Here is a 109,100-nt window from a genome sequence, read left to right as displayed (position 1 = left end):
TTTGCTTTGCTTTTTTTCGAAAATTTGAAGGTTTTTTTGGTTGGGTGAGAGGTGTGGGGAGTTTTTTATTTCAGTTATGTTTCTTTGTTGGATGAGCTGGCAATAACGTGATCTTGTGATTTTGTCTCGTTGGAAGGCCTTGGTCCTCTTGGATATGGGGTAAAACCCGCCTAACTTTATTCAATTTCAAATGTTTGTCTTATATTTATTTACACAAATATAAACCAATTTGAGAAAACTATTTTAGTTTAAATTAAAAAAATAAAAGTTAAATTAAATATACCTCCTTTCTTTTAGTTTAATATATACTTTTAATTTAGATAATAATGAATGCTAAAAAAATGTTCTCCCTATATATTTAAAATATACAAGTGATAACACATAGCATATAGAACTAATATAAAGCATTTTAAATAGTTCACCATCAAAAAAAAAAAAGTAATAATAAAGGATGCATGCCACTATCTTTGAAATGATGAACTTCACTTTCTTTGGAGTGTAGATGCCGCCATTCTGGGTTTAAGGAGAGTGCTCTCCCTGTTTATTTGTTGAAAAACAATATACATGACTTAATGCTACAATTGCACTAGCAATGTCTTTTTAAAAAAAAAAAATTAAACATGAATTATTTATCTCTAGATTGACAAAATTACTTCATTTATGTATGATTTCTTTGTTTTTGCATGCACAAAAAAATTTAGGTAAAATACTCTTACACTATTAATTTTTAATCGAAATTATATAAAAATTTATTAATTTTTAAAATAAACATTTCGTCTTAAAAACACAAACATAGTTAAAAAAAATTATAAAAAAAATTAAAATATTATCTTTATTAATTTAAAAATATAATTAAATTTTTTAAAAATAAAAAAAATAGGGTGCTCCCTTGGGGAGCCCGATGCTCAGTTGGGCTTCCTAAGGTAGCTCTGGTACTCCTCAAATGGGGAGCCTTTTTTTAATTAAAAAAATAAAATAAATTATATAATAATTATTATTATAAAAATTAATCAAATAAAAAATTACTTTGTTACATTAGCAAATTGACGAAAATGTTAATAGTTAACTAATGGTTAAACTTATATATTTAACAGAAAATATTTTTTTTATGGAATGTCTACTTTAAAAATTAATAAACATTTATATAATTTTAATCAAAACTTAAAAAGTAAAAATATTTTATCCATAAAATTAAATAGTACTATGTTTTGCATAATGAGCCTTCTTATGGGTCCAAATCCATGGATTCAAATAGTACAATATTTCACCTTTATGATGGTATGCACATAATTTTTATTATTGTTACAAATCTCTTGAAATTACGTAGTTGGTTTTATTATTAAGATGAAATATTAATTTATAAGTTAAAAATATTCATATTCGTTATGCATTAAAAAAAACATAAGTTATTATGTAGTTGCAGATAGCGTACGTGCTTAAACATTTAATACTAAATAGTTGGGTTGGATTTTTTTCAATTAAAAATATAATTATTAATTAAAATTTAATGAATTTATTAATTTTTTTTCAATCTAATATATAAAACGAAAAGGAAGTAAAAAATATATATGTATAAAATGATCATAAGTATTGTTAATTGGTTCTCATTATTCTGATTTTATTATTATTGAAGAATCATGTTAATTTTGCTTAAATTTTGGTGAACCAAAAACAACATGATTAGTTCATTACCACTTACCAAATTGACAATTAATGCTAGACAATGAAACCAAATAATAATTTGCCGACCCCAGTGCTTCACTAGATCTATAAACAGTTTAATTTTCATGCTATGTAGGTGTGAATATCGAAGGTCAATAAATATGTAGGTTGATTGATACAGTGTTATAGATGTAGGGTTTAAGGTTTATTGGTTGCATTTTATTCAATGAGATATGTTTGTGTTACGTGTCAAACTTTAATTGAATCTCGTGTGATGTATGACTTGAATCTGCCAGCTGTGACAATTGTAATTCCATTTTATTGTGTGTTTGATTAAACTGGCTTTTGCATTTGTTTTTTTTATGTTTTTTTGTATTGTCACCGTTTCATAAATCATAAATTGAGATAGTTTTACTTGGGGTACGAAAACCAATAAGGTCCTCTAATGTGAAATGAGAAAAAAATGTGATAATTGAAAAATAATAGGTACTCCAACCAATTTCCATAAATAAATCATCTTTTAATATTTTAAAATATAGAATATACACAATATGATTAATAAATTGATCATTCATCACGAATAATAATATTGATAATAAGACAAATAGAAACACAATCAATTGAATATCGTCACTTTTTACATAATTTTTTCTTTCAATTGTAAATCGCTCCACCCCTTTTATCTAAATTATTTGTGCCTCTAACTTGACTTGCGTGTATTAAATAGATTTAAGAATGGATTCTATTGATTCATGAAAAAAATCTACAAATTAATTAATTAATTAATTAAAGTTATATAAATATTTGAAACAAATATTTTTTTTGTCCTTATCTGTGATTCAGAAATCAACTACAATTTCAATATTTGTCACTAATTGTAATTCAATGATTGATTTTCAATCTCGTGGTTGATGGCGAACGGTTGAAGGACAATAAAGAAAGGCAATTTGTTATAGCTTTGTTTCAATAGCTAATAATAGACTTTGCAATGTATTAGATTTCAGACTTCAAAATTTATTATATATTGTTAAAACACCAAATTATAAAACTTAAAAATTGACTTCAAGGCGTATATCAATACCACGATCATTGAGGTTTTATTCGCCTCCATTTATAGTGTATAAAAGAGTTACCGATGTATAAATCTCAAAAATACAATGAAACTCAATGATTGACAACGTTTGACACTGATCGAATCAATTTATTAAGCATTCACTGGAGTATAATAAAATTATCAAACTTCTATAATATTTTTCTACAGAAAAATAGTATATAAGAAAACTTGAGAAATTTTGAAAAAAGAATGAAAGCTTTTGTTTTCTGATATACATTTTGTTCAATAAAAAGGGTCATATTTTATAAGATTAGATGCCTATTCTTAATAAATATTGTTTGTGTCTGTTTCAAACAGTCACTTTTGTTAATATTTTTCAATACACATGACTTATCTTTTATTTTATTTTATTTATTTTCAATAGACATAATTTTTCTCTTAATTTTAATTTTTAACAGACATAATTTTTTTTATTTTGATATATTTTATTTGAAAATATCTAATATATATGAGTTTAATCTAATTGTGATTACAATTACTAGGACAATGAATACATGTAATTTAATTTAAAAAGAAAAAGAAAATGAGCTCCATGTTGCAATGCTATGCAATAGGAACCTTTTAAGCCCGAGACCACCAAAGACCAGCGCCAGTTACGAGCTCATAGTGGCCTACTGGCTCACGAAAGAATTTGGAGAAGTTTTGGGCCCTGGTCAGATCCCATTCAATTGGACCTGTACCAGCTACTTTTGCTAATTTGCTCGGTGACATAGAGGCTCGGCTCAATCAAGCTTGTTTGCTGGGCGAAGAGTGGGCTGTCCAAAGCTATGATAAGGGGCAATAAGAAAGAATGTTACTCTAGAGGATTGAAACAGCCCTTGTTGCGTATAGCCTTTTTTTAATATATTAATGGGGTCACGGAGATCAAGGGAGACGGTACTACTGGCACCACATGCCTGCCCATGTCTGGTAAGAATTGCTTTGGTCAATATCAATCAGACAATCAGTGGGGTAAAAAGAATAAAATAAATTGAAGGAATCGTGTCTGCGAATCGTACTTCACATCAATTGCTGGTCATCATCCGATCAAGTACATTTCCTCCAAGGGGCGGAGCCTCCTACAGGTATGGGTGTGGTGTCCCAAATTTTTAATTTTTTTTTATATCATGTAAAATTTTTACTATATTATTTAATAATAAATAAAAATAAAAATAAAAAATATTTCAAATTCCTCATTTAAAATTTTTTATTTTTTTAATTTGTATTATTATTTTTATTCTATTTTTTAATATATTCTAAATCTAAAAATTTTTTTCTCTAAATTTCTACAAATCATTAATCATATTTTTTTATTTCTTTTTTGTTATAACATATGTAATTTTTATCTTCTATTTTGTCATTTTTTTATTATGTGAGATTTATTTTTTATGAATTTAATTTTTAAAATTAATAATTATTATGTAATTTTTAAAATAAGTTATAGTATTAAATTATTATTTAAAATTTCATCAATATATCATTTTTTTATTAATCATGATTATGTAAGAGAAAATTATTTTGAATATATCTTGTTTATGAGCTTTACATTTTATATTTAGTTAAAAAGAAATTATCTTGAATATGTAATCTTTAAACAATCTTGATTATACAACAATAAATTATTAATTTTATATATCATATTTAATTATTTATATTTTATGTATTATAGTTTTATATTTAGTATTATAAGTTTAAATAGAAATAAAATAAAAATATTGTATATTGACTATATTAATTTTTTTTCGAGTTTAAATAAATTGAAAACTATTGATAAATTTTTTAAAATAAAATATGCAAATTACCCCAATGATCTCCTATATTTGAGTCATCAAGCCTCAATGCTTGAATTCATTGATAAAATACGATATATTATTCATTAAATATGATATATGTGGTATACATTTTATGGATAAAATACATTAATCTCTTTGATTTTATATCATAATTACATGTGAGTAAATTAATTTTCAAAATAAATCTTAAAAAAATTTCATTAGACATATAAGTACTACTATTAGTCAATTATTAATATTTTTATTAATTTGATGACGTGATAATGATTTTAAAGTAATTTTTTTTTCATTAATTTTAAAAATTATCATTATATAAATTATAATTTTTTATTTAAAATTTTTCTTTTTCAATAAAAAATCTTTTCACTAACCACTCATGATCAGAACTAGATGCAAGTGGTCAACTAGTATAAGGAACGTGGTTAGCCAACTTAAGAGAAAGGAAAATAATGAGAAAAAGAAACAAAATATTTTAGATATTTTACATTTAGATATGAATACTATTAATATGTTTGAAATGAAATGTTAATTTTAAAAATTAATAAATATGTATATAATTTTAATTAAAAATTAAAAAACTAAGTGTATTTTATTCAAATAAATCCCAAATAATGATGCCAAAGGTCACTAACAGAAAAAAAAAAATCGTGAATCACGTGTCTTATGGGTAATACTATATTACGCTAAAAAGGTGAATACGATACTGCATGATATCTGAACCGTTCAATTATTTGACAGAATCAGTTTACAGTCAAATGGATTTGATTTCCTAATTAATTTCCAACGTGCATCATACTGACGGTATATAGTAAAAAAAACCCTCGTGGGTAAGGGAGAAAAGGGCGAGGATAGTATTGGCTCGTAGGAGACGCAAATAAATATAAATAAAATAAACATGGCACCAACTATTAATTATACTGTATTTTATTCAATTATTATGACTTGCAAGGTGCTCCGTACACTCTTCCAGACTTCCAGTGGTATGGCTAACTTCTGTACGGACGCATTGTCATAATCGAAATTTACGAAACTGTCCTTTTGGTTCTTTCACGTTATATTTGCACCCCGAAGTTATTGAATTATTATTATTATTTAGTGAATAATTAAAAGGTTAAGTAAAATATTTTAAATTTCACAGATGATGGTACATTTAATTAATATATATTAAATTATTTGTTTATTTTCAATCATACATTTTGCTTTTTTTTTAGTATTCATTTTTACCTTTAAATCAAATCCTAAGCAACAAATAATTAATTAGTAAAAAAAACCAAACCTAAAATTATTTGGTATTATTTCTCCAAATTTACTCATACCAGTAATTTTTGTTGTTAATATGTGAAAGATATCTGAATTGGGAAATATAAACGTTTTTTATTAAAAAGTTTACGGTTTAGTTATTTTTTTTAAATACAAATGCATGCTTTGCAATTTGAATTTAGTATCTTTACCAAACCCAATATAGTTCATTTGTATAATTTGAGTCTATAATTTAAGTGATAAAATTATTAGTAACGAAAAATGGTGAATTGTTTAATGATTCAATTATTTGAATATACACAAAATTAATTGCTCATAAAATTAATTATAAAATATTATTTAATTTCATATATAAATAATTTAACAATCGAAAATTTAGCAAAATCATAGTTGTCAACGAGTAGGGTAGCTATTAATTTTGAGATACCCGAACCCTAACCTTATAAAAAATAAAATACCTGAATCTTATTAACTATCCGAATATTTTTAAAAACTACTACCATAACCTTAATCTTAATACATTCCCACTACTCTATAATTACCTTAATTTGTTTAAAAACTTCGATTATATAAAACTATTATTAAACTGCTATTCATGGGTACCCAATTATCCGAACCTGAATTCGTACCGATATCCACATACAATAACATTTATCCTACATATTCCATAATTTACTAATAATTAAATTAATAAAACATACAAATAATAAAATTTAAATTTAAATAATCAATAACAAATATCTCAAACATAATTAATAATTTTATAAGTTATAATTTTTGTAATATTAACACAAAATAGAAAGTAAATATGTTTATATTTAAAGTGTATATATACTAAAAATATTTTAATATATATAATAGTAATTATATTTCTTATAAATGAACTTAATGTATATAAACTATATATATTAAAAAACATTAATAGTCAATTAATAATCATAGTTTCATTAATTAATTTAATTAACTATATGAATTTGTCTTTAATTACATGGAATTAAAAAAAAAGTTTCAAATCTATTCTAATCTCACAATTCCCCTTTAGATATATATATATATTATAAGTTTATATAAAATATATATATTACAATTAATAATTTTATAAATCATCATTTTTGTAATATTAACACAAAATATAAAGTAAATATGTTTATATTTAAAGTACATATATTTATATTAAAAATATTTTAATATATATAATAGTAATTATATTCCCTATAAATAAACTTAATATATATAAAGTATATATATTAAAAGACATTACAAGTTAATTAATAATTATAATTTCATAAATTAATTTAATTAACTATATGAGTATGTCCTTAATTACATAAAACTTAAAAAAAAAAACTAGATTTCAAAACTAATATAATCTCACAACTTCTCTTTAGGTTTATATATTATAAATTTATATAAATAAATGTATATGTATTATAATTAATAATTTTATAAATTATAATTTTTGTAATGTTAACACAAAACAAAAAATAAATATATTTATATTTAAAGTATATATATACTAAAACTATTTTAGTATATATATAATATAAATTATATTTCTTATAAATTAACACAATATATAAACTATATATATATATTAAAAGATATTATAAGTTAATTAATAATCATAGTTTCATGAATTAATTTAATTAATTATATGAATTTATCTTTAATTTCATGAAATTAAAAAAATAATTACATTCCAAAACTATTTTAATCTCGAAAGCTCTCTTTAATTATACATATTATAAATTTATATAAACAATGACATATTTATTATAATTAATAATTTTATAAGTTATAATTTTTATAATATTAACACAACATATAAAGTAAAGATATTTATATTAAAGGTATATATATAATAGTAATTATATTTCTTTATAATATAATATGATATTCATATTATTTAAACATAATTAATAATTTAATATTTTTAATTTAAATATATTAATGTTATCACATTAATAATTAGAGTAACTATACTTTTCATATATTTGTTAGTTTTTAACAAAAAAAATTGCTTATAATGTTTGTAAAAAATATATATTTTTAATTTAATTATTAAAATAATAATAAAATATTTATAATTAGTAATCAAGTTTTGATAACGGATATCCAAGTAGTGGTGCCCAAACGCTACCCAAACTCTATAGAATAATGAAATCACTATGCGAATTCATCATAAATTCAATTATAAAGTATTTTAATTTTATATAATCGAATCAAATATATACAGGTATCTTGTAATAAGATATTGATTGCCATCCTCATGTAAAATATCAATACTAACTCGACAGTGAATTATTATGTCTAATTGGTGTAAAATTCGTCCCATCTATGCTTACTCTCAAGCCTCGAAACATTGTAATTGAAGCTAGGGTAAGCAGTTTGGTATAGGGTTTGGCTGGCTAATCCCATCCAAACCCATGGATCAAATCAACAAAACAAAAACTTTTCAGCCAAACATTACACAAAGTTCATGTAAACCGACGAAATCTGCTCCTATACATGCACAAGTCCAGCCATGGTTTAAACAGAAAACGACATGATGGTCTTAAACAGAAAAAGGCATGATGGTCTTAAACAGACTCATTATCAACAATAATATTCAGTCATTGTCTCAATATCTGAAAAGTTATTGTTCTTTTTTCATAGGCATTAGGTTTTTTTTCATTAAATACAATCATAAAACTCTAAATTCCTATGAAAATCAAATTTCTTTTAAGGTGTTATTTATCCATTTTACTAAAATCTAAAATGCTAATAAGTTTAAATATGAGATGTTAAACCAAATCATATGCTTTTTGGTATTTGAACCAAAATCATTGTTCATACTATGTTACATAACCATTTTAACTTTTAACTAAATTCCATCTTTTCAAGATTTTAATTGAAGATCAATCATGTTTAGATGGGATGTTACTGACCATTTTACAAGGGTTTCAAAATCAACGTATTTTAGTGAAAGTGAATTCCCCTTTGCAACATAACAGCAAAGAGATGTGGGAAATGGCTTACAGGAAAAGAAAATTTTTTGGCTTAATCTTGTTATTTAGAAGCAAAATTGTTAACTTAATAAAATTCTACTAATAAGGTTTGTTTATTTGAATCTTGTTTCTTCAATTTTATTTTTTGGAAAGTATATTTCCTTAATTTCTCTTAAGTTTTCAAAAGAATAAGAAAATAATCTAAAATTTGCTCTTAAATTTGCAGAATTTTACAAAACCCAATTTTAATGGAAGAAGAAGATGACGGAGTTGGAGAGAGAAGGAGAACAAGAAAAGGATCGGTTGAGAGAGATAGAAAAATGAAAATATTTTATTTTTTGTTTAATTAGTTATTATAAGCTTTTTAATATTTAATTTTAAATCTTTATAATTTTTTATTTTAATGAGGTGGCACATTTTGCTGAGCTTATAACATATAGAAGCTATATACTGACAGTGCATCAAATATAACATATTTTTAAATATATAAATTACTTTTTGAATTTATTAACTCAAATTTTGATTAATAAAATACATTAAGATGATTAAACTTTATTTTTTATTATTGAAATTGGATTCAGTCAAAGTACTTTCAACATTTTTAACTAAATAAATGGATTCAAAATTTAATATGATATTGTTAATCAGGCTTGGATAAGGTAGATGTATTAAATTTTATAATAGTGCTTTAAGATTAACGGATGTCATTTTCAAATCAAGGAGGAAAGAAGGTAAACTAGTGAAAAAGAAGGAAAAAAAGGAAGTAGAAAAGAGAAAATATGCAAATTTTGCAATATTTAAAATTTGTTCTCTTTTAATTTTTATTTGTGATTTGAATGTTTTGTGTTTCAATCTTAAGAAAACAATTGATGTTCATCAATATATTAACTAACCACCTTTCAAAAAAAGAAGCAATATATAAACTAATCAAGAAATTGTCATCTCAAAATCTTAGTATCTATGTTTAATAAAAAGTCAAAAAAAATGTATGGAGAGTGATTGTCATTAGTATTTTAAAGGTTTTCTCTTTTGTGATTTGCAAAACTATTAACCAAAATAAATTTGATGAAAATGTACTCCTATAAATGAAGAATAGAAAAAAAAAAAAAGAAGAAAAATAAGAATACTGCTATTTTCACAAATTTATAAATAAAGCCCTATAGTTTTATGATATGTGAGTTGTGCCCCATCTGTTCAAACTTGCTACTCAAATGCAGTCCCTTCAGTCCCATTTTCAGCAAGTCAAGCTAAAAAGACGAGGAAGGAGAAAGAAAAAGCTCCCCGCTTCACTAAAAAGGGTCTTCCTTTTTCCCTGACCAAAGCAAAGGTCTTTTCTTTTCACACTTTCTTGGACAACCACAAAGGCCAAAGCCACATCCTTCTCTCTCTCACTCTCTCTCTCTCTCCTTTTCTGCCTCTTTCTCAACCCTTCATTGGTGGCTTTTTAACAAGCTCGGAAACAGAAAAACAACCTCTGGCACCGAACCCAACACCCAAAGACCCACCAAAACTGGTAAGTTAATATGAAATAAATTAATATACCTTCCTAACCAATCATTTTTTACTCTTCTTCTTCCGGCTTCCTTTTGCCACTTTCAAAAACTCAATTTGGGGTTTTTGCCTTTCTTTTTTTTTTTTGGTTCTTTGTTTTGGATCTCAACTCAAGTTGGGTCCTTTTCATTTCATTTCTTCTCTTCCTTCTAGGGTTTTGTCTCTGAACACTTGACGCTAAATTTGGCAAAATGCCGCCATTTTAACCCAGACCTGTCCCTTTTTACCTTTCCTTTTTTTCTTTTTAATTATTACTAACTCTATTTATAGAAACTTTTCTTTGTTTTTTGTTGTTGGGGTTTCCAGTTTTACTTGATTAGATGTTGGTTCATTCTCTAAATGGAAGTTTGATTGGAGAAGTGCTCTAAAAAACCGAAGACAACTTTTTTTTTTGGGTGGTTTTATTTAGGAAGACACGAGGTAGAGAAAAGAAGAACACGAAGAAGTTAACAAAAAAAAAAAAATGGCAAGAGAGAAGATTCAGATCAAGAAAATTGATAACGCTACAGCTAGGCAGGTGACGTTTTCCAAAAGGAGAAGAGGGTTGTTTAAGAAAGCTGAGGAGCTCTCTATTCTCTGTGATGCAGATGTTGCTCTCGTCATTTTCTCATCTACTGGCAAGCTTTTTCAGTATGCTAGCTCAAGGTACCTTCTTCCTCTTTATTTCACTCTTTGTAACACTTGTTTTTGTAATTGTTTTTATGTATAAATCATGTTGTAGTTGTAAAATTATAGTCTTTGGTGTGGGAAAAGGGACAAAGTTTTGAACTTTGAGAAAAATGACGAGTTTTTACCTTTTACGCCTGTGCTTGTTTAGATCATTGAGAGGAGGAAGTTTGTTCTTTCGTCTGATTTTTGTTTTTTTTTTTTAAATAAAAATCAGTAAGTTTGATGGGAATGAAAACGGTTTTAAATTTATCGGGGTATGGAAGAGAGTATCTGTATACTATAGGTTGGATATTTTGTTGTTTGTGTCAGAATTGTAAATGGAAGTCTCAGATATCGATGAGGAATTCGTCTATTTTGTATTTTATCATTTTTATCATTTTATGTGGATCTGTATGTGTTACTGCACAGGAAGAAGATAAGCTTGAATTTATGGTGGTGTTGGTGTAGAGACACTGTAATAGTGTCAGGTGGGGATATTTGTTTGTTGATCCATTGTCTATGTAGTTTACTCCTTTTCCGTGGTGTTTTTGGTTTGTTTTGTCAATCTACAAATTTTCTTCAGCGAAACTTTTGAGGGAGTATCAGTCCTTTTGTACTTCCATAAAAAAAAAAAACTGTGGTTTGTTGGAAGGTTAGTATACATTTCTAATGCTGTTGTTCATTGTTTGTTTCTATGAGTCTTGTCCTTCTTTTTCTCATTTCTGAAACTGGAGATTTCCTTTCTCTGGCTCTCACGTGAGCAAACATTGGTCTCTGAAGGACTGACGCGCTTATTTTTAGCACCAGTAAGTATAACAGGAAACACCTATAATGTACTTGGACAATAATGCTACTATAGTGTGCAAGAAGGAAAAGACGTTCATACAAGTTAACCTGATGCATTTACATATAAATTTGTGGTTGTCATAATTATCCGCTAATAGTTCCTAACGGGAAGAACCAGCAGTCAGAAACTAGGAAGCACTACTTTAAGTGGTAAATTCAATTTGGGATCATTATAGATCCCTGACCATGGTAGAACTAGTTTTGCTTCGCCATTTCTTTGTTTGGGAATTAGTGTCATCTTAGCTAATGGATAATTATAACTTAGATGTCTGCCTTTTTAATGCAAGTATATGTTTTTTGCTTATCCTCAACTCTCTCTTCTCTCGTTCTGTGTGTGTGTCTGAACGAATTAATTTACTTAATAAGAGAAAAAACCTTATAGTAGATGATTGGAAACTGGTTCTGTTTAAAGATTACCACATGATGAAGGCTTCTCCTTTTTGTTTAGTTACCATTTTATTGTTTGCGTGGGAATGCCCAGTTTATAAGCATCAGAACGTCTTGCAGAGTTTCAATGCCGGAAATAGCATTGAAAACTTTTTCTATGACAAGATGTGACAGTTCTGTGAAAATTTGATGAGGAACTTTGATTTACACATAAAGTGTTGGAGAGAAGACAGCTGCTGTATGCATCTGGTTCGCATATATTTTGTTTTCTTATTTTGTCAACGTGACTATGGTGATAATCTAAGAATATATATGTTTTCTTATTTTGCCGTGTTTCCATGCTTGGGGATTCTGTTGTTATTTAAAAAATGTTAGAAACTTGTCTTGAGAATCTATTAATATGGTTGATGGTTGATCGTGTCCAGCCACTTAGAAAATCAGAAAGCTCGGAAGGGTTTGGCAAACAAAGATAGTCAATTTCGACTGGCACTGGTCAAGGGTTCATTGTTTGTCTCAGAATTTGGTGTACTGAACCAAAAGAAAAGGTGGGCCTAATTAGAAAATGAAGAAGATGATCATGATAGAATATCGAGATGAGCTCCCACCAACCCCCCAACCATTAGCATAGAACCATATATCTTCGACCATGATTTTATAAATTGTCAATTTGGCAATAGGAAGTATGTTATGGATATTATTAATCTCATCTAGTTGAAGGTTGGTTCTGTGGAAATTAACTTGAATAACCTTGTGGTTGATTCATTATAAAGTTATGCCGGATATGATAGCACTGATATGTTTTGTTGCTTACTGCATCAACATTTTGTACCGCATGGAGATGTTGTAATTTGTTTCTATGGTAATGTTCAGTTATGGTTTATAGTTAAATTTTTGTTTATTCTTGGGCTGTCAGATTTCTTGCATTTTATTTGTCTATTCATTTAATTTGGGTGGTTACGCTATTTTCCTATCTCCAACAAAAGTCAAATGTCTCCATCCATTTTCATTACTTTGGTCATTGTTTTATTAAATTGTCTTCTCAAGTTAATGGTCAGCTTTATGGTTGGGCAGAATGAAGTAATTTAACAACTTCACTTGGCATTTCTTAGTGGTAGATTTTCTGAATTGAATCTTAAATTCTTATTGCTGTTCTATTGTTCTCCCTCCTTTTCCTCATTTTCACCACACCCTCCCCCAAGAAAAAAGAATAGCACTGTTTAAAGTTGCATCCTTGTTGTCTAGAACTGTTATGGATTGGTTATATATATGTCGTTGCCATTTTGAGGATATTTTGTTTGTAGAAGTTAGTTGATTATAGCCTTTTTCTTTTAATATAGATTTTTTCCTTCTACTCTTCTCATTCTAATAAGAAATGAATATTTGAGGATTTTCTGTTTTCTAAGTATTAAATTTCAATGCGCAGAGCGCCTTGTATCCTTACCACTGGCACTCAGTAAGATTTAACTGTTAAGTCATAGACAATGCATGTAAAGATACATACCAGATGCCATGGACCAAAGTATTTCTAGCCTTTGCTAAATAACCCTAAATCTGTAATAGTAATAGGTAATATTTCCAGTAGAAGAAGCATTATGGGATGAAAATTATCTTCATTACATGGCTTGTGTAATTTTGACCGCATATTGAGGCCATATTGTTGAAACCATAATTAGGTCTCTTTATAGTTAATTAATCTGAGCCAAGTTTTTTGTGGATAATGACTATTGTTATCTTCTATTTGTTTCTGAATGATATTGCCATCTGGTTTGCTTAGAATTATGTACGCTACATAGGGTTAACTTTTCATGCATTTTCTGCATAAAATACTACTTGAGTTGCTGTGGTTTGCTGTGGCTTGTCTTTTTAAACCAAGAACAGTAACTCTATAGCCTGTAGGCCATATCATCATCACTAGATGTTGTTACATGTTTAACTTTAACTGTCTTTGGCATCTTTGTCTTGATGGGTAAAAACCAAATGTTGCTGCATTGTCCATGATTGCCTCTATTAAAGCTCATACAGCTTAAATGTGATTGGACACTTCCAGCCAAATGCCTCTTCTCTTTTCTCTCCCTTTCATGGCAGCCTAGTGTCCTATATTGAAGCGTGGAATGAAACAGTGGAAAGGAACTATAATTGTTTGAAAGTTTTGGTGTACATATTTTTCCCAAGTGATCTGATATGAAACATTCTGTAGGTTGACATCAGAGAACTGATAATTTTGTCTCTAATTTGAAGCATGAAGGAGATATTAGAGAGGCACAACTTGCACTCAAAGAACCTTGAGAAGCTGGAACAACCATCTCTTGAGTTGCAGGTTATTTTGTTTTCTTTCCTCTCTTTCTGCCCTTTTTGTTCTTACTTCAGTAGTTACTCAATTGGGAGGAAAATTACTTGGGGGATCTAAATATGAAAAATTGGAGTTCTTAATAGACTTAATAGTGGGGCAAGTTTCATTGGCGAGCCCCTTGTTTCACATGAAAGAATCACAAATCAAACCATGACTTGAGAAAATTTCAATATATTTTTTCTGTTCTACACATTATAGAAGAATTTACTTGTGAGCTATGAATTGTGTTATCATTATCCAACCAGGGATGGCACAAATCCTTTGATGGAAAATATAAAGTCCCATTACTTATGTTTATCAGTCATAGAGAATTATTAATTTCCCCTCTTCCTGATCCGTAGCTTGTAGAGAACGGCAACCAGTCCATGCTGAGTAAGGAAGTAGCTGAGAAAAGTCATCAGCTGAGGTATGCATCTGTTTTGTTTCTTATTGGTTTGTGCATATTATGTGTGTGGATACAAAATGATTTGGCCTAAAACAGGCAAATGAGGGGTGAGGAACTCCAAGGATTAAGTATTGAAGAACTACAGCAGCTAGAAAAGTCTCTGGAATCTGGATTGAGCCGTGTGATAGAGAAAAAGGTTTATACATTTTAAGTGTCTGCAACTTTTGTCTAATATGTAGCCATTTCTACTTATCTCTAATTACTGTTTTCTTAAATGTATTTCAGGGTCAAAAGATTATGAGAGAAATCAATGACCTTCAAAGAAAGGTCAGTACATTACATTGTAACCTACATCCTGAGACTGACAAAAAGGAGGAAGTACATATATAAATAGCGTGGCTTATAGTAACTGTCATCATGGAATTAAATTCATGTCTCTATATTTATAATACTGTCTACGACTTGGCATAATCAATTAAATAATAATGCTTAGGAGAAAGTTAAGTTTGAAGGACAAAGGTAGGCAATTGTACACATACTCATTTGTGCATAGATCAGCAAACAATCTTATGTTTGTCTGTACAATTAATCAGATTCTAGTTCATCTTGGTATACATTTATTCCAATTTTTAGGTGCATGGAGAGACTTCTTAACTAATTGAACTTGCAATAAATATATCCAATAAAAATTCTTTTACTGGCTATGGAGGAAAAATGCTATGAACAATGGTGAAGCCCGTTCTTATTAAACATAAAGTTTTAGAAGTATGGAATCATGTAACTTTGTAGGTGATGTTTACTCAAATACCTTATAGCTATATTTCAGCAATTTCTGTCTCTAAACATGCAGGGAATGCATTTGATGGAAGAAAACGAACGATTGAAGCTGCAAGTATGGTTCTCCCTCCTTCTTCTATTATTTGATGCTTGTATACTTGTTAGTAGCTATAAGCATTCATCACTGAAGGTGTTGCAGATATTCAATGGCCGAAAACAAATTGCTAGTGATTCAGAGATTGTGGTTGGCGAGGATGGCCAGTCATCAGAGTCTGTGACCAACGTTTGTGCCTCTAATGGAACTCCACATGACTATGAAAGCTCCGATACGTCCTTGAAGCTAGGGTGAGTAGCATTGTAGCAATGTACCGGCGGACATGCACGTATATACAACTGTATAATCACTGTAAAAGCAATGCCAAATCCATTTCTTTTTTCTCAAAACAGTTTGTCTTGATCTTTTGCAGGTTACCATATTCTGGTTAATTGCGAAAGGTTGGAGGAGATCAACTTGCTAGCAAGATATAATTGACTTGAAATTAATGAAATGCAAAGCTAACCTCTTGATGTATGTGGGTATAAAAGTTTAATGTGTAACTTTGAAAGACCAAATTTGGAACATGATACTTGGCTTAAAGCACTCAATGGCGTCCCTTTCCTATCCTTCTAATTGTAGTATCTCGTAATTGAAGCAACTCATCCAAAAATCTTAGCTTTGCCAAGGCACTTTTTTAATTCATCCTGCTAAGCAACTATAGTGCTGTGGCATTGGCACTGGATAACTGAACATCATGTAAGATATAATTATGAATATATTTATTGATAATTACGTTTTCCTTCTGAGATTATTAGAACTAAATGTTTGCTTTAACAATTTTGATTATTTTGGTTAAGGTTTTTTTTTTTTTATGGACGTATTTGCATAACGTCTTAAGTTGCGGATAGAATCAAATATGATGAGCAAGGAATCGAGAGAAAATTAGGGATGCAAATAAGCGAAAAAGTTTGTTATCCTTAAATAAATCGAACCTAGGCAGCACTATATTTCTCTTTTACTTCACAGATACAGAGTTGCTCAGCCTACTCTCTTCTTTCTTTTTTGGTGAACAAATCTAGGGGTGTGCAAAGAGATTGAATGGTTAGTTTGATTCTGAATTTATCAAAATTGAAAAAATCAAACCTCTTCTATAAAAACCGAAACTGAATGGAAAAATCAAAAATCAAACTATTTTGATTAGTTCAGTTTGATTACCACAAATCAAACTTATGAAAAATATTCTAAAATTAGATATATGTTTGATATTAAACAATATTTGATTTACTTGCTTGAGCTTAAATTCACATGATTCTAAGTATAATTTCTTCACTCCTTAATTATAATAAAAGTTGAAATTTCTTTGAAAAAAGACTTGTGTAATTAATAAAATTAACTCTTTTTATATAAGCATTTTCCACTTCGATTAGTTCGGTTGGAAATTTTCTAAATAAAATATCGAACTGATTAAATCGTTGTAATTGAACATATTTAATCCAAATAACTGAACATCGAATTAATCGAACTCACTTCAATTCGGTTTGAATTTACAGACCTCTAAACCAATCTCCTATCTACCGACAACCTTGCAATGTAATCTTGTTTTTCTATATTACCTAACTTGATCAGTTATCTTGATTAGTTGATTAGGTCACTTCCAATTGAATCCTTAATTAATCCTTAATTACTAGACTAATTCATGCCTTGTTTACAATTTTCAAGACTTCCCCATCTATGGAGCTAAACTCGTATTATACACAAGGGAACGAAAACGTATCATATACAGGAAAAAATAATGAGTTTCGACAAGCATTCGGGCTCGCTTGTCCCAGAATCCAATCCATTCTTGTTCTGAGTCTAGCCAAGGAGGAATAGGTCATTTGGATCGAACTAACTTTGAGATCATACTAAAACACATGACTCGCACGTACTAAAGTTGTTAAAATTTTCCATTACATTCCGTTCCAAGATTGCAGCAGATTTGGACAACTTTCTGATCTTCATGTCAATTTCTTTTCAATTGATTAGAAGATTCTACCGAACAGCTTTTCCCAAAAGATTGGGGTTGACAAATTGTGCATATTGGAAGGGAACACACTTGTATGTTGACTGAATATTAACATATTCGCCTTGGTTTTATTCAAAGCATTGGCATAATGTCTCTGATCGCGTTCATGATCTTAATTTTAACATAATCTGAAAGAGGAAAAAATCCTTAGAGATAAGACTAGACATTTTTAAAGCCACAATGACAATGTTGCCGGCTATGTTACTCTCACATACAGCCCACCAAATCTTGGGCTTGCAAAATCTAGAGTTCGAACAGGCTTGACAACAAGCTGAACTATGTTCAAATTTCAATCCAGCTCAGGTCCACTCCCAAGTTGGAAGGAAGCTAGGTCCCAATTTTGAGTCTTTCTAAAAACTTGCAGCTTCCCAGTCCATTACAATTAATCTTGCAGGCTTAAACAGATGGGTTCAATGACATTTTGTTTGTATCAAAAGTGGAATTTTAGGAGCGGCAGAGTTCACAAGGAAGTTATGAAATTGGAGGTTCAAGGATACGCCAAACCACGAAACTTACCATTTGGGATTTGATCTGCATCTACACCATCATATTAAAGGAGAAGGCTGATCGTGGAACACTTTAGCAACAGGCAATAATTAAGAAAAAGAAGAAGAATGAGATGATACATGCACAAGGTTTGGATAAATAATGAACACAACATTACACATCTTGATTCCATTCTACTCCTTTTTCGATTTGGAAAGAGCTCTCTTCCTCTGCGCAAGCATATAACGGTACAGGTGAGGACTACCTGCAACAAATTATGCCATGCAGATGAGTAAGTGGCAGCAAATAATTGCAGACGAGCCATCTAAACAAGCATGGAAAAAGATGTCAAATAGAGGAATGCTAAGTCCATACCCGGGACATAGAATCCAAGGGCAAGAATTGCTAAATAGAAGTAATCAAGAGAGAAATTCCACTTGTTTGGCATTCTCACAGAATACTTCTCAGAACCCTGCAGATAAACCAGTTCAATCAATGAGCATAAAGAAGATGCTTTTACCACTTTTATTGGTACAAAATTCTAAGAAGTGATTGGGGAGAGGGCTAAAGACAGTTGAATGAGTTTTAAGCAAATCAACAGCTAGTATCAGAACAGCCATCCTTTTGCTTTTGCAAACTTTCAAGTGAAAAAAGGGGCAAGGGGAGTGTAAGCAAATAGCTAATTGTATCAGAAAAGCCATCCTTTTGTCTCACAACCTTGTCATCTATCCTATTCATTTAGAGGTTAAATTCAACATTTAAACATGTTCAATTTGCTAACGTTAGAACACATGTTTATACAGGCAAACTTTCATTTCTGCCCATAGATGACCAACCATTCTAACTGTCTTTTGGTCATTCAAATTACACTCTTTAGCAAATAATATGAGACACGAACAGTATAAAAACTTTATTTGATAACCATCAACAGAGAAAACTCCATTTCAACTCATATATCAAGCATTTAGCATGGCTTATAAAGTGGGGTGAAAGTAGTTGTGATGTAGATCACATTAGCAGACTTTTAGCATCATATGTCATCGATTCATTACCTTGATATATGGCAGGGCAAAATATACCAGACCAACTTCACTGCTGATGCCAGTTGGATACAAAACCAAAAAGGAACTGTACCTGCATAAAAAAATTGACTATTAGCAAAACGACCACTTAAGGATTCAACCACTTTGTTTCCAGTTAATGAGACCAGCACGCATGTATTATATACCTAAGCCACAAATGCCATGAAGGTGCAAAACCAAAGGCCTCCTTCATGCCAAAGAAAGAATAGCGAATAATCTGTAATTACAAGAAATCACAAAAAAAGAAAAATCAGTATGGTGTCAATGTTTATAAAAAAATCGGAGGACTATATAATACTGAGATTTTCCATCATTCATGCACAGAGAAACATTACTTCTGAGCAAATGGCTTACTAGAGTCTATGATCAGTAAACTTAAACAATAAGCACAAGCAGCAATACTCAGTTCTAAGCACAATATAACATAAATGCAAATGCTTCAGAATCAACTATATACATTCCTCGCTTCAGCAAAAGTAAAATCATGAATTTGGAAATAAGCTCCTATTCCTAGTTAGAAATAGCAGTCTTAACTTATTAACTTAACCAACAAAACGCCTCAAAAGATAAAACTAAATAAGATTACATGCAGGGAAGCTCTTTCTATCTTTTACTCTAAACACTGCCAATAAGACCTCAAGCCCAACAACAAAAACATTGACCAACAAATGCAGAGTAATTTTTTTCATTCTGTTTCAACTTGCGATCATCACCAGTTACAGTTGCTAATTTTAACTACACGTGTGGACAAAAAAGGAAAAGCAGAATTCAATCAATTCTACCTCTGTTATGGACCAACTGATGACCAACGAGCTAACAAGAATGTGGGTCCGAATCTGGCAATCACGATCACCATTTTAATTTTAACTAAAAATTAAGATGAGATATAAAAGTAAAGATGGTAAATATAAGATTTATTCTTTTTGGGTTTTACCTCAGGAAAACTCCATAAAATTCCCCAAGTTAAATACAATCTTGATCCTACTTGTGGCAGAGTTGATGACACTGGCGACCTAACCAGACCTTCAAAAATTAACAAAACAAAATTCAAAATTGATTTTTTTCGAAATCAAATTAGCTCAAGAATTACAAATTACAATAGGAAGAAGAACAGAGCGCTCACCTATTAAACCGTGAAGAATCTGTTAAAAGAAAGACAGTCAATTTTACTGATGCACGTGGAAAGAAAATTCAGTGAAAGTAACCAGAGTGAAGAACAAAGGAACCTCTAAAGCGGCGGCGGATTGGGCGAGAAGGAGAGGCTTTTCAACGGCATTGTAGACATGTTCATGGCCCGATTCTTTCAACGACTTCAACGCCAAAAACAGAACCTGAAACCTGAAAAAGTAAACTAAGAAATTTCAAAATTTGAAGTGGAAAATTGAGAGAATAAGAGAGTGGGATCTGAGCATGCTTGCCAGCCGATGAAGACGGTCCAATTGTAGATGGAAAGGTAGAGGCGCCTGAGAGCAGCGAAAAGGGTGGCCATGACAGATAGGACACTTCGAAACACAGCGAAAAGAGAGAGAATTGACTTGTACGAACAAAAGGCCTAGCTTAGCTACAGAGTAGAGCAAGTTATACAGAGGAATGGGGGTGAATGGAAACTGAAACAATAAATACCTAGAGAGAGAAAAAAGAAAACAAAGTAAGAAATTAATGAAATGTAGTTGGCAGATTGGCAAGCTGCTCAACTGCCACCTTTCTGTCCACCTGACAATTTCCACCTATTAAATATTTAAGTTTAATTCCTATCATCTACAAGCTACGGTGCCGTTTTACTTGATTTTATAGATCATTTTCCTTAATATAAATGATAATAAACTGAATGAGGGTTATTAACAAAATGCGAGATGGTGATTTTTTATTGGATACTTAAACTGTTAACTTTTAAGATCATCCGTCCATAATTTAAACTCTAATTGAAACATAAGACCAATTCGGACACAACTCAATGCGCACAATCCCACTAACCCAATCGCGTTGTTTTTTCTTTTCTTTTTTTGGGTGACCAAAACATGCAGCTACTTCTATATTTTGGCACAAATAAAAAATAACCACGTGGCAACTCTAGCAACCCAATAAATCAGGCCATGTGTGCACATGATTCATAAATGAACATTTTTATAAAATGTATTAGTTGGAAATTTTCATCTACATTAAATGCATAGTTATAGGCATCGGGCTTTTAAACACTAACATGTACTTCAAGTCTCTTGCTTTATAATGTTATTTTATTTCACTTAAGTCGTTTGCTTAATTGGTTCCTCGGGATCAATTATATTTTTTTTAATGGATATTGGATACAGTTAGTTATTTTTGTCAATACTCAATAATTTATTTATTTCCTTTACTGGAATGTCACGTTGACAATGATAATAATTTAAAAAATATTATATTTGATATAATGTTAGTTTATAATATTTATATATTATCACTTAATTACAAAATATTATTTTATAAATATGTCAATATAAAAGTTTAATTTTTTTTTTCAAAATAAGTATTTTTAAATTTATAAATATTAAATTTTAGAATTTTAAATTTTAAAATTTACTTATTTTCAAAATAATATTTAATTTTTAAAGAAAAATAAAAAAAAAGAAATGAAGAAGAGATTGACATGCAAATTGAACAAGAAGATGGCAGTTTTATTAGAGTTAGAATTGTTACTGTTGCAGTTTGATCAGATTATATTCACATTTTAGCTTAAATGATTTTGCGCTATTTCCCTGTATTGGATCTCCCTTGAGCCCAAATATCGGTGGGCTGGATTGGCTTTGTCGGACTGGGTCTCAAACATGTAAACTCAAATTGCTTAATGCTACACTGCAATGGCACAAGGAAAGCGTTTCAAGTCACCCTCTCCGCTGTCAAAACAACAAAAACAAAGCTTTCAATTTTTTTTTTTTTATCTATTATCTTGATCTCCATTAAGGATAAAATAAAACTTTTAATTTGACTAAATTTTAGTACAAATATACTGCCACCCAGGACAAAGACCATAATGGGTAATTATCATGTGTCAGTCCAACCAAGAGTGACATTTTTCCACGAGTAAAACTTTCCCTTCCGTGGAAGAAGAAGTAGAGTATTTTTTTTTTTGGCATTATAAATTCCCACTTGGTGGCATCCGCTTAGATGTTCAAAAGTTTTGCAAAACAATATGGACCCATTAATGAATCTTTTCAATAATTGCCATGTCCAAAGACCTCTCACGAGGAACTTGATCCTCTATGAAATACAAAGGCTGCCATTTGGTAGTGAAACTATAACTTATTGTTTCTAGCACAAATTCATCTCCTTTCCTTGTCATTATCCAGGGTTAAAGTACGTAGCATAAGAACGTGAACGTTGGGAGAGCTTCAAAGCTAGGTGTTTTTATTGTTTTATGAGCATTACCTAAAGTCCCACAGCTGTTAGGCATGACAAACAACGGTACGAGACGACATATAAAGTTGCATCAAGTAACAAAATTAAGCATACTTTTTTCGGCCTCTTGGCGAAGATTAAGTGTAGAATTTGTTTTTATTAGTTTAATATCTGATAAATGAGTCATTGACTCATATGATATTAAATTAATTTTTTAGGGAGAGAGTTTATATTAGTAGCTTGCTATTGAAACTCTCAAACATTGCTTATGTGTTACACTACAACATAGGTGTCACGATATATATCAATCCCTGTGAGATCTTGTTCGCTTTGACATTAGTAGCTTGTTATTGAAACTCTCAAGCATTGCCTATGTGTTACACTACAACATGGGTGTCACGGTCTATACTAATTCCTGTGAGATATTGTCTGCTTTGACTTGCTGATTTCACAGCTTTGTCCCATGAAAAGCGCCTCATAAGTTGAAGGTGATGTAAACCCTTATCTCGATGTGAGATTTTGTAGGTCAACTCGCTAAGAATATTATCTCGATTATGTGAGATTCATGTCCATGCAAGGACTGTGACATCTTCCCTCAATTCAATAAGTGCCTACTGTTCTCAGTGACATATCGTTAGTAGTTAGAGTCTAGTCTGATATCAATTATCACGGTCTACACCAACTCCTGTGAGGTATTGTCTACTTTGACCTACTGGCCTCATAATTTTGTCTCACAAAAAGCATCTCACAGGTTGAAGGTAACATGAACCTTTTTATTCTCAATATCACTATAGTACATAACTGATATGAGATTTATGGATCTCCTATTTGAGACCATGACATCCTCCTTTACTCCCTGTTGGGGGATTCTCTCTAGGACCATGACATCCTCCTTTACTTCCCGTTAGGAGTTTCTCTTCGATGTGAGACTTTATAACTCAACCAGTTATGAGCATTATTTCAATGATGTGAGATTCACATCCACGCGAGGACCGTGATATCCTCTCCCACTTCAACAAGAGCCCACTATCATTTGTAACACATCGCTAGTATTTAGAGTATGCTTTGATACCAATTGTCACGGTCCACACTAACTCCTATGAGGTATTATCCGTTTTAACCCGTTGGCTTCACAGTTTGATCCCACAAAAGAGGCCTTATAGGTTGAAAGTGATGTGAACTTTAATTCTAGTACATAGTTGATGTGGAATTCATGGCTCCTATCTTTAGGACTATAACATCCTTCCTCACTTCCCATTGGGAGTTTCTCTCAAGGACCATAACATTCTCCTTTACTTCCCGCTGGAAGTTTCTCTACAATGTGAGGCTTTGTAGCTCAACTTGTTGGAAGCATTATCTTGACAATGTGAGATTCACGTCTATGCAAGGATTGTGATATCCTCCCCCATTTCAACAAGGACCCACTGTCTTCAGTGGTACATCGCTAGTACTCAAAGTCTGTTATGATACCAATTGTCACGGTCCACACCAACCCTTGTGAGGTATTATTTTCTTTGGTCAGTTAGCCTCGCAGTTTTGTCCCACAAAAGACGCCTCACAGATTGAAGGTAGTGTGAACCCTTATATTCCTAGTATCACTCTAGTACATAGTTGATATGAGATTTATGGCTCCCTCTCTATGACCATAACATTCTTCCTTACTTCCCGTTGGGAGTTTCTCTTCGATGTGAGACTTTGTAACTCAACCTGCTGAGAGTATTATCTCAAAGACTCATGTCCATGTGAGGGTCATGACAATGGGCCTAATGCATCCCTCAAATTCTAGTACAAGTTCATGATCATGGGCTTTGTGATACCCTTCAATTATAATACAAATTTACGATCATGGTTTTTGATATCATAAAAGAGGATCCTCGTGTTAGGATAATATTTATCTTATGATATGATATCCACCAATAAAAAATTATAATTAATTCATTTCACGATAAACGTATTATTTATATTTTGAATAAAATCGTTAATGGTAAGTTTTTTTCTTAACAAAAAAGTTTTGATGCTAAATTACAATGCTTCATCAAAGAATTAAAAGCATGTTAAAAAGGGGAAAAAAAGGTAAAATATTAAGACATTCTTAACTTTTAACCACAATCACACATAAATTCATTAGTTTTGAAAATAGGCATTTCACTCTAAATGTTTAAATGACGTTAATGCCTAAACATGAAATACTTAAAACATCTTTTTTTCTCTTTTCGCTTTTTCCTTTTCTCTCAAGTTGACCAACGGATATCGATCGACCACTCTACGGTTAGAGATTCGATCAGACTCCCAAAAGAGCACTCGATGGTGCTCCCCAGGCTTAGGGAGCAACGCCAAGTGCCCTTCAAGGTAGAGAAGTGCGACCAAAGATTTGGTCGAATCTGGTCATGATTGAGAGGTGGTTGGTTGACAATGGGAGTGCCATTGGTCGAACTCCCAAAAGAGCACTTGGTGGTGCCTCCATGGCTTGGGGAGCATCGTTGAGTTCTCCCCAAGCTAGAAAAGGATGACCAAAGATCTAGCCGAATTTGGTCATGACCTAAAAGTGGTCGGTTAGTGATGGGAGTCCCACTAACCGACCGTTTGAGAGAAAAAAAAAAAGAAGAAGATTTTTTAGAAAAAAAAAATTATAAAAATAAAATAATAATTTATATATTGTGTAATTTTTGAAATTAATGAAAGGACAAATTGTTCGTAAGATATTACCACATTAACAAAATAACATAAATATCAACGAAACCTTAACAATTGGACTTGTTTACTTAACAAATAATAATTTTTGAAACAAATTGTTTATTTTTTATATTAATAAATACATGTAAAATTTTGATTAAAATTTAAAAAGCATCAATATTTTATCAAAAAAAAAATCCAATAAGTAAACAACTAATGATAAAAAGAAAAGACAGGCACAAAGAAAGATTCTTTATATTAATCAACAAATTGTGGACAAGAGAGCTAGCCTTTCGTTGATTAAAATATTAATAATTCAATTTATAGCTGATTGTTTCTAGCCTTTTGACAAATTCATCTTCTTTCCTTGTCATTATCCAGGGTTAAAGTATAGCTGATTGTTTTTATTGTTTTACGAGCATTACCTAAAGTCCCACAACTGTTGGGCATGACAAACAACGATCTGAGACGACCTATTAAAATCGCATCAAGTAACAAAGTTAAGTATACCTTTCTCGGCCTTTTGGCTAAGATCAAGTGTAGTATCTGTTCTTATCAGTTTAATATCTGATACATGAGTCATTGACTCATTTGATATTAAATTAATTTTTCAGGGATAGAGTTTATACCAGTAGCTTGCTATTGAAACTCTCAAGCATCGCTTGTGTGTTGCACTACAACATGGGCCTGGTGCATCCCTCCAATTCTAATGCAAGTTTATGATTATGGGCTTTGTGATACCCTTCACTTCAAGTGCAAGTTTATGATCAAGGGTTTTCATATCAACAAAGAGAAAATTTTAAGATCTTACAATCTAATATCCACCAATAAAAATTCATAATTATTTCATTTCGTGATAAAACAATTATATATATCTTGCATAAAATCGTTAATGGTAAGATTTTTTTCTTATAAAAAAAGGTTTTTATGCCAAACTATGAAACTTCATCAAAGAATTCAAAGCAGATCAAATGGGGCAAAAGAAAAAAGAAAAAAGGAAAGAATCCCAAGAAGTAAACAAGGAATGACAAAATGAAAAGGCAAGGCACAAAGAAGGATTCTTTACATTAATCAACAAATTATGGACAAGAGAGCTTGCCTTACTTTGATTACTTGCTCATCAGAAAATATCCATTTGCATTTGCATTTGCATTTGCATTGCATGTTGGATAACTTCTGATCTTTGTATCAGATTCGGCAGAAATGGATTCTTTGGGTCCCTAGGGTACCCAAATCATTGATATCACAAGCTCCACAATGTTGAAAATTTTCTGATCTTGTGATCCCATATTTTTTGCATGCAATGGATTCAGTGGAACACCTAGGGACCCAGATATCACAATTTTCCATAAAATCTCACAGATTTTGGCTTATTACCATGAATTTCTTCCTTTAGCATCGAGTTGTACCTAGAGTGAAATTCTAGCAGAAGGAAGCTGTCGGCAGAGTTCCGAGTTCCAACAATCGGTTTAAGTCATCCTAATAATTCCTTGCCAATATTCCTAAAGCCGCAAATGTGAAGAGGATTATTGGCCTACCACTGTATCTAAGTAGTAGCCATCGTATTCCTACTATAGCATGGGCCTGGCGCACCCCACGAATTTTCAGTTCAAGGTTCATAATCGTGGGCTTTGAAATATCTTTGCTGCAATCAGGACTACGAGATTTTCTGCCCGTCATTGTCGTTGGAGGCTTCATTAAATCTACATTCATTACCCTAAAACAGTCTATTTCTTATGGAATATAAGGAGGAGAAAGTATCAAGAAAGGGATAAAATTTTATCTTGAGTATTTTTACAAATGAAGTGAAAAGTGTAGTTAACAACCGTTTATCTAGATAAAATTTACAAGATAAAGATAATATTAAGAGATTTGATTTGAATAGATTAAATTATAATTATAATTTAATTTAATTTACATTTGAATCTAGATATACATAATCAAATATAAGATTCAAATTAGGTCACCGTTTGTGTAGATTATTTGACTTGTCTTGACTATATGGCTTGGTCTTAATTTTTAGACAATGATATCATGGACATAGATCAGCAGTAATTAATGGTTTAGTTATAATAATAGAGAATGAAGATTTCAGAGCAAACCAGGATAACTCATTTGGTAACCACCTCTTTTGATCTGCAAGTCCTACTTCTTGTGGATAGAATAGAGTAGCAGTTGTTAATTCTGCCAAGTTTGGTCCAATCCTCTTCTTCTCAATTGTTTTTTCTTTCTTTCCCTTGTAGAAAAAGCTTATCAAATTTGATTGAGTACATAATTTCTTCCTCTTAACCTCTGAAAGACTTCTTTAGTAATACCAGGAGAGTGGCTGACGGGCTATTGACCTTGACTCATTGCGAAGAAGTCGTCGTTTTCCTATCACAAAAGTTCTTGGAATCTTATCTTCTCAGGGTTTGGCCTTCCATATATGATAAGCATTAAGTATAACCTAATCCTAATCTAACGTGATTCACAATATGCAGTTAGTACAAGGGTACATAATCAAAGTGAATACCATCTCGAAATTATGTACTAATAATACTTATACTTACATTAATATTACGCGGTTTGTATGATAAGAACATTACTTGGATGACGATGATGTTTCATTTTATTAGGAAGATGGCGAAATCGAATATCTTTGCGTCCAATAAAGAAGGAACCAAACAAAACCTTGTGTACCTTACCATAAGAAGAAGTCAAGAGTCATTGCATTTGCATTGGCATCATGGAAAGGAATTTTCTCCAGCTGTAGGATGCGTTAAATTCTCCTTTCAAAGGTACCCTTTTTCTTTTGCAGGGAGAAGGGGTGAGCTCAGCTTATTTTTATATTCCCATAACCCAAAAAGCTACATGTAGGTGAATTCCAATTAAGAGCAATTTATAGTTTGGACCTAAAATATGGAAACCTATTACTCCAAACCAACTTTTACTCTTTGAATAGTAATTAACTTGCAACAAAAACAGAAGAAAACATCCCTGACTTTGACAGGGCATAAAAGATGAGAAGACTAAGACATAAAGAAAGTTGCTTCTTTTAATCACCAAAGTTTTCTCTTTTAATTGAATCAATCAACAAAACTAACAAATTTTTTTATTTTTATAATTTCAATGAAATAATATTCATATTTATGAGTTACAATATGTTTATGATGAAATGAACATATGAAGAAACCATAATATAGCAGGAGAAAATCCATTGAATTTGGAGCCTAAATTAACAAACTTGTTCACTTTAATTTTAGGCAAAACTGAAAATCGATCTGTCAGAAACATTGTGGGGCCCAGATTCATGATATCACATCTCCCATATTCATATTTACGCATAAACCATCAATCTTAAAGGATTTAATAGTTCCAATGGCAAGTGTCGGTGTTCTGATCACATTCTCATTACTGTTCACTAATAAAGATGAGACCTTTAATCAAAAGCTTCACAAAAACCCCACCAACACCTAACGGTCTAATTTTTTTCTCAAACCTAAAAAGAAAATATTGATGAAAAGAAGGGATTTTTACTGATTCTTATTTATGATGTACTACTAAAATAAATTTTTACTGTGTTTTTTCATGCACAAGCAAAAAGCTTTAAACTTTATCTATGGGGTCTTTTTTTGGATGGGGTCCCTTTGGAAAAGGACACAGTTTTCCATAATCAAAGCTGTACAGGTGTCCATTTGAGATGCCTTAACTAAGGCCAGAAAGTGAGAGAACGAAAGAAAAGAGAACGAGAAAGAGAGAGAGAGTTACTCATGTGATGTTGGGTGCTTGTTGAGTTGAGCTTCTTCTTTTTGGCTGTTGATTATATTTATTTTGTTTTGGTGTTGCTTGTTTGAGTGATTTTCGTTATCAAGGCCTATCAAAGCCAAGAGAAAGGAAAGAAAAAGAGAAAAAACTGAGGAAAGTGGTCATTTTGGAGATCTGGGTTTCTCAGCTTTAAGGGAAAAAATGATGAGGTTTCATTACCAGAGTCATTGTTATCAGCCTTTTAGAAGAGAAGTAATTGCTGGGTTATTTGTGTTGCTTTTCCCAGTTTTTTTGCCTTGTTTGTTTACTCCATTCAGCCATGCTTCCCCTTCTACATTCTCGGTATGTTCATATACTTTTCTTTTTCTGTTGTGAAATACTCTTTTCTCAATTGAAAATGGGTTCTGGGTTCTAATTTTCTTTTGTAGAAAATTCATGAAACTGAGAAATGGGAGGTTTGAGGTTGTTCAATGAAAGGTTTCCAGTTTACTAAAAATGGGAAGTGAGGATTAGTTTGAGTTTATTTTGCCGACAGAAGTTTGTGGCTATGTGGCAAGCTTATTTAGCAAAGTGTCGGATGATCACATCGTTTCTTTGAAAATTATGCCAACCTGGAATTTTTGTCTTGGTAATATATGAGTTAATTTACCTGAACTGGAAAATTGAAAATAATGTTCAGCAAGTCACCTTTTCTTCCATTCTTGTAAATTTTCGTTAGCCTCGCTAATTCTCTAATTCTTTGGGTTTATTGAATACCTTTGCGCACAAAATTCACAAAAATAGAAAGGTTTGTTGAAACAGTAACACCAATACTTCGTTAGCCTTTACTCTTGGCGGCTGTCTAATTCCCCCATTAATCTATTGGTAGTGGGATTTTGTGCAAGGAACGGACTTGGGACCCTTGAAATAGACCATAAAAGAAGATAAAATTATCCTTGTAGTAATTTGTGCTGACTGCTGAGTGTTAGCATGATAAATGCTCGTAATTTGATCTTTGGGAAGGAAATGGACTTCGACTAGCTGGAAGTTATACTATTTCTTGGGCTTGGAAAGGGAATTTTCTAATTGTGCCCTTTGACGTTGGTTGCAGGAGTGGAATGTTCCGAAACCTAGACATTTACCTTTACTCAGGAGTGCCTTACAACGTGAAAATGTGAGTAGATGTTTGTTAAGCAGCATCTGTGTGTTTGTGTGCCTGCACATGCATATGTTGTTATTTTCCATTTCTGACTGTATTATGACTTGTAATTTTGCTGTTTGATTTACTTCTATTTTCCTATGCAGTCCAATGGAGAGCAGTCTGATCTCTGGGCTCCTTTGGCTGACCAAGGGTGGAGACCGTGTCTTGAATGTGTAATTGCCCCTTGTGAGTGATCACCAATGAGATTTCTAGTTGTGGATTCTTTTTATCATCAGTATTCTGAGTTATGAGTCTTAAGTTTGTGGTATCAATCATTTTGTACTATATTTCCTGATCATGATAATTTTCTTGAATTTTGCCCTTCGATTACTTTGAGCAGCATTGCCACAGAAATCTGAAGGATATCTGCAGGTATTTCTTGATGGGGGACTGAACCAGCAAAGAATGGGGGTAGGTAGTCATTTGCATTTATAGTACTTAGAGGAGTCAAGAATTACAAAGCATTCAATACTTATAGATCTCTTGATTAAATATTTTTAGTCTCTTGTTTGTTTTTGAAAAGAAGTTTGATAGTCAGATATTTAGGGTTTTTTTTGTTTTTTTTTTTAGATATGTGATGCTGTTGCTGTTGCTAAAATACTGAATGCAACACTTGTGATCCCGCATCTTGAAGTAAATCCTGTTTGGCAAGATTCAAGGTACATTGTGTGGAAGGAAATTTTCCCTTTCATTTCTTATTTCAAATGGAAATGTGTAGTTTTTGCCTCAGTTTTAAGGAGTCATTTTTCTGAAGTAATTATTTTCCCTGCAGCACATTCATGGATATATTTGATGTGGATCACTTTATTAATGTATTGAAGGATGACATTTCAATTGTCAAAGAACTGCCTGATGAATTCTCCTGGAGCACAAGAGAGTATTATGCCACTGCTATTCGAGCCACCAGAATTAAAAGAGCACCTGTTCATGCATCTGCAAACTGGTATCTTGAGAATGTCTTGCCTGTACTAGAAAGGTTGGTAGCAACCTGAACCTTTTGATTTGAATACACAGTTTAGTTGCTTTTAAAAATTTTGGGCCTAAGGACCTTTTGTACCAGATCAAGTACTCTGTACTCTGTTGTGGGGCATTAGACATAAACATGCACTTGATTTGTTCTCTTCGTCTATCCCTTTGTAGATATTGCACTTTCATGCATAATGAGACACTCGATAATTTTGATGCTTTTCTGGATTGGTTAAATTCATAATTAATGTACATATGGAGTTGATTTCACTATTATGGTTCCAACTTAATTAGGAAATGTGAACCGACCTGTTAGTCGTGTTTTGTGATTTTAACCTAGTTCTTACTTGCCAATTTATGCGATCTATATAACATGTCATATTTTGGTACAGTTATGGGATTGCTGCAATTTCTCCATTCTCTCACCGCTTGTCTTTTGACAACTTGCCAAGTGAGATCCAGAAACTACGTTGTAAAGTCAACTTTAAAGCATTAGTCTTTGTTCCGCACATTAGAGCACTTGGAGATGCCCTTGTCCATCGCCTCAGGTATCCTCCTGGTGAAAGTGAAGCACTTAGCACTAACTATCTCAGGGAGACCACCGATCAAAATGACAAACGAAGGCCGCAGAAATTTGTTGTGGTACACCTTCGGTTTGATAAGGTATAACCTACTTATCCTATAGATTTAAGATCCTTGTGTTTTAACAATGTGATATTGATTTTTATATAAGCTTTAGCATGAAATATCATTGAGCATATTAAAAGAAAGAGTAAAAGGGGTCAAATTGATTTGAACCTTCTGCCTTTTCCCCTACTTGTTTCCTACCCGTAAGTGTTATTTTGAAGTTTTCCATATGCATGAGCTTGTTTCTCCTAATCCTTAAGCTCCACTATTAGGGTATCTATTTCATCTTTTAGACCTCGTACACTATCTGCTTGCACAGCTTATACATGCTATGTCCATGAAAAGGATGAGATGGCCATGCTGTTGTGAAAATAATATTCTGACACGGTGGTAGTATCCTTTCTGCACCGGTCCTTTTGACAAGTTTTAACAATTGGAAAAACTAATTAACATGTGATTGACCTATTTCATTTTAATAGGATTGCAATTTTTCTTTACTGGCTTCCTCACTTACCTTGTATACGTGCAGGATATGGCTGCCCATTCAGCCTGTGATTTTGGTGGGGGCAAAGCTGAAAAATTGGCTCTGGCCAAGTACCGACAAACAATTTGGCAAGGAAGGGTTCTCAATTCTCAGTTTACTGATGAAGAGTTGAGAAGTCAGGGGCGTTGCCCATTGACTCCTGAAGAAATTGGACTGCTTCTAGCAGCTTTGGGTTTTGACAATAGTACCCGTCTTTATCTTGCCTCCCACAAGGTCCTTTGTCCTGGGAATTTTGGTTTTGCAATGTTCTCTTCTCCCCTAGCCTTTTTTTCACAACTTCTTCATATATATGGTGCACTCTCTCCCCAATTTATTCGTCAAATGGCCACATATTTCAGGTATATGGTGGGGAAGCTAGGATTTCCACCCTACGAGAGCTGTTCCCACTGATGGAAGACAAAAAGAGCCTTGCCTCTTCAGAGGAGAGGGTCCATATAAAAGGAAAGGCTTCTTTGTTAGCTGCAGTTGATTACTATGTTGGTATGCATAGTGACATCTTTGTCTCAGCTTCTCCTGGGAATATGCACAATGCTTTGGTGAGTATTCTCTGGCTGTCTACAGGGTGGTATCACATATCTATAGCCTGGAATTACTTATAGATACAGAACTTTCCACTTTGCTGCTCAATATCATTAACAGATAATATGTGTTCAATTCTCATTGGGTTGAATGTGGAGTGTTTTAACCAATGGATGGTTTAGGTGCCCTATTAGAAAGCTGATATGTGGAATAAAGGCATAGACTTCATCGTCTTTTTGGATGGTGGTGGTGGGGAATATTTTCAAACAATTTTGTGCAAGTGCAGTACTTTACAGTTTTTGTGATTTTCTAGCATTCTGCTAAGTTAATGATATACATCTCAACCCTCTAATAGATGACAATTGCTATGATGCAAACAGATGGGACATCGAACTTTTGAGAACCTGAAGACCATAAAGCCTAATATGGCTCTCTTGGGCCAACTCTTCCTTAACAAAAGCATTAGTTGGTCAGAATTCCGGCAGGCAGTGGTGGAAGGGCATCAAAACAGGCAGGGGCAACTCAAGTTAAGGAAACCAAAACAGTCCATATATACATACCCTGCACCTGATTGCATGTGCCAAGCTTAAGCCATAAAAGAGGACGTGCTGAAGGAAGTGAGAGTACCTTCTGTTTTTTATTGATTTTAATACTGCAGCTATTATTTTTGGCTTGTACTATTGGCATCATAAATAAGCAGCGACCCCATTTATCCCCTAAGATAAAAAGTGTTACAGCTAGCGTTGTTAGTTGGTATTGTGTAGTGTATGGACGGTGGTAATTTATATCGAGAGTGGGGTTGTTAGCATCAAATTCATTGTGGATCCTATGAGTATGGACTGTGGAGTGGAGTATGTGACGTATAGTTGGCAGTTCTGGAATGTGTTTGTTGCATATCTCTGCCTGTGAAGCTGTCTGTACATCCTTTCTCATGTCAATATCAAACATCTAGCCCTCGCTAAGAGATTTGAGTTTTTCCTTGGCAGTTGGCAGGCACTATATCTAATTCAATATACTCGTATTTTTTAAGTGGTGGCTCTATTTCTGTACTTGCAAATTGCACGTGGTTCTAGCCCATAGGTGAGAGCAAAGAATGACCTTTTAAGGGTTATTGAATATAGTCATGGACTGAAGAACTTGCTTGATACGTCGATCTCGTTCTTGGCTAATCACACAATAAAATTATCGACTGGTTATACAACTGAAACCAAGGGAGTGATACTCTATTACCCGATTCATGTTCCGTTCTGTTCTAAAAGAGACATTCATAATGAATAATTGGAGGGAGAAAGAAAAAAAAAAAAAAAGCTAACCAAGCCGTCTCTTCTTGCGGTGAACACTTAAAAATGGTGGGAATGATCAATTTTCAGCCTTTTCTCTCATTTTCCCTTTGCCGGCCTTGTTTCCATCAAGTATTCCGGTGGGTCAAAGCTCATACTCCTCTCTGCTGAATTGACTTTTTAATGCACGGTGCATGTTAGATGAAGAAACTGCACGATGACCTAAAGATCAGCCATGGGTTTGCTTTGTTTGAAGGCTGTGGTTCATGGAGTTCTGGATTCATTAACCATAATGAAATCAAGAGAAGAAAAAAAGGGAAAAAGATAAACACGCAACATAGTCGGCAACTTGTGATGACAGCGTGAATGTTGCTCTGCTTCCATAGAGCAGCAGCCAGTATACTTGCAGAGCAACTAATCTGCTCAACTGCAGTCCTAGATTATTTGCCAACATCTTGGTATAATGAACCATGCAAAACCAGCCTCAAATTGCTTTTAATATTGATTGATTCTACAATCATCAAAAATGTAAAATGGAAAATGATATATTGCCGAGCCTTTCAAGATAAACAGATTTTGAAAATTAATAATGAAAGAGTGATCAGAAGAAAATATACACGTATGGGACAATTTGATGAAAATACAGCTCCACAGTGTAGGTGTCAGGAGAAGTGTTAGATAATTCAAGTACATGGCTCAGGGGATGAGTAGTTAGCTTTCACATACATCACAGTTCGTCAGGGGTACTAGGAGAGGACCGAACCTGACCATCTTTCTTATCCTCAGCAGTGGATCCACTTCCATTCCGGCTTGCAGAAGCCATTTCTTTTGCATCTGCTGGGGATGGAGTCATCCCTTCTTCAATGGGTAGTGTTCTCTTTGAGCCCTCTAATGCAACACCAAGAACTGTATTTTCCTCCAACACAGGTCTTGCTATTGGTGGCTGAGAGACTGGCAGCTTCTCACCTTCCTGTTTTGATTGGAGAGGTTCTCGTAACCCACCTGCTTTGTCAATACCAGCATCTGATGAGGATACTGAAGGATTATCTAACTTGCTACTCTGCCTTGCAATTTTCTGTTGCTTGTCAGTGACCTTTTTGTTTTGGGGCAAATTATCAGAGATTGAATCGAGAACTTTTTGGTCAGGACTATATGTTTCAATGGCATTAGAACTTGTTTTCGGGACAGATTTTGATGGTGATTTCATGCCTACTTTATCATCTGTCTTGAGATCAGATGTTGATGCAAATGCAGCCTTAAGGTCCTCCTTGGTGTCAGAATTTGGAGTTTCTCCAATCTTGGCATCTGCTTTGGGTTCAATTGATGGTGCTCCTTTAGCCTTGGAGACAGGCTTTGGTGTTGCTCCTGCCTTGTCTGCTTTAGTGTCAGCACTAGGCCGAGCTGTGGTTTTACTGTCTTGTTCTCCGGCTGGACGTGAGGAACGGCCTTTTGTTCTATTTTCACCGTTGATCTTGTAAGACGGTTCAATGAGTAACAGAGGCCTGTTAGATGGCACTCCACCACGGCTATAGACAGAGTCTGCAAATGGTATATTCTCCAAGTCAGCATCACTATAAATTTTCTGCAAAGTGCGAATTGATGTGGCAAGCCGGGCACGCTGATGGCTGATGACTCTAAGGAGATCCAAAAGTATAGCTTCCTGAATCACAACCACAGAGACAAATAATGGATCCACTCAAATATATCAACCGTAAAAGAAGATACTTTCGCTGACAAGAAATATTCTAAAAATAATCAAAAGGCTTCTTTTTTAATAACAAACCAACAGAAGTTATAGAATGTTACATCAGCACCCTAATGCAGGCATATACCAGCAAAAAAAGGACAAACGAAAGGATAAATCTATAAAACTATTGCTTGTGATAAAGAGGATAACATCTATGAAAGGCTTCTTGAGCAGCCTTCTAATAAAATATACGCAAACTTAATTCAACAGAAAACTGTGCGTAAGTTGTCTTTAAATATTTATTTGTTATACCTCTCCAAATGCTGGACAGTGATTCATTTCAGATACTTGTTTGATATAATTGATTATTTTAATATTCTCTGGGATCTGTACCAAATTAATTATACCATACTGGCAAGCATTTACTGCTGCCGACAAAGTTATAAGCAAATTTTTCTAGCATGTTGTACTACAGCCATTGTCATTGATGCACCCAAACACCCTGAAATCCAATTGCACAGGCCACATTCATCATTAAAAGGTAGAAATTTCAATACAAATATCCTCTTACCTTGACACATAGATACTCTTCAAGATGGGAAGTCCTTACAAAACAGGACACCAGTATCTGTCAAATAAGAAAGAATGACGGAAAGAAACTCATCAGACATAGATGATAGACACAAGCTTGCACAATATCTAATGCATCTAAGATGTCAGGTCTCAGTGCCCGTAATAAGATTCATGTTTATTCTCTTCTCATTTTATAAATCTTCAAAATCTTAGATTATTGTTGCTCATTATACCAGAAAGGGGCAAACCATAAATATGTTTATTATACCTCTTGTCAAAAGTTTTAAGAGAAAGAAACTAAAAATGGTAGTTCTTGAATTATACAGATGCTTAGAAATGCTTAAAGGAAATATACATAGACCATATCAATAAAGTATAAAAATTGAAACATCACTAAAAAAGGCATCAGGAAAAGGTCAGTACTCCGAGGTTGATATGATTCGACTTTAAAGACAAAGCACCTGCTACCATAAACAGATTGCAAAATGCCTTTTGGTTGGTAAGATTTGAATGGAAAAGGTATCTAACCACATCACACCCTCATACCACTTGACATAAAATATAAAAAGACACTGGATGAGGCAAATCCTTTTAATGTCTTGCGACATTGCTGACAAAAGAATCTATCAAAGAGTGATGATTGGAAAACAATTCACCAAGTCATGATGAAAGGAATGATCACATAAAAAGTTCAGATGTTCAACACGAACCAAAAGAGCCTGATTTTCAGGATTGACATTTTCTAGAAATACTCTTCTGTGCAATCTCTGCTGCTCAACCTGAGGATTCTTGGCCAAGACCTTGCGCATGTCGGCAACTATATTCTGCACAAACAAAGGGATCCACAAAAAATGTATAAAAAGGAAACACTCTAAATGCAATTCAATGTCTCCAAAGGTGAATTAGAATTTATTACATGCTGGGATAACTCCTTACATTAATCTTATTGATATCCAAGTGACTGATGGCCAGGTGAGTTTTAATGCGCCAATGAGTTTTCTGACTGAGATTTCTCACAACATTTACTGTAAATTTATGGTTTGGAATATGAACGGCTTCACGGTCTTCCCCTCTTACTATTGTTGGTGACCACCAACCAACATGCTGAATATGAAAAGAACATTAAGATCCATATAAGAAAATCTTCAAATGATGCCTGTTGCTTTTTCAGTGCACTAAGGGAATCACATCATTAAAACCCAATCATAATTTGGAGATCTAAAACAAACACCATAATCATAAAGTATATTTAAGTAAGATGTCCACCTTTTTCTCTAAACAGCTTTATTCAGAGACAGGGCTCAAATACAAACCTCAACGGTACCAGAAACTCCATATCCCTCAATCTTTGTTTCAACCCATTCATTCATAACAAAAGGTCGAGTTGCATGAATCATTGCACATGAGAGAAATTTGTGAATATCTACAATAACATACAACAAAATGTCAAGCACTGGAAAATACATATACTGATACAGACAATAAAGGGATCAAGAAAAGTCAAGATTAACTTTCAAAAAGTTTGGAATCCTGATCTTTATTTCATCTTGGACTGGTTTAGGACAGGAAAAAGATAAAACAAAAAAGTACTAGTTTTATGTTTCATATGTTAAAAGTTGTGGGTTTGATTTCATTTCTTGTTTTCCTGGGGTTTTCTGGGATACTCTAGCAATTTCCAACTTAGCAGAAAATCCCACGATTTGATCCTAAAGGGTTTATTTTACAGTTTCCTTCTGTTATTGTTTTAATAGTTCAAATTTTGGTGGTTTCCTATCTCTAAGTCCTTGTGAGAAAAGGACTGCTAGAACACTATAAGTAAGTACGTTATCTCTTTCAATTGATAAAGAACAAGTTTAATATAATTTTGCAGATGTTATCAATGCAGGATCAGTTATGCTATCTCAGGATTGTATGAAGCGATTTCTAACTGTGGGTGTGGAGCATATATCTTTATCTTCTTCTTCCTCTTATCCCTTATTTCTAGCATTGTTTCAGATTTACGACCACTCCTTAATCAGTCTCTTTAAACCTACCAAACCTTTACCAAAGCTACCTCCAAGTTCAACCACAAGTTCTTGCCCACCATATAATCAGATTTTTGTATGCAAACCCACATTCCTGTCCTATATCACCTATAATATTCTTGCTAAAATGCAGTTAAAATAAAGTATTTTTACTTTAAAAAAGAAGAAGAAAGAATTGTCCATTGGTACCACCAAGAATGTGAAGCATATTCCAGAAAAACTATAAGTTGCAATGAATTAGTATGAAAATGATATTTAGGTGTACCTCACGACCAGCAAGAGTCAGCAAAACTGTCCCAAGACCTCCAGCAGTTAGCCACTTCTGAGTAGAGAAACCAAGCAACTCCATGAACAATGACACAGCGGCGATCCAAACTGCAGAGTATATAGCTTTCCCTGCAAACTGGAAACCCATCTGCCGAAAGAACGAGAGAAGTTTATGAATTAGTTAGAACACATCACAATTTGGGCTACCTTAATACAACCAAGAAAAGTATGTACATAAATAAACGTAAAGAAAGGTAACTGATGTGTAGTATAGGTCTCTCTGTAATGAATGGAGGCACCAGAGTGACACTTCGCATGCACTTCAATTCTTTTGCAATAAACAATAGCAATAACAAGAAGATTAGTAATCAAATATCAAATGGTTTATGCTACAGCAATGGCACCTACATTTCTCGTATCATCAATGGTCTCGTTTGTCTCCATGAAGAATTTCTGCAGTTGCTGAATCATGCTGCATGGAAGTGTTTTAGAAAACAACTATCAAGAAGTATTCAACTAGGTAAACATTATCAACATTGAGAAATCAATTTCAGTAGAACAAGATTCAGAAAAATTATAGATCCAACGACAAATCAATTCATACTTCATACTGGCCCTAGATGTGCGCAACACATACCTTCCCCCATGTTTCTCCTCACAACTTTAGCTGTCACCATTTTCCTCCTAACAAAATTTTAGTTGATATAGTTGGAAGGTTATATTTATCACTTTCATTAGACTATTTTAGAGAGAAACATTTGTAGGAAACAAACTGGAAGTGGATTGCTTTCTTTTTAGCTCTTTTTTTTGAATAAATATAAGTGGACTTCAGCAACAAATTCACTGATGAGCTCACCAGCAACAAAGCAATGTTTGTCTGTTATATTAAATAATACTAAAATTTCAAAAAAAATATTAAATAATACTAAAGCCAGAGACCATCCTCATAAAGCATTTTATGATGAAAGATTTAAACAGAGAAGAATGCATGCTCAGCTAGATAAGCACTATGCGAAGGCCAGCACAGTTGACAATGATCTGACAAAATTTAAAAGCCGTTGCTTAACAACTTGGCTAGCTTCTGAAGGAAATACTAATGGATCCAGTGTTCTGCAAGAAGTACCCAAATAACATGCATGCTTATTGAACGCTTGAAACTAGATTTTGCATTTTATAACAGCAAAATACAGAGCTCCTTTTGCATTTCAAAAACACATCATGATAGTGGCACCTGCATATGAGTATTGCTCCAGTCCACAGCAGCAAAGGTTGAATATAAGAGGTTGTAATATAATGTGTTCTACTCTTCTTCCAGCTATTATCACTCTTCTGCAGGTAATCTTAGAGTATTAGATAATGCATTGACCCAATTTGGCCAGACGTATATTAACCATGGTAAATAACAGAATTAAGCACCAACTTCAAGGAGTGCACATACATGAAAAGGGAGGCTTCTACTCTGTCGAATAAGTGGTGCAACACCCCATAGGGCAAAAATTATAATACTGAATGCTGGAACCAACTTAAATACAAGAGGACTACCTTGTAAGATATTATATGACCTGCATGATACGAAGGGCTTAATATTAACTGCAATTAAATCATTGCAGTTTGTAAACATTAAAATAATACCCAAAAGCAACCTTATTTTTTTTACAGAATTATACAATATGCTTGTCATGGAAACATGAAACCACATGTAAATATAAATTAACTGAAGCAGAAGAAAGTAATTACTCCTAAATAATAGTTAGAGACATGTTTAGAACTTGAATCCTAGTAAAAAGTAATACTAGAAATGCTGAAATAATAAGAAAATGCATTTATCCGTATGAAATAGATAACCACACAAACGATCCCGAAGTTCAATAAAACAAATATGCTTGCACATTTAAGTAAATGACTGAACAGGGGAAAAAGGGCACCTTGTCACTGCAACAGATACAGCTTTTACACCAGGAAGTTCAAATATCTGGCCTGGTGCTCGAAAAGCATGACACCTAAAAGCATTGTTTCTGTATGGAACAGAATGTATTGGCCTGTACAAACTGTCAGAGAGGCGAATTCTCCAAGAATCTTGTTGCAGAACCTGTGGCAAAAAGGGAAGAAGACAAAGATATCCTCAAACATCACTAAAAATTGAAAAAAAATCTCGATAACACCTTTCGAAGGGATACAAAGCAGTGTACGGCATCAAACTACAATTGCAATTATATAATCACTAATATAGACGATAAAACCAAAGGTTTCAGCTTCTAAGAGTCTATGGGGATAGCCAAGTAATATTTACGTGAAAAGTTAAAAGGAGAACATAAATCTAGCCTTTCATCCAGAATAATTCTGACAATATAGTTCAATCACTGAAATAATAACTGTTAAAGTGATTGAGAGATTGAAATAGACAAATTAATGACAATATGCTACAATGCAGAAACGCTTACCTGCAATTTACACTTCGTGAGAGTTTCCATGCACTTTGAAACAATGATATTGACAAACAAAAGCTATCATATTAATGTCCATTCATACAAGTAATGCATCTATAATTAACTTGGCTTAACCAAATTTGAAGCAAACCACAAAAACCAAGACAAGACAGCTAAGAAAACTTAAGCAACAAGAATATATTGCAGATATGCATGCACTTGATAAGGCGACACCTTTTCTTCTTTTTGACAATTCAATGTTCATAATCTCAGTCACCTAACAGCAGAGAAACAGTATCCTAAACAAAGAAGCACCAGTCTTAGAGCTGGAAGTCATACCAAAGAACGAGATGAGAGGGTAGCACTCAATAAATGCGACTTGCTCCTTCCCATTACACTGAAAACACAAAACGGTAAAAGAAAAAAGAAAAATTCAAATACATAAATTAAAAAAATACGCCAAACAGCATACAATATGCTTTCTTAGGGACAAGGAGGGAGGAATCCTGTACCTTAAACTTTTTATTGTATCCCTGGTTCCTGCGAAGTCCCAAATCATGGGACAATTGCAAAGAACCAGCAAGAGACATTGCAGGAGTGAGACCGCTCTTTTACAGGGTGTCACGAGTAGCATAAGCCCCCAATGTATTCCAGCAATAGCTAAGATTTACACTCCAAATCGATATTAATAAAGGGAAACACTTTTCCAAAATCTCACAACTCTTCAACCTGCCATAGAAAATTGCGAATTTCATGAGGCAGCAAAAGATAATAATTTTTTTATTAATAATAGTATAATCAGTAAGAACAATAAAATATTCCTTAAAGCCCAATCAATTTCCAATTCGAAAATTTCAAAATTCCACCACAGGGTAACATAATTTTGAGCGGTAATTTAACCAAACAAAAGGGAAGAAGAAAATGAAGACAACTTTAATTATTAGAGACGGAGAATCGATTCTGATAAGCCAAGATTACATAAAATCAAGCAAAAAAAATTAAAGAAAAATACTTTCATCAGTTCAAAATTGTAATGAAAAAAAATAAAGCAGACAAAAGCAATGAAAATAATAAAAAAAAACAAAAAATTTCTACTCACAGGCAAAGTTCTAAGTATCCGAGTTAACACGAATCTTAAATATAATTATCAAAAACAAAGTGAGAACAAAGCTACATATGAGAAAGTTTCAAGTGAATTCCAAGTTTGGAAATGAAGAATCTTCTTAAAAAAGCATAAAGAAATAGATACATAAATTCTAAAGGCTTTGGAAATAATAGTTACTTTAAAGAGGAAGAAACGACGACGGAGCGGAGAATTTAACATTCATATCCTTGCACGTATTTTATTATAGGCACATAAGGGAGAAGATACCAAGGCAAGAAAGGAAAGAAACTTGAAACGGGTTACTACGTATATACTTACTTAACACAAAGAAAGTCTGGAAGAATCTGAGAGTAGCTAACAATCAAGCATTGCATTTGCATATACATAAATATTGGTAAGCAATTGGCGAGTTGGATTCTCACAAGTCACAACCAATACAAATACTTATACCTCACAAACAAATCTCCCTTCTTTTAAATAAATAAACTAGACTTGTTTTGGCGCCAACAACTACAACTGAAAACCCCCCAAAAGAGAAGAAAATTAGAAAAAAAATATAAAATAAAAAGGTCCAAAAATCACGCGTCCATCAAAACCCAAATGAATTACCGGTCTAACCCTAGCAGGCTGAAAACCTTGTGGAGAAAAGCCCGCACTTTGGTTGGCCTCGCTACCACTTCCGCTGCAGCAACCGTTACCGCCGCAGTATCTTTTTCCAACTCCGCCACTTCTGCCATGGACTCTCCTCTCAGGACAAAGGTTTGCATCATCGGCAGTGGGCCCGCTGCCCACACGGCCGCCATCTACACCGCCCGTGCTGAGCTAAAGCCCATTCTCTTCGAGGGCTGGATGGCTAACGATATCGCCCCTGGCGGTCAGCTGACCACCACAACGGACGTCGAGAACTTCCCTGGATTCCCAGACGGCATCATGGGCATGGAGCTTATGGACCGCTGCCGCAATCAATCGCTCCGCTTTGGCACCGCCATCTACACTGAAACCGTCAACAAGGTTGACCTTTCTTCGTCTCCGTTCAGGATCATCACCGATGCGAAAACCGTCCTGGCTGACTCGGTGATTGTGACCACAGGGGCTGTAGCAAAGCGGCTGAATTTCCAGGGTTCAGGGGATGGGCCAGGGGGCTTTTGGAACAAAGGAATCTCAGCTTGCGCGGTGTGTGATGGGGCGGCCCCAATCTTCAGGGACAAACCTCTGGCAGTGATTGGTGGGGGTGACTCTGCAATGGAGGAATCCACCTACCTCACTAAGTACGCTTCCAAGGTGTACATCATTCACCGGAGAGACACCTTTAGGGCGTCCAAGATCATGCAGAGCAGGGCTGTTTCCAATCCTAAGATAGAGGTGATATGGAATTCGGTGGTGGTGGAGGCGTATGGGGATGGGGAGAGAGGGGTTTTGGGAGGGCTCAAGGTGAAGAATCTGCTCACTGGCGAGGTTTCTGATTTGAAAGTTTCTGGCTTGTTCTTTGCCATTGGGCACGAGCCCGCCACCAAGTTCTTGGAAGGCCAGCTGCAGCTTGATTCAGATGGCTACATTCTCACTAAGCCAGGTACAACTCAGACCAGCGTGCGCGGCGTTTTTGCTGCTGGAGATGTCCAGGATAAGAAGTACAGGCAAGCTGTTACTGCTGCTGGCACTGGTTAGTCCTTTTACCTTCACATGTTTGTTGTCTTCCTTGATTTTCCTTACTCTTTGATTGTGATCAACCATCAAGCTTGCTTACATGACATAAACTGGCACGGATTGCATAAGCTAAGAAGCAGTCGCCTAAGGCATAGATTGGATATTTGCTTGTCATTTTACATGTAAGAATAAGATCTAACCAAACATTAATTTATCGTATGTTCCATCTTTAGATGAATCTTCACTCCTTTTCTCTTTGAAGAACGAGAAAATTAGAAAACACATGCGCTTGCAGGGGAGGGACCGGAGAACTCTTCAACCTCACTTTAGACTCTTGAAAACTTGGTGACATGGTTCTTTTAGAAAAAAAGCTACTGTAAAATTCATGATGGCGGACATATTATGAAAAGGAAATAAGCTGCAGAATATTTCCAATCACTGGCTTATCATCTGCAATTGCTCTGTTTGTATACTTTCCATGATAGTAGTTCCTATGGCAAACTGAAATGCATTTCCATTTGAATCAGCAAAATTATGATTTTATGTACATAACATGCATATTTGCTGCTACATTAAGTTTTGTTTATTCTCATCTAGCCGACTTGAAATTTGTTTGTTTTGCAACTATGCAGGGTGCATGGCAGCCTTGGAAGCGGAACATTACTTGCAAGAGATTGGATCTCAGGAGGGCAAGAGCGATTGATGAGTGATGTCCCAGGGGATTTAAAAGATGCTTTATTTAGAAGCAAGTTTGTTGTCTGGATCAATATTAGAATTGGCATTGTTATTGATATTCAATATCTGCTTTTAATGAAAGTAGATTAGCTATGTCTTGTCTATTATTATATTTTTACTAAGCTGCAAAGAGTTCAATTACTAGAGAGAATGGGTGATCAATTGGGTAGAGGATTGCTTTTCTCTCATTTTCCCTTTGCCGGCCTTGTTTCCGTCAAGTATTCCGGTGGGTCAAAGCTCAGACTGCTCTCTGCTGAATTGACTTTTTAATGCACGGTCTAAAGATCAGCCATGGGTTTGCTTTGTTTGAAGGCTGTGGTTCATGGAGTTCTGGATTCATTAACCACAATGAAATCAAGAGAAGAAAAAAAGGGAAAAAGATAAACACGCAACACAGTCGGCAACTTCTAATGACAGCGTGAATGTTGCTCTGCTTCTGTAGAGCAGCAGCCAGTATACTTGCAGAGCAACTAATCTGCTCAATTGCAGTCCTAGATTATTTGCCAACATCTTGGTCTAATGAACCATGCAAAACCAGCCTCAAATTGCTTTTAATATTGATTGATTCTACAATATTGATTCTACAATCATCAAAAATGTAAAATGGAAAATGATATATTGCCGAGCCTTTCAAGATAAAACAGATTTTGAAAATTAATAATGAAAGAGTGATCAGAAGAAAATATGCACGCATGGGACAATTTGATGAAAATACAGCTGCACAGCGTAGGTGTCAGGAGAAGTGTTAGATAATTCAACTAGTTGGCTCAGGGGTTCAGTAGTTAGCTTTCACATACATCACTGTTCGTCAGGGGTACTAGGAGAGGACCGAACCTGACCATCTTTCTTATCCTCAGCAGTGGATCCACTTCCATTCCGGCTTGCAGAAGCCATTTCTTTTGCATCTGCTGGGGATGGAGTCATCCCTTCTTCAATGGGTAGTGTTCTCTTTGAGCCCTCTAATGCAACACCAAGAACTATATTTTCCTCCAACACAGGTCTTGCTATTGGTGGCTGAGTGACTGGCAGCTTCTCACCTTCCTGTTTTGATTGGAGAGGTTCTCGTAACCCACCTGCTTTGTCAACACCGGCATCTGGTGAGGATCCTGAAGGATTATCTAACTTGCTACTCTGCCTTGCAATTTTCTGTTGCTTGTCAGTGACCATTTTGTTTTGGGGCGAATTATCAGAGATTGAATCGAGAACTTTTTGGTCAGGACTATATGTTTCAATGGCATTAGAACTTTTTTTCGGGACAGATTTAGATGGTGATTTCATGGCCACTTTATCATCTGTCTTGAGATCAGATGTTGATGCAAATGCAACCTTAAGGTCCTCCTTGGTGTCAGAATTTGGAGTTTCTCCAATCTTGGCATCTGCTTTGGGTTCAATTGATGGTGCTCCTTTAGCCTTGGAGTCAGGCTTTTGTGTTGCTCCTGCCTTGTCTGCTTTAGTGTCAGCACGAGGCCGAGCTGTGGTTTTACTGTCTTGTTCTCCAGCTGGACGTGAGGAACGGCCTTTTATTCTATCTTCACCATTGATCTTGTAAGACGGTTCAATGAGTAACAGAGGCCTGTTAGATGGCACTCCACCATGGCTATAGACAGAGTCTGCAAATGGTATATTCTCCAAGTCAGCATCACTATAAATTTTCTGCAAAGTGCGAATTGGTGTGGCAAGCCGGGCACGGTGATGGCTGATGACCCTAAGGAGATCCAAAAGTATAGCTTCCTGAATCACAACCACAGAGACAAATAATGGATCCACTCAAATATATCAACCGTAAAAAAAGATACTTTCGCCGACAAGAAATATTCTAAAAATAATCAAAAGGCTTCTTTTTTAGTAACAAACCAACAGAAGTTATAGAATGTTACATCAGCACCCTAATGCAGGCATATACCAGCAAAAAAAGGACAAATGAAAGGATAACTCTATAAAACTATTGCTTGTGATAAAGAGGATAACATCTATGAAAGGCTTCTTGAGCAGCCTTCTAATAAAATATACGCAAACTTAATTCAACAGAAAACTGTGTATAAGTTGTCTTTAAATATTTATTTGCTATACCACTCCAAATGTTGGACAGTGATTCATTTCAGATACTTGTTTGATATAATTGATTATTTTAATATTCTTTGGGATCTGTACCAAATTAATAATACCATACTGGCAAGCATTTAATGCTGCCGACAAAGTTATAAGCAAATTTTTCTAGCATGTTGTACTACAGCCATTGTCATTGATGCACCCAAACACCCTGAAATCCACTTGCACAGGCCACATTCATCATTAAAAGGTAGAAATTTCAATACAAATATCCTCTTACCTTGACACATAGATACTCTTCAAGATGGGAAGTCTTTACAAAACAGGACACCAGTATCTGTCAAATAAGAAAGAATGATGGAAAGAAAATCATCAGACATAGATGATAGACACAAGCTTGCACAATATCTAATGCATCTAAGATGTCAGGTCTCAGTGCTAGAAATAAAATTCATGTTTCTTCTTTTCTCATTTTATAAATCTTCAAAATCTTAAATTATGTTGCTCATTATACCAGAAAGGGGCAAACCATAAATATGTTTATTATACCTCTTGTCAAAAGTTTTAAGAGAAAGAAACTAAAAATGGTAGTTCTTGAATTATACAGATGCTTAGAAATGCTTAAAGGAAATATACATAGACCATATCAATAAAGTATAAAAATTTAAACATCACTCAAAAAGGCATCAGGAAAAGGTCAGTACTCTGAGGTTGCTATGATTCGACTTTAAAGACAAAGCACCTGCTACCATAAACAGATTGCAAAATGCCTTTTGGTTGGTAAGATTTGAATGGAAAAGGTATCTAACCACATCACACCCTCATACCACTTGACATAAAATATAAAAAGACACTGGATGAGGCAAATCCTTTTAATGTCTTGCGACATTGCTGACAAAAGAATCTATCAAAGAGTGATGATTGTAAAACAAGTCACCAAGTCATGATGAAAGGAATGATCACATAAAAAGTTCAGATGTTCAACACGAACCAAAAGAGCCTGATTTTCAGGATTGACATTTTCTAGAAATACTCTTCTGTGCAATCTCTGCTGCTCAACCTGCGGATTCTTGGCCAAGACCTTGCGCATGTCGGCAACTATATTCTGCACAAACAAAAGGGATCCACAAAAAATGTATAAAAAGGAAACACTCTAAGGGCAATCCAGTGTCTCCAAAGCTGAATTAGAATTGATTACATGCTGGGATAACTCCTTACATTAATCTTATTGACATCCAAGTGACTGATGGCCAGGTGAGTTTTAATGCGCCAATGAGTTTTCTGACTTAGATTTCTCACAACATTTACTGTAAATTTATGGTTTGGAATATGAACTGCTTCACGATCTTCCCCTCTTACTATTGTTGGTGACCACCAACCAACATGCTGAATATGAAAAGAACATTAAGATACATATAAGAAAATCTTCAAATGATGCCTGTTGCTTTTTCAGTGCACTAAGGGAATCACATCATTAAAACCCAATCATAATTTGGAGATCTAAAACAAACACCATAATCATAAAGTATATTTAAGTAAGATGTCCACCTTTTCTCTAAACAGCTTTATTCAGAGATGGGGCTCAAATACAAACCTCAACGGTACCAGAAACTTCATATCCCTCAATCTTTGTTTGAATCCATTCATTCACAACAAAAGGTCGGGTTGCATGAATCATTGCACTTGAGAGAAAATTTGTGAATATCTACAATAACATACGACAAAATGTCAAGCACTGGAAAATACATATACTGATACAGACAATAAAGGGATCAAGAAAAGTCAAGATTAACTTTCAAAAAGTTTGGAATCCTGATCTTTATTTCATCTTGGACTGGTTTAGGACATGAAAAAGATAAAACAAAAAAGTACTAGTTTTATGTTTCATATGTTAAAAGTTGTGGGTTTGATTTCATTTCTTGTTTTCCTGGGGTTTTCTGGGATACTCTAGCAATTTCCAACTTCGCAGAAAATCCCACGATTTGAGCCTAAAGGGTTTATTTTACAGTTTCCCTCTGTTATTGTTTTAATAGTTCAAATTTTGGTGGTTTCCTATCTCTAAGTCCTTGTAAGAATAGGACTGCTAGAACACTATAGTAAGTACGTTATCTCTTTCAATTGATAAAGAACAAGTTTAATATAATTTTGCAGATTTTATCGATGCAGGATTGGTTATGCTATCTCTGGATTGTATGAAGCGTTTTCTAACTGTGGGTGTGGAGCATATATCTTTATCTTCTTCTTCCTCTTATCCCTTATTTCTAGCATTGTTTCAGATTTACGACCACTCCTTAATCAGTCTCTTTAAACCTACCGAACCCTTACCAAAGCAACCTCCAAGTTCAACCACAAGTTCTTGCCCACCATATAATCAGATTTTTGTATGCAAACCCACATTCCTGTCCTATATCATCTATAATATTCTTGCAAAAATGCAGTTAAAATGAAGTATTTTTACTTAAAAAAAAAGAAGAAAGAATTGTCCATTGGTACCACCAAGAATGTGAAGCATATTCCAGAAAAACTATAAGTTGCAATGAATTAGTATGAAAATGATATTTAGGTGTACCTCACGACCAGCAAGAGTCAGCAAAACTGTCCCAAGACCTCCAGCAGTTAGCCACTTCTGGGTAGAGAAACCAAGCAACTCCATGAACAATGACACAGCGGCAATCCAAACTGCAGAGTATATAGCTTTCCCTGCAAACTGGAAACCCATCTGCCGAAAGAACGAGAGAAGTTTATGAGTTAGTTAGAACACATCACAATTTGGGCTACCTTAATACAACCAAGAAAAGTATGTACATAAATAAACGTAAAGAAAGGTAACTGATGTGTAGTATAGGTCTCTCTGTAATGAATGGAGGCATCAGAGTGACACTTCGCATGCACTTCAATTCTTTTGCAATAAACAATAGCAATAACAAGAAGATTAGTAATCAATATCAAATGGTTTATGCTACAGCAATGGGACCTACATTTCTCGTATCATCAGTGGTCTCGTTTGTCTCCATGAAGAATTTCTGCAGTTGCTGAATCATGCTGCATGGAAGTGTTTTAGAAAACAACTATCAAGAAGTATTCAACCAGGTAAACATTATCAACATTGAGAAATCAATTTCAGTAGAACAAGATTCAGAAATATTATAGATCCAACGACAAATCAATTCATACTTCATACTAGCCCTAGATGTGCGCAACACATATCTTCCCCCATGTTTCTCCTCACAACTTTAGCTGTCACCATTTTCCTCCTAACAAAATTTTAGTTGATATAGTTGAAAGGTTATTTTTATGACTTTCATTAGATTATTTTAGAGAGAAACACTTGTGCAAAACAAACTGGAAGTGGATTGCTTTCTTTTCAGCTCTTTTTTTTTTTGAATAAATATAACTGGATTTCAGTAACAAATTCACTGATGAGCTCAACAGCAACAAAGCAATGTTTGTCTGTTATATTAAATAATACCAAAATTTCAAAAAAAATATTAAATAATACTAAAGCCAGAGACCATCCTCATAAAGCATTTTATGATGAAAGATTTAAACAGAGAAGAATGCATGCTCACCTAGATAAGCAATATGCGAAGGCCAGCACAGTCGACAATGATCTTACAAAATTTAAAAGCCGTTGCTTAACAACTTGGCTAGCTTCTGAAGGAAGTACTAATGGATCCAGTGTTCTGCAAGAAGTACACAAATAATATGCATGCTTATTGAACGCTTGAAACTAGATTTTGCATTTTATAACAGCAAAATACAGAGCTCCTTTTGCATTTCAAAAACACATCATGATAGTGGCACCTGCATATGAGTATTGCTCCAGTCCACAGCAGCAAAGGTTGAATATAAGAGGTTGTAATAAAAAGTGTTCTACTCTTCTTCCAGCTATTATCACTCTTCTGCAGGTAATCTTAGAATATTAGATAATGCATTGACCCAATTTGGCCAGACGTATATTAACCACGGTAAATAACAGAATTAAGAACCAACTTCAAGGAGTGCACGTACATGAAAAAGGAGGCTTCTACCCTGTCGGATAAGTGGTGCAACACCCCATAGGGCAAAAATTATAATACTGAATGCTGGAACCAACTTAAATACAAGAGGACTACCTTGTAAGATATTATATGACCTGCATGATACGGAGGGCTTAATATTAACTGCAATTAAATCATTGCAGTTTGTAAACATTAAAATAATACCCAAAAGCAACCTTATTTTTTTTACAGAATTATACAATATGCTTGTCATGGAAACATGAAACCACATGTAAATATCAATTAACTGAAGCAGAAGAAAGTAATTACTCCTAAATAATAGTTAGAGACACTTAGAACTTGAATCCTAGTAAAAAGTAATACTAGAAATGCTGAAATTATAAGAAAATGCATTTATCCATATGAAATAGATAACCGCACAAACGATCCCGAAGTTCAATAAAACAAATATGCTTGCACATTTAAGTAAATGACTGAACAGGGGAAAAAGGGCACCTTGTCACTGCAACAGATACAGCTTTTACACCAGGAAGTTCAAATATCTGGCCTGGTACTCGAAAAGCATGACACCTAAAAGCATTGTTTCTGTATGGAACAGAATGTATTGGCCTGTACAAACTGTCAGAGAGGCGAATTCTCCAAGAATCTTGCTGCAGAACCTGTGGCAAAAAGGGAAGAAGACAAAGATATCCTCAAACATCACTAAAAATTGAAAAAATATCTCGAGAACACCTTTCGAAGGGATACAAAGCAGTGTATGGCATCAAACTACAATTGCAATTATATAATCACTAATGTAGACAATAAAACCAAAGGTTTCAGCTTCTAAGAGTCTATGGGGATAGCCAAGTAATATTTACGTGAAAAGTTAAAAGGAGAACATAAATCTAGCCTTTCATCTAGAATAATTCTGACAATATAGTTCAATCACTGAAATAATAACTGTTAAAGTGATTGAGAGATTGAAATAGACAAATTAATGACAATATGCTACAATGCAGAAACACTTACCTGCAAATTACACTTCGTGAGAGTTTCCATGCGCTTTGAAACAATGATATTGACAAACAAAAGCTATCATACTAATGTCCATTCATACAAGTAATGCATCTATAATTAACTTGGCTTAACCAAATTTGAAGCAAACCACAAAAACCAAGACAAGACAGCTAAGAAAACTTAAGCAACAAGAATCCTACATGCATATTGCAGATATGCATGCACTTGATAAGGCGACACCTTTTCTTCTTTTTGACAATTCAATGTTCATAATCTCAGTCACCTAACAGCAGAGAAACAGTATCCTAAACAAAGAAGCACCAGTCTTAGAGCTGGAAGTCATACCAAAGAACGAGATGAGAGGGTAGCACTCAATAAATGCGGCTTGCTCCTTCCCATTACACTCTGAAAACACAAAACGGTAAAAGAAAAAGAAAAATTCAAATACATAAATTAAAAAAATACGCCAAACAGCATACAATATGCTTTCTTAGAGACAAGGAGGGAGGAATCCTGTACCTTAAACTTTTTATTGTATCCCTGGTTCCTGCAAAGTCCCAAATCATGGGACAATTGCAAAGAACCAGCAAGAGACATTGTAGAAGTGAGACCGCTCTTTTACAGGGTGTCACTAGTAGCATAAGCCCACAATGTATTCCAGCAATAGCTAAGATTTACACTCCAAATCGATATTAATAAAGGGAAACACTTTTCCAAAATCTCACAACTCTTCAACCTGCCATAGCAAAATTGCGAATTTCATGCGGCAACAAAAGATAATAATTTTTTATTAATAATAGTATAATCAGTAAGAACAATAAAATATTCCTTAAAGCCTAATCAATTTCCCATTCGAAAATTTCAAAATTCCACCACAGGGTAACATAATTTTGAGCGGTAATTTAACCAAACAAAAAGGAAGAAGAAAAGGAAGACAACTTTAATTATTAGAGACGGAGAATCAATTCTGATAATCCAAGATTACATAAAATCAAGCAAAAAAAATTAAAGAAAAAAACTTTCATCAATTCAAATTGTAATGAAAAAAAATAAAGCAGATAAAAGCAATGAAATCAAGAAAAAAAAATTTCTACTCACAGGCAAAGTTTTAAGTATCCGAGTTAACATGAATCTTAAATATAATTATCAAAAACAAAGTGAGAACAAAGCTAAATATGAGAAAGTTTCAAGTGAATTCCCAGTTTGGAAATGAAGAATCTTCTTAAAAAAGCATAAATATATACATAAATTCTAAAGGCTTTGGAAATAATAGTTACTTTAAAGAGGAAGAAACGACGACGGAGCGGAGAATTTCAGGCGTCGAAAAGCTTTCCCCAGAAATTCAGAGACTAGCTCTTCTCGATTTTTTCTACCAGGAGATTCGTTGAGAAAGGCAGAGAGAGAGAGAGAGAGAATTAACCTGTGCCGCGCACTATGCGCCAATGATGTACGCTCGCGAAATTATATTTGCTAAAGTGGTGAATAGTTAGCCACGTGGATTGCCACGTTGGCATCCGTGGCGGCTCGTCCCTTTCTTTTTGTTGCGAACAAAAGAAAAAAAAAATCTATCAGTCGCTGTTTTTTCGTTTTTTTTTTTTTATAATTATGGAACTGGATGTAAAACGGCTGCATAAGGTTGCGTTTTGGAATTTGCAAGCGAGCGAGAAACATGGGAGGGGAGGAGAAAGCGAAGAAGGAAGCGCTGGAGATTATCAGCCAATTCCAGAAGCTGCCTCGTTTGGTCGTATTCGATCTCGATTATACTCTCTGGCCTTTTTATTGGTACAATTTCCGCTCCAATTTCTAACTGTTAATAACTACTATTTAGAAATTGTAGGAAATGTGGTGGTGATCCATTTTATTGTTTTCTTGATGTTGATTGTTGTTAGTGAGTGCTGCGATGAGGATGAAACGCCGTATCTATATCAGCATGCTAAAGCCATATTACTTGCCCTGAAGGAGAAGGGAATTGATATTGCTATAGCTTCTAGATCACCAACTCCCCAAATTGCCAAAACTTTCCTCGATAAACTAGGAATCCGGTCCATGTTTGTCGCTGAGGTGAGGGACGATTCTTGTCGTTCTTTTTATCTCGTCCTTGTGTCGTTTATTTGATTACTATTTACCACCATATATGTTTTAATTTCTAAGCACTTTTAATGGGATAGTATGGTATTAGCCATTAGGTTGTGCTTAAGATGAATGAAGGGCTCATACCTGGAAATGATTCGTTTTCGTGATTGGGGTTTTACTTCTGTTAAATTGGGTTTTTAATGGACGGTTTGTTCCATTTTCACATGTGTTATAGGAGATATTCTCGAGTTGGACACATAAAACCGAGCATTTTCAGAGAATTCATAGGAGGACTGGTGTACCATTTAGTTCAATGCTGTTCTTTGATGATGAGGATAGGAACATAGAAGCGGTAAAATTTTCTCTTATGATGGACAATTAATGCTCGGTTTCTTAACTGCTGAAGTTTTTATACCCTCGTTTTCTAAATCTGTTTATGGTTTTTGCAGGTATCAAAAATGGGAGTCACTAGCATCTATGTTAGCAATGGAGTAAACTTCAGAGCTCTAAGGCAGGGATTGTCAGAATTTTTGCAGAAATCTGAACCATCTAGTGGGAGCAGGCGTGAGTAAAATTTTCCATTGTTGTATAATAATCCATGATAATGATATCAGCCTAAAACCATTGATTATGTTAGCACCAAATGCCATCTAGTTACCGTATTCTTATTCTGCATTAAATTGTTCTGTGACTGTTCTGCATGCTGCATCTATTTCTCATTTGCTGTGGCATGACAGCAGATATATTTCACACATTGTATTGTTGTTCAAAATTCTTGACAAACTACTTGAGAATGAACAAAGAGGATCTAGCAATCTTTTTGGTTGTTGGAATGGAAACACTTGACCTGCAAGTTTAGGTTATTTTTGCAGGCTTTTGTTCGTTTTTTGAACACATTAGAATACAAGTGCTGGTGCTTTTATCTTAACCTTTAATGTTTGGGAGCACAAAATGTTTTATCAAGTCGATAACTTAAACAGTCCACAAGAAAGGGTAAGAGCATTTCATCATTGTTTTTCAGAAGTGCAATTAGGCTGGTTTTTGAAAAGATGTTTGGTGACACTAGAAAGGAGAATATGCGTACAGGGATGCTAATTTTAGACTTCAATATCTTAATTAAAACTGATTCATAACAGTGTGAAGCTGCATTTTTTTCTTGATAAATTTGCATTCCACTGCTAGAAACATGTGAAGCCTTCAATGGAGCATAACAAATTTCTTATTGAAATGTTAGCTCTTTGGCCACAGGATGGGAATACATGTATTCAACAAGCTTTTCTGAAAATTAAGTACTTCAGCAACAACCATCCACTTCCACAGAGAAGGAGAAAATCTGAAGATAATATGATAAATTATGAACTGGTTCTTCAAAATGAAACAATGAATCATGTGGTCAATTGTTACTGGCAGATACAAACGCTTATACAGGCATGAATCTGTCATATACAAAGCTGAAAAGGAAGACGAAGTCCATGCTTTAAACTGCATGGATTCTTCCGGAAAAACTTAGTTAATGGGGGCAAAAAAGAAAAAGAAAAAGAAAACCGTCAATCACACAAGCTGTATTGATAATAGCTTCTTTCCTTAGTTGCAGTTAGTTGAGCTGTCTAAATGGTGATCTTTCTTCAATGGCGGAATCAGGTTTCTTGGTTGCCGGAGAAGGAACAGGACTATTCTTGTTCTCTTTTAGAGAGTCAAAAAGTTCATCACCACCTTTCAAGCCTGAAGTGTTATTGTCAAAAGACTGCACTATCCTTCCCAAGATTCCCATCAGCTGTGCGTCTTCACTGGAGAACTCACTGATCTTGTCACCTAGGCCCCCAATGAATCCGAACAAACTTTCCCTCTCCATTGACAACTTCATGATGTCTTCGAGCAAATTTGTCTTTTCACTCTTAAACTCCTCAACCAAAGCCTCTGATGTTTTCAGCCTTGCCTCCATCTGATCAGCCAAGTTCTTCATTTGCAGACGCTTTGCTTCCAATTCAGCTTCAACATTTAATGCTAGCTGTTTTGAATCAGACAGGGATTTTTCTTGCGATAACAATTTCTCCTGTACAATATGAATGTCATCCTCCAACTCCACAATCATTAATTTTTTCTCTTCAATTTCTAGCTTAGCCAGAATCTCAGCTCTGGCAATTTTTTCATAAGCTTCGTGGACCAAATTAATCTGTGCCTGCTTCTCAGCGAGCTCTGAGGAAAAGGAATTCAATGAGCTATTAAAATCTTCTTCCATTGACCTGACAGCCTGCATGAGACCATCTATTCTCTGATCTTTCTCTTCTACAAGCCGCAAAAGATTTTCCTTCTCATGCTCAAATTTTCTCTCTGCGCCTATATGTGCAAATGCAGCACCTTCCATTTCCCTTCTAAGTGATTCTTCTTCCAGCAACCCAATCTCTTTCTGGAGATCCTCTAAGATCTTGTCCTGTTCTCTTGTAATTTGAAGAATGCTCTCCTCTGCAGAACTCACTGCTTCTAATTCTCTTGTTTTGAGCTCTTGCTCTAGTGACACTATCTGCTGCTGGAGATTAACTATTCTCCCTTCCTTCTCTTCTGTTATACGGATAAGGTCTTGCTTGATAGTTTCTCCAACCTCCACTTGCGCAAGAAGAGACGATTCTAACTTTTTACGCAGTTCCTGGCTTTCTTCAAGGTCAGCTTTTAACCGCTCAGCAATAGTTTTCCATATCCACGATTCAAATTCAATTTCATGTCTTTCACAAATTTTCTCAACCAATTCAGAATTTGCTTTGTCCAAAGCATTGCAAACTTCTGCTAGTTTCCTTTCTGAGTCACTTTCGATCTGCGACATTTGCTTTTCTAATTGAATTTGGCACTTAGATGACTCCTCAAACATTTCTTTGTACCTGTCAAGTTCTTTCTGCCTCAGGGCCCACTGCTCTTCTAAGTGATCTGAAGATTCAATCCTCTTCTTTAAATAAGCTGTCCTCTCACGTTCTTCAGCCAATTCAAAGTTTGCAGTTTCTAAAGCATCACAAACTTCTCGAAGTTTCTCTTCATATTCATTTTTCATATGCACCGCTTGCTCTTCCAACTGACGTTGACTCCTAGATGTTTCCTCAAGCAAATCCTTATACCTCTCAAGCTCTTTCTGTGTCTGGAGCCACAGAAATTCAATTTGATCCAAAGACTCAACCCTCTTCATCAATGAAGCTGCTCTTTCTCGTTCTTCTGTTAATTCAGATTTTGCTGCTTCTAAAGCATCACAAACTTCCTGAAGTTTCTCTCTGGATTCACTTTCCATCTGCAAAGCTTGCTTTTCCAAGTGTATTTGACACCTAGATGCTTCCTCAAGCTTTTCTTTATACCTCTCAAGCTCTTTCTGCATCAGGAGCCGCTGTCCTTCAATAATATCCAAGGACTCAACTTTCCTTAACAAAGATGCTACCTTCTCCTGTTCTTCAGCCAGTTCAGAATTTGCCACATCTAAAGCATCACAGACTTCTCTAATTTTTCCTTTTGAATCATTGTCCACCTGCAAAGCTTGCTCTTTCAACCGAAGTTGACACCTGGATGATTCCTCCAGCATTTCTTTACATCTGTTGAGCTCTTTCTGCATCAGCTGATGCTTATCCTCAAGTTGTTCTAAGGTATCAACCCTCCTGGTTAAAATTGCTGTCCTCTCACCTTCTTCTGCAATGTCTCTCTGAGCATTCGCCAGAGCAGTATTTTTGATCTCCAGCTGCTGCCTCAGAATAGAAAGATTCTCTACCCTCTCTTTCTCATAGAGGCCCAGCTCAGCCTCAACATTTGCAAGTTTCAATTGGGCCTCAGACATTCCTGATTTCATCAGTAGTAACATCACAGAAATCTCTTCATTCTGCAATTTCAACTGCACAGCTGAAGAAAGGTAACCTTCAAGTTCCATTTCAAGCACTTTGAAAGCGGCATCTTTTCTCTCCAACTGAGAGCTGTAGTCATTTAATTTCTTGGTCATTTCCTCCCGCTGAGAGTTCCATTCAGCTTCTTTAGCCCTAAGATTTGCTGAACACTCCTTGTGCATCTGCTCCACACTTTTGAGCTTGTTTTTCAGTTTTGAAAGAGAAGAAGAACTTCCAGCTTCCTGAAATCGGGCTTCCTGGAGTTCTCTGACGGATGTCATCAACTCTTGATTTTCTTGCTCCAGTTTTGCTGCTCGATACTCCATTTCCTTGTAAAATGATTCCTTTGTGCCCAATAGATGTCTCAGAGTTGCAACTTCATTATCCCTCTGGGAATTCAAGCAGTCCAGTTGTGACTTTGCATCCTGGCATTCAGCAAAAATATTTTCAAAGCGTGTTTTGAACTCTGAAATTTCAACTTCCAGGTACTTTCTTCGTGTTTCTTCATGAGCCAAGGCTTGGTTGCACATTTGTAACCGGTTTTGAAGATCTCCTGTAATTCGGATCTGAGAATCTAATCTTGTCTGCAGCGAACAAATCTCATCAAGCAATGTTGATTTTTCTTGCTCCCACTCTTTCTTACTCACCTTGAACTGATCTCGAAGCTTGTCGTGGGCTTCTTCTAGGTGTTTGAACTGCTCCTTTTTCCATTTTAGCTGATCTTCAACCTTCCTCTTGCCTTCCTCTACCTTGACCAACAGATCATCTCTTTCTCTCAGCTCTTTTGGGTTTTTGGCCTTTTTCTCTGCTTCTGAGCGCTTCTTCTGTGAAACTGACAGGTGTGCTTTCAGACCTTCAATCTCCGCCTTAAGCACATTAATTTTTTGTTCTTGATCTATATTCTTCTCATTTGCCTCATCTAAAGCCAATACCAACCTTCTATTCTCCTGCTCCCAGTTTTGATTCTTCTCATCACGCTCAACTCTGAGCTTAGCATTAGCAGCAGTCAATTGCTTGATGATAGATTCTTTTTCATTCAGACTGGATTTAAGATCTTCATTCGCTTGCTTCACCACCGAGATTTCTTCTTCTTTTTCAAGAAGTTCTTGAGCCTGCTTCTCGATTTTTGAACTCCCTTCTTGGATTTTCATTACCTGCTTATTCTGGATTTTTTTCAAATGCTCACATAATGCTGATTTGCTTTTGAAATCTGCCCTTAGCTTCTCATTCTCAACTTTGACTTCATCTAGCTCTTCATAAACCTTCTCCATTGCCATTTTTTCCTGAATATATATTTTCAGATTACAATTTACACCTGTTAGTAGGCAAAGCACAAATCTTTTTAGCTAAAAAGTTTACGTTGATGTTAAAGCTAACATTATGTCCCAAAGATAATGACAGATTATTAATTGAAATCGTTGCTGTAGCTATTCCATAAGCATATAAATATTATCTGTCAGAATTCCTTTGACATACAGAAAATGTTCGTGCTTTAAACTGAATCGTAATTTTTTAAAAAGAAAAAATTAAGATCTAATGTCATTTTCTTTTCTACGTTTTTCCAGGAAAGCAAACGGAGTGCAAATGTAAGATCTAATTAAACAAACAAATGAAACATTGAAACTGAAAATATCAAATAACTAAAACCCTAAAGCCACATGATACAAAATTAACGAGATTTTTAAAGAAAACTTTCACAATACAACAAATTAGTAATTACAACGAGCAGTTAATAAGATAATTATTGTTAAATTGACGAAAACTAAGCCAACAAAATAACTAATTCTCAGTTTTCCCCTACATTTTGAACTTTCTTGGCTCTTTTCTTGTTCTTTTCATGGGAGGTGCAGTGGTTTCTTGAATTTCTCAGTAAACAAACGGAAATAACGAGAATATAAAATGACCTTAGAAATGTACCTGGTTTTCTGATTATAGATTTGTCATCTGAGGGGATGTCCGATAAGTTTTTTCTTTTCTTGGGTAATTTTCTGGTTCTGGAAATTTTAAAATCGCGAAGAGAAAATATGCAGAGCGGAAGTGAAAAGAGAAAGAAAGTAAATGAGAGTGCGGTTCAAAAAGAGCCGTTAAGAGTGAGGGTGGTCATGGGAATTTAAAATTTTTGGGACGGAGACTTGACGGCGTTGGCCTTGGATCCATTATCCGATTCTCTCTCGTTTCCAAAAAGTTGGGGATGGCCCGGTGGGGAGGTTTAGAATCATGATTTTGAATGAGACTAGCCGTTAGGTAGTGGAGGTTGCATTGGGTTGGACTTAGATGGGTCAGTTGCTATGGGCCTTTGAATTCACTCCCTTTCATTTATAACGATCTCATTTTTTATATGCCTTAGTAACAAAATTGGTTTATTTGTTATTTTGTAAATATATTTATTTATTTATGTAATATTCAACCCAAAATCTCAAATCCTAATCGTTAGGCTGCATACTTGTTATTGTTATAAAATCAATTTTCTAACAAATATTAATCATTTCAAACTATTATTCAATACATAGGCAATGAATTTTTTTTACTTTACAAATGGATTTAAAAAATAATTTATTGAGATTATTATAAATAAATTTATGACAGTCAAATAAATTCACTTTAAAATTTCTTTCCATAACATATAAAATACTAATTCTTAATCAGTATATAAAATAGTAATCTTATGATACATTTGACTCTTTAAGCTTTAAGAGTAACCTACTCCAAAATCTCCAATAATTTGTAACAGGATATTTCTTCTCCAAGGCAGTAGTGAATTGGCTTACGATGTACTTTCACATCACTTGGCTAATCAAACAAATTAGTTGCACTCCACTCTTTAACTCGAACGCCTATTAAACTTTAAACTAGAATTGTAGGGACTCATCCACATCAGAGAGCCCTCCAAAAATTGGCGTATGCCGCTATCAGCGGCGAGCACACGGTATTCTTTAGTAAAAGGCGAAAGAATAGTTCGCTCTGTGCTCACCGCACGGCTCCGTGTCTACGTCGAGAGGTTAGCCTTTAGTATATATGATTGCACTTGGAGTGTTGGCTTTGGTATCCCATCAATGTGGGATTGAGCGGTAATCAGGGCTGCTTCTAAGTTTCATATGGTCCTACTCTTTTTATCTTTATCAGGACCGCAGGCGGAAGGGGACCGCGAGTTTTATGAGGTCCCCCTAAGCGGAGATAGAGATGAAATGAGTTGGCCTTGTATGTATAACCAGGAGGAACCAACTCCATTCTCAAGAGAGCCAAGACAAGGAATGTGGATAAAATCCAAGAAACTTTGGCTACTATTGAATCCTCATTATTTTTCTAATGGTTGAGGTTCTAACAGTTGTGTAATTTCGTAAATTTCATATCATGGTCTTCGCAGAAATGTATTGCTTGTTGAGTGAGAGGATAATCTCCACAGGGAGCATATCAACCAAACTTTGATTGTCTTCGTCATCAAGAATCTAAGAACAAATCAAAAAAGATGCCAGTGATGACAAGCAACAATGGGACCCTCTTCTCTCTGTATTCAGGTGGTGAAGTATTCAACTACAAGTAGATCAATCAAAGGATGATACGAGCAAATCATTTGAGGCAGAAAATCATGTGCAGAGACAAGCAAGCAAATTCCCGGATCAGCAGACTTTGTCCTTGTGCCACACATGGTCTGGGAGAGTACAAACCAGAAACCACATGCTCTTGCCACTCAAAAGATGCTTGCTGCTTACCTTGTGTCAACACCAACTTTCTCTGCTTTCTCATGATGTGATCATGTCATCAAATATTGACTATCGATTTATAGCTAACCACATGCCTATTTGTATTTGTTTTAGTCCCCTTGTGGATCAGCTTTTTTGGTGCCTATGTCTAAAACTCTAGACATCTTCAAAGTGCTGCAATTTCAAGTTTCTGTGCATTCATGTGCTAGTTCCTAACCATTTATTTCCTATTGCACAGAAGTAATAATATCTACTGTATTGAGTTTTAGCCAGGTTTCTTTTGCTTCAAATTCTTTGTCTCCTAATTAAGCTTCAACTTTTTGCAAATGAGTTCTATTAATTACTAAATGATATGGACCTTGAGAATGTAATTGCTAAAGCCTTTAAAATAAAAGTTTCAAACCTTTGTTTGATACATGGGAGGAAAGAAATTAGGACTAGTTTAAGGGTTAATAATCATAGATAGATAATACAGCAACTTGTGATATAATTAAGGTTGCATCAATGGGGCTATTAGGCCTTGTTCTTCAATAAATTTGGTCTCTTTGGTATACCACAACTCCACACAAAAAAAATATTATAATATAAATTAATTTATTTTTAATCATATAATTAAATGGAAAACAATAGCTTTTAGTGGCTAGAAAGGAAATAGAAAAATATTGTCCCACGAGCTAATGGCACTAAATTAAAGAACATGAAGCCTCATCATCAATGTCATCACTTTAGAGTCTGGGGTCTCTTTCAGCACAAATGCAAATGAAGAAGAAGACAAAATATCTAATGAAGATAAATAAACCATCTTGCCTTTTCAAACGAGAAGAAATTAAAGAGGTTAATAAATAATAAGGCCAAATTATGATTACTAATCATTCCATCATAGTCCTAACCGGCCAAATTAAGGAGAGGTCATGATCATAGTTGTTGAAGTTACTACAACCTATGGAGGCAAATTTCTAAAAGAAAAAACAAGAAGACACTCTGTTTATTTGACAAATTTAAGATAAACTTTCCATTGAATTTCATGTATTAGGTGCACTAAGTGAGGGGTGTATATTTGATTTGGATACAATTTTTCTCCCCAATTGCCGATATTATTCTCTTTTTTCCTTTAGTATTTAATGTCATGAATAATTAATACTTCAAATCATTATCCTTCATATCATCGTATTAATATTCACCCATAAATTTTCGGTTCTCGTGGATATGACCATGAAGTAGTAAAGGGAAGATTAACAAAAAATTAAGGGCCCTTATCCCCCACCCGATACAACTTCACACTAATAACACTTTCTTTTGTTTTTAATGAAAATAAATGCATTAATAGTTATAATTATAATCAAACAACTTTTAACAATTAAAAATTAACAATCAAGTTAAAAAAAAGTGTCAAGACTTAAACTTGGGGTTTCTAGAGGCTTATCTGACTTTGAATGGGCCAATAACCAGTTTCAATGCGTTAAATTTATCGAATACAATCACTTCTTTACTAAAAAAAAGACTCATAGTACCTTGTCAAAATTTACCTACTTTGCCGAATCATGAAGGAAGGGAAGTATGTCGTGTTGATATTTTTGGCTCAAGTGACGTTCTATGCTCTACAAAGCACATGGGGGGAGCGGCTCAAAGTGGGTGAAAGAAAAGCTCACGCTCATGGAAAGAGGAAGTGGGCGTAGGATACTTGTTTTGTCTGCCTCTGCGTCTCTCGCTTTCCCTCTTGGTTTGATCGCTCAGCCTTTTTTCGCAAGTGGGCGCATTTCCCATCTGATATTGCTTTCCGCACAAACATGACTCTCTCGTCACAAAGCTTATAGAAAAATGACTGTGGGTGCTGCCGAATAGTATCTGCTTAGTTTCGGGATATGTATCGTTAACCCAAATGCACTATTTTCTTGGGTTGTAATTTTGCTTTTAAGTATCTCATACTCCATACCTTCACCATCCACACCGAATTTTTAGCTTTTCTATTCACTATTTTTTCTAAATCTTTCTTTATACTTCCCCTTTACGCTTTTTCTTTTTCATTGTTGAACCTAACAAAAGCAGAAAAACTAAAGCATTACACAGGCGAAGGATTAGAGAAGTAGAAGATTTTTTTGGTGGAAATACTTTATTTCTATATATTTTTTTGGGTCCAACCCTTTTTTTATTCTTCTTAAAGCTACTTTTCATCGACCATGGAAAAACAGTGTCAAAGAAAGAAATCCAACAAGTGTATTGGGCAAACACATAGGATACCATGGAAATATGTAACATAGGTGGATGTTTGGAGGGCGACGAATGATTTGCCAAAAACAGCAAAGGGTCAAGCCAAATTTTGGGAAGAAATAAAAAATAAAATAAAGTTAGGAGGAGGAGAAAGTGAAGCATTATACATGCTTTTCACCCCCTAGACCTAGAGTTTGATTTTTTATTTAAATAATTGAAAAAAATGGACGGCCGCTTACTTGAACGTCAAGGTGGGTCCTCAAAGCTTTGCTCTTTTTGCAACAATGTTGCCCTTTTCTATGATAACCCATGAGTAAAGTCATAGATCATTATGTTGTGTGTTACCAACTTGCTGCCTCTCATTGTACTCTTATGACAAAACTGGGATGCATCATCCATGTCCAATCTGGCACCTTTGCCAAGAAATTTTCGATAATTGTAATGAAAAACTTGTTGACGAAATTCTTTATGTACATGACATAATGTGAACAAAAAACAGAGAATAGTGTTCTATGGTATTAAAAAGGGGTGTGCTATTTAATTAGAAGAACTACAAATTTAAAATAAGTCCGCAAACACAAAACAATGATGCCAACAATAATTTTGATCAATTTTAAGAATAAAATGTTAATGTATATTGTTAAGACCTGATGAGATTTTTTAATAGAAATGTATCTAACATTGTCATCAAAGTACATATAAATTATATAAGAGATGATATTTAATGAATAAATGCGACTCGACATCTATTTTATTATATTTATGGATAAAAGAGAAAAATCTATTATAAATGTGAAAATTATATAAGATGTCAAACACCTAAAACCAAATCACAAAAACAAACTTAATTTTTATGTTTACTCGTGTTTAATTCATGCGGTAAATCTTTACAAATCTGTGAAATTTTCATAAAAAACTAATTTATCACATAAAGATTACATCTTTCTCTCTCAAAATTTTAAGAACTAAGACCTACTTCATATTTATAGAGAACTATTATTTAGTTACCCAAGTTCCTAACCATTATATAGATATATTTTTTAAATAAATTCAATTACAAAAAAATTCTCAACTAATAAAATTTTATCAAAATCCAAATTAATTCCCGATTAAAAATTGAGTCAAATATGCAACAAGATCTGTTTGGACCCCATTTTTACTTACTCTTCAACATTTGTCATTAAGAAAATAAAATTTTTATCATATCTTTTCTCAGCAAAAGAAAACCATAAATTGTAACTCTTATTTTTGGAGAACTTTATATCACAACCACAAAGTCAAATTAAGCTTGCCATTGTTAAAAGTGCCCTGCTTAAGGCTTTTCGAGGAGAATTCTCCACCAAGATTGTCTCCTGTGTGTTGTGTACTTTCCTAGTAAAAGCTTTAGGATTAAAGATGAAGAAAAAAAAATTTCCAAATAGAAAAATGGTGCATAGCGAAAGAAAGAGAAAAAGAAAGCAGATTCGCTCCAAGACTTTTCTTACGTCTTAAATATTTTCCGCGTAAATGACTTGGACTCTCAGATAAAGATATTTCAATGACATCTTTTCCTTTATTCTCCCACTTCCTGTTTATCCATCTACTAGTCATTATCTCTTTTGAAATACCAAAGAAAGGGTTAGGAAAAGAGGAAGCCATTTCGTGTAATAAGGGTTAACAGGACATCAAGTTACTGCTCCCATGGCTTCTTGGAAATTGCTTGTGTTTTTGGTTATTCTCTTTTTGTTTACCGAAAATCAATATGGTCTTAAAATTGAAATGACTTAATCATTTCAATTATGAAAATAAAGTAAGTTTACGAGTGCATTTGACTTTGTGGGTGGGACGGTAAACGAAATAATCTGTTTACTTTAATATTTGAAACATTTTATCTTTTTATTAAGAAAGCAAAAGGTAAGGAAAAGAAGGTTAAAAATATAAGCATTATCTTTTATTTTATCTCCGTGTCCATGAACTGCTATACAAAGTCTTTTGCTGCTCTTCATGCTGCCGAAAAACTAATGATGCTTTCCAACCAGTGGACCATTTGCAGAATCGCAACAGAAAGGGCAATCACCACCCTATGAAATGAGGTTCATTCTCCCACACAAAAGAAATAAATATTTGGACTGCAGGCACAAAAGCTGTCAACTTTTCTATCCAATTAGCACCGAAAAATATAAAAGCAATGAATTCTTACGTCAGTAGAGCTCAAGAAGCATCATCTAAACAAAAGGAGGAATGGAACAATGAATTGCCTGTCACGATTCAAGTTTAAGTACTACTAATTTAATAATTTTCTTAAATTTAAATTTAAATTACTAATAGTAATTAATTTAAATTTTTAATAATCACATTCATATATATTACAAAATAAAATACCACAAGACTAACTCAATTTGTCCATATTAATACTTGAACTTGATTTCGAGTCTTCTAACCTAATCCTCAACTCTTTATTGATGTCAATATTGAAAACTGGGTTCTCCTGTGAAGTACCATATATGCAGAACCAAACAATTTATCGCCCTCAACACAAGAAGAAGAAAAAAAAAAAAATCTAAGGGACAGCACATGCACACAGGCTAATATGCCTCAAGCCTAAAACTTGTCTTCATAAATTGGTATAGTGAACAAGTTGACATGAATGAACAACAAGACAAGGAGAAGTGATCTCAAGGATAAATCATCCTTACAATATGTGAAAGGTCAAGTCATTGATTCCTGCTAAACATTGCTTCACTTATTAAAGGAAACAAAAAGTACTTCAATCATATTATGAAGCCATGAAAGAGTTAAAAATAAAATAAAAATCATTCAAGTAATTTTACTAAGGTTCAACTAAGTTTTCATCTTTCTTTCGCCCAAGTGGGGTTTTTTTATTTAGTTTGTTAGCGTTTTTAAAAATAAATATAAGTAAATCAAATAAACAAACAAAAATTTAACTAATCATATGTCAAACTTAATTTTAAATTATATATATATATAATTATTATCAAACATTTAAATTACGTAAGATAAGTGTTTTCAGTTTTATTTCCTTTTCAATTCACATTAATTTCATTTTCAACCTTTAATCTATAATTGAACATTAAAGTAATTTAGTTAATAATTATAATTTTTTGGTATATCATTTAACCAAATAAAACATGGTTTATTTGGCAAAACCTTGCTTGTAAGTAATTAAAAATCTAAAGAAGCTACTAATAATTAATAAAAGATTGCGTACAAAATTTAATTAGGCAAAGCCCAAATTCAACATATTATAATAATAATCTAAACTAATTATTTATAGGTTAACAAGGGCTGAGCTAACGTGTCAACCGCTACAACGCCGTGAGCACGCAATGATTGGATTTTACGACACCCACGTAAGCAAAATCTGGACGGTTCTCGCTCCCTCTTGTCGCCAGATCAAAGGTTAAATAAATTTTTAACCAATTATCTGTTTGTTTAGTAAAAATATCCTTTAATCATTCCCCCACACCATTGCATCTGGGCCGTCCGATGTGCTTGGATTAAAAAACTCATACTTAAAGAAAAAAATACTAATTAAAAAAATGTCTCTATAAATTCTAGAAGGACACTGACTCTTGATTGTCACAGTAGAGCGAGAAACCTAGGGAGGGAAAGTGAAGAAAGAAATGGAGATGAGTGAGAGATAGTAAATTTTAGGGTTTTCGATTATCCCTTCAATTTTTAATCGATTAAAATTTTCCTTCTCTCTCTACAGTTTGTTGAATTTAACCCTTTTTTTATCAGTGAATTCAACCGTGTATTTTATTTGCCCTCTAAAAAGCTTGGATTTTTCGTTTTCCTCTGGTGAAGCGGTCGGTTTTGTTGATTTTCCGGTGAAACATTTTTTTCTCGGTTTTGGTTTCCTCGGTAGACCGTTTGATCCTTTTCCGATCCCGGATTATCCCGATTTTCCCCGGAACGCAATATCTTTGAATCATAATCGAATCGCCGATTCTAAAAATTTTGAGCTTTTAGCGGCGTTTCAGTTCTGTAAAATTAAAATATTTGATTTAAAAAAGTTTGTCTTTTTTTCACTTGGAGCAAAGGTTCTAAATTTGGGACTTCTAAGGGCTTTTGTGTTTTTGGTGACCTTGGTTGCACAATTTTGAGGAAAGAAAAAAGGGTCATTAAACTGTAGAAAAAAGAAAACAGTGGTATTAGAAAATGACCCATTTTATTGGATAAATTTGTTTAGGCTTGAGTTTTTTTGAAGAAAATCTATAGTGAAGACAGTTTGCTTGAGCTTAATTTAGAAGCTTTTATTTTTTTGCTTCAATTGTTATTCAAAAAATTGTTGGATTTAATTAAAATCTTTCCAAATTTTGATCTTCTTTTTTAATTATCAAACTCAATTGATCATTTCCTAATTTAGTGGTTAACTGCAAGAAAAAGTAACCATTTTGACTTAAAAAGGAAGAGGATTTATGTAGTTTTAAGGTTGTTCCAAAAAAATGGCAGTTTCCTTTCCTGGTTTTCCATGGTGGTTTTGGGGTGGTGGAAGTAAAGAGAAACAACCTGTTTCAAATGGGTCTTCTTTAAATTCTCTGAATTCTTCTTCTTCTGATTGGGGCTTGGGGTTGAGAGAGTCTGAAACTGTTAAATTTCAGACAAAAATAGCCCCAAAGAAGGGAAAGGGACAGTGGCAAAGTTGTGAAGAGAGGAGGGTGGTTGATAAAGAATGCGATATCGTGGTAGTTCCATCAGATGGCATGCATTTGTCTGGATATGAATCAGATGGTCCAGAATGGTCCATTGGGTGGGAAGAGCCCCACGGTCCTGGCTTTCAAGGTGATGGTGAAGATGATGGTGGGTTTGCTGTGCTGGTTCCTTGTTATAGACCTGGTTGCAAGGAAATTGTAGAGGCCTCCAATAACCAGCTCTTGTGTGCAATCAGGAACCTCCCTAATGGCTTATCTTCTGGTAAGAGCTTATTCCTATAAAAATCTATTTAATTCCTTTGTTCATTTATGATATTATTTTGATTGATTGTGCATTGACACCTAGAATCAGCTTGTTAGTGGAACTGTTCAAATTTAACCTGTGCCATTGAATTTTATGGCACGGTGTTTTGTGAGAATTGATTGGTTCTATGGCATCTTAAATGCTCGTCTGTCTTGGAAGCTACAGTTTTAACTTGTTCAGGTTAAAAGGCTTCATATCTGTCTTTGTCAAGAAGTTAAGATTGTTCTTCATGCCTTTCTGTGTCTAACTGTAAGGTTTTGCTATCTCTATTAAACAAATATCACTGTTCTGTACTCGGAAGCTAATTGGAGAAGTATAGTTTAACGAGAATTTTGCCTTGTTTTCTAGAAATTAGGTCCCTTATAGCCCATTTAACAAGGCAATATCATGTAACTTGGCTGCAACTTATAGCATACTTTCATGTTCACTGCACTCAATCCTTGCAGCATACATCACTTCAATTAAAGAAAGCCTCGATGGAATTTAAATTTTAATGAAACATGAACTTCACACTTGCAATTGTTAACTAGATGCTTTAAACTTGATGTAGTGTGGAGAGTGTTCAAGTGACTACATGCAGCCTCTAGTTTCGTTCCTTTTAAACAACGTATAGGAAAAGTATAAGATGATGTGCTTTGACAAGCAGAACTTTTGTTGTATCCTCATTTTTTCTTTTTCTTTTTTTTGGTGGTGGTGGTGGGGGGCACAGAATGCCAAGAAAAGAGTGTTACAAATTAGGATTTTATGAGGTATCTCCCTTCTGAGATAATTGGTAGGTATCATTGATGCAACTTGTCCAAATGATTTAGAAAACTTTGCAGGATCAATTTTCAGAGTCTTAGTTATTCTTGCTGCCATTTTAGGGCCAACCTTTCTTTCTTCCAACCTATTTCTTGCGAGCTGCTTCCTGAGTGGCCCTTTGTAGTTTTAGGCAGCAGCAGTTCATGTTTACCTTAGTCTAACTGAGAACAGACATGAGTTTGCCCAATACTATAATTTTATTATTAGATGCAGTTTGCATACACTTATTAATATCAGACAAGTAACCATAGGGAGCTGCTTGGTAGTATGCCTCTGGACAATATTGCAAACATTGTCGATCAATGATGAACTGTCTGTGTGAATAGCTTTTTATGGTAGGGGGTTTGGCTTTTGACTTGTTAGCTTATCTCTTTAAATTCTGTTGAATTCCATAATTCCTACTTATGACTTATGAGTTTGGTGTTTCTTAGTTAATAAAAGATGTTTATACATGTTCTTTTGACAGAAATTGCTGCATTGGGTGTTTCTTGCCATTAACTTTGTTGCTCTTTTACATGGGCCTAAGATTTTTTTCATGCACACTTTAACTTTTATTTGCATTTTGGTCAAATATGCAGAGGGAAGCAACTCTATGCAGCAGTGGTTCTCTTCTCTTCAGAACTTCTGAAAGCCTAGAACTGGCTGCTTGAATGTTGATAAGTTTCTGTTAATATTTCAGCCTTGGAGTACTCTTGAAGAAGTAATCTTATTATAGTATCAGAGAATAATGTAAAAAGAATAGCAAGCGATGGTAGAGATGAATGGTAGGATCTGCATCAACTTCTGATAGAATGCAGAGGACCGACATCCATGGAGAATGGAGATGCACAGAGGATGCTTTATTCTCTGCTTCAAGATGACACTTGTTCTCAGGATTTTACTCTGTTTTGTTGGTCATCCTTCCTGCTTACATGCGTTGAATTGATATCAGGAAAAACAATGATATGATGGAGAGTCTTTTTGTTTTCTGTAAATAGTATTACTGTGAATACGATCCTTGCTTTTCAGCTCACCGCTACTGTGAATAATTTTGATATTTTCCTCGAGTAATCTACCGTCCTATCAATTCTGTAAATCCTTTTTTGACCTCTACCATGAGGATTATTTTTCTTTTATATTTTGCTGCATTCTTGTATTGATCGATTGCATGTTGTTTAGTTTGTGTCATGTAGTTACTTATGTAAATGAGAGCTCCAAGAGTTTGTGCTTTGTGGTCGATGATAGCTAAAATTAATCTAGAACACTCGGTCCCCAGCTGCAATTGTTCAGTAGAAACAGAAAAAGGGAGAGTTCATGAGCAATGCAAAGAGGTGTCACTTCACTCTTTTGACAGAAAAATATTGCCCAAGGTTTCGTCTCTCGCTACGGAGCGGGTCCTCAAAGTTGTTCTGCTGCTTCTTTTCTTCCTCTCAACAGCAACCTCACGCTGTGAAGGTGGTCCACATGGTTCTGTAATTCTGAATTGCAATAACAAATGAGTTCCTCAAATTTCATACCATCAATAAAAAGAAAAAAAAATTGGAAATACTATTCTTGGCTCCTAGCTCAGTGGGCCTTGCATATGGACCACTTGAGTTGCGGTTTTAATCTGATGAAATCGTGCAGTGATGAATCAGTTCTCGGTGCTTGCTGTGATCACATGAAGATCCTGCAGTTGTTGCCATAAAGCTTAAAAAAAGGAGGGGCTTCTTGAGAGCGTGCGTTACATGCTGATCTTGCAGTCCCAAGTCTCATTCTCACCTTTACCATTCCATGTCTAACCCCACATAACCAGTTTGCCTTGGCAATGACGCCCATTAGCTTTTACTCTAAGCAACGATTCAAGTAATCTTTGGTAAAGTGTTGTTGAGAGCATGGTTTTGTCTGGAAAGAAAAGCTGTGCTCTATGGGTTGCCTCTTTTGGCCCCATGTCTGGAAAGTAATCAAGGCCCCCTCCCCAGTCCCATGTCTTCCCATCTTTTGGCAGTCATGACATGCAAGCCATGATTCAAATTATTGTTGAAAAATTTGAGGTTGCTGCTACCAGGCTTGCCATCATTTTATTGTTCAAGATAATCTTTATAGATTTTCACTTCTTGTCCTTATTATCACTTTATTTTAATTGAAAGACGAGTCCCTTTCATTTAGGAAGAAGGGGAAGCGGTTTATTGCTACAATTCCTTGATCAACATAAAGCTATTGCAATGAGAGTATCAAGAGCTTGGCTTGCGGATGACAACGAAATAACTAGATTGTTAATCTTAGAGAAGTTGTGTCTGTTCTCCCTTCCTTCCGAAAGAGACCATTGCTAATATTATAACCATTTTATTTAAGGCAAGAATGTGACAATGTGCTAATTTTTGAAGATCCAAAGTTAGTAAACGTTGTTATCCATGTCATAATCAAAATTCTCTTCAATAAATTTTTCATTAATCTTAAATAATTAAGATGTTTTTATCATCATATTCATATTATGATAAAAATCAAACTTTTATCAAAAAAATACGTTATGTTTTTTTACAAATCATTCACGTAAATTTATCTTTATATTAAATTTTTTAATAGTCAGGGATTCTTTGTTCTTATCAGTTCAACGTTTCTACCATGGGAGACTTGGAAGTTTTCATTTGGTTACCGAAATCAAGCCAGGGAGGCCTAAAGGGCAATTAGCTAGAAATGCTGAACGCTTTGTGCTTTTAATTCTCAAAAAATGGGTCCCCTCCCAAAAATATATACCAACAGAGATACCTGTACTTGCTTATTCAATTGATTAGGGCACCTAACTTTGATCTTCAAACACTCCCCTATTAAAAGCATATCCTTTTACAAAAGCTGTTTAGTCTTTCAGACGAGGAGATTCCAAGTCCAGTCGGTGACAGACTGACAGATTACTTGGCTTAAACAACTTTTATTTCCTAATAAAAATGGATTGTTTTCCCACACCTTTGAAAACCTTTGTAATTCATTCCCCTATGGAAAATGGAAAAAGTCGGTTAAAAGAAGTATCCTAAAGCATGAAAGTGGGGTGCCCTAAACACCCTGGAAACAGACAAGAATGCCACGTGGAGACGGACCACTGGCTGAACCCTTTGAACTGCTTTGTTTTTGTTTTTTAAGTTGCGATGCCACTTTCATGGCTTATTTTAATGCAAAGAGAAGAAAGAAGGCTTTCCATTGCTTCAACAATATATTCGGGCGAAGTTTGCTCCCCTCCATGATCTTATAACAAAAACAAAAGATACAGATTTTTTTGTTGCACGTTTCCTTGTCAAAACCAAGACTTTTTTTTCCTTCTGCTTCTTCTTCTTTTGCCTTTCTCTTCCCTTCGCTTTTTCCTTATTGGCTTCCATGTCTTCGCTTTGTTTTATAGAGAGATAGATAAGATACAAAGCTAAAGCTAAAGAGAGAGAGAGAGAGAGGTGTAGAGTTTTGCATGCTTTTGGGGTCTTAACAGAAACAAAGAACAGAGACTTTTTTGTTTCTACATGTTTTTGGTATTGCAGTTCTTTCAATAGAGAAGAAAAGGGTGATAAGGTAAAAATATGTTGCAAAGAGCTGCAAGCAATGCGTATTCGTGGTGGTGGGCTAGCCACATCAGAACAAAGCAGTCAAAATGGCTGGAACAAAACCTTCAAGGTATTTATGTTTCTCCTTTATGTTGAAAGCATAATCATTTCTGGGTTTTTGTTGTTGGTTTTTGATTCTCTTTGCTTTTCCCTTTTTGAATGGATTTTTTTTATGAATGAAAGCTGAAATTTTGGCCTGGTTGATGTAAAATCATCATCATCATATATAGATAGTTTAGTCCTTTCTGATAATTTTGATGCAAATGACACATTGTAAATGCAGGTAGACAGATGGAGTTTAAATTCATTGTGATTTATGATCCAGCATCTTCATTGCATATTCTTTTATTTTTCTTTTAAAAATTTGTATATTATTATTTATTTTCTGGCACAATTAAATGAAGCAATGATCTCCTAACAGTCAGAAAAATCTATTTTTGTACAACCTTATTACAATTAATTCCCTTTTAAAGTCTATATTTCTGATCATGAATTAGTTTAGATCAATAGCAGGGACTCAATTTACTCAGTCCATGATCTACCTAAGGTTAAATTTTGATCAAATCTCTGTTTCCATATTATTGAAATGGTAAAACTTAAGAGGAAAATCTAAGAAAAGATAAAGAATCCATCCACCAAACTTATGATTATATGTAGTAACAGCTTAGGAATACTTATGAAGTTGGTGCTATAATTTATCAATGATCAACTAGTTTTTAGCTTTGAAATACTCAAGCTGTATCTGTATGCAATTGGAAAACTCTATGAGAAAATGCAATGGCAATTGCAGATATGGAGGAAAAAGTAGCTAGCGTGCTTAAGCTCATCGAAGAAGATGGAGACTCCTTTGCCAAGAGAGCAGAAATGTACTACAAAAAGAGGCCAGAACTGATACATTTTGTGGAAGAATCCTACAGAGCTTACCGTTCCTTAGCTGAACGGTATGACCATATATCAACAGAGCTGCAAAATGCAAACAACACAATTGCTTCTGTTTTTCCAGAGCAAGTCCAGTTTGCGATGGATGATGAAGAGGAAGATGGCTCACCAAAATTTCCAAAGAAGTCTTCAGAAAACTCAAAAGCCAATATCCCCAAGGTTCCGAAGCTTCCTATCAAAGATTTGAAGGGTTTAATAACATCAGCCACGAAGAAAATGCAACCTAAGAAATCAAAAAAAGCCACTGCCACTGCAGTTCCTAAGTCTGGTTTGACCAAGGCTCAGGGACTTGAGGAGATTGACAGGCTTCAGAAACGAATTCTCGCATTGCAGACTGAAAAGGAGTTTGTTAAGAGCTCTTATGAGAGTGGGCTGGTAAAGTACTGGGAAATAGAGAATGAGATAAAAGAAATGCAAGAGAGAGTTTGCAGTTTGGGAGATGAATTTGGTGAAGGTAGGGTCATTGAAGATGATGAGGCTCGAAATCTGATGGCGACAACGGCTTTGAGATCATGCAAAGAGACTTTGGATCAGCTGCAGGAGAAACAGGAGAGATCAGTCATAGAAGCAGAAGTGCAGCAGAGAAGGATCAAAGATGCCAGGGATAAGTTGGACTCTCTCAAGAACGCATTTCTCTTAAACGAAGTCAGTGAGGAAAAGCCATCTGGTGCAGATAAATCAGAAATAGCAGTGCAAAAGTCTAAAAGATTGGAACAGGAAGTGAGTGACACAACCCAAAAGAAAAAAGACTTGGAGTCTTTAAGGGAGAAGATTAAGGAGCACTTTGAAGTTGGCCTCGGTGAATCTTTGACTGTGACAGAAATGGCGGAGAAGATTGATGAACTTGTGAACAAGGTGATCAACTTAGAAACTGCAGTCTCTTCTCAGACAGCTCTTATCCAAAGACTAAGAACAGAGACTGATGAGCTCCAAGCCCAGATTCGGACCTTGGAAGATGATAAGGCCACGCTGATTGATGGAAAAAAAGATTTGAGGAATAAGCTAAGGGAGATGGAGGAGAAGTTGCACGGGATTCAGGGTTTGAACCAGAGCATTGAAGGCCAAAACAACAACCTCCAAACACATTTTACTGAAGCACATTGTTATCTTGATCACCTTTCTGAGAAAATGAATAGTGTGCAGCCAGATGAGGAGCTTGAAAGAGAGAAGAGCTGTTCCGTGGAAGTGATATTGTCAAAGGAGAAGATCAAAGATAGTGACAAGAAGCCAGAGAAGGTGAAAGCAGGCAAGGAGTTTGAGGTCGCTGATGCATCCGGAAGAGAGAACTCTCCAGCTGAAGTCAAATCCCAAAAAGAGTCTGAAGAACAAGAGAGCAAGAATCGGAATCCAAGTGATGGGTGCAAAATTCTGCAGAGTGCAAAACCAGAGGAGATGGTCTCAGCCTCAAGTTCTTTACGAAAGGAAGGGGACTCTCTGGTTAAAGTTGAATCATCCAAAGAGCCAGAACAAAAAGGAGAAAAAGTTGATCATGATGATGGCTTTACAAAGGGTGGGGATGCAAACTTGGAAGGGAAGGAAGAGGTGAAAGTAAAAGAGAGGGAGGATGCAAAAGAACATGATTTCATTACAAGTTCTGTAAATGGAGGTGTTAGCCATGAAGCTTCTAAGCCTTCAGAGAATTGTGAAGACCTGATAGACAAAGTTGATGAGCAAGCTTCTTCACAGACAGTGGACACTCTTGCCAAAGTTGAACCAAACGAACAGGAAAGAGGCCAAGAGGATGAGCCAGACTGGAAGAAGTTGTTCTTGAAAGGTATGGAAGACAGAGAGAAGAATCTATTGACGGAGTATACTACAATGCTTCGAAACTACAAGGACACCAAGAAGAAGCTCACGGAAGTGGAGACAAAGAACCAGAATGGCCTGTTTGAGATAACATTGCAGTTAAGGGAACTGAAGAGCACTAACGCCATGAAAGATGAAGAGATTCAGTCCTTACGTCAGAAACTAAGCCTTTTCCAAACGGGTCTTGGTGAAAGCAATACTGACCAATATGTTGAAACTCGAGTAAGTTCTGAGAAATCAATATTGACTGAAACCTCCACGACACCAGAGAAAGAATTACAAGAAGACCTTGGAGTAATGCTAATTAACCAGTCTCAAACTACTTCAGCAGCTGAAGAAAAGTTCCGGATGAACATTGATGAACTGCTAGAGGAGAACTTGGATTTCTGGTTAAGATTCAGCACTGCATTCCATGAGGTACAGAAATTTGAAACGGCAGTGAAAGACTTAGTAGCTGAGGCATCAAAACTAGAGGAAAGACAAAAGCAAGATGGAAGTAGCACTGCAAAATACTCTCTAAAATCCGATGTGCGACCATTATACAAACACCTCAGAGAAATACAGACTGAATTGACTGTCTGGGTGGAAAAAAGTGTATTACTAAGAGAAGAACTGAAGAACCGATTCTCATCTTTGTGTGACATTCAGGAAGAAATAACAAAGGCTTTGAAAGCAAGTGCTGAAGATGACGACTTCAAGTTCACAAGTTACCAAGCAGCGAAATTCCAAGGAGAGATTTTGAACATGAAACAAGAGAATAACAAAGTAGCAGATGAATTGCAAGCAGGTTTAGATCATGTAACAACACTACAGCTTGAAGTTGAGAGAACTCTGGCAAAGTTGACAGAAGATTGGGGGCTTTCTGGATCTAGGAGCCGTCAAAGTGGCCAACTGCCACATTCAGATAGTCGTTCTCGAGTTCCTTTGAGGTCATTTATCTTTGGTGTCAAACCAAAGAAGCAAAGGACATCCATCTTTTCCTGCGTACATCCTGCACTGCATCGGAAGTACAATGGTTTAAGACAAGGACTTGGTAGCAGTAGGTAAACTGTTTGGTTGTGTGTGTTAGCTTATACTATAATGGTTTCGTCCCTCTTCTCAAAGTTGCTTACTTTCCTTTTAGTGATACTTTCACAGAAGGCAACACTTTTCCTATTCTCATTTTGTTTATGAACTGGAAAAGCATGTTTTCTGTCGGCTGTAAATGTTTTATAGTCTGTAATTATCAACGTGAAAGGAATATTTTGTTTATCTGTATTCTTCGTTCTCATTCATCCAGAAGTTTAAGCAAAATTGCCTTGCTTGTTTCAATTCAACATCAGAGTGATGGGATCTCAGCCATTTCAAGTTATTTTCTACACCAATGACAGGTAAGAAAAGTTGGTGATAAGAACAGAGTCTACTTATCTAATGGTTTCCCCCAATTCTTCTTCCTTAGGGGCCGGCTGGAGGTTTGAACTATGGAGTGCATGCAGTAAGGATATAAGAATTATGGGAAACAGATGCCAAGTGAATCTTCAAAATACAGCTATTTGTCTCCCTTACAGTACAAACTAAACAAACCAGTAGCCTACACGTGGCTTGGTACTGACAAAGCTTAACAGAAATGAAAAGCATACAATAAACTAGTAAGTATCCTATTAATGAAACGATGCATACAGGCTCTGGTAAGTCATGTGTCCTTCACATCGTGATCATCTTCTTCTTCTTGGACACTGATTTCAAACTTGGAGCCAAACTAACTTTGTTTACAGGTCTGTATCACTTTCAACACACACAGCAAATGAGACCTCTGATACAACCCTGGCTCCCCTTCCCTTGGCAATGTACAGACCTATGTGATGCATGAGATCCTGCCATAGGAAAAAATTTCAAAAGAGTTTTTATCAAAAAGAAAACAAGCGGCCCAATCTTTTTGTTTTTTTTTTACACATTTCTTTTTATTATTTGTAAAGGAAAAACTATTGTGGCTGATGAAGGAACCTTGAAAAAAAAATCTTTTGAATTCATTCTAGGCTAAGTAACTTAAAAAGCATCTTCACAGTAATGCAGTGTCTCTTTTTAAGCATTGCCTCGGTATTATTATGGGTTATCATTCTGCAATTATAACCACAGTACTTTATCCATTGTATTAAATTACGTTCTCAATGTCCAGTCTCAACCTTATTCTAGTATGCTGAAGCAAACAGTCAACGAGTAATCACTATTGTACTTGATCTCAGATCACAAACACTTTTGCAATCAAAAAAAAAAAAAAAAGATTAGTTACTGTAGAAACACCTTCACATTAATGTAGTAACCAAGGGAAAATGATGTCTAAGAGAATTAATGACTCTCTCTATGTATATACATATGTGTGCGTGTAAGTCTGTTTAGGCGTTCCCCTCACTTGCATTTCTTAATATCCAGTTCACACCTTATCTTCTTGTCTGCTGAAACTAAAAGCTAGAAAGCAAAGCCTTTTCTGCACACACCCAGCAAATTCATCCTCAAGTACAGAATTTTAATGCTAATGCAAGCTCATTGGGGAATTCAACACTTCTCCAAAATACTTTCCTTAATACTTCTCTCCACCGTGTCTGATATTAATCATCCCAATTTCCATTGTGCAGCCTAACAGGTTATATTCATGCAAGCATCCATAGTAACTTGGTTTCTTATGTACAACTTTTGGCTGAAGGTATGATAAAAATCTAATGTCCACTTTAAGAACAAAAATTATCTAACTTCAGGCGTTACTGCCTTCAAAAAATGGAAGGTAATTTGAATCAAGATTAAAATATTAGCAATCAGTTTGTTTGAAATTTTAGAAACAATGATTTAAAATAATTTATAGTAAAAAAAAAATCAGTACAAACACCATAGCAGATCAAATGGTTCTTTCATGCCATCTAGTTGTGGTTCCTATGAGAAACCAGAAGAAGAATTGGATAATTGATATACAAGTGAAACTCCAAAAACAGAGTGAAGTCATATAGATGATTCGGTGATCAATCACTTTCTCCATGATGCCTATGTCCTATGAAATATGATATTGGCTGAGTATTCATTACTGATTTAAGTTTATATCTGAAAAAAAAAAAAATCATCCTATCCACAATTGTGCTGTTGTTATTGACTATTTATTTTCTCTACTTCCTGACACATGGACTGCATTGGCTTCCAATGAAAATGGTTACCAAATGAAGCGTTTTAAAAGGAAGCATCTGTGGATAAAAAAACTCAAAAGAACTACGCTTGCATCAATAACTTAATACTAACTTTTCTGCTTCTCACCAACCTCTGTAAGTTATTAGACTGTCACTTAGTATAGCATTCAAGACAGCTCATACTTTTTTTGCCAAGTTTCTATGAACTGTTCTTCCAAGAATCCCAAGAGCTATTATCCATATGATACCACTATAGTCTCTCTGATGGTGAACTAAATGTTCAAGACGTAATGAATTATTTATTCAATAATTAAAAGTAGAATGATGTGAGATTTGGAAATTTAAACTCACTGAATTACTTCACCAGGAGAAATGTTTTCTTAATATCGAGCTTTTTAAGTTTAATGCATATCAAAATTGAACCAAACAAGGATTAAAATCTTAAAATCTGTTATCTATGATTTGAACTACCTGAGGATGAGCCAGAGCACCATTGATATCTTTGGCAACATGAACTGGAAGATCAAAAGTTGCACAAGCACTGGAGTATACAATCACATCCTCAAGAGGGGTAAGAATTTGGCGATTTCTGGCAGATAGAGTGGAACATACAAAATCCAATACACAAATATCTGTGCATATCCCTACAACCAGGATCTTCAAAATCCGAAAAAGGTAGATCAGAATAGACAAAATCTTATGTAAAACCATACATTAAGTCTTTCCCAGATACACTCAACCGAAGAGCAAAACTCAACAATCAAAACTGAACTGTCTCTTTGTAATTGTTAGAAATACTTACAGCTTTAATCTGATTATTTTTAACCCAATCAACAAACAAATTTGAACCATCTTCCTCAATTGAACCAAGGAACCCATCAATGCAATCTTTGCATTTAAGTGTTGCACTAGGCTCATTCTCTAGCCACTGGAGAGCTAAAATACATAAACATGCATGCCATTAAATTCATATTTTGAAAGGAAGAAATAAATGAGCATGAATAATAAGTAGTCATCAAAATAGCGAAGTACCAGGAACCAATCTTGCTTCATCAGTTCCAATAATGCAATGAGGAGGGTAAGGAGGCTCAGGAATATCAGGATGATGGGAATCAAGGAAAGCAAAAACAGGCCAATTTTTCTCACAGAACAGCTTGGCTAGTCTCACAGACTCTTCAACCATATCAGATATTTGTTTATCAGGTTGCCTTGGAGCCTATAGAAACAAGACCCCACATTACCATTTATCCAAAATATAAAAGAAAAAATTAATTTAGCTTATCAAAAGCATGCAAGAGTATATAGGCAATGACAAAAAATTGTATTACAGGAAAAAGAAAGTTTGGGAAAGTTACCAGATTTCCAGCTCCAACGGTGCAGAAGCCATTAACAACGTCAACAAGAACAAGACCAGTCTTAACATCTTGAGAAAGAACCAGAGAGCTTTGTTCCACAGGAAGATCCTTCTTCAACAAATCAATTGTCTTTGACACCATCTTCTTCTTATTATTCTTTGCTTAACAAACCCAAAAGAGACAATGAATAGGAATAGAGAAGGGCCAAGAATTCACATAGATATTTGTAAAGCAGTGGTTGAATGTGCTTTTGGCCACTTCAAATACGGCGTTGAATATATGAGAGATTCGATGATTACCGTTGGATCAGACAACAACTGTTGAAGATATGGATTCCTCGGAGGTGAGTGACGATTGCGGGATTTTTAAGGGGTGGGTCCAAGTTTGGAAGAAAAAAACAGCAGATGTCAAAAAAGACAGAACAAACCGAGCCACATAAAAAGAAAACTGAGATCCCATTTGTTAGCTTTTGGTCACTGGTGTCTCCTCCATCCCCATGGACCTTGTTTTCCACCTTTATTTATTTATTTATTTATTAAGCGAAGTGGATTGCTGGGATTATATATTTTTTCCAATATTGTCGTGGTTGTTGTTGTTGCTATCGAGTGATGAGGCTGATGGCTGGTAAGGAAGGATGAGATGTTACCGAATCATCATTTTCATTCAATACCTCCGACCTGGGCTTTCCTTGTTTTAAGAAAGAAGGCCGCCTAACTTCCACTTTCATAGGTCCCATGGGCACATTGACATCTCCAAGTTATAATGTTTTATTTTGTTAATTTTCAATTCTATAACTATAGAGTCAGGTTTCATTTAAGTCTTGTATGGTGACTGCTTCCTTTTCAGTGTTAATTCAGAAAAGTCACATTGTTGTAAAATTATAATACTGGAAGACATTATATGAAAGGGAACGCTTGTTTTCATGCAAAGGTACAAAAAATTGTCTCCTCCATTGTTTGAGGACACTTTCCTTTATTCTGGATTAATCAAGCCAACAGCTTAACTTTCTTTAAATAACAAAGCAAACTATTCGACCTAGGCTGTCTTATTGTCGATTCAAACACAGAAAAATCCAAGAATTTTCACGAAGAAGGAAACCCTTCTTTACCAGAAAGATCTCATCTTTTGACCACTTCTTTTCTAGAAGGATTCATCTTCTTTCGGTAAGTATGCCAAAGATGCTACATTCTTCAATACCCGTTGATTAGTATACATCTTTCCTTTTTTTAATTTTGATCCGATAGTTTACATCTCTCTACATAGTGCTGATAGCACATCATCTGTTGTATCAAGTATGCTCGACTCTAACACTCAGCTCTATTAAAAATTTGACTCTAGCACGAGGCTTTGTAAAAACTCCAAGTCTCTTTGCTCACAGTTCGCTCTTTAGACAGCAGGGTAACCCGCAAAGTCACAGGACTTGAAAATTTTATCAAATTATGACTCAAAAAATGACACAATAATTGTAATAACTGAAACACAACTTCAGAGTTTCGATAGATAATAGATTTCAAAAGCAACTTGCTACCTTAAGTTACAAGGAGGATGATGAAGCTACAATATATACAGTGAATTCCAGTGATTTCTCGGTACAATCTCCATATTGGAGTTACCCCACAAAACCATGGACCCTGTAAAACAAGTAAATAATTGAGCATGAGACCAAAGCTTACAGATCTCACTCGCCCTTACTGTCATCTTTAGGAAGCTGTACACCCATCAGCCCAAGCAAATTAGAAGTTGGGCCAGGAAGTCCTTGTTGACAAGAAAAAGAGTCAAGAAGGTTTTTAACAAGGTTGACATCCACGTCCACAGGAGTAAACTCTTCATCCATATCTTCTGTTGCATTTGATGTTCCCTGCAACGATATATTCATGCATTAAGGACCATATTAAAAACCATAAACTGCGATGGATAGTTGGTAGGCCATGTTGGCTACCCAAAACATAAAGCTTGTCTGGATTGACAGGGTTCTATATGTTTGGCTAGCATTGTCCTGTCTAGAGCAAGGCTGGGATGGCAAATGCCCGAAATTCAATATAAGAATTCAAGCGTGCAGAAGTCTCACTAGCTCTCCTGCCAACAAATGAGTTATATTCGCAGATCCTCTACTCAACAATACAACTCATGCCATTGATTACAAACAGTTAAACATTGGCATGTCATGTGAAGCCCAGTATAGTATCCCTACACAAAAGATGAAAGATACCTCATTTTTAAGGGAGGACTGTTCATTTGCATGAATGAAGCTTTTCTTGAGTGTAGAATTCTTCAGTTCGTAATTCATAGCATCAGAATAGGAATGCATGAAGGAATCCTCTCCATCCGCATTATGATCAGATAAGTCACTTCCATCCTCAGACTCATCTGCAGATTTCATTAATAAATTTGTTTAATCTGCATCAGCCCCCACAACATTTACAGAGAAGATATGTTATTCCTTGATCATATGCTAATGTCCCTGATTAATATAGTAGTGTTTATAAAGTAGAGAAAAGGGGCAGCTTCATGATCAATGACCAAAACCTCATCAGCAAAGAAAAGGGGCAGCTTCATGATCAATAACCAAAACCTCATCAACAAAGAAAAGGGGCAGCCTTTTTTTTTGTCAGTGTACCTTTTAGGGAAGAGGATGAAAGGATTGAGTTTGAGGGCGTTAAAGTATGACATAAATTTGCTTTAAAATGTCAGAACATCAAAAGATAAGCCACCTTGCATAGCACAAATCACCCAAACTGCCTTTTAACTTTACTATGACAATTCAAAAAGACAAAAAAAAGGAGCATATATAAAGGAGCCAGATTTCATTCATTGAACAATATATCCTAGTAACAGGTAAAGCAGTGTTTCTCAGATATTTAAATCATATAGATTCCAGAAATATATTGAGAATAAGGGCTGGGAAGAGAGAAAGTGAATTATCCATACAAGTTTCAGGTAAAAAAAATGAATATATATCCATATCAGAGAAATATAGATGACTACCATCATTCAAGCAACTTCTGGGCAATTAAACTCTTGCATAAAGGTCATGAAGAGAGCAAACATGCAGTGTATCCTGTTTGCACTAGTGATGATAGTTTTTCTGTGCGGGATATATGGTTAAGGTTGCATCTATTTCTTGGGTTATAAAAAAAAAAAGGGTTGTATCTATTTCTCAAACAGGCTACCTCTGTCTGCTAAAAATAGATTGCAACTAGGTGGTCCTATAAGTGTAAATTGTCAGTGATGAAGAACTTACCAAAATCCATGTCTGAGGAACCTTCATCATCATCCACATCGCTAGCCACATCTTCTCCACCTTGATTTTTTATTACTGATTCCATGTCCTTAATAAAGCACTCTACATCAAGTTCCACTTCCTTAGGATCCCTGCAAAGGGAGGTGAAAATATCAGAAGGAAAAGTGAACTATGCAATGTTTTAACTGAAAAGTTGGGCACATGAATTTAAAATTGAAAATCCCTTATGACTGGATTATTAACACATCACAATATCAACGAGCAAATCAGCGACAAATTTCATAGCAGAATAAGCTTTGATTAAAAGGTCCACCAACCTGTCTTCAGGAACCTCAGCTCCCTCATAGCTTGACATCTTATGGATAAACCCCTGCATGGTTTTCACAATATCACTAAGATCAAAACCTTCAGCCTTTGAGCTGGAGGATGGACCAGTATCCTGATGCTCTTTGGACTTCTTCTTCTTTTTACGATTAACCTCGTAAAGTTCCATCTCCTTTTGTCTATCCTGGAGAACAGAGTTCAACTCATCCTCTCCACTGTAAAGCCAAGAATCGTCATCCGAAGGTGGAATGTCATGATTCTTGAAATCATCAGCTGAATAGGTTAAAGAAAGAATCTCATCTATTTGTCTCACAGGAGCATTCAACATTTCACTGCAACAATCACCACATTCTCAGTCATACAAGTATAACAGCGATAAGAAAAATGAGGCTTTTGAGAGAAAATGCTAACTCTGACCTCCCAACAAATGCAAATACGTATTTATCCAGACCATGTTCATAAATTGTTTAAATGTCTCTATAATATTAATATATTTAAGTAGACATGGGTTTTTTTTCCACATACAACTACACTGTCTCCACAAGACAAGCAGGATATCCAAGAGAGTGCTATCCAAGTTTGCTAAGCAAAGGTTCTCTTAAGCCATCAAAAACATCCGAACAACTGAATTTTAAAAAACCATCCTCCCAACTGAGCAAAAAAGTTACTACTATAAAGCAAAAATTAAAAGTAAAAAGAAAAGAGAACATAGAAAGTGATTAAAAATGACCAACTGACTGAAATGCAACATAAATTCTAACATAATCTTTTCATATAAAAGTAATATCATGCATTTTGTTATTAAAGAAAAACAAATCTTTATTTTCCCTTTTTTTTTTAAATTGTTAATATTTGCTTTTATATCAATATTAGATTTTAACTTTTAGCCTTTGGAAATACTAATAAATTAACAACCAAACTAAACCTAAACAGTGACAAGTAACAATCAAGCAAAACTTAAATTAAAGAGCTAATAAAACATTCAGGTAAGAAACTAGAGAAATACCTGGTCTTAGAAAACAAAGAACTATTCCGATAATACTCCTCAGCATTCTCCATCAACCTCTTATACTCTGTAGACCCAGGAATTAACCCTTTAAAATACCCACTCTTCTCCAAACTCTCCTTATACTTTTTCCAACCACTCCCTTTCCCTTCTTCCCCTTCTTTCCTCTTTTCTTGATACATCATTTCAAACCCACACGCTATCTTCATCCCCAGCTCCGCCTCCACGTCACCCTTATTCGGCATCGGATAACACTTCGGCGCGTGAAAGTTTTGCTGCATTAACTGCGCGTACATTGCCCTCGACATCTCAACTGCCACGGTAACCATCTCTACTTCTTTCCCTCCCTTTAAAAACCGTTCCATCTTCGCCGCGTGTTTCATTGAATCAATATCCCGGTCGTAAAACCCTTCGACCGCTAAAGAAATCAACGACGGCGCGTGTCTCAACACGTGCGCAACCGATACCGGAACCCGAACCCGGACCGTATGACTGTTCAATTTCGCTTTCTCCGGGTAATCCTCGATGCAATTACGAATGACGGATTGAACGGAATCTGGCGCCCGAGCAAGTTGTTCATTTTCTATTAGAAAGTTCAGGGATTCGGTCAGGGCTGGATTAGGGAGGGAGCGTTTGGGGATGATATGGAATTTGCCGCGTCGGATAAACGCGCGGTTTTGAGAGTTTTCGGGGTTAAGCCAACGGGGGAGGTGGAAGGCGGATTCGATTAAGAGGAACTCGCCGTCGGAGTCGTGGACATGGATGGAAAGGGAAGGGAAAGAGAGGGAAATTTGGAAGAGGAGGAAAACGGTGAACCATTCGTCGTTTAGGTTGTCACCGTAACGGACGTGGCCGTGGAGGTGAGGGAAAGGGTGGAAGGAAATGGTGAGAGTGAAGGGTTCATGCTGCCAAACGTACGAGGAAGTGAAAGGGGAAATGGAGTTGAGGATTTGGAGGTGGAGGGATTGAAGGGAGTCTTGAGAAAGGGAATTGTCTGGGTAGATGGAGTAAAATACGGTGTCTTCTGGGAGGCGAGAGGAGGCTTGAGAGAAGGGATTGAGGTGGTTTGGGTCTAGGTAAGGAGGCGGAGGCGTCTCCATGGACGGTGGTTGTACTGGCTAAGTTGTTTGTCCTGAATGCTCCTGAAGTAAGTTGAGCGCAGTCCGCGTGAGATGTATACATTCTACGCGGGCTAAGGCCAAGTTTTCAGGTTTTTTCGTTAAAATAAAAAATAGAAAACCCCTTGGAATATGAAATTGACCAAATTCTTGTGGATTTTAATGACGTAATTTGAGAATAAATTAGGTTTATGCATATTTCCCTTATTCAAAAATCCAACTTAGTAATAAACAGATAAAATTCGATTCTATTGTCTTGGATCCTTTACCTTAAAACAAAAATACACGAAATCTAATTCATTTTTCCTTTCCTTATAACTATATAAAAAAAAAAAACACAAACTTACGAAATTACGACTTACGATTCTCTTTAATCTAGTTTAATTATTTATTTGATAAAAATGCATTTTTTTTTTAGTTTTAAGCACTAAATTAGACATTTGAATGCGTTATAAAACAATAAGAAGATATGATTGCAAAGCTAAAATGGAGACCACTTTTATTTTTATTTGCTACTTAAAAGGAAGGAATCATCATTTGTTTAATCCTTGAAAAACAGATATAATTTAAGCTCTTTATGTGAGTCTGTCTCACATTTTGCACATAAGTATCATTAGCTTACTGAATTTTGTTGTTTACACCAACCGAAAGCCATAAAAAAAGATAGCAACAATCATACAACATAATAATACTATAAATTAATCCTAATCACCTTGCCAAATATAAAAATGTTATATAGAACGTAGTTAAGGTTATTTAAGAGAAAAGATTTTACCAATATGTTATTTCACTCAATTTATATCTGTTTTCATTTAAATTATGCATATTTGATATGTAATAAATAGTTAATATGATTACGTTGCATAATTTGAATAAAAAATATATTTTATTATCGTAAAGTAACCGTTCCATGAAGATATTTTAATGACGCCACATTTTCTAATAAAAAAAATTGTTATTGTCTTTTATAAAAAGGGACAAAAGATATATATATATATATATATACACATATATATATTGTAACTAAAATAATAACTTAACGAATGAAAACAAATTATCAATGATTTTAAGAAATGTAATATCAATTTTTTAATTCTTTTTAAGTAACAAACAATAAATTATTCAAGGATTTTACTTTTATTTTGTTTGTCGTAATTGTTTTACATTATTTACACTTGTCAAACATGCAAAAAGTATAGACTAGGAGTATATTGATAATATACACAATTTTTTCATAATAAAAAAAAAATTAACAAGAAAAAAAAAGTAGTAAAATATTTTAAATAGCATCAAATAGTAATAATAACAAAGATGTAAAAAAGAATAATTAAAGTTGCTACAATTGTTTGTGTATTTTTGGGACAATATCATTTTTTTTAAGCCCTTATGATGCCTGTTTACAGTGGGCCCATATCATATCTTGGGTTGGGTTGGAAGAACTGAATAGTGGAATGATCTTGGGTTGGTCAACCCTTCCCATCAAATCATCTCTGGGAAATTAGTAATCACATCCAACGGCCCAGATCAACCAGCAGACAGCAACCGTTAATCCCAAACCAAACGTCCTCTCTGGCCGATAGGCGACTGCTCTGCAACAAAATCAATCTCTTTGTCCATTCTTCGATCCTTCGAAACGTTTTCGATTCTACGGAAAAAACCGAAACTGTTTATTTTCTCTGTCAAAAAATGTGTTACGGTCATCAGCGATCTCTCTCACCGAACCACCATTTAGACCCCCCGTCTCGAAATGACAACGCGTTGGTGGTGGATAATCTCCGAGTCCGGCTCGCCGAGACGGAAGCTCGACTCGAACGAGCCAGGGCTCGAGAGGCCGAACTCACCCGACGACTCGAAGAAATGAAGCGATTCGTTTCCGTCATGGAGATCCTCGAGTGTTACCTCAAACAACGGTTTCGCGAGCAACAAGAATACGTTGCACGCATCTTCTCTTCGCTTCCTGCTAAATGAAAAAACGTTTTACCCTCGGTGATTTTAACAAAAAGTATCTCTTGTCAATATTTCCTTTTGGAAATTTTTTGTGTGTTTTTTATGTTTGATAGATAGAAAGAATTACTTTTTAAATGATTCGAAAATGTAAAAAATTTCTGTTTCTTCTTGTTAGGGTTTGTGGAGTTTAAAATTAGTTGGAAGTCATGGAAATCGAGTGAATCACTAATTTTTGCGTTAAATTGTTTCATTAGATGTTTCGTTGTTTTTGTTTAAATGGAGGGTTTACTATAAAATTAGTAAATTTGGAAACTCTTTGGAGTTGCTTACGTGAGTGAGTTTTGTATATTGGTTTATGTTTTTTTTTTTAATCTTATTTTATCGGCTAGTTGAAAACTTGAAATTGATTAGAGAAGCCTTATGTTGAGGTGGAAGTTTTAGGCATTAGAGGCTAAATCATATTATCTGATTTTAGTAATGGCTTTAATTGCTGTGATCATCTGTCCTGCTTACATTGTATTTGATTATGGATTTAAGTTTGAACGCTTATGCTATTAGCAAAAGGAGAAGGAAAAAGAGAAAAAGAGAGAGTGGCAAGGGGGCAGGGTTTTTGTTGGCCTGTTTCAACTTATTAGTGGATGGAATCATGCCCATAGATTATTTCTAAGGGTTGTTTTTAAAGATTTAAGTTAGGATGCTGAAACATGAACAGCTGAGTATTAGTTGACCGAATGTGAATGAACCAATTCCCCTGAGATGGTATGCTTTTCAGAGGCACAAAGAAAGAATAGATAGAGAGGATGGGAAGGTTGCTTGTTGGATGTAAATGCTAGGATTATGTTTTATATAGATGTAATATGAACAAGTATCTCCCGAAACAATTTGAAAGAAGTTATCTGCATCAATCCTATAACCTGTGGACCTAATTCTCTCATATATGATATATGATGGATAGATGTTTCTAGCTTACTAACTTCCTTTCTTGATGGTAACTTTTGTTATTTGCTATATGTCAAGGAAGAAGCCTTTTGATTGAATATGGGAGTGTTGTGAAAAGTGAACATAGAAGATAGATTTTGAGAACTTAGATTTGTAGGACTTGCTAGTTTGTAGGGCATTCTTCAAGTCTTTGAGTCTTCCACCTCAGATGGTATTAAACTTTTAGAAATGGCTAGCTTATTGTGGTGCTAGAATGCCAGTTCAAATCATATCCTAAGAAGAGAATAGAAATCCAGGTATTCTATGAGAGGCAATGATCCTAAGCAAGGATGAGCAAATTATATATGTTTACCTGTGAGGACTTGTGTTGGACTTGTGTTGGACTTGGAACTTGGAAGTACTCCCTCTAGTGTGTGTTGATTGCAATGAAAATGATTGGACTGTATAATGTCACAATGGAAAAGGAAAGTGGTCCAAGCATGCTTATTTGCGATGTCAATCTTTGAGCATTTACCGGTTAAGTGTCATGATTCAACGTCTATGAGTGAGAGCTACCATAGTCGTAAGCAATACGCCACTGTTGATGTTTCATTGGTTGAATCTTTCCATTGCTTTAAGGATTCTCTCTGTAGTTTTCAGCCAATGTGAATGTTGTCAAGGTCTAATGATTTCTGATATAATAGTGGAGCTAGCAAAATTTGATCACTAACCAATAATTCACCCAATATTTTCTGGTTTCAGTTTCAGATTGACATTTTGTTAACCTGCAATTGACATACTGGTATCTCTCATTTCACTCTGCATCAATATGTGTTTTGTATTATCACAGAAATGACTGGAGAGCCGTGGCCCCAGGTAATTTGCAATGCCTTGGTGGTTTTCTACTCTGAATAGAGAACTGAACCAAGATTGCTAGCGGTTGCCTTATAAAGTAGTGATAACATGGCAGCCAAGATATCTGAGAAATGTTAAGTTGAAAACCAAGATGTCAATGGGAAACTTTTACGCAGAGATATGTTTTGGGGATGAGTCTGACTTTGTTGGGAGGAAAGAAGGAATGAGGTGGATGCACGTGTTTGCTTTGTTCGGTTTTATCATCTTTGGTTAAAAAGCTTTCCCATTGGCTATTTTAAAAAGGTTTCTTTTTCCTAAGTAGTGTACGATACATTGTACAATGTTACTGCTGCTACTTATTTCAAAGCCTTTGATCTCAAGCACATCATCTATTCTTTCAGCCATCATGTTGAAGGCAAACAAAGTCAGTAGTGGTGTCGTAATCATGAAGCCAAAGAAATAATCTTCTTTTCTTTTCAACGTTATCTATGTCTACATTGATCAATCCATTGAAATAGAAGCTCAATCTTTTGGTTTATCTCTACATTTTCAATCTGCTCCTGTTCATGAAAGGTTTCAAAGGAAGGAAAATTTAACATTTTGATGTATGCAACGAATAAAACTTCCCATTTCTTTTTAATGTCATTTAATAAAAAAAAAAATCAGTGTAAAATTATTTGACACTGATTTTTCTGCATTACCTCTGTTCTTTTAGTTGGGGTTTGTGTAGTTTGCATGGTGCTATTGCTAGTAGTCAGAATCAAAAACAATGGCTTACCTCACATGAGTTTCAACATGCTAACCTCCAGTCCAGTCCATTGTGTGATTTTCAATCCTATTAATGGTGACCCACCTCCTTAATATTATTGAAAGCCGCCTGCCCTTGATCTTCCACCTATTCCCAAACTTTAAAGCATGCAATAAAACATCCTATTCTCACCATTAATCTTATCTCTTCCTCTGAAAAAAGTCTCAAGCTAAATAATTGTGTTCCAAGCCCCACCTTGGAAAATCATGTTATAATATTAGTTAATTAAAAGTTAAACACCTCATTTAGCTAAAATGTCCATCCAAGTATGACAAAATGATCCTGACTTGGAGAAGAGTCATTTATCTAATTAAATATAATTTGGGACCCATAGTCTTGTTTTTCCACCCTATTATCATCATACCCCATTTGCTAATCAAAAAGCTCACTTTTTACAAAACCTGAAATCTAAGAAAGTCTCCACTTCACATCCAGAATGTCAACAAAATAATTTTATATTTTTAAAAATATTTATTTAATAGAAATATAATTCATATAAAAAAATTCTTAAACTATTAAAAAAATTTAAATAAATTCTTATTTTTAATCAATATCTAATAGTTTTATTTCAAGTTAAATAAGTTTATGTGATTAACGGTTAAATAATTATCATTAATCAATTGTCATTTTATATCCATCTGTCTGATATGATGTTGATATAGACGGTGAAAAATGTTTTAAGATATATCACAAAATATATTATCATATATTATAATATATTAATATATTATATAATATAAAATAATAAATAATATTTTAATTAATAACAATTAATTAATTTTTATTTATAAAAATTTATTTGGTTTAAAATAAAATATAAAAACTTGATCTAAAAAATAAAAAATTATTTAAAAAATTTATAATTTTTTTTAGATATTACTTATATTTTTTTATGAGTATTCGGATATTAGAATTATCTGCATTTTAATACTTTTGTTGGATTTTATACTCAAAAGGATCGATAATCCATCTCTCGTAGAGTGAGAAATTTATTCATTATACTCTTTGGACTGAGGTTAGGGAAATCTACTTGTCCCGAATTTTTCTATCAAAAAAAGAAAGAAAAAAAAAAAACGACAAGAGACGACCGTATCCAAGTGGCTGTTGGTTTTGCCGTTATAGTGGCAACTTCGTAATTTTCTGAACAAATACTGAAAATAACAACTGATGGCAACAGGCGAGCGGTAATGACTAATGAAACGAAGATGAAAGAAGAAGAAAAAGAAAAATAAAAGAGAGAGAAAGATGCCTCTCAAAGCTCACTCTCACACTGACATTTCCCACCTTCCATTACTTACACAACAAAACAAAAAAGGCCAAATAATTTCTTCTCAAATTCTCACCTTTCCCTTCACCAATCTACCTTTACTTAGCTTCTACATTTCCCCCCCTTTTTTTCTTCTTTTTGGTTGTTGAATTACTCTTAGTAGTTCTTTGAGGTGTTTTTATATTAGTCTTTCTTTCTTTCCTGGAATCGATTTAGTACCCACTTGAGAAAAAGCTGAAATGGAAACTAGGTCAAGCAATTCACTGGAAAAAGCAGAGCCTTCAAGAGGGAGAGGTAACAAGCTTGGTTCAATGTTACCAAAGATCGAACCCTTTGTGCCTAAAAGAGATCATAACCCAAGAGAACTAAGATCTTGGGCTAAAAGAACAGGTTTTGTCTCTCACTTATCTGGAGAAACCGGCACTGCTAGTTCCACTGGGTTTCATGCGGAAAGAGGTGGCCGTGATCAAAGAGCAGGTGGCTCATCTCCAAAAATCGAGATTGACCCGGTTTTGGGCCGGACTAAACCCAATAGAGGGATTGAAATTGAAGCGGACTCGGGGTCTCGATCCGGTTCTGGTTCCGGGCAGGGAAGGAGGGCAGTTCCAGATGAGAATGGGAATGGTTTGGGCGACAAAGTTGACGAAAGGGAAGCTGGGTTGAATGGAAATGCGAAGGGCATTGGGAATGGGAATTTGCATGTGGTGGAAAATGGGAATGGGAATGGAGTGCCAGGTGTTACACCAGTTATCAGTGAACAGAAGCATGGGGAGGGAAAGGGTGAAAGGGATGTGGAAGTTGGGATGTATCCAGGAGGTGAACAGCAGGGTCATGGAGGGTGGAGTGGTCATCATCCGGGGATGAAGGTTGGGTTGAGAGATAATCCTGGCTTTGGTTAGTTTGTTTCCGCCTTATATATACATAATATTCTTTATTTTTTTTCTTCATTGTTGATGATTACTGTTTTCTTAGTACTGGTTGCATCGAGGATCGTCAGTTTAGGGTTGAAGGAGGCAGTTATTTACATTACATTATTGAGCTATGAAGATGTTACTATGTAATTATATTATTGAGTTTTTCCAATAGCCAGAAGCTGGAGTTGATGTATTGATCAATAGCGTAGAAAAGGGTAGTGAAAGTTTGAAACGGCAGTTACAAGCAGGCCTGCACAAATGAGAAGTTCATAGAAACAAAGTTGGATGATTTTTGTGCTTTCTGTAGGAAACTTCTCCTTTCTGAGGATAGTCAGGTTCTATTTTTTTAGGCTTTAGGTACTGACTTGGATAACCCTTATTATTTCTGAAAGTACTGTTGGAGTTACAATATGCATTTTGAGCTTTGAATTTTGACAAATATTTATATGAAGTTTCCTTCCAACATGGTTCATATTTATATCACGGAGATATTTGATGCTTTAAACAATTGGAAGGAGATAATATCATGGATTTTCCTGAGCCTACAAAATGCAAAACCAAAATCATGAATCACTTCCACAATTACAGGGTTCTTGACTCTTTTAGTTGCAACTGAATCCTTTCATATGTCTTGGATAAGTAGAAAGAAATTAGTACCTACTCCTGATTCTCATCTGACTAACTTTAACTGCAGGAGCACTTATATATTACGGCCTGCAGCACTTTTTATCATTGGCAGGTTCACTTATATTCATCCCATTGGTAATGGTACCAGCTATGGGTGGAACAGATGTAAGCTTCTTTTTCCATAGAAGTATTGATTGCTTGACATCTAGCACAACTTTTTTTTTTTTTGAAAAGCAACATCTAACACAATTTGAATATGAATGAATTGATATTTCTGCATATGCGCTGCAGAAAGATACTGCCACTGTGATTTCTACAATGCTGCTAGTTTCTGGCATTACTACAATACTGCACTCCTACTTTGGTACCCGGCTTCCATTAGTTCAAGGAAGCTCATTCATATATCTGGCACCAGCACTAGTTATCATCAATGCTCGGGATTATCGAAATCTCACAGAACATGTAAGTTAAGTAAAAGAAAATAAGTGTAATACCCTTCTGCTGTCTGTTATATATATATATATATATATATATATTTAACCTCATCATAAATGGCTTTGATGCTCTAAATTCCGGTCAAATATATGAATGTAATGACTCTTTGTTTTCATCCAATTTTTGCCCCTATTTGTCAGGAGAATTAAGGGCATTTTTATTTCATGGCTTGCAAACATTAAACTATGTATTTCTTGCAATACAATCTGACTCCAGTTTCCATAATGCATGTTTGTTTTACTGTAGAAATTCAGGCACATAATGAGAGAGCTCCAAGGAGCTATTATTATTGGTTCAGTATTCCAAAGTATCTTGGGATTCAGTGGTTTGATGTCTCTTTTACTGAGGTAATTCTATCAGATTGCTTGTTCTTAGATATTATTTCTTCAGCAAAAACAGGTATTAGTTATACTACTTCTATGTCCTGCTTATCATACCATTTATCTGGAATTGTTATCATTCATTCTCACTGTACAATGCTGTGGTAAATTAAAAGGAATTTAATGCTTGATAAGCTCTTCTCTTCCGATGTTCTCTACAATCTTATATGGCCAGGGAGAGATCTTGGTTCTTAAAAATGAATGATAATTACAATTACCATGCCAAAAGTCTGCACACCATTTAGTAAAATGATATAAATTGGAATCATCTATGGACTTAACTGTTTCTTTTTTATGTATTCTCATTTTGCAGATTGATTAACCCAGTTGTGGTTGCACCAACTGTTGCTGCTGTGGGTTTAGCATTCTTTAGTTATGGTTTTCCACGAGCTGGTAGCTGTGTGGAAGTCAGTGTTCCCTTGATATTGTTAGTTCTTATATGTACCCTGGTGAGTGATTTCCTGAGCAAAACAAGTTGAATATTGAGTAGTTAAGAGTATAACAATATATTTGATAATATCTTTAGTATTCTTTTTAAGGATGTATGTGTTCAAACACTTGCTCACTTTTGTGTGCTTTTTTCCAGTATCTTCGAGGAATATCCATTTTTGGGCATCGGTTCTTCCGAATATATGCAGTATGTACTCTCACCTTTCAACTTGTTTATTCTTTCTAAACTTTATTTCAAAAGAATTTTTTCTCAATGTCTAGTGTTACCCACAAACTACCCCTCCTTCAGTTCTTCCTTTGGGGGTAATGAGTTAATATTTAACCATTTATTATGCACCTTAACAATTTTACTTCCTTAAAGATGAATTCCTTAACTTTGGGCGACACCAAGATTAATTGTTGCTTCTGTTATCACTGCTTGTGTTTTTATATCCTTAAATATCAATTTGTGTATTACCTCTTGTTTTTTTTTTTTTTTTGAAAGTTGTATTACCTCTTGTTATCAGTGATGGTGTTTTGTTCTAGTTATTCTGTGTGGTCAAAGGAATCGTTTGTTTTTTCTTTCTTCTTTAAATGCCTCACAAGTCTATCTAAATTCATTTCCTTAAAAAACTGATTTTTATTTTACTATCAGGCATTGCACTTTATGAATATATTGCATCTATCTATGGTATATCAGCACCATTCCATCATGACATCAGCTTTAACTATTCTTGAAGTTTTCTTCTCATACCACCTCTTAAATAGTGCACCTGATATTACATTATATCTAACAGAACCATCTTTGGAGGAAACAGGATATGAATAGTATTTGTCCTAGATGCTTGAGTTCAAATGTTCCTCATAAGAATGATTAAGGTCCCATTGTCCTTGGAGAAAAACAATTGAAAGTACCATGTGAATGATCTTTCTTCTTCTTGCACTAGACCTTATTCTATGATTCATTTATTTTTCTTCCATAAGCTATGACCTGAAGCTGAATGTTTCACCGGTGAAAAGCTGATAAGCAATGCTTCCTGAAGAAAGACCCCTCTTACCCCTATCACAGTAGAAGTAGAATTAAAATAATAAGTATTCCAAAATTTTACCTCGTTTCCCTTGAATTCTGACTTTCAGTCTGAGGGTAATCAGGAGGTTCTTTGTTTTTGGTAAGGGTATTGATAATTGATCATTATTTCATTTTTTTATCACCACAGGTTCCCCTCAGTGTTATGATTACATGGATATATGCATTCTTTCTGACAACTGGAGGAGCTTATGATTACAAAGGCTGCAGCCCTGACATTCCCAGTTCAAACATTTTAGTTGATGAATGTAAAAAACATGCATATACCATGAAGCATTGCAGAACTGATGTTTCAAATGCATGGAGAAATGCCGCATGGGTCAGAATTCCCTACCCTTTACAGTGGGGTGTCCCTATCTTCCATTTTAGGACGTCTCTGATCATGATCATTGTGTCACTAGTTGCATCAGTGGATTCGGTTAGTAGTTTATGATACAGATGCACCAAAATATCAGTATCAAATGAACTGCATAATGGAAGTAATTTATTTTGGAAAACTTTACCCTCCACATCTTTCTTGTATAATTCTGTTTATGAAATGCTAATAGCTAGGTGTAGAAAAAGAAATGAGATCAAGAAAATTGCACAGCCAATCTGATTTGATGTCAAACTTGTTTGGATGCCACTGAAAAAGAAAATTATGGTAATAGCCCTGACACCGCTGCTCATGATACAATGTCTAAGCAGGTTGGAACGTATCACTCTGCATCTTTGCTGGTCAGCTCAAAGCCTCCAACTCCAGCAGTAGTCAGCAGAGGCATTGCATTGGAAGGTTTCTGTAGCATGCTGGCTGGACTTTGGGGTTCTGGTACTGGCTCAACAACTTTGACAGAAAATACACATACGATCAACATAACAAAGATGGCAAGCCGAAGAGCTGTGGTGTTTGGAGCACTTTTTTTGATCCTTTTCTCTTTTGTAGGTAAAGTCAGAATTCATCCTTCGTTGGAAAAAGCTTCTTTGTGCATGGCCGATAGATGATAGAATGCTATTCAATGCATATGAATATGGTTTTGGTGAAATAAATCTGTACTACTAGCTGTATATCTAATCTAAATGATGCATTCCAGAAAAAAAGAAGCATTGGCTAGATTAAATCAATTAGATTTCCTCCAAACCAATATTACAGGTTGATACCTCTTTGAAGTCTTGGATGCAGTATCCATTGGTTAGATATGCATTCAATATGTTTTGCTAGATAATTTATCTTATTTGTTGTTCATACAATGAAGTAGATATTATGTTGATTTCTTGACTTATGGTTGACAGCAAAAGTGGGAGCAATTCTTGCTTCAATACCTTTGTCTCTGGCTGCTTCCATCTTGTGCTTTATGTGGGCCCTTGTTGTGGCTTTAGGCCTCTCAACGTTGCAATATACTCAAACCACAAGTTTTAGGAATATAACCATAGTTGGGGTGTCCTTGTTTCTTGGTTTATCCATTCCTGCCTATTTCCAACAGTACCAACCTGAGTCGAGCTTGATACTGCCGAGTTATTTTGTTCCATATGCAGCTGCATCAGATGGACCAGTCCTCACTGGTAATAAACAAGTAAGTTCAAGATGTACATATGTTTTTGAATCACGTGGGATGCCACCGCTCTAGTGTCTAAGCTACTGCAATGTAGATGCATACACACTTATCCTGTAATATATGATTTTGTGATCTATTTCGTTCTTTTTCCTTTTCCTTATTGTATGAAAGAGTTGACTAACATTATGTTTTATTAATGCGTGTCAGCTTGATTTTACAATAAATGCACTCATGTCCATGAGCATGGTGGTTACGCTCTTGGTAGCATTTGTTCTTGACAACACTGTGCCAGGCAGCCAGCAAGAACGAGGGGTGTATATCTGGTCTCGTGCTGAAGATGTGTCAATGGATCCATCTTCGCAGGCAGATTACTCCCTGCCTGGAAAATTTGCCTCACCCTGTAGTTCAAGATGTTTACGTGCATAATATTTAGCCGAAGATAGCTTGTGCTTCAGCTTGAAGATTCTTTCAGGACAAGAAAAGTTAAGGCTTGAAGTTTCCTTGTTGAAAGGCCACGTCCTCAATGTTGCGCATAACAGAGCTTGGAGATGGTTTGGGTCAATGATAGAGTTACAATTACACATTAGTAATTCTTTTGCAACACGAAATTCTTAGGATAGAATTAGTAATAGCATCTTTGTAACTGATTGTTCAAGTTGAAAAATACTTTACATTCTTTTAATGAAATATTTTCCTTTATGTATTTTTTATTTGAAGTTGGGAAGGTAGTGTATTTGATGATAAGCCACCTATTCCTTTTCTTTTTCCTTTCATATAGAGCAAGGACATGAAATGGTACCAAAGATAGCGAAAAATCTCAAATGTATGTTTCAAAGAGCTGCAATACAAGAAACATATCAAACAGCTCTCTCTCTCTCTCTCTCTCTCTCTGTCTCTCATGCATATACAACATTTCTTGCAATGACATGTACGCTTTGGCTAGCACTGTTACTTGGTCATAGGCAAAAGCAACAACGAATGAGGAAACCCGAATGTAAATCTTCAAATCTGCAAAGTAAAGACAATAATGTTTTTATATCAACAAGGCAAATTTGATCCCTTATTCTGCCATTCTTGTATGAGGCAACGGAGGGTGTGATTTGGGGTCAGGAATTTGTGCTTAAGACTCAAATTTGTCATGGGAGATGTATCATGCCCCAACTTGAACCATTCGTCTATGGCTTCCAATTCGTATGAAAAACCATCAGCTGCCACATGTGGATTTTTCATCACTTCCTGCACTCACCCACCATAGCTCAAATATATCAAAACATCACTAAACATCATGGTAATGAATAGAAATTTTTCGAGATGTTGACATTGAGACCAACCTGGAATATGGGGCAGAGGAAAACACCTGGTACATCACTTGAATCTTCTATGCCTACATTTTCCTTGCTCACCACTTCAAGTCCTCCTCTAGCCACCAGCTCATCAGCTTTCTTTTTCAGCTCGTCTAACTCTTTCATCACAAATGCAATCTGCAAATCTGTGTTGAGCCCACGGCTAACAGATAAGCATTTCATGGATATCCCTGCAAGCTCCACTGCCAAATCCAAGGGCCATTTCCCTGCCTTCTCATCCAAAACGCGAGCAAGGGCCGCCCCCTGGATCATCATGTCATCTTCAATTAGCCCGGCCCAATTTCTCCCAGTTAACATGTGCATCAATAAAACCCCGAGAGCCCGAATATCTGATCTCAGATCATACTGATCATGGTGCTGAGTCATGCCATAACCACTAATCTTTGCAACAAGATTACGGTCCAGGAGGATGTTGGACGGGGTGAGTTGACCATGAACAATAGGCCTGGGCTCAGCCAAGTGCAGGAAGGCCAAGCCAGAGCAAACCTCGTGGGCTATACGGATCCGGTCATGCCACCCAAGGACCCTGTTTCTGTTCGTTTTCCTACAGTTTCTTTGGGAGGCAAATAAAATGTCTCTCAAGCTACCATTATGCATGTATTCATAGATTATGCATTGTAGCTCGGAGCAGAAACCCATCATGGCGACCAAATGCGGATGTCGGATGTCGTTAAGAAGCCTCACCTACAAACAAGACACAATTCATATTTCATTGAACTAAACGCAGTGTCAAAACCAAACTTAAATTGGACTAAGTGGCTAATATTAATAAAGCCAGAAGTAAGTCTTACCTCAGCTTGAAAATCTTGTTGAGACAATCTATTAGCAGAAACGAGCGTCTTGATTGCAACTGTTGAATGATTGATTCGTCCTCGATATACATTCAACCAATCCCCTCCTGATTTCAACCTCAAACGCTCCGAAAAACCATCAGTCGCCAACCTGATGTCCTCAGCTGTGTACTCTCTGTAGCTGCAGCTTAATTCAGTCAACCTTGCAACCATCCCGAGTGCATCTTTTTCTCTACAGAACTCAATTCTACGTTGAAGAACATCTCTTTGTCGCCTCAACTCCTCAATTTCCCTTACCATCTCTGCTCTTGTAACTACAGCCTTTTCTAGCTGAGCCTCGGCATGTGCCCTTGCCATACTTGATATCTGGAGTTTGCTTGATAGCTCAGCTTGGAGTTCCATGAGTGAATTTAGCCTGTTTTTGCTCTCTTCCACATCTCTGATAACTTCATGAAGTTGTTCTTTTTCAATGTCCAAAATTCTTCTTATTTCCAACCGCTTGGTGACCTCTTCTTTTATCTGAGTTTCAAGTTCCTCAGCCTAAAACAACATGAATGAATTAATTCAAGGCACCCAACAAAAAGGAAAAGGAAATTAATTAAACAAGGTTCAAGAGCTTAAAATACCCGGGTATTGCATAAGATTATAGCCCATTCAGCTTTTGCATGTCTTTCAGCATTAGCCTTAGCTTCTTTCCTCTTCAACTGAATAGTCTCATGAGCTTCATCTATTTTACTTTGCAGAGTTTCCATTTTTTCTTCAGCATTCTAATCATTGGGACAAAGCTTTGCATAATTAGATATTAACATAATTGTTAGAAAACTACTGTCTTGGATGCAATGAGAATGGCATGGAATGATGGAAAACTCAATAATTTTTTTACCCGGCAAAAACTCAATAATTGTAGAAGGTAATATCAGGACATTCAAATCCAGACAAGATGGAGGACTAGTCTTGAAAGTGGTTTTGGTACTCCACATCCCTAAGAGACCAAAAATGATGAATCATCACATCCTATCACTATCATATGCCACTAGAGTCAAAAGATATGAGCATATTGTTGGCAAAACAGGATCAGTTAGGCATAAACAAAACTTTTCCCAACTGCTGCAACATTATTATGACCACATATATTTTTGGAAGAAATATCAGTGAGGTGACAATGATCTCACCATGTTGGAATTTGTGTTTTCTTGTGAGTCTGGCTCCACTGGATTAGTTTGCAACAGATGATCATTCTCCTCATCCAAATTTAAAGACAATAAATGCTGGAAATAGTTGTCAAGCTCTTTCACATTATCTTCCCACTGGTTCTTTGGTGAATCCTGATTTGATGGCGGAGGACAGGAACATTTTTGCCGTCTGCTAGAGGAATTTTCACTGAAGATTTTTCCTAACAAATTTCTAAGACTTGGCTTTTCTCCTATTTTTGCAACCATGATTCCTTGATCATCCTCCATGAACCCTTCATCGATATTTCCCTTGAGGACCACCAATTTCCCCCCACAGATAATGTAAAGCTCGCAAAAATGGGGTTTGTACTGATGAACATAGAATGACCCACTTATTGCACTCTTTGATCTCCTATGGAGGAAGAAATTAGAGTGAATCATCAAAAAGCAAAAAAAAAGATCCATTCCCTGAATCAAATTTTAGAAATTTCCCATACCATGATGAGGATTTCATGAATGTCATTCCCATGACAAGCTTCCCAATTCTGAGTCCTGACATCAAATCTACTATGAGCTTGTGGATAGGTTCATCATATTTCTCAACTTTCAATATCTCAGTTTTTACCTATGGAAAAAACGTAGGAAAAACCATTAGCGCAGAACTAATCCTATACCAAAATGAAATTTAATTATAGTCAGACTGATGGCAACAGGGTGAAACTAATCTCAGCAACCACCACAGCAAATAAGCAAATAAACAAAACCTTGCCACAGAAAGCTATATACTTGGACAGTAACTTGTCTGTCTTCTCTTGCTCATACTTCCTCAAGACTTCCAGCTTCTCTTCACTCACCGCGCTTACCGGAAGCTTTCCAACTGATGCAGAAGATGAAATGTATATAAACGTGTATGAGTTCTGATCAGATGACGGAAGAGAATTGAAATCCAAAATGTTTGAACTTACATGGTGTGTAAACAAAGTCCTTGGAAATGTTGTAAGCAACATGGAGGAGGACTATGGAGATTGCTTGAGAATTCCACCTTCTTAGTGTCCAAGCCAAGGTCTTAAATCCATCTTGTATATCGTTTCCAACTGCAACATAGACCTTCTCCGTCTGAGTTTCCATTGGTAAGCTCTTACGACTCAGGTCTCAAAGAAACAGGGCTTGGAAAACCAATGATCCTGATTACTTAATCAAGGCAATTAAAATCGGTTGTTAAGGTAAGCATATATCTAAACCTTGATAAACTGGGTTAATGTGAAAAATCCATGGTAAGGAAATTAAAGACGAGGAAAGTTGAATTTCATTTTTGTCAAAGGTTTGTTGGGATCACTTGGAAGTTGTCAAAAAAGAAAAGGAACCGGGCGGGGACTCTTTTGCCTTGGGTGTCTCTCAAGACAAAGACGAAGAGTTTGGACTTTCTTTTGTGGATTTGTAAGCAAAATTACCCATTGGGTCCTCTTGATTGTTTTGTTCTTTGTTTCAATTATATGATTTTTGAACTTTGAAATTTCCCATGGTGTAGTGTTTGATCTAACTTAATTAGATACAACATTAAAGGAAATAGTTAAAGATTATTGTCCATAATAATAATCATAATTGTGAAAAGAGGCAGGATTTATGAAAGAATTGATTCCAGGTTATCCTTTCCTCCTCCTCGGCTAACCGACAGATTAATTTTCAGCCAGGGCGATGATTTTGGTGAACGACCATGTGCAATCTTCAATTAACAGTCAATTGGGTTGACACTTTGGAAGCAGGTTGCTGTCATGAATGACAAGCATTGCTAAATTTTGATTAAGACATTACAATTAACATATTTTGCTTACTTTTTGAACTAATAACATGTAATAAATTTATTATTCTGTTTAAAACATAAACAAATAATGATAATAAGTAATTAAGGATAGATTAAGTGCTCAACTGAAGAATTAGAGACAGCTTAAATTATTATTTTCAACGGTATCTTTCTATTCATCTTATTTAACTAAAAAATGACGTTAACTATCATGCCTTAAAATAGACTAAGAAACAATGAGAGCATATACTATATCTTCAAAACAATAAAAATAAAAACATAATACTTTAAATTTTTTAAATTATTTTAAAAAATATAAATAAACCCTTAATTTTTTTATTATATTCAATCAAATCGATATATGTTTATTTTGAATTAAATAAATTTTTATGACTAATGGTTAATTAATTGTCATTAAGTTAACATGAAGAGTAAGAGAATATCATTAAGTTATTAATATGTAAATATGCTAACCAATTTTTTTAAGATGTCCCAGTGTATCACAAAGAGCCGGATTATTCACTGTATGAGGTCAATAACTATAAGTTAATGGCATTTCTTTGTTCAAGACCCAAAAACGTTTGAGACGTATGTTGGTAAGAGAACTATAAAGGGGTGAGAAATTGATATGCCTCATTTTGCAATCCAACTAATTAACAATTTTCTTCAGAGGCATAATTGATTTGTCGAAGAGGGTTCTGACAGGTTTGATTTTGGTTGAGCTGATTCTAGAGGAGAATATCTGATCAAATATTGTATCTTCCTCTGTTTTCCCTTAGAATTTTTTATTAAAGGATCTCCATCTTGATATATCTCCTGTACATTTTTTTATCAGTAGAACTTTACCTCTTCTTTCTTGACTTTTTTGCTTACTCGTGATCTGATTCGTAGTCTGTTTTTAAATTTCCTTTCACGCATCGTTTACAGTTGCAATTGATGTCCTATGAATAATGTCCAGATACATATGCAAAATGGAAAATAGGTTTTCCTTCCTTGTCAAAGCTTTGAATGAGGATTTCTTCTCCACAGAATGCCATTTGCATGCAAAAATGCAGAGCTTGATCTTTTTTTTTTGTCTTGACCCTTTCTCCTTCCCATTCTGCCTTCAATCTTTGACTTTTGAATATTTTTTAGGCTTGATTGGTCAGGTCTTCTTTGTTTCATTTGAAAAGAATGAAACAACAGGGAACAAGGCAAAGCCTCGATTTTCTTAACTACGCTGCCATATTTCGACCGATGGCAGATGATATCCAAGGAAGCAATTTCCATTAGGACTCTGTTAGAATTTAGGGTCTAAGTTATGACTTATGAATGCATTTAGCTCATTGATGACGATGAAATACTTTATCCTGGGTTTGTTCTGTTCCTACTAGTATTTTAATTTTTGTTTTGTTTGGTTGCTTTTATGTTTCTTTGTAGTAGTTTTCATGCTTTCCTTTAGTTATATCAATCTTTTTATCATAAAAATTTTCATTAAATTATAATAAAAACCATAGACATCTATGTGCACAAACAAGGACAGATTTAAGATTAAACTATTGGAGAGTAAAAATTTTAAAAAAAAAATTAACATATTCATTTATATAAAAAATTTACGTTAAAAAGTATATATATAACATACTTTTTGTAATTTATTGAAATTAAACACGATGTTTTTTCATGTCAAAAAATTTATCAATAATTGAGTCTATATCAAACTTTTTGATAGTCTTTCTTTTAATATAAATAATCATGCAATCAATAAGAAAATCATATTCCATTTTATTCTTAAGCTTGTTTTTTATGATGATCATAATTAAAAATGACTTCTCACTTGTTGCAATTGAAGGGTTTTTTTTTTAACTTTTATCAATTAAATGTAATTTACTTTTGGTAGTTTTTATTACATAGTTTGTCTTATCTTAGGTTATGTCATCATTGTCTTGACCTTTTAGATTTATAGGTCACACTTTTATGAGCCACTTAATTAGTGCTTATTAGGTATTAGTGGATTTGTCTTTAAAATATTGATATATTCTCATAAATGATTAGTATAAGCCTATAACATTTGTTTCATTTTGACAATATTGAAAAAAAAATGAGGGCCACTGATTTTTGAAAAAAAAAATACATATAAAAAATTAAAATTTTCAACGGTGGCGGCAAGCACCCCACGCACAAACAAAAAATCCCTTACACTTTTGGAAGAAGAAACATCTTACATACAATTAAAGAATATTTAACAAGTATAACAAAAAACCTCAGTAACCCGTGGGGGTGTAGCTCATATGGTAGAGCGCTCGCTTCGCATGCGAGAGGCACGGGGTTCGATTCCCCGCACCTCCACTGTCACATACCATTTTGCAATAGTTCCTAAATTTGGGAACTCTCACGCAAGCCCAACGAACTCGTTTGAATGAGTATTTTAGAGCTGGGCCAACCTTTTGGAAAGATGCATTGCAATCAAAGCTAATATTGAGCGACCAATTCAATTTCAGCCTTGTTAGGTTTCTAAGATGAACTGGCCCTGTTCAGGAAATGGCTACATTCTTTTTTTCCCGTCTTCCATAGTTAGAGAGGATTTCTGAAAAGAAAAAGAGGAAAGGGAACAAATAGTTGGAGAGGATTTCAAGTTGGAGTCTAGATTTTTATTTATTCTTTTGCAAATTAAAAAAAAAAAGAGTTTGTAAATAAATTATGCATCAACCATTAAACTAAATAATTAGATACATTTAAATTTAGTCTAAATTTGGTTTTAAATTTAATGCAATTCTCCTAAAAGAAGTATTATAAGTTTCAACGTTCAAATCTGAAATCAAACTAGTGTAACTATTCAACAAAGCTAAGTCTAACCCCAGCATAATAATCAATATTAAAATCAAACTTAAGATGCAAACTGTTTGATGTACAGGGTACACATTCCTGATACAATGCAACAGGCAGGGTCAATGGTAAAAAAAACTTTTATTTAAAATTCAATGAAAACTTGAGATCAACGTATGTGCTGTGTGAAATGGTTCCAACTTGCTTTGGATACTTAACAAGGAAAGTGAAAAAAAAAAGGAATGTGAATTCAAGTAGATCCACCGTTACAGCTTAGTTACAGCTCGATTGTCTTCTTCTTACCATTAAAAATTTTGAACATTTATTAATAGGATTTTACAAAAAAAAGCAAGGTTAAAACATTGAAGACATGATTATGATAATATTGTCGGCACAGAGAATGCACGTGCGTCGCCGAAATCATCGACAAAAATATTTGAATTAAAAGATGCTGCGCACGTGCTTTTCAGTCAAAGGTCAAAAGTAGTGATTACACCAGTCTTTGGACCTTATAGAATAAAGATTTAGTTAGTATCGATATCATGGTTAGAAACATGGGAAAAAAATAAAGGAAAAAAAAAACCCTCCCAAAGAAGAAGCCAAGATAAGAACGATGATTAGGATCCCTTCCATGGAATCTAAGCCCTTCATCATCATCATTTGAGTTTTTCTAAGTACTACTACATATGATATTGTAGGACCATCTTACATATAATAGCTCGTACCATCACAAATGATAATCACATGCATTATGCATGGCTAATTTAAATTAGATGGCTGTGATACTCATACTATACGCATAACTATATGTCATCTATGCATTTTTTTTATGTATTTATAATTTAAATGCATTGATTAATTTATCTTATTATTTTTAAAGACGCTTGAATGATTAAAAATTTAAGCATATCAAAAAATTTTGGATAGAAATTATGTAGCTCAAAATATTATGTGTATTGAAAGAAATTTACATATTATATTTAATAGTGTATCAATCAAGAGATATTTTTATTTTAGTGTTCAATTTTATATGACTTATGTTATGAATTCATCTAGATCAATATTTAAGACCTAAATATGAATAAATATATATATATTATTTTTCATTTTTAGTGATTCATTACATTACATTACATTAGGTTTGATTCCTCTTTTATTCACTCATATTTCATCCATTTCTTTTAAATTGTTTTATCCCAATTACTAATAATGAGTGTAAACAAGTTACATTGGATACTGGAATATACCTCTAATCATTTTATATGTATACATGAAAATAGTTTGAAGAGTGTTGTGATATAGCATATATAATAATTATTTAATTATTTTTAGATAACAGTTGTAAATAATCATAGACATGATTTATGATTAATAATGGGAATATACATAACTTGTAACTTGTGTAACTATTATTATAGCAATATAAATGCACATGCACGTGTGGAGAAGATGATAATAATCATATCGAGTCATGCCAAGATGGAGATCATGGAAGCATGTTACTATCCAAAAAAAGGCATCATTGATTGCCACGTATATGCCACGTGTCTAATAATTGATGGCTGAAGTGGACGATATACAGGAGGATTTTTTTAACGTTTATTTAGATAAAAATCTATGTTTTTATACGAGGGAGAGAAATAATTAAAATTGATATTAAAATATGTATTTATACATTCCATTTGTATGGGTTTAGCCGTTACCACGTCTGATGTCACATGCCGTTAAAGGATGCATGAGCAAAAGATGCAACTTGGTGCAATTCAAAGATAAGATTTTGATCGCAAAGCCTAAAGCCATTCGAAAACAATTGGATGGTTTGATGATTAGATCAATCCGACGATGAAACTAATTGTTTTTTTTTTAAAATAATAAAATTCTGATCATGATAAAAGGATGTGATGTGACTCAATCATACTTCTCTTTTCCTGTTGTCTCCCTATTGAAAATAATTCATCTTTTCACCTACATATGCTTTCTGGTACTCTGTCATCATATTCAATATGGTCTTGGTTCATCTTTTTTGTCAAGTTATTGCCAGGTTAAAAGAAAAGAATATACCCATTTCAAAGTCTAGAGATTTACAACCATTACAACATCGGTTGCAACAGGGGAAGTAAGTTACACCTAATTTAATATTGCAATTATGGTTACAATTATAAAGTCGGGTAACCTTTACAATTGAAAGTAAGCTTACGGTAATTGGGATATTTGAGTGTAAATCTTAGTTTATTTGGTATTACGTTTGTGATCATTTTGAACCATTGTGTGTAACTTTACTTATCATGTCAACCAAAAAAAAAAGAAAGAAAAAATTACTTATCATGTCAACAAGATATTTTATTTTATTGTTTAATTATTTTATGTTCAATTGGATGTTTAATTTATACAAAATATATCTTTTAATTAATTATTTAGATGAAAAAAATAAAATTTTTACATAAAATTTATTGGTTAGGTTAAACTTTTTCTTCTATGCAAATAATGGATTAAAATTTTCTTGTTTTGTGATATATACTTAAATTTGGATTAAAAGGAGTAAATAAAAGTAGAAGAAATTATCAAAGGAAGAGAAAGAGAGGATATACATAAACAACCAAGTGTCCCTATCAAAGAAGTGCAGCAGGAGGCCACGTCCCATGCAAAATCAGCTGGGGCCCATGGCCACACCAAACAAGAGAAAAAAAAGGCGTCGAGACGAACCTACTTCGGCTGGCTTGCGTAGCGTAGCTGCTGCTGCTACGGCCTGCTGGCCACCGAAGTTTTCAGCAAATGCTTCTGCCCTACGTGTCTCTACGAGTATAATAAAATAATAGTATGTAGTCATCTTTCTTTCCCTTCCAATCTGCTCTGCATATTCGTTTCACTGTTGCGAATGAATGATCAGTCCAAAATTTCAATTGAGATTCAGATCGTTTCAGAGTCCCAACATTAATTATCCACACCCTGTCAGATTGACAAAGGAAGGAAATTACAAAGGAAACCAATTATTGTAGTTGCAATCCACATTCAAGTTTGTTAGATAACTTGGTTAAAAAAAAAATAGGAATTGTAGAATGGGGTGCAAGGAAAATATTTCTGCTGTGATTTTTAAAATCAAGCATGAATAAATTAGTGAAAGAGTACAACTTTTATGATTCAACTCAAGAGGTGGATCAAATTTTTTGATTAATTACGAACATAATATTTGTCACATAATGTCAATATTATGGATCTTGTATTAAAAAATATATATATTTTAAATTTATAAATAAAATATATTTTTTTAATATGTATTTTTTTTTACTTGAAAATGTAAAATTGTGATATAAAACTTATAAATTAATGATACAATATATTCAAACATTTGAAAGGCTCGATTTAGTGATTATATTGTTGCCCTTCCTTGAGAAAATTAAGATTTAAATTAACTTTAAATTTTCTTGGCTATTGAATTTCTTTCGTATGTACCAAAAGATAAACTTGAAGTTGAGAATTTCAATTCAACTCAAACCAACTCAACTAGAACGCATCTCTCTCTCTCTCTCTCTCTCTCTCTATATATATATATATATATATTATGAGGAGAAGTTTTATTTTTCTCCATTTCATACAATTCTCCATGTGAGGATGATGTAAATGTTACACATCAATGTGATCAAAGTGCAAGTAGCAAGGGTAACATATACTTGCGAGTGTCAAAAGGGAAGTGCTACTCATTCCTATACATCAATTTTATAGTATAAAAAAATGAAGATAAAATACTTAATGCCTGAGAAGACTTAAGCATCAGTGGTATTACAGTCTAGCCATTTACAAGTTTAGGCAGTATTTTTGCCGGTCTACAAGCAGTAGTATGGACGAGGGTTATTCCCTGCAGGGACACGAAAATACATAATTAAAACTTGGGGTTATGGGGGTTCATCTTTATACGCATTTCCTGCCAAAAATCGCTTGCCTTAATTGCCGGATTTGCTTCGATTTCACTGTGAGGGAAGGAAGGAAAGAAAGAAAGAAAGAAAGCTTGAGCAGAAG

At 34.6% G+C, this 109,100-nt stretch overlaps 15 protein-coding genes, 1 long non-coding RNA gene and 4 other non-coding genes across 26 annotated transcripts; 12 read left to right on the top strand and 8 right to left on the bottom strand.

Annotated features, from left to right (window-relative positions):
• Nucleotides 1–10,023: 10,023 nt before the first annotated feature.
• On the top strand, nt 10,024–16,582 carry SVP (K-box region and MADS-box transcription factor family protein). 2 transcript variants are annotated; one of them, XM_018119834.2, is made up of 9 exons: nt 10,024–10,308; nt 10,756–10,991; nt 14,466–14,544; nt 14,919–14,983; nt 15,059–15,158; nt 15,248–15,289; nt 15,813–15,854; nt 15,930–16,084; nt 16,207–16,582. In XM_018119834.2, the coding sequence occupies exons 2-9, from the start codon at nt 10,810–10,812 to the stop codon at nt 16,223–16,225; spliced, it is 684 nt and encodes a 227-aa protein (XP_017975323.2). In that variant the 5' UTR covers nt 10,024–10,308; nt 10,756–10,809; the 3' UTR covers nt 16,226–16,582. The 2 variants fall into 2 exon arrangements, with proteins under 2 accessions (XP_017975323.2, XP_007047796.2); XM_007047734.3 differs by having other exon boundaries at nt 10,026–10,308; nt 15,939–16,084.
• Nucleotides 16,583–18,335: 1,753 nt separating this feature from the next.
• Nucleotides 18,336–21,035, bottom strand: PAS2 (Protein-tyrosine phosphatase-like, PTPLA). The gene is made up of 9 exons (XM_007047732.3): nt 20,828–21,035; nt 20,636–20,747; nt 20,533–20,551; nt 20,344–20,432; nt 20,192–20,245; nt 19,556–19,626; nt 19,380–19,461; nt 18,703–18,799; nt 18,336–18,592 (listed from the first exon to the last, which is right to left on the bottom strand). The coding sequence occupies exons 1-9, from the start codon at nt 20,896–20,898 to the stop codon at nt 18,522–18,524; spliced, it is 666 nt and encodes a 221-aa protein (XP_007047794.1). The 5' UTR covers nt 20,899–21,035; the 3' UTR covers nt 18,336–18,521.
• Nucleotides 21,036–22,891: 1,856 nt separating this feature from the next.
• Nucleotides 22,892–23,081, top strand: LOC148764449 (U2 spliceosomal RNA). Its single transcript, XR_016024377.1, has one exon. It is a non-coding gene; the product is annotated as a U2 spliceosomal RNA (small nuclear RNA).
• A 2,879-nt stretch (nt 23,082–25,960) lies between these two features.
• On the top strand, nt 25,961–26,155 carry LOC148764448 (U2 spliceosomal RNA). Its single transcript, XR_016024375.1, has one exon. It is a non-coding gene; the product is annotated as a U2 spliceosomal RNA (small nuclear RNA).
• A 2,975-nt stretch (nt 26,156–29,130) lies between these two features.
• On the top strand, nt 29,131–33,847 carry LOC18611465 (O-fucosyltransferase family protein). The gene is made up of 10 exons (XM_007047729.3): nt 29,131–29,540; nt 30,289–30,351; nt 30,483–30,564; nt 30,719–30,789; nt 30,949–31,037; nt 31,151–31,354; nt 31,737–32,007; nt 32,501–32,728; nt 32,854–33,051; nt 33,415–33,847. Exons 1-10 carry the CDS (start codon nt 29,400–29,402, stop codon nt 33,622–33,624), a joined length of 1,557 nt encoding a protein of 518 aa, XP_007047791.2. The 5' UTR covers nt 29,131–29,399; the 3' UTR covers nt 33,625–33,847.
• Nucleotides 33,848–34,877: 1,030 nt separating this feature from the next.
• On the bottom strand, nt 34,878–42,528 carry LOC18611464 (mechanosensitive ion channel protein 2, chloroplastic-like). Its single transcript, XM_088806146.1, is given in 14 exon segments — nt 34,878–35,974; nt 36,573–36,629; nt 37,285–37,398; nt 37,511–37,678; nt 37,888–37,986; nt 38,852–39,013; nt 39,274–39,340; nt 39,865–39,975; nt 40,097–40,194; nt 40,304–40,427; nt 40,791–40,954; nt 41,631–41,690; nt 41,804–42,020; nt 42,391–42,528. Coding segments are annotated over 13 exon segments (2,235 nt in total). The 5' UTR covers nt 41,882–42,020; nt 42,391–42,528; the 3' UTR covers nt 34,878–35,041.
• Nucleotides 42,529–42,841: 313 nt separating this feature from the next.
• Nucleotides 42,842–44,868, top strand: LOC18611463 (thioredoxin reductase NTRB-like). Its single transcript, XM_007047727.3, has 2 exons — nt 42,842–44,056; nt 44,673–44,868. Exons 1-2 carry the CDS (start codon nt 42,997–42,999, stop codon nt 44,741–44,743), a joined length of 1,131 nt encoding a protein of 376 aa, XP_007047789.3. The 5' UTR covers nt 42,842–42,996; the 3' UTR covers nt 44,744–44,868.
• Nucleotides 44,869–45,320: 452 nt separating this feature from the next.
• LOC18611462 (mechanosensitive ion channel protein 2, chloroplastic-like) lies at nt 45,321–53,255 on the bottom strand. Of its 2 annotated transcripts, XM_007047726.3 has the most exons (14): nt 53,102–53,255; nt 52,344–52,560; nt 52,170–52,229; nt 51,321–51,484; nt 50,836–50,959; nt 50,629–50,726; nt 50,394–50,507; nt 49,803–49,866; nt 49,394–49,543; nt 48,419–48,529; nt 48,043–48,210; nt 47,816–47,929; nt 47,105–47,161; nt 45,321–46,506 (listed from the first exon to the last, which is right to left on the bottom strand). In XM_007047726.3, exons 2-14 carry the CDS (start codon nt 52,419–52,421, stop codon nt 45,574–45,576), a joined length of 2,235 nt encoding a protein of 744 aa, XP_007047788.3. In that variant the 5' UTR covers nt 52,422–52,560; nt 53,102–53,255; the 3' UTR covers nt 45,321–45,573. The 2 variants fall into 2 exon arrangements, with proteins under 2 accessions (XP_007047788.3, XP_088662260.1); XM_088806134.1 differs by lacking the exon at nt 48,043–48,210.
• Nucleotides 53,256–53,444: 189 nt separating this feature from the next.
• LOC18611460 (uncharacterized) lies at nt 53,445–54,750 on the top strand. The gene is made up of 4 exons (XM_018119853.2): nt 53,445–53,606; nt 53,714–53,885; nt 54,133–54,249; nt 54,347–54,750. Exons 1-4 carry the CDS (start codon nt 53,494–53,496, stop codon nt 54,467–54,469), a joined length of 525 nt encoding a protein of 174 aa, XP_017975342.2. The 5' UTR covers nt 53,445–53,493; the 3' UTR covers nt 54,470–54,750.
• Nucleotides 54,751–55,262: 512 nt separating this feature from the next.
• On the bottom strand, nt 55,263–59,866 carry LOC18611461 (basic helix loop helix (bHLH) DNA-binding superfamily protein). Of its 2 annotated transcripts, none has more exons than XM_018119786.2 (2): nt 59,663–59,866; nt 55,263–59,060 (listed from the first exon to the last, which is right to left on the bottom strand). In XM_018119786.2, the coding sequence occupies exon 2, from the start codon at nt 59,020–59,022 to the stop codon at nt 55,492–55,494; it is 3,531 nt and encodes a 1,176-aa protein (XP_017975275.2). In that variant the 5' UTR covers nt 59,023–59,060; nt 59,663–59,866; the 3' UTR covers nt 55,263–55,491. The 2 variants fall into 2 exon arrangements, with proteins under 2 accessions (XP_017975275.2, XP_007047787.3); XM_007047725.3 differs by having other exon boundaries at nt 55,263–59,028.
• Nucleotides 59,867–60,573: 707 nt separating this feature from the next.
• On the top strand, nt 60,574–61,626 carry LOC148764446 (uncharacterized). The gene is made up of 2 exons (XR_016023212.1): nt 60,574–60,743; nt 60,869–61,626. It is a non-coding gene; the product is annotated as an uncharacterized LOC148764446 (long non-coding RNA).
• Nucleotides 60,613–60,725, bottom strand: LOC148764447 (U5 spliceosomal RNA). The gene has a single exon (XR_016024371.1). It is a non-coding gene; the product is annotated as a U5 spliceosomal RNA (small nuclear RNA).
• Nucleotides 61,627–67,964: 6,338 nt separating the features above from the next.
• On the top strand, nt 67,965–70,489 carry LOC18611459 (uncharacterized). Its single transcript, XM_018113904.2, has 2 exons — nt 67,965–68,571; nt 69,993–70,489. The coding sequence occupies exons 1-2, from the start codon at nt 68,103–68,105 to the stop codon at nt 70,040–70,042; spliced, it is 519 nt and encodes a 172-aa protein (XP_017969393.2). The 5' UTR covers nt 67,965–68,102; the 3' UTR covers nt 70,043–70,489.
• Nucleotides 70,490–72,786: 2,297 nt separating this feature from the next.
• Nucleotides 72,787–76,959, top strand: NET2D (Kinase interacting (KIP1-like) family protein). Its single transcript, XM_007047719.3, has 2 exons — nt 72,787–73,029; nt 73,750–76,959. The coding sequence occupies exons 1-2, from the start codon at nt 72,936–72,938 to the stop codon at nt 76,749–76,751; spliced, it is 3,096 nt and encodes a 1,031-aa protein (XP_007047781.3). The 5' UTR covers nt 72,787–72,935; the 3' UTR covers nt 76,752–76,959.
• Nucleotides 76,960–77,193: 234 nt separating this feature from the next.
• On the bottom strand, nt 77,194–80,459 carry NIC1 (nicotinamidase 1). The gene is made up of 5 exons (XM_007047718.3): nt 80,209–80,459; nt 79,886–80,069; nt 79,656–79,789; nt 79,325–79,510; nt 77,194–77,557 (listed from the first exon to the last, which is right to left on the bottom strand). The coding sequence occupies exons 1-5, from the start codon at nt 80,347–80,349 to the stop codon at nt 77,453–77,455; spliced, it is 750 nt and encodes a 249-aa protein (XP_007047780.3). The 5' UTR covers nt 80,350–80,459; the 3' UTR covers nt 77,194–77,452.
• Nucleotides 80,460–81,671: 1,212 nt separating this feature from the next.
• LOC18611456 (suppressor-like protein) lies at nt 81,672–85,978 on the bottom strand. Its single transcript, XM_007047713.3, has 5 exons — nt 84,780–85,978; nt 83,767–84,105; nt 83,450–83,580; nt 82,418–82,575; nt 81,672–82,066 (listed from the first exon to the last, which is right to left on the bottom strand). The coding sequence occupies exons 1-5, from the start codon at nt 85,877–85,879 to the stop codon at nt 81,887–81,889; spliced, it is 1,908 nt and encodes a 635-aa protein (XP_007047775.3). The 5' UTR covers nt 85,880–85,978; the 3' UTR covers nt 81,672–81,886.
• A 1,457-nt stretch (nt 85,979–87,435) lies between these two features.
• LOC18611455 (protein SKIP34) lies at nt 87,436–88,156 on the top strand. Its single transcript, XM_007047712.3, has one exon. The coding sequence runs from the start codon at nt 87,584–87,586 to the stop codon at nt 87,863–87,865; it is 282 nt and encodes a 93-aa protein (XP_007047774.1). The 5' UTR covers nt 87,436–87,583; the 3' UTR covers nt 87,866–88,156.
• Nucleotides 88,157–91,659: 3,503 nt separating this feature from the next.
• Nucleotides 91,660–97,859, top strand: LOC18611454 (Xanthine/uracil permease family protein). Of its 2 annotated transcripts, none has more exons than XM_088806542.1 (10): nt 91,660–92,586; nt 93,301–93,398; nt 93,525–93,695; nt 93,975–94,075; nt 94,422–94,557; nt 94,695–94,745; nt 95,755–96,042; nt 96,312–96,546; nt 97,137–97,174; nt 97,364–97,859. In XM_088806542.1, the coding sequence occupies exons 1-10, from the start codon at nt 91,932–91,934 to the stop codon at nt 97,580–97,582; spliced, it is 1,992 nt and encodes a 663-aa protein (XP_088662668.1). In that variant the 5' UTR covers nt 91,660–91,931; the 3' UTR covers nt 97,583–97,859. The 2 variants fall into 2 exon arrangements, with proteins under 2 accessions (XP_088662668.1, XP_007047771.3); XM_007047709.3 differs by having other exon boundaries at nt 91,663–92,586; nt 96,894–97,174.
• A 102-nt stretch (nt 97,860–97,961) lies between these two features.
• LOC18611453 (U-box domain-containing protein kinase family protein) lies at nt 97,962–101,930 on the bottom strand. 3 transcript variants are annotated; one of them, XM_018127696.2, is made up of 8 exons: nt 101,449–101,930; nt 101,248–101,360; nt 100,981–101,108; nt 100,484–100,895; nt 99,938–100,078; nt 99,312–99,851; nt 98,488–99,204; nt 97,962–98,392 (listed from the first exon to the last, which is right to left on the bottom strand). In XM_018127696.2, the coding sequence occupies exons 1-8, from the start codon at nt 101,609–101,611 to the stop codon at nt 98,195–98,197; spliced, it is 2,412 nt and encodes an 803-aa protein (XP_017983185.2). In that variant the 5' UTR covers nt 101,612–101,930; the 3' UTR covers nt 97,962–98,194. The 3 variants fall into 3 exon arrangements, with proteins under 3 accessions (XP_017983185.2, XP_017983186.2, XP_088662662.1); XM_018127697.2 differs by having other exon boundaries at nt 101,270–101,360; nt 101,449–101,462; XM_088806536.1 differs by lacking the exon at nt 101,449–101,930 and having other exon boundaries at nt 101,282–101,310.
• A 2,606-nt stretch (nt 101,931–104,536) lies between these two features.
• Nucleotides 104,537–104,609, top strand: TRNAA-CGC (transfer RNA alanine (anticodon CGC)). The gene has a single exon. It is a non-coding gene; the product is annotated as a tRNA-Ala (tRNA).
• Nucleotides 104,610–109,100: the final 4,491 nt, after the last annotated feature.

Source organism: Theobroma cacao, chromosome 1, assembly GCF_053813885.1.
Source record: "Theobroma cacao isolate CCN51 chromosome 1, ASM5381388v1, whole genome shotgun sequence".
In the NCBI taxonomy this organism is placed as follows: domain Eukaryota; kingdom Viridiplantae; phylum Streptophyta; class Magnoliopsida; order Malvales; family Malvaceae; genus Theobroma; species Theobroma cacao.
Note: the sequence above shows the minus strand (reverse complement) of the source record. Positions and strands in the feature narration are given on the sequence as shown.

Coding starts and splice junctions, on each gene's coding strand:
- SVP (XM_018119834.2), top strand. CDS start 10,810: ATGGCAAGAGAGAAGATTCAGATCAAGAAAATTGATAACGCTACAGCT. Junction 10,992..14,465: donor TTTCAGTATGCTAGCTCAAG/GTACCTTCTTCC, acceptor TCTAATTTGAAG/CATGAAGGAGATATTAGAGA. Junction 15,855..15,929: donor ACGAACGATTGAAGCTGCAA/GTATGGTTCTCC, acceptor TCATCACTGAAG/GTGTTGCAGATATTCAATGG.
- PAS2 (XM_007047732.3), bottom strand. CDS start 20,898: ATGGCCACCCTTTTCGCTGCTCTCAGGCGCCTCTACCTTTCCATCTAC. Junction 20,748..20,827: donor TGGACCGTCTTCATCGGCTG/GCAAGCATGCTC, acceptor TTACTTTTTCAG/GTTTCAGGTTCTGTTTTTGG. Junction 20,246..20,343: donor TTTTATGGAGTTTTCCTGAG/GTAAAACCCAAA, acceptor CGTGATTGCCAG/ATTCGGACCCACATTCTTGT.
- LOC18611465 (XM_007047729.3), top strand. CDS start 29,400: ATGATGAGGTTTCATTACCAGAGTCATTGTTATCAGCCTTTTAGAAGA. Junction 29,541..30,288: donor CTTCCCCTTCTACATTCTCG/GTATGTTCATAT, acceptor CGTTGGTTGCAG/GAGTGGAATGTTCCGAAACC. Junction 31,038..31,150: donor CCTGTTTGGCAAGATTCAAG/GTACATTGTGTG, acceptor TTTTCCCTGCAG/CACATTCATGGATATATTTG.
- LOC18611463 (XM_007047727.3), top strand. CDS start 42,997: ATGAATTACCGGTCTAACCCTAGCAGGCTGAAAACCTTGTGGAGAAAA. Junction 44,057..44,672: donor TGTTACTGCTGCTGGCACTG/GTTAGTCCTTTT, acceptor GCAACTATGCAG/GGTGCATGGCAGCCTTGGAA.
- LOC18611462 (XM_007047726.3), bottom strand. CDS start 52,421: ATGTCTCTTGCTGGTTCTTTGCAATTGTCCCATGATTTGGGACTTTGC. Junction 50,960..51,320: donor GTATCTGTTGCAGTGACAAG/GTGCCCTTTTTC, acceptor CGTATCATGCAG/GTCATATAATATCTTACAAG. Junction 48,211..48,418: donor AAGTTTCTGGTACCGTTGAG/GTTTGTATTTGA, acceptor TTTCATATTCAG/CATGTTGGTTGGTGGTCACC.
- LOC18611460 (XM_018119853.2), top strand. CDS start 53,494: ATGGGAGGGGAGGAGAAAGCGAAGAAGGAAGCGCTGGAGATTATCAGC. Junction 53,607..53,713: donor ACTCTCTGGCCTTTTTATTG/GTACAATTTCCG, acceptor GATTGTTGTTAG/TGAGTGCTGCGATGAGGATG. Junction 54,250..54,346: donor AGGATAGGAACATAGAAGCG/GTAAAATTTTCT, acceptor TGGTTTTTGCAG/GTATCAAAAATGGGAGTCAC.
- LOC18611461 (XM_018119786.2), bottom strand. CDS start 59,022: ATGGCAATGGAGAAGGTTTATGAAGAGCTAGATGAAGTCAAAGTTGAG.
- LOC18611459 (XM_018113904.2), top strand. CDS start 68,103: ATGGCAGTTTCCTTTCCTGGTTTTCCATGGTGGTTTTGGGGTGGTGGA. Junction 68,572..69,992: donor CCCTAATGGCTTATCTTCTG/GTAAGAGCTTAT, acceptor TCAAATATGCAG/AGGGAAGCAACTCTATGCAG.
- NET2D (XM_007047719.3), top strand. CDS start 72,936: ATGTTGCAAAGAGCTGCAAGCAATGCGTATTCGTGGTGGTGGGCTAGC. Junction 73,030..73,749: donor GCTGGAACAAAACCTTCAAG/GTATTTATGTTT, acceptor TGGCAATTGCAG/ATATGGAGGAAAAAGTAGCT.
- NIC1 (XM_007047718.3), bottom strand. CDS start 80,349: ATGGTGTCAAAGACAATTGATTTGTTGAAGAAGGATCTTCCTGTGGAA. Junction 80,070..80,208: donor CCGTTGGAGCTGGAAATCTG/GTAACTTTCCCA, acceptor TTGTTTCTATAG/GCTCCAAGGCAACCTGATAA. Junction 79,511..79,655: donor AAAATAATCAGATTAAAGCT/GTAAGTATTTCT, acceptor CGGATTTTGAAG/ATCCTGGTTGTAGGGATATG.
- LOC18611456 (XM_007047713.3), bottom strand. CDS start 85,879: ATGGAGACGCCTCCGCCTCCTTACCTAGACCCAAACCACCTCAATCCC. Junction 82,576..83,449: donor TTCCTCAGACATGGATTTTG/GTAAGTTCTTCA, acceptor TGAAATCTGCAG/ATGAGTCTGAGGATGGAAGT. Junction 82,067..82,417: donor AGTCCTCCCTTAAAAATGAG/GTATCTTTCATC, acceptor ATATCGTTGCAG/GGAACATCAAATGCAACAGA.
- LOC18611455 (XM_007047712.3), top strand. CDS start 87,584: ATGTGTTACGGTCATCAGCGATCTCTCTCACCGAACCACCATTTAGAC.
- LOC18611454 (XM_007047709.3), top strand. CDS start 91,932: ATGGAAACTAGGTCAAGCAATTCACTGGAAAAAGCAGAGCCTTCAAGA. Junction 92,587..93,300: donor GAGAGATAATCCTGGCTTTG/GTTAGTTTGTTT, acceptor CTTTAACTGCAG/GAGCACTTATATATTACGGC. Junction 96,547..96,893: donor GATCCTTTTCTCTTTTGTAG/GTAAAGTCAGAA, acceptor TATGGTTGACAG/CAAAAGTGGGAGCAATTCTT.
- LOC18611453 (XM_018127696.2), bottom strand. CDS start 101,611: ATGGAAACTCAGACGGAGAAGGTCTATGTTGCAGTTGGAAACGATATA. Junction 101,109..101,247: donor ATATAGCTTTCTGTGGCAAG/GTTTTGTTTATT, acceptor TTTTTTCCATAG/GTAAAAACTGAGATATTGAA. Junction 100,079..100,483: donor AAAACACAAATTCCAACATG/GTGAGATCATTG, acceptor CCCAATGATTAG/AATGCTGAAGAAAAAATGGA.